The sequence below is a fragment of the Barbatula barbatula genome, assembly GCF_947034865.1.
Source record: "Barbatula barbatula genome assembly, chromosome: 6".
In the NCBI taxonomy this organism is placed as follows: domain Eukaryota; kingdom Metazoa; phylum Chordata; class Actinopteri; order Cypriniformes; family Nemacheilidae; genus Barbatula; species Barbatula barbatula.
Window position 1 is genome coordinate 13,249,650 of NC_136765.1, and position 144,179 is coordinate 13,393,828.

The 144,179-nt window shown below is 39.4% G+C and overlaps 3 protein-coding genes across 6 annotated transcripts; 2 read left to right on the forward strand and 1 right to left on the reverse strand.

Moving 5' to 3' along the window:
* Positions 1-5,695: 5,695 nt before the first annotated feature.
* Positions 5,696-60,353, forward strand: mboat2a (membrane bound O-acyltransferase domain containing 2a). The gene is made up of 13 exons (XM_079458499.1): positions 5,696-6,031; positions 30,915-31,060; positions 32,677-32,754; positions 45,698-45,793; positions 46,843-46,898; positions 50,183-50,237; positions 51,965-52,148; positions 53,443-53,635; positions 54,158-54,261; positions 54,348-54,412; positions 54,502-54,634; positions 56,677-56,828; positions 57,419-60,353. The coding sequence occupies exons 1-13, from the start codon at positions 5,954-5,956 to the stop codon at positions 57,591-57,593; spliced, it is 1,515 nt and encodes a 504-aa protein (XP_079314625.1). The 5' UTR covers positions 5,696-5,953; the 3' UTR covers positions 57,594-60,353.
* Positions 60,354-61,326: 973 nt separating this feature from the next.
* Positions 61,327-111,085, forward strand: kidins220a (kinase D-interacting substrate 220a; the record flags this gene model as incomplete). Of its 4 annotated transcripts, XM_079459425.1 has the most annotated exons (31): positions 61,327-62,476; positions 64,164-64,314; positions 64,600-64,698; positions 66,708-66,806; positions 67,306-67,404; positions 67,587-67,685; positions 69,021-69,119; positions 69,619-69,816; positions 69,899-69,997; positions 70,218-70,316; positions 70,869-70,967; positions 71,564-71,741; positions 71,822-71,986; positions 72,078-72,257; positions 73,427-73,592; positions 74,072-74,223; positions 74,870-75,156; positions 75,438-75,578; positions 77,003-77,240; positions 78,312-78,400; positions 82,037-82,181; positions 82,306-82,468; positions 95,612-95,790; positions 97,389-97,621; positions 98,221-98,331; positions 98,844-98,900; positions 101,632-101,661; positions 104,719-104,856; positions 105,918-106,016; positions 106,850-107,080; positions 109,035-111,085. In XM_079459425.1, 30 exons carry the CDS (start codon positions 64,183-64,185, stop codon positions 110,094-110,096), a joined length of 5,166 nt encoding a protein of 1,721 aa, XP_079315551.1. In that variant the 3' UTR covers positions 110,097-111,085. The 4 variants fall into 4 exon arrangements, with proteins under 4 accessions (XP_079315551.1, XP_079315552.1, XP_079315553.1 ...); XM_079459426.1 differs by lacking the exon at positions 98,844-98,900 and having other exon boundaries at positions 61,371-62,476; XM_079459424.1 differs by lacking the exon at positions 61,327-62,476 and having other exon boundaries at positions 64,099-64,314.
* Positions 111,032-115,918, reverse strand: id2a (inhibitor of DNA binding 2a). The gene is made up of 3 exons (XM_079459428.1): positions 112,978-115,918; positions 112,717-112,781; positions 111,032-112,386 (listed from the first exon to the last, which is right to left on the reverse strand). Exons 1-2 carry the CDS (start codon positions 113,326-113,328, stop codon positions 112,725-112,727), a joined length of 408 nt encoding a protein of 135 aa, XP_079315554.1. The 5' UTR covers positions 113,329-115,918; the 3' UTR covers positions 111,032-112,386; positions 112,717-112,724.
* Between the last annotated feature and the right edge of the window lie 28,261 nt (positions 115,919-144,179).

Below are 144,179 nucleotides of genomic sequence, written 5' to 3' on the forward strand. Positions count from 1 at the left end.
AGAGATTGAAAACTGACCAGAACATTAAATATTAAACAATGGTATAACGTGCTTTGCTTTGCTTTTCTGCCATAAATTCTTAAAATTACCATAATACATTAAACATTAAAATGAGTATTTTTAAAACTCTATAGAAAGTTATGATTAAAAATGATGCAAAGTAAAGTACAAAAATATCTGATGAAACAACCAGAAATGACATGACAATCTTAATTAATACATTTTCAAGCTTTTCATGTTTATTGATTCACGTTTATTCATTAACCCGCCAACATTTACACGCCAGATATGGAAAAGGATAATTTAATATTGATAAGGCCATTTACTCCACAAGTTACTAATACGAAGATAAATTCTGCTTTAAATCATATAAACGATGCAACTATCTTATAGCAGAGATATTTGTACCAATGTTTCTTTTCATTAACACAGATGCTGCTGCTTCAGGCTAGTTTCTACAAGTAGAAAACCTTGAAGATTTCATTTACAAGCATTCTGAAAAAAAACGATTTCATTTTTCTTATGTCTGGTTCATGGTTAAACAAATAAGCATCTTCTTTCTTTAACATGAACAATATATATTCATGATATTTGCACACCTTTAACATTATTCAATTGGGACCTCTGATGACCCTGACGACCTTGAGACCAATAAACTGTTGTCTTCAAATACAATTAGTTTAAATAATTTAAACATTTTGTGAAATGAAACAATTAATTATTATTATTATGAACAATCATCTCTAATCGCCCCTTTGCACCGAATGCTATTATAAAAGACCTGTAAAGCATTCAACTCGTCTTATAATTAAGAGTAAAAGCAAGAGGTTGGTTCATACGACCTCTGCTGGTGTGTCTTTGAACAACCAGAATCCTTCTGGATTTTCAGAACATTCAATGTGAAAACATCTGCTAAACCTGTGATGTATTACAGTATGTGTATATATATATTCATATTATCCTTTTGCTATGGTACATTTAATTATGTGTTTCAAATTTATGCTATATTTGTTAATGTTTTTATAGGTGTTCTGTTATTGTACTTTACAAGGTGCTTTATTCACAACTCCTTTAAATTAATAGAAGAATACATCTCATCCAGTATGTATCTCAGTGCTGTGTTATTGGCTCCATGAATCAAATCTGATAGACATGTGTTGAGTGACAGACACGTACTCTCATTCCAACCATGATTGAATAAAGCACTCACAAGCTATAGACGTACACCTGCCAAGACGATGTTGCTCATTGGTATTCATGAGTAAAGCTCCATTAAATTGATGAAGGGGTGGGGGTGTATTTTGATTCAGGGTACTATTGATTTGACAATCCAGGATGATGGCTTTAGGTAATTCGGGAGGTGCAGAAAAGCTCATGAATCTAATGAGCCCAAAGTGTTTGGGACATTAAACTGACAGGGTTGTTGCTCTAAATGCAGTTGCTTATACAGCAAAGCAGGTCATTTCAGATGGCTGGAAAGAGCAGGTTGAGATTAGGTAGGTGGGAAGACTGCTTTAGCACAGCTTCAAAAGAAAATTTAAGTTTCATATCTCGCCCTGCAATACATTTAAATGGACACTTCACACTAAAATGAAAACTCTGTCATCATTGACCCACCTCTCGAATTGTTCCAAATGTCTATAAATGTCTTTGTTCTGATGAAGTATATTTGTGAGGACCTGTAATGAGGTGTTATAATGCACAGGAGATGCATTAACCTTAGGACACACGACAAACATGAAAACACAGACTGCTAAACAGGCTGCAGGTCAATGAGGTGAAAAAGAAGTCACCATGATAGTATTGATTTCACCAAGAAAAGTCACCTTGAATTAGGCTGCAGAGTGACACGATAAACTGACCTGACATTTCTTAACATGTCCCTCAAAAGAACAACACTTCCAAGGATTACATCCATCCATATGTTTTGTGACCCCCATTTGTTTCAAAATGGTCAAAGCTTATGCGTACGTTTTTTCATTGTCCTGCCGAAGGAGAGTATGGTGTATAGATTTAATTATCTTCCTCTGACATGTAAAGATCAGAGAAGAAGAGCTAAATTGTTCTGTCTCAGTGTTTGTGAGTGATTTGTGGTGTAACCCCCCGCACACATCTTTTGCCTCGAGTCAGAAGCGGTCTGCAAAATAATCTATAATGTTCCTCTGTTATTTAGGCACAGTAGTGACCTTAAAGGGACAGTTCACCCAAAAATTAAAATTCGGTCATCATGTACTCAACCTTGTGTAATGTCACATTACATTGATGAACACAGAGAAAGATACTTGGAAGAATGTTGGTCATTTTCAGTTCCGAGAAATCATTGAATAATATAGTAGGAAAAATGTAATGGTAGTCAAAGGTGCCCCAGAACTGTTTGTTTTCCTAAATTATTCATAAAATCTTATTTTTTGTTCAAAGAAATGTATACATGTTTGGAACAAGCTGAGGGTGAGTAAATGATGACAGAATTACCCCTTTAAAGTGACAGTTCACTCCAAAATTGTTCGGTTACCATCATTGTTCAAAATATCTTTTTTTGTGTTCTGTGGAAGGAAGGAAGTCATACAGGTTTGAAATGTCAAGAGGGTGAGTAAACGAATGCAGAATTTTTCTATCCCTTGAAGAATATAATAATATAAAAATGTAGTCTTAACAAACCCTGAGCTCATCGCACTAGCGCTAAAATCAGATAGTACACAAGTCACAGAGCATAACACTAGTAACCCTTTTACTATGCACAACCCCTAAAAAACACTAGAGTACCATTTTGTTGATGCAGAATAATGTCCTGTTTGGCTATAGAGTATTATTTATTGGCATAAAGTGTTTTTCATTGACGGTGTTTCAAATAATGCAATGTAAGAGAATACATGAAATTAATGTACTGTATAGTGTAGCTTTTATATATTAAAGACCCAACAAAAACAATATTGCCTGACTTTTACATTCAGCCGTGCAGTCTTGCATACAGTTAACAAATTCTTCTATTCCCAGTGGTAAACATGTTTTCATCTTTAGAAAACAAACCTTTAAAAAGAATGTATTTGGTTTAAAAAAGTATTAGCCTATATATTTTTTAAGCAAACACGTTGACCCCCCCTATTAGATTAATGATGGATGAATTGTCACCGAGACAGAGTTATACAGTTATGAGCAAAGTTGCCATAGAAACAGGAGTCAAGACATCACCTATTTTTGACAAACAAGCCAACTCAAGTCCATATTTACTGGTCCCTCGTTTTCATGGGCATCTGTCATTTGAAGGGTTGGGTATCGTTTGAATTTTATCGATTGCGATTCCGATTCTGCTTATCGATTCAGTTTAAGATTCCACAGTTGAAATAAAACATTTAGATATCAACCGGTATGGTCATTTAATATATATTTGACAATAAATATATATTTATTTGTATATATACACATAGCAACCATGTTTTGTCCTATCCAATGCAATTTGTATTATTCTAGTTTAGTAGTTACAATAATGGCACAATGGTACATTTTTATTTCAAGAAACCGATTCCTATTCTTATCGATTCTGATCAGATTCCTAACCTTTCATTTGCGATTCCGGATTGGAATTGACTTTGGATTCCCAACCCTAGTAATTGTGTTCCTCACCTTTTTCCTCTCCTAAACCCAATGATCCACGATAAATAAGCTATCTGCTATTTTAACCTGTGCTATCATTACAGTGCCTGTGCAAAAAACATCTTAAAACCTCTGGCTTCGACTTTCAGATAACACTAAAGGTTTTCAGCAGTGACTGATTTTATAAAACCTTTAATTTTGTATTTAATTTAATTTTTGTCAATTGGTCTTGCCTATAGTTTCTAATCACTAGTAACATATTTCAAAGAGAATATGAGCACTTTATTGCACACTATTAAAAATGATCAACATCATGGACGGAAGTCATGTCAGAAGTCATTACATGTGACGTTTATTTTACAATTGGATGTTAACTATGTAATATTCATGTCCCAGGCCAATACGATTTCCAAGCTCATAATGTGCCCCCTATTTCTGGCCTCCTAGAAGACAAGAAATATTGTGCATTTACATATCCCCTTAGTAACTTTCAAATTAATCCTTGAGTTTTTGTGTAGCATCCACTGACCCGTGTGGACTCCCACAGAAGTGTCGAGTCATTCTCCCCACACTCTTGCCCATATGTGTGTAGATTTATGTTGAACAGGTGTTGAGCACAGACACCAAGCAACAAAGCCTTATACAAACATTATTTGCTGACCTGTCATTGTTAGACGTGATATTTTGAACATTAAATCCACCGGGTTGTGTGGGATTATAGCGTACTGCTTTCAAAATGTACTGAACATTTCGCAAAGATATGGGGTATAAATTGTGAAAAGCTTAATGAAATGAACAAAACAAAAAACAGGCTTATTATCATTATCCACATGCACGCACTGCCTTCTGTAAGGTCAGAAATAAGCAGGTGTAAGGCAAGACTGATTATGTACTTTTGCAAAAAAGAGGCTATTTATTACACATTTTACGATGGTCATCAAAGATCATTTATAATAAGTTACTATGAATATAATGTAACTATAAGTTTTCATAAATTCGATGAAAAGTTAACTTTACACTGTTCACCAGAATTCTGATGAGATGAAGAATGGAACAATTTAAACTTGTAAAAAAACATTTTTCAAAATACTATTTTATTGAATTATTTGCCAAGTAAATTGTCAATTGTTAGCTATTGTTTGCTTTCCAATATGACCACTGGGTGGCAGTGTCTGAATGCATTGCAGAGAGAAGGTTGTCAAAAAGTACTATAAATGTCGTAAACATATATATAAATAAATAAATGTTACATTAAAAATAAAATAGCTAAATAAATATATTGTGCCTAAATACAATAAAAAGTAAACGTGATATACAAATGCATTTTGCATGAAAAGGCATGAACGTCATTGCATTAGATTAGACAGAACAAATCAAACCAATTGCCAGTAAATGATGCTTGACCTTTTTCTTAGAACTATCACCTCAGTTCTCCATTTTGCATTTACTGTTGTTCGTCTGGCCCAAAAAAAGTTTATTGGTGTCAGATCCCTACACATTTACATTTAACATTGTCATTTAGCAGACGCTAAATTTAGTCGGTTGTTAGGTAAACAATGGAAGAAATTGGAACCATAGGGACAACAAATAACAATAAGAAAATAAGTGCAATAAGAAAACTGGTCTCATGTAGCCTACCACAGTATACAGAGCTTAGTATTTTTAGGTAGAAGAATAGCTTTTATATAGTTAATCACATTAAATGAATATATTCTATAGGCTCAATGCAAGTCAAATTTGTGGAATCATTTAGTTGCTTGTTTATTTGTAAAAATCAGAGAGAGGATTGTATTAACAAAATATGTGAATGAGCCAGTGATAAAACATACCATTTCAAAAGCAAGATGTAAACATTATATACGCAAACTGCTTACTGAGCAAATCTTTGTTGTAAGAGTTGATTGCAAACAGTTAACTTGTGGGGTAACTTGAATTATTTTTTTAACTTATAACCATCAAACAATGATAACCAGACAACACAATTCTACACTAGGCTATACTGTATGTGTGTGTGTGTTCTTACAGTGTATGTTTTACTCTTATGTCAGTACTGTTGTGAATATATCGCCGTCGATATTAAGCAGGATGAATGAGAGGGAGTGTCAGTGAAGTTCTCTGAGCCGTGTGTACTGTATCATCATTCAGCACATAGTTTGATGTAACGGAGGGGCTGGGCGAGTCAGTCCGCCTACACGGGGCTTTGCGTTGATGATGTTCACGCGGCGCAACAGCGTTGACAGTCAACAACCAGAGGAGCACCAGAGAACACCCTAGCAAACAGCCAACCTTGACTAAAAGAGCGAGAGACGGAGGAAAGACGGTCTCTTTTGGGGGATTTTGGAGCGGAGAGCTGGACTAAATCATGGCCACCACGACGGCTTGCACTGGCTTTACAGTACTGCGGCCAATTAGTGAGATTATTGACCTGCCGCTGGACCAGGTAACTGTTTCTTTAACTCGGATGAACGTGTCGCTGTTTAGAAATGATCGCCAGCACATCTGGAGTCGTTTACTATACATCCAGCACGTTACGTCCGTCACCGTCTACATCATTTGAATCGAGACATCGACGGCGCGTAGGACGTTTCCATTCGATGTCACGTTAGAAATCCGGTCTTCGTTATCTTATATTTCACAACGTCGTTCCTGCGTTTTCCTCTAAATATTGGCTGATGACAAGCGAGTCGTGGACTGTCGTAAAAACATAGCACGTCGACTAGCTAAACAGCAGTTTGAGGCGAATTTCGTGCTGCACTCGCCATCGGTGCTTGCACGCTCGCGCTTCTGACTTTCCAAAAAGGCTGTCTAGCTAGGGAGCCACAGCCCACTGGGCTTTGAGACGCAGCCGGGTCACGATTTAGCTTGAAGCGACGTTTGTAGGCTAATACAGATTCTATAAATGGCTGAGAATTTCCCTTCAAAGTAAAAAGAACACGACGCTTCTTCAGTTTCAGTTCCTCCTCCAATCGTGTCATTTTGCCCTTAAAGTTGTTTAAAAATAAACTTGTGATCAGTAAATGGTAACTCAAAGTGACTGTAAAGAAACGTCCTTGTCGTAAAGTAAAGCTCTTTATTTATGTGCATACCAGTTGGTGGTGAATGGCAGATGTTTGCCTTATATGTGCAAAATATAGATCCCATTTTTTTGTTCTTTTCTTGATGCATTATCAAGTGTGGCAGCGCAAAGAAAGCACACTTACACAAGCTTTTATAACAGACGGTTCATGCTTACACGAATCGTTCAGCTGTTCTTTGTGTGAATGGAGGATAACGCCTCGGGATAGGTTTACATTTCTGTCTTCCGCACCCATTTTAAAAGCGTTAGGCTGTAATGCCCTCACTGTACAAAGGGTGCTGAATTATGCGTGGAGATGCATTTTCAACTTGCAGTTGCCACGAGTGAAAGTGGCAAAAAGTTTTCACGTAAGTGGGCGTCATGTTCAGAAGCGCACCCCTCATAGTGTGTTCGCACCAAACGCGAATGAAGCGTTATAGTGTGTTCGCACCAAACGCGAATGAAGCGTTATAGTGTGTTCGCACCAAACGCGGATGAAGCGTTATAGTGTGTTCGCACCAAACGCGAATGAAGCGTTAAGCGCGAGTGATTTACATGTTCAGTCAATGCAAAGACGCGATGATCTACTTGCGGTGCGATTCAAATGAAGCGAATCCCTCTTGTTGAAAAATCTGTACTTTGGCGAAAATTCGCGCCGCGTTAACCAATCAGGAGCTTGCTCTAGTAAGGCCGTGAGCGAGCGGCAGAAGCTCCACCATGACGCAAATTCGCGTCTGTAATGAAGCGAATTTCACGCTCGAATGATGCTAGTAAACTCAAAATGTTCAAGTGTCCAATTACACGCATATAGCGTGATTTAACGCGATTGGTGTGAACTCTCTATCACGGCTCTCTGTGATGACCTAAACTATCGTAAAAGATAATATTTCAAAACATTAAAATACAATTTTCAATAAAAGGCAGCCGGTTTTCCCTATTAGATATGTATATTTTACTTTCTGGATCGACGCAGAGATTTCCAAGTCTCACAAGAGTAATTCAAGACTACGGAGCAGTCGCAGTTTTGCGATGTTATATGGTGCCTGGGCAGGCTGCTTAGCTGACACGGGGTTGGGGCGCCTTCTAGTAGCATACCGCTGGCTAACAGTACAGTAAATCAATTGGAGAGATTCATTTTGAATGACAGTAAAACTGACCAATCATATAATTTTTTCAAAATGGGCGCGCTTTGTTTTTTGCTAACTTAACTGGGGGGTTGTTCACCAACAGTCTCGAAAAGCGGAAAATGCACACTAAATTGGTTCGCCAGCCGCCAAAAAAACTGCAAAAGAAGTAGAAATACGTAAAATGTCTTTCAAAACAGCACGTGGATGAACTTTGCAATAAAGTCTCGAAAAAAAAAATAGAGAAAAGTTGATAAACGTTGTGCAAAACAACAGGAGGAAGTCTTTGTTATCAAGTAATTTGATCACTAAATTGTAAGTTATTTATGATTTATAAGGCCGCCGTGCCTCAATTCATACTGGTTGCTGATGTGCACATTTGTTTATGTTGCTTAACATTAGCGTTATTTGGGGCGTATCGATTTTCACTGTGGTCAGTCTTATATTTTACATATTGTGCAGGTATACTTGCTGTTATTCTGCATAAAAGGGACATTTTATCAGATAAATGGTTAATTTAGTATGGTCAGTTCCATATGTTTAGTTCACTGTAATGTTATGTAATGTTATTATTAAGATTTATTCTAATCATGGTTTATTCTCTGGTGAATCTAGAGCTGTGTATCGCCAACAACTTCACGATACAATACGCATCCCGATACAAGACCCTGATACGATACATATCACAATATGGGTACATTTTTTATTACAGATTTAGAGCAAAATATACTTGCAGAAAATTGCCATTCATTACTACTTATCAGTTAATCTGACAAATCAATGCATAAAGTAGTTTTGAGAATGAGTTTAAAGTTGCAAAAGATCAAGTCCTTGACGATGTATCGCCATATCTGTATTTTGATTTGATCGGTATGCTTTTTAATAGCTGGTCAAATATGTTGAATATATTAATAGATGGGTGTGGGACTTTAAACGGGAGATAAAATCATGATGACGTTCATCTAAACATTAATATTTACTCAAATCATGGATGCAAAACCAACCAAAGTGTGTGGTTTTTGGTTTGTAAGCCCATTTGGTTATGTCCAAAGTTGTAGTGCAATGTGCGTCTCATTGGCATGAATGTCAGCCAGACTTTTTGAATGAGACTTTTGACAGGTAGTAGAAAGATTCCATCGCAGAGATCCTTTTAATGTGACAGAAATCAAGGATGTGGCACAAGCCCATCATGAAATGAGCTGTCAGGATTACAACTTTCTACAAGTTACAAGTTTGAGCCAGCACACGAGAGCCGATCCACAGTTGAGGTGGTCTTGATGTGATTACATAACACGTGGGTTGCTAGACTGGTTTCAGATTTTCCCCCTTAAGGCCTTGCTATGTTTTGCTCTATAACATGACAGTATAATTTGAGACTGCGACGTAGGGCTGGGCGATATATATTGTACAATTGGTATGCTCAGTTTCCTCAATGAATAGACTCAATGCACGTAGTGCTGCCTACGTATTTCTGGTAAAATCTCAGGGGGTGGAAAAGCTTCCGGGTGGTATTCATCCTTCGCAAATTTGACTGCGTTCATTTTCATTCAATAGGTAACCAATTGAGATGCTTAAAATGGGAAACATCGACTAACCCCTGAAACTAATCTTATTAATTTATTTTGATAACCGAGCACACGACATATCGGACATCAAATAAATGTTTTGTAACACTTCTTTCTTCTGACAGAACCCCATTAGGAATAGTTTATTGTAAGGTAAGGTAATAAAAACATAACTGTTCATTACGTAAGGTTTTTATACACCTATGAAGACATCGTTTTGTATTATTAAATTGCATTTCGGTCAATAGATCATCAAAAAAGTTCCATACTGCTACTTAAATTGTGGTAAAAACAGACGTGCTTGAACTCAATCATACACCACTTCTAAAGATATGATTGACCCCATCTAGTCTATAAAAAGATGACTAATGCCTTGTCTTCCATGCACATATTCTGGTTGACCTTCAGAGGTTGATGGATGGCAATTAAGGGAGGCAGACCAAATGACATAGACTACAGCCCTTAAAGATCTTTCATGTCACTAGTCCACACCAGAAAGAAGACAGCGTAGAATATTCCATCCCATATCAAAGCTATTCAGCAGCCATCGGTTAAAACACAGGGACCTAGAGGTCTACTTCCCATAGGGTTCGGGTTAATGTTTGATGAATAGCCTTGGGTTCGAGTCGGGTTCGGGTTTTGTAACGAAAAAATATAAAGGCTACATAGTTTGCTTGCTGTGTCCTTGCGTGTTCTGTGCATGTGCTCCCGCTCTTGTCCTCGTTGTTACAACACAGCAGGTGATGGTAAGTTGAGTGCGATAAAGCAAAACTTATAACAGTTCCAAATGAAGCATGGAAAGTGTCCTTTCAACTAACAGAGAGCCCTGCTGTTATGTACAGTGCAGAGCTTGCAAAGCTGTCTTGGCTTATAACAGCAAAAAGACAGGTCTTCTCTACAGCGACACACTGATCGTGGATGTACTCGTTCAACAGCAGGCCTTTTGTTTCATTATCGGCGAGTCTGTGTTATTTCTTATTTTTTCTTGTGTGGTTAATGCTGAGGGGCCGCCGTGCCTTGATGAAACTGTGTTTACTTACATGTAGCTATTTGTTTAATTATCATCGCAAGCAATCATTAAATGCAGTATATTTCAACAAAGCTGGCTGTTAAATGCACTTCGGGGTGGGGGAAAGGGTTCGGGCTTAAAATGTTACCGTCATGGTCAGAAACAATATTCACCCGAAAAGCCATGAAACAGCTAATACTAGCTCTTGTACTGCAACTCTTCAGCGCCTCACTGCGCTTATAACGAAACACGTCCCAACATAAATTGGGCGAGAGACTGAGATGGCACGAAATTTGACGGAGGCGAACGCTTCTTATTTTCATTTGCAGAAGAGGCCCTTGTTTTGACAGAGGAAGTGCATTCTCTCTCTCTCTCTCTCTCTCTCTCTCTCTAAATAGGGCTCTCCTGGGGCCAGTTGCCTCTGGTGGAGTTTTGCTCATAGGAGTGTTAAACTGTTGTTCTTTACTTTATTTTGATGTGCTGAAGTTCCTTTTGGTCAGAATGGATTTGGACTTTTTGTCACTTTGTCAACAACTTCTAATGCAACATTTACCCTGTGTTCGGTTCATATGAATAATTGTGGTTGGATATATTCCACTTTGCAGTCGGACACAAGATTAATGGACCGTTATCTAGTTCTAAAGCACAGTCAACTTTTTCCTTTCACCATGTCTGTCTGACACACTGCTACAATGTAAAGCAATACTGTATACACCCAAAAATTACAATTCTGTCATAATTTATGTAAAAAGCGGAGCTCTATGGTAAGAGCATTGCGCTAACAACGCCAAGGTCGTGGGTTCGAATCCCAGGGGATTGCACATACTTAGAAACAAATGTATAGGATAATGCTATGTGAGTCGCTAAGGATAAAAGCGTCTGCCAAATGCATAAATGTAAATGTAAATGTAAAACTCGTTTATATATATATTTTCTGCAGAACACAAAAGAAGATATTTTGAGAAATGTCTAAGTGGTTGTGTATATACAGTGGAGGTAAGATGGGACCAATGTTGTTTAGTGGGGACCAAGTTCTAGAAAATATCTTATTTTGCGTTCGGCAGAAAAAAGTCATACAGCTTTATAGTGACATGATTTACACTACCTTGTTTTCATGACAGTAATTTATACTCTAGTTACTTGGTTCCTATCTTGAGTACTTGGGTTGACAAAAACTGCTCATGCCAAGCAGAAGGTTTTGCACCTAGCTGGAGTGGGTGTCCTCCGAGCACCATGTGAAACTTATCTGCAGCACTGTGGCTGTCAGAGCTGATAATATCATCAAGTAGAGATGCTTATGTAAGAGGGAGATATTTACAGCTCTTGCTGGAACTTGCCATACGGGCCCGGGTTTTTTTGAATCTCCCAGGTAAAAAAGTGCACCATAATACACTTAAATGTACTTTAAGTGCTCTATTTTCAAGCAAAATTTTTGTACTAAAATAGCTTTTAGACTTCTGAAGTTTTACAGTACAGTAAGTGTACTCAACTGTGTTATTTTCAGACACCATGAATAGAAGTACAAAAAAATATTCGTACCATATTAAGTACAAAATTAATGTGTGACAATGGAGCACTTTAAGTACATTATGGAAGTGTATTTAAAAATTAAATATATAAAAAGTGTATTTTAAAAATAGCGCACTTTTTTACCTGCTGCTCAGCACTTGGATGTTCAGGTAACTATAGAGAGCTTACTTTGAACTTTGTAAAATACAGAAAAACTTTTTTTTGATTCAGGACCAATACTAATGTTTAGATTCCTCTGGTTTCCATGATCTTGTTTCTCATTGTAAGTACTGTAGATCTGCGCACATCTTACTCATTAATGTCACAGTGCAGACAAATATTTAAAGGGAAAGTTCACCTAAAAATGAACACAACATTGCTACCCATAGGTAGGGTGCTTCCAATGAAAAAATTCAGTTCATTTCAAGCGCAGTTCTCTATTTATTTGCTCAAATATTATCCAGTGGTTAAAGAACTCTAAACTTTGCAGTTATTATAGGAGAAGGGGATTGTTTACAAGTTGTTTTGCGAAATTTGCTCAAGGTTCTGTATTTTGACTGCAACTGTCATGCCTCCTGATTCCTTCACTTTATGATAAGTGCCACCTCTTTATAAACAGCATCATTTTGTGGGACTTACAACCTATATAATACTAGTGTGGAATTATTCTACAATATTCACTATGACCATGACAGTATAAAAGGGCATGAAGTCAATCAACTGCATTATTTCCTCTCTCAATCAGTAGAAAATGTTGTTAAAAAAATACCATCATGGTATAAATCTGGAAAATGTAGTGATATTTATTTATGGTCATACCGCCCAACACTGAACATTCTGTCATGAATATTAATCTTTCTCCGGTTGTTCCAAATCTGTATACATTTCTTTGTTTGGTTGATGCCAAACACATACACAAAATGTTTCCTCTTCTCTCAGATGGTGCTTGTTGCCAACCTCAGGTGTGAGGATTTTTCTGACATTCATGTTTTGTGACTCATGTGCTAAAATGAAAAGGAAATTGATCACATTTCAGCAGCTATTTTCCCCTCATCACTCGTTGTCAATCTCTTTTCCAGCCTTTGTGGCTCTGTGATAGTGATGCATCCTAGCATCCGGAACATTTAGAAGCTTATTGTGAGTCATTACAGATTGTACGTCCCGATCGCCAGTATGCCCTCGCTTCTGGATGTTACATCTGATCTAGCAGTTCCTGCAAAGAATAGTCTATTGCTTTGAAAGCATGTCCCTCTTTTCCATTTGCACGCTCACTATGAGGCTATAAGGCTTGGTTTAAATCCAAAAGAAGTTAAGAGTTTGCTGCATTAGAAGAAGAAGCTGTCGCGTTGAGTATTGGGTCTGCATCCACATGCCTTTGGGTTCTTAAACAGATGTACCCAGGTGTGTCGAGAAACTGCAGGGAGCAGTGGAGGCATTAATGGTCATGATTTAGAAAAAAAGAGGTGCAGAGATAAGAAAAAGAGAGAGGGACAATTGGAGACAGAATGAATGTATAATAATCAGGGTTTTTCCTGGGTCAAAATTGGTCTTCGGTGGTAGCTGACGACGTACCCTACTCTTGAACTGGGAATCCAATACTGACAATAATTCCAATATAAACGCAATAAAATATTTGATCATATTTTTACAACCTTTTCCAAGTTGTATAATGGTGCATGCACTGTAAACCCGGATAAGTAGAATCTACTTATCCAGGTAACTCGTTGCCTTAAATTTTTAAGTAATGAAGCATTAGTTGAATAAGTGAACTGGACTACGTTCAATGTACTTGAGCCCATAATGGAATGGAATAGAATATTTAAGTTGAATGTACTAATAACCGAGTTACAGTGACTGAAGATACTTAGTTTAAACAATCATTCCCCACCCATTTATTTAACTAGGCTTGTTAAGTAAGCATTACAGCATTACCAATCCAACTAAATTGTATATTCTAACTTCCCCAACTTATTTCTAACTCAAAATATGTCTTTCAATCAATAGAACCGTGTAAAATACATAGATACAACTGACACATTAAACTGATCCAATTGTTTTTATTGAACGTGTCTTTTCTATTAGCAACAAAAGAAACAAAGCCATGACCTAATTCTATTTCCTCACTGATGGCATGAAAAGAAAAACATATTTTCCTCTTTACCTCCAATCATATTGAATTACACCTCTCTAAATTAGGTTGACAAACTGGCAGGATAAAACTCAGCCCTGCTGAAGACTGGCATCTTAAAAGTTATACTTCAAAACTCAACATTTACTCTTCAAATTTGGTTGACAAACTGGCAAGATAAAACTCAGCCCTGCTGAACACTGGCATCTTACATTTAACATATACAAACAACAAATCTGTACATGGAAAAACAAAAAAGTGTGTGAGAATAACATTAACTAAATAAGCTAACATTAGCTAAATAACAAAAACTTAAAGAGGCATGACAGTAGTTAACTAACAACGAATGAATAAATAAAAAAATCAAGAAATTAAAGCTAATTATGTTAGCTAGTGTGCAACAATTTACCAGGTTGTTTGCAGTTCTCTGGCTAGCTGCTGCACCGTCTCAACTTTAGCTGTCTGGAAGCAACAGAGTAAAATGGTTCAGAGCGGACATATTAGCTCGGTATCACTTTAAAAGCATGTAGAGATTGCCTGGCCAGCAGTCTATTGTGTGAACGAGTACGTTACCCGGACACCGGGCGGACTCGAAGTGTACCCAAATCAGACGGTCGCCGGACACGTCGGAGCAAAGCTAAATTTATTTCAGTCAGTCGTAGTCACACAATAGAATCCGCTAACAAGGCAGCGGGTATTAGCGCCAACTTACCGGGACGTTCGATGTTCCGTGCTGAGCTAACGATCGCTGCTTCAGGTGTCTGGCTCAGCTCAACTTGCACTACTAGCTGTCTGGAAGCGACATACAATTTCCGTTACGGGCGCTAGCTAACGTTACCAGTGAAGATATTTGTTAGCTAGGAGAGTGTGGGGCAGAGTTAGCTGGATAGCTACCCTGCTAATAACTAGCGAAGTTCATTTTTCAGTTTTTTTAAAATAACTACAGTACTATTGAAACTTTGATATACAGATATATCAATTTAGATACAGGTGTATTCCGTCTCAAATTTTGGCGGTTGTGACGTCAATGCGTTGCTATTTGTAAAAGGCAAAACTTGATGATATTGAGTTGTTTGAGCTCAAACACATAATTACAATAAGATAGGCCATTAAAAAGTAGAGTTTACTCAGAATTCTTAATTAATGTAAAGAAATAACATGTTTAAGTAGTACAAACTCAAAAACTTACCTTAACTTAACTTAAAAACACAATTACAATAAGAAAGGACATGAAAAAGTTAAGCTTAATCAGAATTAACTAGTAATGTCAACAAATTAGACACATTTAAGTAATATGAACTCAATCTGTTTGAGTTGAATCAAAATCTGGGTTTACAGTGTGAAATAATGTGACACAGATCTTACACATCACTCTCACTTTCCTTATTCTTGCCCTCTTTGCAAAAAAGCTGTATTTTGGCCTTCATTGATTTATATTTGCCAGACTTGATATATAATTATCGGTGCAGCTTCTGCAGTAATGCGGTCGATGTACCGGTCCGTCGTGGTGAAGAAAGAGCTGAGCCGCAAGGCGAAGCTCTCAATTTACCGGTCAATCTACGTTCCTACTCTCACCTATGGTCATGAGCTTTGGGTCATGACCGAAAGGACAAGATCCCGGATACAGGCGGCTGAAATGAGCTTCCTCCGCAGGGTGGCTGGGCGATCCCTTAGAGATAGGGTGAGAAGCTCGGTCACCCGGGAGGAGCTCGGAGTAGAGGGGTCAGCTGAGGTGGCTTGGGCATCTGTTACGGATGCCTACTGGACGCCTTCCCCGGAAGGTGCTCCGGGCCCGTCCGACCGGGAGGAGACCCCGGGGAAGACCTAGGACACGCTGGTGGGACTATGTCTCCCGGCTGGCCTGGGAACGCCTCGGTGTCCCCCCGGAAGAGCTGGAGGAAGTGTCTAGGGTGAGGGATGTCTGGGCATCTCTGCTTAGACTGCTGCCCCCGCGACCCGGGCCCGGATAAGCGGTAGAAAATGGATGGATGGATATATAATTATATCAGTCGCCTATCATTAAAAACTATTATTACCCGTATCCCATATTTTAAATAACAATTCTTATTTTCACCACATACAATTAAATTAAATTAGCAGCTAGCTAACAACTGATGATTTGTGTTGGTTTCACCTCTCTTTTGTCTAACTAAATGATTTTATAGTTAAATTACTACCCATTTTCATATAAATCAACTGTAAATACTGTCGATTTAGACAAAATTGTACTAGCCACTGTTGCTAAATGGCCTAAGCACACGTTCGTTCTGAGGTGTTCTGAGTAAAAGGGAAGGATTGAATGGATAGCTATTTATAGGAAGCTGTGATCATTGTATCGACATAAAGGGATGGCAGCAGAAGCCTGCTACCTTTGACAGAAGCCTTTTGTGTGGGACGATGTGGTTGATGTTGCTTCTGATGCTCAAGTAAAATAAACCTACACACGGAGGGATCTTTCCTGCGACGGATTTACAACAGACTGTAAAGGATATTCATCCGAGAGTTGCATTATGGAGTGCAATAATGTGTTAGTTTTGGAAGTAGTGTTCCAATTCATTATCTCCATAGGGATGTATTGTTTTTTCAGTGTTTAGTCACAAACTTAGATTTGAAGCAAAAGGTATTTTCGACAGTATTTAGAAGAAGCAGACACAGAGGAGTTATTTGTTTTATATATATAGAGGAGTTATATGTTACTGGATGCTGATACAAATAACGCAATTAAATAAAAAGACTTGAATTGTTTAGTAAAGAACAAATAATTATTATAATAATTAAATTGGAATTACAGCAACGTGTATAATCTCATGAATATATCAACTTTTGGCCGGGTTCTCTTGAGAATATAAGGGGGGCCGTTCACATCGCACCTGAAAAGGTGAAAATCTGCACTGCTTTCTTCTTCTGAAAACATGGGATATTTTCAGGTCGCTTTGCAAACACCTGAAAAAAAGCAGCACACCACAACTCATGCAAGTCACAAGTTTCTCTCGATCTGAGCGTGCTTGCCAAGCATCTACATTTAGAAAAACAAATTTGAACAAAAGACGTGACGTAATTGCCCGCACTACAGATGTTTTTCAAAATCTTCCTGTTAGGTTGTGTATACCTTCTCATAAGGGCAGTAAATCGCTTTCCCACTCCTTCACAACTCCTTCCTAGTGGAACATTCTTCCCAACTCGGCCCAGTCAACCACAACTCTCACAACCTTAAAAAAACTATTTAAAATCCATCTTTTCTGTGAATACTTGACAGACAAAGGAAAACAAAACATTTCTGCTTTCTGTTATTTAAATGTTCCCTCTTTATGTTCTTCAATGTGGATAACATTCAAGATGGAACCTGCTGTTTGCCTTGAATTAAGACCATTGAACAAAGCACTGTAGCCTTAATTCAATCTCATTTGCAGTTTGATGATAAATATTTACTCGATCACGTGGAACTGTAGATCTCTGTTCAGTTAAGCAGAAGGAGATAACTTTTAGAAAGTGAAATATAAATACTTCTTCTAAACTAGGACTATTGTTGAATTTAGAAACACATTTGATCTTAAATGGGTTTTAGACAACCCCAACAACATATTACATTATGCTTCATGCCTATAGACCGGTTCATCGGACGCACGCGCGCCTGACCCACAGTTAACTTCCGGTTAGTGTTTGGCTAGTGTTTAATAATTTAACTTCAAAGACGAATTGCCAAGTGAATTATTACACGCACAAGAACGCATCTAGCCAAAGAGATGTGGGAGTGTCCGTTGGCATGATGTTAGATGTGCAGCGGAGGTGGTGAAGTGTCACACAGGTGTGAAAGAAAGAAAAGATTCCCATGGGAACAACAGGTGCCACATGCAAGTTCAGCAGGTTCGACTTGGGAGGCTTCTTTCTGCAACTAACTGATTTTTTTATAATGCTTACAGACAGCTAAAACTGAGAAGTAATTTTTCTTAACTTTCTTTTGAATTGAAATTCTAAAACTGTACGACTTTCTTTCTTCTAAATAAAACAACACATTTTGAAGAATGTTGATAACCTTGGCCTCCATTGACTTCTGTCAACACAAAACAACAAGACATTTCTCAAAATGTATTATTTTGTGTTCTACGGAAGAAAGAAAGTCATATTGTTTTTGAAAGACATCTGTTTGATGTTTTTTTTTCCACTGGATTAACAATAACACATTACATCACATTAATATTTGCATCCGTGTATATTGCTGTCGAATTCTAGTGAAAAACTGTTCCAGAAACAATTTATTAATAGGGTTTGTCAATAAAGTAAAAGTTTACTGACACAGCATCCATTTCAAACCTGTATGACATAATTTCTTCTGTAGAAAAAAATGATGTTAAATGCTTCGCACATGATTAACTGATTTGAATGTCCAGATAGAAACAGCAGTTCTATAGAGATGTATGTCAACCCTGTTACTCTACGTCTGTAAAGAACAAGTGCCGCACGAGCTGTCAAATAAGTTTACCATCCCTCCTTTACTTGTTCAAGAGACAGGTCTGAACTTAAAGCCTCCCTTCTCTCTGTTAAGCATCTTGTTGCTAGGATACCACGTGTGAGGCCCATGGTTTGCTTGCAAGCGGGACGTTGACGTGTAGTCGAATGGAACAAATATAGTTTCACCCTTCCTTTTGTTAACCGAGCAGCTGCTGTGTCATAAAACATAAGCAAACTTGAGACAGCTTTGCTGTAGTGCGCAGCATCTGAACAGATCAAATGTGTTATGTCAGCAAAATAAAGACGTTGTTTAACAGCGGGGTTGTCCTGGGTATGTTGTTGTCTTATGGAGTTTCTATTGTCATGTTAAAAATGAATGAAACATGAAGAAAGAAGACCAGGACCATACTGCACTTTCATACTGTAGTCGTTGTTATATTACATGATCTGATTATTTATTCCGTCAACAAATAGACAAGTTCTTTGTTAAGCTACCTGGTAATGGGCTTTAGGTGGTTTCAGGGAGACGAACATTTTTATCTTAAGATTAATTGGTGGAGAAAGAAATCTTGTGCAGTAGAATATGACTTGTTTTAATATTCAAAGATATGGCTGTTCAACGATTAATGGTGATTAATTGCATCAAGAATAAAAGTTTGTGTCTGTGCGCTGTATTAATGTTTATTTATAAACAATAAATACAGACGTAGGGTTGTACGTTAACTTTTTTTTTCACGTAGCACTGGTGCTACAGAGTTTTAAAGTTTTGTAGCACAGGCTATATAAAATATACACAAAAAAAGATATGTGTATTTTTATCACATGTGAATGAAGGACATGTTAAAGTTGGTTAAATTAGGGACATATCATTCAATTTTTCAGCGTTTTCCGTTTTTTTACAATACAATAATTATATATTTGTTCACATACTGTAGTATATTAGTTTCAATAATTAACTGCAGTAAAATTCCTCCTTTTGCAGATACAATGGTGATATATATAAATATATATATATATTAAATATAGTGTTTATAGTTTATCAATTTACCGCTAGAATACTACAATTTATTATAATAAATAATATTATATCACAAAGCAGTGTTTTTAATCTGGATGTTCAAGTTTACCAGACTTTTATTTTGACGGGTCGTGGAAAAGAGTGTTTTGGTGACGAAATCTTTTCTAACAGTAAAATGCTTATGAAATAAACACTCAGATCAGCTCTGGAGATGGAGTTCATGTGTTCATGTCCTCATACAGAGACGCAAACAAATGCATATGCGTCTAGTAATGCGTTTAAACAGTGGTTCTCAAACTCCAACCTTAAGACGTCCGTGAAGACTCATTGTAGGTTCTGCGCAGTGCAATTTTATGCTGCGCACAAAAGCTCAAACGTCCACTCAGGAAGCAGCAGCAATTACCTCTACATCATCTTAGGAAACATGTAGATCATATAAGTATGCTTGTCTTTCAGACTGTAATTTCAGAATAATTGCAAATCTCTCTCTACGAGTGCAGGGTGAGCGCGTGAAGGGAGTACCGTGTAAATATAGTGCCTTTTCATAAACAGCGTAATAGAAATGAAGTTTTATGTAATAAAATAGAATGACCGCAAATCGCAATCGTTTTTTGTAACGTGCGAGGTCAAATGTTACAGCATTGGTGCGAGTGCGTGAAACAATTTTTTGCCCCGCCAAAGATTTATTTGAACCTTTAATGTGATTTATAAGTGGTGAATGAAGTCCACCCTCGTTTCATCTTCATCATTCTGGTAGATGGCAGCAGATTTTTAACAGGAACATTTAAACTGTACATTTGTCCATTCATCCTTCCTTCAATTATATCAAGTTTGCCAGTGCCATATGTTGAAAAACAGACTCACACCATAATGTCCCAACCTCCAAACTTCACTGTTGGTATGGTGTTTTTGGGGTGATGTGATGTGCAGTGCCATTTGACCTCCAAACATGGTTTGTATAATGGCATCCAAAGAGTTCAAGTTTGGTCTCATCTGACCAGACTATATTCTCCCAGTATTTCACAGGCTTGTCTAAATGTTGTTCAGCAATGGAGTCTTTCAGTTGAGTGTGTTACTTTCTTTAAATCAATTGTACCTGTTAATTTCAGGTCTTTCTGAGGTTCTCCACAAGAAGCCAAGGACCACTCTTCTGAATATTCTTTTTACTCCCCAGTCCGAAATCTTTCGAGGAGCACCTGGTTGTGGTTGGTTTAGGGTGAATTTCCACTTTCAGATAATGACTGCAACAGTTCTCACTGGAACATTCAGAAGTTTAGAAATCCTTCTTGGCCAATGCCAATGCCAATGCCATCAGTAAGGTCTTGAGAGAGCTCTTTGCTTCCACCCATTATGAGATGACACCTTTGTCATGAGACACCCTTTTATATGCCATCAATTGGGGCTGAACTAGCTGATGTTAATGTCCATTGACAAGCTTCTAATTACTGAAAGATTTCAGCTGGTGTCTAGGCTTTCCATGCCGTTTTACACCTCCTGTTCTTCATGTGTTCAATACCTTTTCTCTTTGTCTCATGCCATTTGATTATACATAACTTAATTTGTGAATTTATTTAATGGATTGTTACCGACATCTGGTGAAAATTCATTTCAAAAGCACCTAGAAAAATGTTGACGTGTTCAATACTTATTTTACCCTCTGTTTTTCTGAACTTGGACGGCTGTTTAAAGCTGTTGAGATTTAAAGTGCTATTTTCGACAGGCAAATGACAGCACATCGCATATTTTAAACTGCAAATAAACTCTCTCTGAGTTCTTGTGATCTGGCAGATTAATCCTTTTGGAAAAAAGCTAATGGTTCACAGTGATATTTTAATGGAAACCATTCATTTCTGTGAGGTTTTCTTTTGGGTTTCTTTTAATTTTATCTTTATCAGCAGAGTTGTTACAATTATAATCTGATCTTTTGAGCTCAATCTATCATATACATGTATTTTTTGCTTCTTTATATATATATATATATATATATATATATATATATATATATATATATTAGGGCTGTCAATGTTAACGGGTTAACACATCCCATTCATATTTCAGATTAACATTTCAAAAATATTTAAGGCCATTAACGCAACATCCCCTTTTTCTGTCATGGTTGTCTAGCGTTACATTGATCTCACCGCATGATTCGATCGCTTTTCTCGCAAATATCTGATGATGTCTCACGCTGCAGCGGATGCGCACCATCCAGGTCGTCATTGACAAGTTTACACACACCATGAGCGCATTACTACGAGTAGCTGTTTGCCCAACCTATTTGATATATGAGACGTTTAAAACTAAACTAACCGCAGGGGAGTTCAGGAAATGCATTTATCTATGGATAACTTGAGCTGGATCATTTCAGTTCTGTTCACAGCAAGACAAAGCGAATGCTCTTGTTAAGATTTATTTGACGTTATATTTACATGTGTTGTGAACAAGAGGAAAAGTGTCCTTTATACACAATAACATCATCATAAGAACATAACACGAGGCCTTTTGATGTGTAACACTGTGAACAATTATATATATATATATATATATATATATATATATATATATACTTTTTTGACAAGCACAATTTCTGTTGGTTCAAAATAATTCAGATTACAGTCTCTCTATTTAGCTCTCTATTTAGCACCATTTAATAACAAAGCTTCCCTGTAGACTCTGCCTCTTTTAAAATAAGCCGAACCAAATCTGCTGTCATCCAGTAACTTATTTGTCAGTATCAGTAAAACAATTACTTTGGAGAAAAATGTGAATAATTGCATTTCAGGTTAAGGTGTGCCCCTAAATGTTTTGCTTGTGCTCCTAAAAGAGGTATGTTGGTCCATTCTAAGTACCAGCAGCTGTTATAGCTATTTTTAGCTGCCTAAGCTCTGCTACAGTACATTCATTTTTATCATTATGGAGTGTAGTCAGGGATTCAGAATGTACTGTAAACATGACTTGCAGGTCTATTTTTGTTTCCAGTTATTTTTTAACTCGCCTCATGTCTGCTCTGTAAATCTGTAATATCTCTAATTTACAAATGATTGTTAGTTCGACTAGGCTGCTGTAGGCATATGGTGAACACAAAAGAAAATATTTTGAAGAATTTTGGTAATAGAGGGCTTCTTGGGTCCAAAGATCTTTACCCGACCTGAAATGACCCGAATCACTTTTTTTCCCAAACCCGACATGCATAACTTATTTTTTTAAATGAAAGACCCGACCAGACCGACCCAATAAATTAGACCCGACCCGACCAAGCGTAATTGTTTTTCTCGATAATATGCCATCGTCTATGACTGAGCTGGTCATTTTGAGGAGTTGGTGAACTGAAATACAGTATATGGACTGCATAACTGCCACATAAGGAAATGAAGAGACAAAAAACAATCACCTCGTTTCAAAAAAACAAACAAACAAACAACCTTTTGACACAAACAAGTATGAAGACGCAGCTTGATCCAGTTTTCTTGATTGACAGGTCTGGCTCAATTAAAATCAGCCTACCATCCAGTCACACAATGTTGTAAGAGAGGGTTGGTAACTGCACACACACCAGCAACGCACTGTTTATGTACGGGACAGTTCGGGTCTTCTCGGGTCTATTCAGCAAGAAGATATTTATTTTAAATTACCCGAGACCCGAAGACACTAATATTATCCTCGGCCCGTAGTTTTAATACCACGTTCAAGACACCTCAGAACTGGGATATTTCCCACCACAAATGCAAAAGTAACGTCTGGATTTATTAACATAAAAAGTATTTTGTCACATTAATGTTCCTAGTAGTTTAGTAGCATTAAAAATTACAAGTATCTTTTAACATTAAAAGCGCACCGCTCCATGAATTATTTCTGAGTCGAAATGGGAATTATCGAATTATCGAGAATGCAGCAACTTCAGACCCGTTTCGATTTTAATGTCTGAGCATTACATAAAGCTTATTGCCCAATAAAGCCGTTGTTATTTACATACTTTCTGTTGTCAGTTCTGTTGTTTTTATAACCAAGACACATCGTCCGATAAAACCACCACGCACAGAGCGGAAGCCAGGGCATTTGCTAAAGGTTGTAGGGAAGTGTATTTGGCTTCTCCCTGCCGTTTCACAGAAGCGTTTCCTTCACAAGGAAAGTGATACCTCATGCAAGCAGGGCAGTACTGACAACATTTTCCCACTGAATTAACGGTTTATCCGAAAAAGACGCTAGGTTTGTCGTTATATGCGTCTTCTGAACAAAAGCCACTGAAGGGGTCGGAAAAGTTGCTAGAGAAAGAGTTGCAAACTTAGCAACAATGGCCTGACAAATTATGTATGAATGGAAACTGTAGTCATGGACGGGAGGCCCGCCACGGCAAAATGAATGTAGCTGAAACACTTGCAGTGTTAAAATCGAAACAGGAAGTTGTCCAGGACCAGTGTTCTTAACATTTTGCTAAATGGTCTACAACCATGACCACAAGGAGCTAGTTTTACCTCTGTTTTGGTTTAACTACCATATTTAAACAATAATCGAGACAAAAGGTTTTCCATGAAGTGTAGTTTTGGAAGTCTGGATTTTTTACTCCTAGTATAGTATGGATTCAGGGGCAGTAGACAGGTTTATATGCTCGAGTGACTACTTTATTTATGGCTTTGTACGTATATTGTGCATGTTTGTTTTTCCTTTAGAACACTCAACCACTAATGGTGTGCACTTCCAAGAACCCGTCTTTTATTTAAGTTCAGTTTAATCAAAGCATTTGGCCTTCACAGCAAAATGCATTTTCCCACCCAAAATAGTGTGAGGTATTTACACAGCACACAGTGGCCAGACTCTAATAATGACCTTTAACACGTCTTTCCTCTCTGTTCCCATATGTAGCTCTCCTCACACATTTCTCTTTCAGCTGAAGAGACTTAAGGTGCCTGAGGAAAGTGAGCCAGATGGCTGGCTGGAAGGTGGAGACAGTTTAGCTCCACAGGGGGACAAAGTCTGTCGTCAGTCTCTCTGTATCTGTCGCCATGCCCTTACCACTGACTCATGCTATTCAGACCCGTGTTTCAACAATGTTATTTGCACCCATTGCATAATAAAATGTGTTTGAAATGATAAGTAGATGTTTCCTTAACATTATCTTTGGTTGTATCTGTGGTGGAGGCAACTGAAGGCTCTTTTGAGTGTAAAATGTATAGTGATAATTCACCCAAAAACAGAAATTCTGTCATGCATTACCAATGAACTACCAATAAAATTACTTTATTTACCTCATGTAAATAGAGATGCAACGAAATGAAATTTCTTGGCAAAAGTTGAATAAAAATTCATACACTTAGCCGAACACCGAACATTGCTTCGCGCATTTCTTTTATCTATTAAGCCAATTTTTTCACTATTGCATAAACCGAATGGTCAAAATGTGCTTTTTATGTTTGGTCTTGCTTCTCGATATAATAAAATATAACTTAAAATAAAATGTAACCAAACAAGTAGGCTACATTTAAACAACAAATCGAGCCCCCTCTCCCTTCTTGAATTGCATATGTAAGGCCTATAACTGACTGCTGTAAGAATGTACTGTACTCTGCAGCCCTACAACAAAACACTTAATTCAAAAGTGTCATTCGACAATATAAGCTAAAAACATGAATATGAATAAACAAAAACTGTTGGATTATTATAGTCTACACTGCAAAATTATTTAAAGAAATAGAAAATAACATCCGTGCAAGCAATTCTGACTGACAACCATTTCAGTTCATGCCCACAAAAACTGACTGTTCTCTCAGAAGGTGAACTTATGGCCGGGATGAACAGGACATACTTATTTATTATACTTAGGTATTTTCAAAGCCGCAGTTTTTTCTATGTTTCCGGTTTCAGTGTTGTCGTGTAGACGGTTGAAACCGGAGATTTGCTTTATGACGCTGGAATGCGTGCCGTTAACTCCTTTGTTTGACGTCAGATTCCAGGCTTCTGATTGGCCATCACTGCTTTATAGTTAGGGTTATATCACCACCTGTTGGTTTGGCATGCTTTTGACAGCACTTTATGGCGTGTTTTTTCTATGGATGTTAAGTTAAAACTCACGGTGCGAGCGGAACGTGCTCTCTTTACCGGTCTCAAAGCACAGAAGACGTGAGCTTGGTCATAACCAGATCTCATGCTCATATGCGCCAGATGTCAAATTTCTTTACATCATAAATAATATTTTCTGCGGCGCAGTGCGGGCGCGTCTGCTACGCTACTGCCCATATAACCAAAATGGCATGATCCTGTGTGATCCCCCTGTAGTTGGAACACAGTTTTTAGTTCTCAGCCTTCCCGGGAAAGTCTATGCCAGGGTACTGGAGAGGAGAATACGGCCGATAGTAGAACCTCGGATTCAGGAGGAACAGTGTGGTTTTCGTCCAGGCCGTGGAACGCTGGACCAGCTCTACACCCTCTACAGGGTGCTGGAGGGTGCATGGGAGTTTGCTCAACCGATCCACATGTGTTTTGTGGATTTGGAGAAAGCATTCGACTGTGTCCCTCGCGGCATCCTGTGGAGGGTGCTTCGGGAGTATGGGGTCTGTGGTCCTTTGCTAAGGGCTGTCAGGTCCCTGTACGACCGAAGCAGGAGCTTGGTTCGCATTGCCGGCAGTAAGTCGGACCTGTTCCCAGTGCATGTCGGACTCCGGCAGGGCTGCCCTTTGTCACCGGTTCTGTTCGTAATTTTTATGGACAGAATTTCTAGGCGCAGCCAAGGGCCGGAGGGTGTCAGGTTTGGGGACCACACGATCTCGTCTCTGCTATTTGCGGATGATGTCGTCGTGTTGGCCCCTTCAAACCAGGACCTTCAGCATGCACTGGGACGGTTTACAGCAGAGTGTGAAGCGGCTGGAATGAAAATCAGTACCTCCAAATCCGAGGCCATGGTCCTCAGTCGGAAAAGGGTGGCTTGCCCACTTCAGGTTGGTGGAGAGTTCCTTCCTCAAGTGGAGGAGTTTAAGTATCTCGGGGTCTTGTTCACGAGTGAGGGGAGGAGGGAACGGGAGATTGACAGACGGATCGGTGCAGCTTCTGCAGTAATGCGGTCGATGTACCGGTCCGTCGTGGTGAAGAAAGAGCTGAGCCGCAAGGCGAAGCTCTCAATTTACCGGTCAATCTACGTTCCTACTCTCACCTATGGTCATGAGCTTTGGGTCATGACCGAAAGGACAAGATCCCGGATACAGGCGGCTGAAATGAGCTTCCTCCGCAGGGTGGCTGGGCGATCCCTTAGAGATAGGGTGAGAAGCTCGGTCACCCGCGAGGAGCTCGGAGTAGAGCCGCTGCTCCTCCACATCGAGAGGGGTCAGCTGAGGTGGCTTGGGCATCTGTTACGGATGCCTACTGGACGCCTTCCTCGGAAGGTGTTCCGGGCCCGTCCGACCGGGAGGAGACCCCGGGGAAGACCTAGGACACGCTGGTGGGACTATGTCTCCCGGCTGGCCTGGGAACGCCTCGGTGTCCCCCCGGAAGAGCTGGAGGAAGTGTCTAGGGTGAGGGATGTCTGGGCATCTCTGCTTAGACTGCTGCCCCCGCGACCCGGTCCCGGATAAGCGGAAGAAAATGGATGGATGGATGGATGGATGGCATGATCCTCATTGCTTAACACCTTTGCGAAGATTCGACTGTGAGATTGGTAGCCGAATCATGCTCCTCCCATCGAATCTTTGACTATTCGGTGTCACACCTAGTCCATACAATAGAAGTGAATGGAGTCCAGCGCTGTTTGGTTATCAACATTCTTCAAAATAGGTTATTTTGTGTTCGGCATAAGAAAGAAAGTCATTCAGGTTAGAAATGACAAAAGGGTGAGTACATTATGACAGAATTGTCATTTTTGGGAGAACTATCAAGCATAGCAAGGACAGTTGATAATTTGGTAAATGTGAGGTCACTGTGAGGTGAGGCATTTCCATAGATGGGGAAACACCCTGCGTCTGTGCTTTTGATGTGTTGCTATTCAGGTAGCTATCAATAAGTGCAGTACAGTAATAATATAGTGCAAAAATGTCAGAATTTATGAAGTCTAATTTTACATTTTGTCAGCGGCTTCTGGTTTCTTTCCAAATATGCGTAGAAATCTCGCATTCTGTCTGCGGCATTAGTTGAGTGTCACCTTGTGTGTTCATTCCATCTTTACCCATTCAACTAACAGTTGTAAAACTAGTGAAATTCTCACCCTTGCTCTGTTTCCGGCCTACTTTCACACCTTCCTACACCCTATCAAGCAAACGTGCCCTGACTTGCATTGTCCTCTCAAAAGGGCAGTAAATCGCATTCCCGCTCATTCTCCTGCACACTGGTGGAACATTCTTCCAAACTCAGTCCGGTCGAACACATTATTCACGTCATTCAAAAAACTACTTTAAACCTCTCTTATGTGAATACTTGACAGGAAAATGAAAAGAAAACAAACCCTCTCTCTTTCTCTCAACAGGTATTGTTCTGGCTCTTGTGGAAACTAGTAACTTGGTATTAGCACCTTTTGTATTATTGCTCCCTGAACTCTCTGCAAGTCGCTTTCGATAAGAGCGTCTGCTTAATGACTAAATGTAAATATTTCCTTGCCCTGTACTGTTTTCTAACCGTGTCAGCAATGGCAGGTTCTGTTTAATTGTGGTTTAATGTCCCAGATTGATCTAGCACCCCTTGGTGCTCTTAAATGGCTCTAAAGTGCTGGTCGATGGCAGGTCACTCGTGGAAAAACGACAAGGGCACATCATCTCCATAAATCTGTGAAACCACAATTTCTTACAGTTTGAGTGTGTGCGAGACAGATTTTTCTGGAGAATAGCAATGCATCATCCGATAATAAAAAAAGTGTCCGGATACAAAGCAACAGCTAATGGGCTATTTGTTAAAGATCCACTGCTGTCCTCTTTATGCAGATTGGGAAACAATGGCAGTGTCTGTACTGTATAACAGTCTGTAATATTGTCAAGGAGATGTGTGTGTGTGTGTGTGTGTGTGTGTGTGTGGGGGGGGGGGGGGGGGTCTTTCCAATGCAAGAATGAAGAATGGAGTGCTTTACCCTCTATATGACAGTGTCAACTGTGGTAGAAAGATCTTGGTGACCATTCATGTGTGATGTTAAATACTGTTCTTATAATTTTTTTATATGACTCATAATTTGATATGAACTTTTTCATTGTTATTAACATTTTGGATCTATAATAGCAATAATCTTTTTCTGGTTAACATGGTGATGCCAAGCAGCCCAACAACTACAGGAGGTCGAGTAGTTTTGTTGTGGACAATTTCTCATTCAGTCAGAATTCAGAGCTAAAGTTTTAACATAATAAACAGTAGTTTACTTCTCGCGAAATAAAAAAAGACTGGTTAAAACATTGGGATATTGTTTCTTATGCGTTTCAACAATTCATGCCTCACATGTCGGCTGGGTGAATCTGAGAGAAAACGACAAGCACCTGAAGGGGTCAAGGAGATGCGAGGCGTCTCGAGGGAATGACGAAAATAGAGCCGTGAAAACAAACCAAGAGTCTCGCAATTGATGTTTCAATAACATTCTCTGAGGTTTTGTGCGGGATGAAAGGCTATTGTCCTTACGGCACGATTTAGGCTGAGTTTTTGGGCTGCACTTACAGTAATGGACATGCTTTATCCCTGTCAAAGAAAATGTAATGAGCGAACCAAACTGGAGTAAAATGAATGGATCGAAATTTATTTTAAGCTCATGACGGATGGTTACCTCATAGTCGCTCTCTCTCTCTCTCTCTCTCTCTCTCTCTCTCTCTCTCTCTCTCTCTCTCTCTCTCTCTCTTATTCACGTTCACACAAAAGAGAGAGTCAGACAGAAGATCATTGAGCAGCAAGGAGTAAGAAATATAATGTGTCCGTGTGGTTCCTCAGCCCCTTGCAGGGTGTTTGTTCAGAATAGCATACTACCCGTGCTATATTTGCAGTATGCACCGTGTGCACATTAAGCACATTTTCTGTGTGCGTGGAATAGAACCTTTATGACTTCAAACATTTGCCAAAACGTACACTACAAAACCAGTGGACACAGCATGGAATACTGCTTCCCACAATGCAATGCAATGTTTATTGTTGATCATTGCGTAATACATGCATAATGTATTGCACACTGCAGCAAATAATTTATTTGATGTTTGCTAGTATTGCATTATGTTTCTTATGTGCAAACTTTTTACCAGCTTGCTTGATGGCAGAAAAGCAGCTTTGGCACTGATAGTCATCCATCAGCTAATGTAACTGTGCCTGTCTCTCCTCATACAATTCTCATTAATCAATACTGACTAACATGGTTTATACAGACCATTTTTTAGGAAGTGTATGGATTAACATGTCTTTTTTTAGGTTGTCATCATGTGTAATGAGTTTTAGCTCTGTTTACTTCAGACTGCAGTGTGTCACACAGGCATCCTATTGTTTATTGCACTCTGAGCAAGAGCTGTTCAAACATCTCTTTACAGTGGCACTTAAAGTTGAAACTCAGCTCTTTATTTGTTAGGCAAGTAAAATGTCTTGGAAGAAGAGAGAATGTATCATCACTCTACTGCTTCATGCAAAACATGCAGTTAAAAGCACAGGAAACAAGTCTAGACCTGACTTTGTACACAGTTGCTGTCAGGATTCCTCACTGTCTAGTTAAATGCCAAGTGTTGGTCTGTGTACCTGCTCTTTGAACTTTATAAGAAGGAATGTGTATTGTTTTTAAGGGGTGTGAATTGGTAACGCCTATCGTTGGGTACCAAACAACACAGTTAATTCATGTAATTATCAGTCGTCTTCAAAACTGCAGTCTCATATTCCTGCGAAGTGTTGTGTCAAAATCAGATTGAATCCAAATGTTTACTGGTTTACGCCGGGTTTAAAGAACCTTTGGTTAAGCCACTATACATGTTTTTCATTGCAGGCATTATTTATACCTTTTGGTTATATCAAATATGTTTTTGCATATCAAGTTAGGGATGAAGGATAAAAAAATTGAAACGTTAAATCAAGATATGCAAATCAAGGTTGCATATGGAGCAACGTTATAATGCAGATTCCTTGTTCATTCGTTGATGTTGGCATGTTATCATTTTAATATAAGTACTTCTAAATGTTATAAAGTTATGTCCCAAAACTATTAAAACATCCATTGGAACATAACACTGAGACTAGTTTCTTGTTAGAGTATGAAAAGATTTCACTGTTTTTCCCATTTATTTATTGTTTGTAGGTTTGCAAACCTACCGTATGCTGTCCAGCATGTACATTTATTCATTTAGCATTTATCTAAATCAGTTTCTCTAAATGAGGGAGAATTTTACATTTCGTTGAAGGAATCCACGATAAATAATAGTCTACAATGCTATGTTTACAAGTAAGAATAGAGAATTTTTTTACAAAGTTTAACAAAGATCATTGTTAAATTTGCGATTGTTGGGATGTGTTTAATTGACTTTCTTTCTTGTTCAATTTCTCTCTCATCAGGTAAACTTTGTGGCGTGCCAACTCTTTGCCTTGGCCACGGCCTTCTGGTTCAGACTCTACCTGCACCCCAGCAAAACAAGTCCCTTCATCCGACATGTCGTCGCCACACTGCTGGGCTTCTATCTGGCCCTCTTCTGCTTTGGCTGGTGAGTGTCTGTCTGCTTACATCGCTTTCATATCTCAGGTCCTCCATATTGATCCATGGCAGGCTCATTGATAGCTGGTTAGCGAGCCATTCAATTTATAATAGGCTTGTGTTTTGCTGGCAGAGACACAGATGCAGCACTCAACACTCTGTGTGCTTTGTGTTTGTAAAAGAGATGTTTGATGGACAAGTGTGAGCTGTACGTTTCACTTCCAACAATAGACGGTAAGCGTTGCCATTATTTTAGAGGGACCGGACCAGAGCATCAGAAAAATACTTCCAATAATTTATACTTTACAGCAGGGCTAGTCAACTGGCGGCCATACTGACGTCTTATAAAGTGATTTGATCGGTCTGTCCAAGGAAGTTAATATTATTTTCAAGGTTTCAAACATCAATTCCAAATATATCTTGTGCCACTGAAAGTAACTGCAGGTTCTTTATTTATACTTTTGGAAACTGGCCCTCAAAGAAAAGTAGTTGAAGACCCCTGGTGTACAGTGTGTCCATGTCTGTATGTATAGCATGCACAGAATATCCACATCACAAATGGTTGAAAAGTTTGTCACACTCTAATCATAAGTGTATACCGTGAATACAATTGCATTTCCTCATTAGGAGTTAGGCTTAAGATGGCATCTTAGCAAATTGAGCGATCTCTCATAGGTCCCCGTGCAGAGGTTAGCACGCCGACATCACACAGGCAGCTCATACGCAATGTGACAGCAAGAGGCCTTCAGAAAGAGTAGTGAAGTTGCCCAAGGCTAAAAAGAAGCAGATTAATTATAAATGAACTTTATATTACAGTATTAGTATATTGTATTATACCACACAACTTTTGTTTATTCCATGTGTCAAGCATCACGTGGTTTCCCATAAAAGAAGTAAAGTCATTTGTTTAGTCATGCAGTATAGTATAGAGAGCTAGAAGGGCATACAAGTAAAAGCAAATGTTCCAATGTTTAGGTACCACCTTGTTTTGTTATGTTACCCCCTCGTGGGTTTTTGTTTTGTCATTTATATATTAAAATCTGTTAACCCCTTACCCTCTGTCTGCACGTGTTTCCTCTGTCCTTGTTTCACCACCCCGTTCATGACAGCGAGGTGCTTGTTACACACATAAAGTTTATTGTATAGATAAACATATACAGTTACCACACGAGCAAGCGGGTGCGATCATTGACAAAGCATATCATTTATCAAGACGTTTTAAGAAATGTTTGAGAATCGCACATTGTTACGACTGTCTTACATTTTGTCTAAAGAAGAGTGTCGTGAACCTGGCCCAAGATGCTCAGCTGCGTTGATGTGATGTGCGGTCACAATGCCGTTTGCTTTTCTCTACATACCTCTTTGTTTAGAGGAGACTCCATAGAAACGACAGTTTGCTCTCAGTCAATATCACTAATATTTATTTAGTGGATATCACTAATATTTATTTACTCAGAACACATTCCCGGTCTTATTGTGTACAGTTCATTAGTTCACATAAAAAAAGGTGTTTAGAATTTTTAATCAAAATGTAATAACTTGAATGCCAGTCCTGTTGTAAATTCACGCTTTCTTTCATTCAAAAAGAAGTTCTTGTTTTTCTCATTAGTATTTTCTTCATTTCAGGTATGCCTTACATTTTCTGGTACAGAGCGGCCTTGCCTACGGTGTTATGATTTTCACAGGAGTGGAACACATGCACAGGTGAGTGCCGGCCTCGGAATTACCCAAAATCACTTGTGACATCGACAGGGAAATGTTCCATAACACTGTCTTATGTCCCAGTTGCACAGTCCACAAGTTATTGCTATCCATTTCAAATACAGTGCAATATGGCACTATATTCATCTAGTCCTTGGTTGGTCCATTGACGATGAACGCATACGGCTTTAACCAATCCGTTTCTTTCGGTTAACAAGCCCCGGGGGGGAAGCAGGAAAGTGTCTGTTGTCATTATTTCTTCAGTAAGTCACATGCTGAGTGACTGCTTACTCTGATCGGAGGTCAGATAAATGGATGTACTGGACCACGTGGGCACTACCGGGTGGCTCTATCAATAAACAGTGCTGCTCAAAACAGAATGCTATTTAAAGCAGTACATATGGAGTCCTAGGTTATGTGAAAAACAGTATTACATGAAAAATAGTGCCATAATATGGTCAGGGAAGATTACAAATAAGATAATACTTTTTTAGTATATACTCTATTCCCATAATATCTGATTCTGAATGGAGCGGCACATTAGTCTCATGGGATGGTCCGTTGAACACTGGTAGTGATGTTTCTGTCATCTGGGGTCATCTGTTCTAGGTCAGTTGACCTTGGCACATTTATCAGAATACCTTTAGCCAAAAGTCCTGCCAGAATGATTTATAACCTTTTGTTGGAGGAACAGATCACGATGACAAGTACTTCGATCCCCAGACTTTTGCATCATTATCAGCAGACAAGGAGTTTGTGTGACTCACATTAAAAAAGAACAATAAACACAGTTCCCTTTCTGTCGAACCGACAGAACAATAAACACAGTTCCCTTTCTGTCGAACCGACAGATGGGGTTCGCCCCTGAGAACCTATCATCTTCTGACTATTTTGAAAAGGCCAATGAAATTGGCGAATGAAATTTGCATGCCGGGCTCCGCCCCCGGATATCCGGGTATAAAAGGGGAGCCGGCGTGCTCATTCATTCACCTTTGTTCTTCGGAGCCTTCGCATCTGATGAAATTCTTCGAATTACAGAATTCTACGACTCGGTGCAGCGGAGATTCCCCTGGGCGTCCTGGCAGTTCCAGAGGTGATTTTCTAAAAGAGCAATTTCCTCAGCGTGGCATTGCCCGCTGATCTCTTGGGTGCAGTACACTCATCGAGGACGGGGACGGACACGGTGGTTGCCGCAGGTGTTCGGGGGTCCGACCACTGTGGCAGCCTCGTGGATTCGTCCTGCCCGCACTGCGGGCGGATGGCTATTCAGACATTGCGTCACGGTGGCTGTGTTCTGTCAAGATCCAGCCACCACCTCATTTACTTCCCGTTCTGTGACCGCAGCGGCTACGGCCCTGCCGTCAGTGGCGGCGAGCAGCGAGGGTGATGTGGGGATTATCGTGAGCGTTAATCCGTCAGCCGGCCAGCTCGCGGACCACTCGCGCCCCGTCTCGCTTGTTTAGCAGTTCCCCAAAGATGGTCCTAAGCCGTCTTATTCCTCAGCCACGCGCTCGGACACGAGCCGTGGAGGTGAGGTGTCTCTTGCAACATTGGAGCGAGACCTGCTGGCATCAGACTCTGGCGATTCCCTGAAGCTCCCTCCCTCGGGAGGTCGAGCACAGGTGAGAGCAGACGCCAAGATGTCAGCCATGCTCGCTCGGGCCGCCGTGAGTGTCGGATTGCGGTGCACCGCAGCCCTGACGCTCGAGGCTGGGTACTTCGCACATTGGGTCTGGGCGCGACTCCAAGCCGTGCCCGGCTCAAGTGCCGAGTTTTACCGAGCTGCATAAGGAGTTCAGTAAGACCTGGAGCGTCCCCTTCGACGCGCTTCCGTCTAGCTGACTCTATCTCCCTCTCTTCCCTCGGGGCGGGGAGGCAGCTAGGGACTATGTCAATGCACCCTGGGTGGAGCATACAGTCGCGGGTATCCGCAGACGGCAGCCACCTGGGGAGCTTGACCTACACTCACCGTCCAGGGCATGTAAGGTCTCGACATCTCTGGTGTTGAGGCTGGCAGTGCCGTGGGCCAAGCTGCCACCACTCTTACGCCATGGCCATCCTGCAGGCCATGGCGCTAAAGAGAGCCCCACGGGGTAAGACCGACCCAAGAAGTGCCGCCACCAACTGGCCCTCCGGGGACCACGGTGGCAGCGCAGGCTGGGTCGGACAATGTCCACATCAGTGGCCTGGAAAGACGCCTCGGACTCAATCTTGCGCAGGTGGGCGATGTCGAGAAAGGCCACTTTCCCGACTCCCCTCTCGCAAGGTCGGCTGATTGGTGGCGCTGTCAAGGACTGCTCCAGCAGCCTTTTGACAGTGTAGAAACAGACCGGCCTGCTCCTTTCGGCCGTCGAGGTCTCGCACGTGGTCTGCCCCCAGCAGCCCCGGCCTTCTCCAGCGTCGACTCCGGATCTGGTGCCCCTGCAGGTGGCCCCCCGGAGGAAGACGTCGAGAGAAGGACCACCTAGAGAGATTAAACCATCGGGCCCGACCCAGCCTTGGTCACTGGATGGTCTGACTGGGGCGGTCCCTGCTGCGTCCCAACACCTTCTGGGCCCCTCCGGGGGCCTAGTGCCCGCCTTCTCACAAGGAGAGGTGCGTCGTGGCGGCATGCAATGGTGAGTATAAAGCAGCCCTCAGCACTCTCGCTTCGACGGTGCGTCAAGCTGCAACATCTCCTGGCAGGTGATTTAGCGGAGCTGTCCCCCCCGGGTGGGACCAGCACTGCTAGTCATTGAACCAACCCTCGCGGAGGGCTTCAAGGCCCTGAGCAGCTCTTGTCTGTTATGGAGGTCAGTAACGGGAGTGCTGTCTCCGAGGAGAGTTGTCGCGCTGGATCGCACACGTCGTCACTACTAGCCCGTGCCCATTTGAGTGACGGTACACTCCGCTCGGGGTGTGGCCTCCTCGTGGGCATCGGCTCAGTGCGCCTCTCTGGCAGACATCTGAAGAGTTGCAGGTTGGGCTACGCTATACCTCGCAGAGGCTTGCAACCTCCGTGGGGAACCGGCAGCTCGAGTCTTGCCAACAGGTGAGACCAGCGGTCGTAGGGCGTACGCCTGCGCATAGCGCCATTCCCCTTCTTAGGTGGATCAGTGCGCTGTAGGCTGCCTCCCTTCTTTCCCCAAGGATGAAGAATAGGCAGTCCGTCCATCCATCAATAAGCACTCAGGGTTGCGGGCTCGGCGGAGCAGCCCTGCCGCCTATGGTCGGGTGTCAAGCTGAGTTATTACATATAGCTCTAACCGGACCTAGTGCCCCACACATAGTAACCCCCCACTAGGGTGGTTCCGTCTGAGATGTCGTCATGAGATGGTTCCCCTCGTGGCAACCCATGACCTCCCCCAGGTGGACATCCACCTTGCGGCATTCCGCACATACCTCCCATGAGTTCTCCCCTATTTGGTGAGACTATGTTGGTGTCTCCACTGTATTCCCCCCTATGGTGGGAAGTGGTCTCCGTAGTGCACGTCCACATTGAGGGAACAGCGCTTGCCCAGTAGCCCTACGGTACCGGACGGCTTCTCATTTAGAGAACAAGGCCTCCGTCTGTGGTGGCCGAGGGCAAGGGCTACTCATCTTTGCCAAAAGCTCTGGGAGCCCCTGCCTGCCCACTGGAAGGTTACAAATTTCGCGATAGCGCTCACGTGTGGCTCGCCCAGGCCGGTCAACGTCGCTTCGCTAGAGATTGTGACGCGGCTTAGTGCTGTGGCATTTTCAATAGGAACCCCATCTGTCGGTTCGACACAACGTCGAGAGACCGACAGAAAGGGAACGTCCCTCATGCCACAACACTAGCCGTCCGCTGCAGCGATCGTGAGATGCTCTCAGGCTCCTCAGCACAAAAGGTGAATGAATGAGCACGTCGGCTCACCTTTTATACCCAGATATCCGGGGGCGGAGCCCGGCATGCAAATTTCATTCGCCAATTTCATTGGCCTTTTCAAAATAGTCAGAAGATGATAGGTTCTCAGGGGCGAACCCCATCTGTCGGTTCGACACAACGTCTCGTTCCCTCCATCAGGGAACGGAGGTTACATACGTGACCGAGACGTTCATAGTAAGTAGTACTCAGTGGTGGGTAGAGTAGCCAACATCTTTAGTCAAGTAAGAGTAAAAGTACAAGTAAAGTAAAGAGCTCTTACTTGAGTAACTAGAGAAATTGTTAGTTAAGTAAAAGTCACTATTTTAAAAGCATGCAATGAATAAACTACTCGAGTAGCTAGTTACTTATATAGGCCTACTATTCATACAATTTATATTAACGCCAATATTTTAATATTTAATTATTATTAGTAATATAAGTAGATATCTTTGCAATATACACACAGAGACTAGAGGAACAGACAACCACAGAAGAGACAAGCATATCTGTAAATTGAATCTAGATCCGATATCAATGTAGCCTTCACAACTACCACTCATTTAGAATAACAGACCATGTCAAAATTAAGTGAACCTGCAGAGTTTTGCATTTACAATGCATTTAATTAAACTCAAGCATTTCCTAAGATGATCCAGAGCATCTGCAGTGCTCTCTTATAGGAAATACAAACAGATTTTAGACCAAATTCATGCTGTGTCATTCATGTGTGTGTTGTGAAAAGCTCTTACTTGTAAACATACAGTAAACAGTGAACCACACGCCCGTCAACACGTTTTCTTCCTTCTGTTCTTCACATGTATATTTCTGTAAGCCTGTCTAACATGTCTGTCTTACAGGTCGTGTGCATGTTGCTGTGTCTGACGAACGCATATGGAGGGCATTTATCATTGCTGGCAAACAATATGACACATTTGCTGTTTTGATTGGATAGATATGGATTCATGTCCACTTCGCATCCGCTCTTTGTGTTCTGCGTGTTCTTTAGTTTCGCGATACGAGAAGTGAGTAATCCGCCCCGCTGCGAACTGAGCAAATCATTTGAACCGAATTCAAACGGTTTTGCCCATTGATCAATTCATGCTTTCAAAAGAATCGACTTAAAGGAATCAAATGAAATACTCAAGATTGAATATATAAAATTAAGTTTAATTAAAGGTTGCCAGAAAAGTGGTTGTATATACAATAAATACTCTCAATAATAAAACAATTGTCAACCAAAATGAATATAAGTGCTTTAACAAATGTGAGCTGCAGATCTATAAACCATCTGGAATGTCTTGCCTCATAGACTTTCATCATACATGCATGTCAAAATTATTTTTGTGATAACTGTTGGCATGTCACAAATACTATCTTTAAAGCTTGGTTGTGACCTGGACTATTTATTTAACCTAAACTTTGGTTCCTAGTAGACAAACTAGACCTTGAACCGATGCTTTTTCAACTTTAATATATCAGTTATCTACAGCACATTATTCCATTGGCTTATCAGGCTATGGTACGTGAACTTGGCTTTTATCCAAAGCTACTAACATTGCATTATACTACACATTTGTTTCTAAAGCCCTTTTCACACAGAGATCCTGGAATATTTGTCCAGGAATTAGTCCCGGGATTGTCGATTTTGTTCATTCACACTGCCAATGATCTTCTGAAATCTGTGCTTGCGTTCACACACATCCCGTGAAGATCCCGTAAAGACTTGTGACGCAATAAACTGCAATGTAATGTTATGTGCATTTTTTGTCGTGAAAATAGTGAAAGATATGGTTGAATAGTGTGATGTGTTATTATTACTGCCTTACTTTATTTAGTGCCATATAGACCTAAATTATCTCTCTTTTTTTGGTTATTATTCTGAAGCCTTTTACAATTGACAAAGACATCAATTTAAAACAAACATTTTTACTTATATTTTTTTACTGGGAAATGCAAAACAACGAAGAGAAATGAGGCACAAGGTAGGCTTTAGCCCAACAAGATTAAACTAAATATAAGATCAATTTAAAATGTCATATGAAAACAAATAAAAACAAATTGTTCAGGCTTGTTCGTGGCAAATTTACACAACCTTAAGGAAAAAATATAACGGAATGCTAAGTAGTAAAAATTTGCCAGTTATTTTGTAACATAACCTAACTGCAATACAAAAGGCACGGTATAATATTTTTTTGTAATATGATGTGAGTTTAAAAATACGTCTATTGTTTTTTTAAAACAAAGTTTGAGAAAAGTGAAAAGCTTTTTGACATTTAGATCTTGTAACCATTTCGGAATAAGCTTACTCAGATCGAACAAAAAACCTGTTAATAGGGCATAAAGCATCTTGCACATAATACATTAAAAACCATACATAAACACTTAGGTCAGTATATGATCATCATGCTTATTTTGTCTTCAATGTTTTTGTAGAGAAAAACAAGCACATTAATGTTCGGGTGAAAGTCTGTTAACAGTGTATCAACAGAAACACACGGATTTCTCCGCAGTGCAGCACTGCAGGTGCACACATGCTTTGTAGGTTGGTAAGCGATCAAGTTTATTGAAGCGCTGTGTATTTTCGTGTTATTAGTTTTGATAAAAGTAATTTCAAGCTTATACACGTTTAGAAGCAGACAACTCTATTCTCGCATCTGACCTTAAGTTTTGTGATTGGGACTCTTGCATTTATATGATTTAGCTAAAGACAAATAGTAGGCCTACTTTTGAGTTTTCGATTTACTACGAGTAAAAATGAATCGCTTAACTATATTTGTTTTCATAGCTAAATTATTTACCATGTATTATAGATACGCCATACGTCGTCATCACTACACGGCTTTTACAGCATTGTTTCTGCAATTTCCGGGACTGATCCCCTTAATTTTACTAGTTCCCCATCCGAAATCACTTTTGGGATCAATCCGAGATACGTTTGCGTTCACACAGAAGGGAATTTTCTGAGATCAGTGGTCTGTGTGAATGGGGTATAAGTATATGCAATCCCTGGGATCAAACCAGTGACCTTGGGGTTGCTAGCGCCATGCTCTTACCGCTGACTGCAATGATAGCATACCACGTCATACAATAACCTATAGTTGAATCGATTACGATGTCCCTTTTAGTTTCTCTTATACTGTAGTTTGAACCTAGGCTGTTAGTCGATGTTTGTCTCTAAGGAAAAAGTGCCAACAATAATAAAAGAATTGTAGAAGACATCCGATAAGACGTTCTGCAGGAGCCTTGTGTAATGATATATACAGTGTTCCTGCAGTGAGCAGTCTGCGTTTAGAATACAGCGCTATTGAACAAACCTTCAGAGACTCCAGGAGCTGATCACTGTGTAATGAAGTGACGCCATGCTCCACTGCTCGGTGGAGATGAGAGCGGAGAGCAAAGGATGATGGGAAACCGAAAAACTGATAATTGTATATGTGTGTGTGTGAGCCATGGTTTTGAGAGCAAATCTCAGACTCTGGCAGCCGCATTTTGAACCATCTGAAGTCCACTAATATTTTATTGACTTATTCCCATATAAAGGGAATAATAGTTATCATGACGTGATGACACAAAGGCACGGATCATTCTCTCGAACTCTTGAAACGATAAAAAACTCTTGGCTTTTGACAGCAATCTTAATTGGAAGAAACTGGATTTGACTTCAGAATTGATCTGTTTATCGGACTCGAATGCAGAATCGAAAGTAACACCCACATTTTTCAGAAACAACTTTCTGTAGGAGTCCAGGTCTCCCGAGTCACAACCAGGGTCTCCTGGAGACCCAAACACAATGACCTCTGTTTTTCCTCATTTAGATGTAAAAAGTTAGAAGAGAACCATGACTTAATATCAGACAAACACGCATTCAGTGAATCTAAGTCTGAAGTCTTGAAATGGCTCTATAATTTGATAGAACGATAGGGTCAAGATTAGATTTTTAAGCAGGGTTTAACAATTGCATGCTTTAGGTATTTTGTGACAGTCGCTGTGAGAAGAGACTTGTTTATTATAGCCAAAATACTTGGCCCAACGACATCAAAGACCTGAAGCAAGAACGGTGTGGGAACAATTTTTTCTGTAATAAACCTAAGAAAGTTGTCACATACTGCAGGTGATGCCTTAAAATAAACAGTACTAGTTGGAATTATAACAGTCTAAAAAAGCAAAAGGCATCCAGGAGGTATTCACAGCGCTTCACTTTTTCCACATTTTGTCATGTTACGGCCTTATTCCAAAATGGATTACATTGATTATTTTCCTCAAAATTCTACAAACAATACCCCATAATGACAACGTGAAAGAAGTTTGTTTGAAATCTTTGCAAATTTATTAAAAATTAAAAAAAAAATGTTGATGCCCGATTAATGCCCAATTAATGACTAGTAGCATTTCAAAGGACACTACATTTTGTAATTGATCTTTTTGCCACTTACGTTCAGCTCGGCAACATGCACGTCTATTTAACCAGGATTCAGGTTTAGATTCGTGTCTTCTCAATGGAGACACAGAGTTCAAGATACCATTGCAGATCGAGTTTAACAGCATAAGATGTTCATCTACATTTGAGATATTTGAGGGGGAATCAAGATTTTGCATAAGACAAGCCTCTTCGAAATGCACAGAGAAATCATCTCTAGATGAAGAGATGAAAAAACGAGTCTGCTGCGGTAACCACCTAGTCTTTGAAACCTCATTTGGAAGCAAGCAAGTAAATATAACAAGCATGTGATCAGAAAAACTTAACTCACAGATTTCAAGTTCACAGATTGAAATACCATACGACAAAAGACCTAGGTATGCCCTTGTTTGTGAGTCGCGCTATTCACCACTTAAGTCAACCACTAAAAAAATCCTCGACCAAGGAGTTTTGCCCACAACAAACATGAATGTTGAAATCCCCCACGATCAAAAGTCTTTCATATCTAAGAACAGCCTCACCTAAGACATTTTTGAATTCTTTCACAATGTACTTATTTGATTTTGGAGGACGATAAACCACAGCGATCGCTAATTTATGTTCATTTAACTGGAAAAGAAGTATTTCAAAGCTTGAAAGAATTTAGTCTTTAGAGCTCTGCAACAGAAGCTGCTTTTGAACACCGACACAAGTCCACCACCCCTGCCATAAAGTCCAGGGCTGTTAAAAAGAAGAACAGTTTGTGGGCACTAGTTCAGAGAAAGGGCTTGTATCCCCCGCATTTAGCCAGGTCTCTGTGACTAACAGAAAATCCAGTTTGTTTGTGATAAAGTAGTCTTGCAAAATGAAAGTCTTGTTTGTAAGCGATCTTGCGTTCACTAACTTAATCCTGGTGTATGCTGGATCACAGTCCGGCTGTACTGCAAGCCATAGCGAGCGAAGATTGCAGGGATTTACACCCCCGTGGTGAAGACGTGGTGTCTGACAGTGGGAAGAGTTTGAAAGAATATCGTGAGTCATGAAATCAACTGATATGCCACCTCGAGCGAACACCACGATATAGAATGGCCACATCCAAGCCCATATTGAAAGCGATCCAAGCCATGTCGCGATGGAGATAGACGTGATAAACTTAACTTTAGTTTAGCCTCAAAACCCCCTCTTTTCCTCTTCTATTTCCAGGAATTTTATTTTTTGTTTGAGTTGTACTGAACTTTTTTTGCACCTGCAGTGTCATTCTGTCAGACTACCATAAAAATCTGCTGAGTTGATAATGCAAAGCGAGATGATTAAATGTGCCATATGTGAGCCGTATGTTAAAGGATAAAGTATTCAATCCATTCTCTCTCTCTTTCCCTTTCCTCTTGTCATAAAGTTGCCCAAAGATTATGTTATTTTTATGTAACCATGTTGTTCCAGACTAAACTCTTTTTCCTTCCTTACTCAAAATGAGAACATTTGTAAATAGAAAATAAAAGAAAAAGCACAACTGTGCTTTAAAGGAATGGTTCACCCAAAATAAAATTTCTGTCATAATTTATCATGCCATGTAAATCTATATACGACTCTATTTTTTGGGGCTGTTCTTATTGGTTACCAACATTCTTCAAAATATATTCTACTGTGTTCTCCAGAAAAAAGATGTTGAACCACATAAATGACGACAGAATCTTCATTTTTGGTCGAACCATCCATTTAAAGGATGGTACAGTCCAGGTCTTTTGCAGACACTAACACAGTTTCACAGAAGGCAAGATTAAATACCAAATGTCAGATGTTTGTACAGAGGTCCTCCTCTCATGACCTGAAATCTCTCAACAATAGTTATTGAATCGTTTTTGGTTGAATTACATCAACAATAGCTCAACAATAACTGTGCTGCTTATTATCTTTGCTCCGGGAGTTGTCGGGTTTTAAAGAAGGAATGTCCTCTAAGGTCTTATTCTGTCACACAATGCTGTAAAGTTTCATTAAAACCGACACCTTTATGATGGGATTTATTGCTTTAATATGTTTCCACTCGGGCATGTGAGGAAAAGGTTTATGGCGCAGATGATAACCACTGACCTCTGCGTCTCACCTTTATAAATTAACATCTAGGGACTGGGTTATTTTGCCAAACGAAAATAGAGCCAATCAGAGGAAAGTGTGAAAGAGAGCTGCCCCACATCATGGTTCGCTGGAGCACTCGTCTTCATTAGAGGTTAACAGTGTAAATGTTCATTCATTTATCTCAATATCCTTCTACAGTCGATTATCGTGTACATTTGGAGAGATTTTTGTTTAAATTAAATTTCAATATTTAAAGTACAGTTCTTTCAGATATCTGAGTAACATTTCAGGTCCAGTGAATGAAATTTAGCGGCTTCTAGCGGTGAGGTTGTGAATCGCAACCAACGGCTCTCTCCACCACTCGCCCCTCCCTTTCGAAGCTCTACAGTCGTCACGTTTTCACTTCTTTGCCGAAGGAGGTAACGCATTTACGAAATACACTCTGTAGATCAGTTGTCCGTTTAGGGCAAGTGTAGAAACAACATGGTGAATTCCATGTCCCGCATTGTATGTAAATAGAAAGCTCATAAAAACGGTAATAAAAACATAACGCTTCATTATGTAAGGTCTTTAGACACCTTTGAACTGAAGACAGTTAGGTATTTATTGTATAGCATTTCCGTCAATAGATCCTCCACAAAAAGGCACACTGGACCTTTAAGATCCCAAAATGTCTTTACATCAAAAATCTGGTGAAATCTTCACAGGAAGTCTTTGGTGTTCAGTGTTAACTTCTGCTTCTATTTTCTGACACTAAATCTGTGCTTCATGAGAATACACCCTTGGAGCCGAGAAGTCAGCGTGTGAGTGTGATAAGGATTTGTGTGCGCACAAATGTTTTGGCCCAGGTTTAGATGTTCCGTGCAGTTTATATAATCACTGGGATCTGCTCACTTGTTTTTGGTTTGTTGCTGTGGTTGCCTTGTTCACTTAATAACGCTTACCGTAAATAAGGCTCAAATAACTACATCATGTGTCATTCTTACCATGTGATTTGTCACATAACTTTATGTTTCCTTTAAAGGAGACGTGCTCTGTATTTTTGTAACATCTTCTTCAATCAATTTGTGAATCTTTTACATATAAAATGTATTTGTTATTGTGTTTGTTGGAAAGCTTTATTAAAGCATTTCTTGTCCGAGGGTTTTTTGTCTTCAAGCCTTGTGCTTTGCATATCGTGTGGTTTTGCTCAATTGAGACATTTATAGCATGAAGACAGGGATCCTTAAAAGGAATAGTTCACCCAAAAATTCTGTAATCATTCACTCAACCGAACAACAGCCGTACTCATTCACTTGGACTGGTTTTGTGTCCATGCAATGAAAGTGAATGGGTACTGCCGTTGTTTGGTTACCAATATTCTTCAAAATATCTTCAAAACAATTTTGAGTTCTGCAGAAGTCGAACAGGTTTGAAATGACAAGGGTGAGTAAATGATGGCAGATTTATCATTTTCGAGTGAACTATCACTTTAATTTACAAACTGTTGGTATATGAAGTTACATGGTGTGCCAGTTTAACTTAATTTAGGTTCATGGCCCGGTTGCACAAAACCTCTTAAGGTAAGAAAACCCTTGCAACTGGACCCATATCTATATAACTAGATTGATGCAACAACAATTGCTGTGTAAGCTACTTGTTAATGGACTATGGAGTTTATGGACCTTTTAGCCATAAAGTGATTTTAAAACCTGGGGCCGATTACATTAGACTAGTCTTACAAGTTATTCATCCAAAAATGTTCTTCAAAACCGGTCATAACTTAAAGTCATTCACATAAAAAGGTAGATTGGTCTGATTAAAATCTAAAAAACAAGACGTATTAGTCCTAACTTGCTAGTCAGTGACACTAGTTGTTAAAAGAATGTCTGAACTTAGTGGCTATGGGTATGCAACTGGCCTCTGCTTTGGCAGCTTAAACATTCCTTGTCAAACTGTTATTTTAGAAGAATAGACAATTAAGTTGTTCACGTTCCTGTGTCTCCCCTTCCTATATGTCCACCCCTGTTCTACGGTAAAAAACTGTACCATCTCTGTGCATCCAGGCGACAACCCTTGCACAATCTTCCCACAGAATCTATGGACAGAAGAAGGTCTTTGATAGCACACACAGTGATGCTCAGAGCTCTGATAAAGAGCGTCAGTGTGTAAGCCGAGCAGTCACTGCCTCTAACAAAGCTGATTTAACATATCTATAGTCCCACTCACGCAAAGACAGAATCCACTGTGCTAAGGGCTTGCACGCTTTGCACAGTTTGTCAGTGGCTGAAAACGTTTTGTTGGTTTTTGCCTCAAACTGAAGCCATGCTTAACTTTATTTAAGTCTCTGATAACTTTCAGTGCCTGTTATCTTAAGATACAAGGCTTGTTCTAATGGGATTGTTGCGTCAAAATGTAAAATTATAATGGGTTCAAAAGCGGTCTATTGTCTTTAGTCGCATCGCGCTGCGTCCGGTGTAGACACGGAGTAACGTTGCCTTTTGTAAACCTGTTTTTGCCTTTCTATAACAATGATTGTTAAGACATTTTGATGTAGCACATCTGCAGATTTCTCACTATTTTATTTCAAGCAATGTTTTTTTCAAGTTTGCTGCCTATTTTTGTCTTCATAGGTACTGTTTTGTGTTTACCCTGGGATACCTCAGTTTCTGCCAGATCACCAGAGTATATGTGTTTGACTACGGCATGTACTCAGCAGACTTCACGGGGTACGTTTTTACAATAAAGCTTATTAAAATACAGCTATGATCTCATCCTAATTTTGTTTCATATACCTTTAAACGATGCTATCAATCAAATTCACCTCTTATTTGGTTTGTTTTCTCTATTTTTGGTCAATGATTACACTCAATACCACTCGATATCAAAAAGTATATAGTATGATATTGATAACATGATATCAATAATCATGGTATTGTAATAGCCCTATTGCATATATTCTATTATTTAATGTCCCGGAGTATGATCTGGTTTAAGTACGCAACAAACATAAAGGGTGACCAATAACAATCATTTATGACAAAAAAAATATGGAGATACAAGGTTTCAGAAGGACAGCAGCTATATTTATCCAATAGATTTCTCGCATAGACAGATGCATCCTGTATATAAGATCTCTGAATATCTGAGTGTCTCTCACCATCAGACGTCTTACCATTCAGTCAGTCCTCACAGAGAAAGAAGGCTTGTGTATTATGCATAATAACTGGAATATGATTCACAGCGGGTGATCCGACAGTAATCGGCCTGAGTGTGTTCGGTGGAAGGCGGTTGAAAGTGATGCTTTGAAGGAGATGAATTTAGAGATGCAGCTTTGTCAGGCTGACAGTTATTGATAGCATCACCAAATCATTTTCGTGAAGTTGCGTTTCTAAATGAATTTCTCGTCAATCACCCCAGCTAAAAAAATGGCTAAAGCTAAAACAGATAAACTATTCGACCTCCCAAATTGACTAGTCAGTTTTCATTGGACCGTCTCCTTGTGTAGAGTGCATCACTTTGCAGCCCCCCATATAAGTACTTATAATCTTAAACTCATCATTTTAATTAAACCAAAAACAAATTCTGTTTGACAACGCTGGAACATCAATACTTTTGGTTGGTGGTCTAGTTTTCTGATGATGATTGCCCATAATAATTTCATATAATGCCACAAAATATTTGGTCCTCTGGATTCATTTTGGGGCCCCCAGTTTGAGAACGACTGGACTAGTTAACCTCCTAGTCAAGAAAAATCTCCTTTTCTCTTTCTTTCAAGGCCCATGATGGTTATCACACAGAAGATCACAAGTTTGGCCTTTGAGATTCATGACGGTATGTAATAATTAAATTTTTTTCCCATTCAGAATCGTATTCTCATGGTGGAAAATGCATAACAGTCAAAGTTTTTCCTAAAGTCCAACCCCCCACCTTACAATAATATTTCATTTATAAGCCATAAGGTTTAACCTTTCTCTTTGCTTCAACATCAGCTTCTACACTCGTGAGAATTCTTTACGCTGTAAGGATTTGCTTTTATTGAGAGTGAGGCCAAAGGACAAAATTCTCTGCATGCGATAGCAATGAAGACTCCATAAAACCCAATCCAATTTATAAGTATAACTCCATTCTTTTGCTGCCTTTCAAGCACTTATATTTCCTTCAGGAAATCCAAATCTGCAGTTTGTCACCATACCAGTGTTAAAGGCTTTGTGTATTACATAACAGTATTTGAAGCCTCCCGATGTGCCGTGTCCTCGTATGTCATTGATTTACGCTGCTGGCTCTGCGCTCTGGTAGGTGAGCCAGAGCTCTTTGTGTTTCGAGCTGAATGTTTCACATCATAAAGAAAGTATACCTCCTTCGTCTCGCTATGGCTTCTTATGTTACTTGGCGAGATGTGTTTACAGCGATGCCCATTATGACCATGATAATTCAGATGATCTGGCTCATTGATAAAGGACTGTGGAGACTGGGCGGCTTTAGGATAAGGAGACTTTCCTTCCTTTGAGTGTGTTCATGGGATACAACACAGCTAAAGTTTAAAACCGTCCTATCTGTCATAATTAAAATATTCATGTGACCCTGGAGCACAAAACCAGTCACAAAGTCACACGGGTATATTTGTAGCAATAGCCAACAATACATTGCATAGGTACAAATTATGGATTTTTCTTTTATGCCAAAATCATACGATATTAAGTTGAGATCATGTTTCACGAACATATTTTGTAGATATCTTACCGTACAGTAAATATATTAAAATCACAAACAAAAATGGCCAGAAACGCTCCTACAAACATGGGAATTGATGTGCTCAAGTTTGGTATCTATATAAAGCTTAGATGTTCTGCTTTCGGGTTCATCTTCTCTCCACAACGTCATTAGAGTCGCCAATAGAGAGCATTAAAACAAACCTGTTTCTTTTTAGCGACGGCAAGCTACAGCGCCTCTGATAGACAACTTTAATGATGATTATGTCCTATAGAAAGATTTCCTATCCCAACAAACCATAGATCAATGGAAAGCTTATTTATTCAGCTTTCAGATGCTGTATAAGTATCTATTTTGAAATATTAACCATTATGATTGGTTTTGAGGTCCAGGGTCACATATAATATAAAATATATATATATATATATATATATATATATATAATATAATGAAAATGAGTAAATGTTAAGCACCGAAATTATGATAAAAGCTAATTCTGTTTGGTTTATTTTACTTAATGTTCTGTGGGTAGCAGACATACATTTGGAGAAACTAACTTGTGAACAAATAGTTTTTTTGAGTCAGCTCATTGAAATAGTTTGAATCATTTGTTCGCAAAACTTTGTTTTATTCACTGACACTATTATATTCTGTTCCTCACTTAAACCTGTCGTATAGTAGCTACAAGTTAAAGAACCACTTTTGGTATTCTTTTTTTTCTAATTTCAGATCTTAACACCCCCAGTCCTCCTTTACTTCACTTTATATATAAAACCATGACCAGTATAAGCTTAAAACGTTAGGGTAAATAATGAAAGGCTTAAAACATATGAGTAAACCTCTATCGTTTTATCTGCGATTTGTTGAGTGCCCAGTTAAACAGTGCGACTGATAAGCAAATTACACCACTGACCGGCACAGCATAGTTTTCAGATGTGGAATAAACCACTGAGGGATTTTACATTCGAACAGAAATATCATAACAGCCTTCAGGTTTCCTTTAACCAGCTGTATGGAAAGAAAATAAGGCACATCCTGTTTCCCCTAAAAAGAAAACAGGTGGTCGAAACAGCAGTCTACCATTTCTGAGTTTTATAAGTTCTTTAAGCCTGGACTGCCTGGACTCCCCACCAGTGACATAATAATCCATGTGTATTAATCAAGTAATGCAACAAACCCCTTCCTCTTTCAGTTTATACTGAACTGAACTTTGACCGGTCTTAATTACCTTAAACATTCTGGATTTAATATTCCAATGTTTTATTTGAATCCCTAAAGCATGATAAAGACCTATTGTTTTCTATATTAGAGGCCTTGATATTACTAGTCCAAGAGCGCATCTGGTACACAAAACCCTAAAAGACAGTTTTGCACCCTAATGAAGGCCTCTCAGGGCCGATAAACGTTGGTAAACATATTAAAACATATGAATTTTTACGTACAAATATCTATGTAAGTGCCTGGTTGTGGAATCTTTTTTCATTTATTAGGAAGAATCTGCTATCATTAGATGCTGTTTGATGCCGTCACGTTTTCTTAAGTCATAGTTCACCTAAAAATGTAAATTCTGTCATCATTTACTCACCCTTGTCATTTCAAACCTGTATGACTTTCTTTCTTCCGCAGTACACAATAAAAGATATTTTGAAGAATGTTGGTAACCGAACAACACCGGACCCTATTCACTTTTAATGTATGAACACAAAACCAATGCAAGTGAATGGGGTCCAGTTAACGAAATTCTTCTAAATATCTTCTTTTGTGTTCTGCGGAAGAAAGAAAGTCATACAGGTTTGAAATGACAAGGGTGAGTAAATGATGACAGAATTTTGGGGTGAACTATCCCTTTAAGGAAGAAGAACATGATTGTGTGTGTGTACATTACGCTGGCAGTTACGCACCTTTTCCCAGCAGCCAGTGGGGCTAAAGGAGTTGATAGAGGAACTTATCTAGCTGTCAGTACTATAGGTGTGGTGAATGAATAATGCCTTGATTCGTTTACTTTACTGGCTCAGCACAAATCACACCCCAGACTGAAGCAGAACGGCCCATCGCTCAGAACACATCACAGCATACAGACTCTTAATTAACATCTACAGTCAGCTGATAAAAACATGGTTCACTGTCATTTAACTAGTGTTTGGAAAGCTATTCTCAAACGGTGTCAAGATTAAACTCGCAATCCAAGCCTGGGGGTTGCAATCCAACCCGGGGGGTCGCCCAGACCCCTGTTTGGAAACCCCTGGACACAACACAACTGTGCATCACATCGGCGTCATTCACATATATTTGCTGTATCTGAATTCACATTATCCTCACTTCGATCTCTCAATACACATAACTGATTTGCAATGTATTTTGGATATTTGTTAAATATGTTTGCCTGTGTTTTAATTCTTTGACAGGTCTGACCAAAAGGGAGGAGCATCTTAAGCCCAGTCAGAAGTATCTTGCTGTCAGGTATGTGTGTAAGGTATGTTTGTGTGGGTTTAGATCACTTATTTACTGGATACCTGATTCGAAGAACAAAACACATTTGTGCCCGCTGTTATAATAATGGAAATTTATAGAATGTATATTCAGTGTTATGAAGGGTGTCTTGCTCAAAAGTCCCATTGGGTTAGAATGTCCAAAAATAAATATGGTGATGTTTTAAATACCAACGAGCTTAAGCGTTTACATTCTGTATTAGGTCAACGTACAGACTGGTTGGGACAATTAATTGTAATAAAAAAATCCATTTTAAAAATGTCTCTAACAGAGAGAGACAAATTGAAACACAAGGAATACAAAACACAACATTCTTTCACAACTATCTTAAGCATAATACTGATGCTTTCAAAACCTCCAAATCACTTGCAGACTCGAAGAGCAGCATATCATTCACAAGACTTGCCATGCAACAAAACTTTGGCATGAGTCAGTGTCCACACAGTAAGTTGTCAGGATTCTGTGTGGGGTGGGGGCTAGGAAGCCTCGCAAATCACATCCTAGATCTAAAGTGTAAAGTCTGGAACAGTGTCGACAATAATGCCACAAATTCCTTGTGACTCAGAATATTGTGAAACCCATAGATATAATAAATACCTACACTGTAAAAAATGTCTGTACCACAGACGTCAGTAATCGACTGTTATACTGCGGTATGAATACTGTGAAGTTGCTTTACTGATTTTGTGCTGTAAATTTGGAAAACAGTATTTTACAGTATTTTTCTTTTACAGTAAAACACATATTCTGTTGTTCTGTTCTGTATGAATACTGTGAAACTGATTTACAGCTTACTACTGTAACAATGACAGACAGTACTTCCAGTCATTTTTTATTTAAAGCAGACATGCCAGCAATATACTGTAATTTACTTTATAGCCATTTTCTATAAATATATGAAGTGTTTTCTGTAATTATTACGATTTACGGTCTAAAATATGGTGGGGTAAAACAATTCGATTTGTGTAATTTTGGCAACACTCTTATTCAAAAAGGGTACCCCAAAATATGTTAGAAAATAAACTCACTACTAAATTACTGCAGTAAAAAATTAGATCAATGTAAAAATTTGTATCGGAATGAGAAAAGTGCACAGAAGAATACAAACTCAAACTCCGTTACATATGGTTCAAGGAAATTGCGTCGTAAAAGTTTAATAATCAATAATGTTACAGAACAAATTCTAGACAAAAATCAGCCTTAATAAACACTGAATTGTGAGAATAAAATATGAATTACAATGAATCCGCAGGATTTTGTGTTTAATGCAATTATAATTACCCACTTATAAACACTATCAAGTGCAAATTTGTTGTTCAAAACACTCCAACCACAAATCGGGAGCATAAGAGGACTAGCGACCGGACCATCAGTGAGAGAGGACCAGGCCTGGCTTTTAGTTATGGTTTGTGTGTGTGTTGACGACAGGCGACTGCCGGCTGTCTATTTACGTTTATATTTATAAATTAAAGATGTATAAATGTTTGCCGGTTCCTGTCTCCTTCCTCCTGGGTTTCGGCACCAATGTAACAAGATTCAATAAGACAACTTAAGTAAATGAGGAACAGAATTGAACATTTTGGGTGAACTGTTAATTGCAAACCTTATTTTGTTGCTCGACATCGTGTGTGTTTTTATTACATTGTAGAGTGTGATTACATGATGAGTTATCATATGTATGTATGTTTCCTGTGCAGAAAGATGCCCAGCCTGCTGGAGTATCTGAGCTATAACTGTAATTTCATGGGGATTCTGGCTGGTCCCACCTGCTCATACAATGATTACATCGCCTTTATAGAAGGCACATGCTATGAACCCAAACACTTGGAGTCAAATGGCAAAGAGAACGGCAAACTGAAGCAGAGCGACCCCTCACCTAAGGTACAGCGACCCCTTTCGGTTCAATGTGAAACCTTTCTTAAGGCAAAACCAGTTCTGTCATTTTTGACGAGGAAACTTGATTTGTGAGATACTTTAAACAATGCTACTGTTGTGAAGATTCGTGCCAAGTCGCTTAACAGTGTTGTCTTTTAGCAGACGCTTTTATGCAAAGCAACACACAGTGTATTTAATATATAAATTGTATCTGTATGTGTTTCGTAGGAATTTAACTCCTGACCTAATGCTTTACCAATTAAATACAAAAGACCACTTGTGATTCTCTACTTATTAAATTATAACATTTACATTTTATTTAGCATTTTTCTAGCTTCATAATCTAATGAATAGACGAGGGAGTAAATGAATGAAACCCTTTACAGGGTCATATTTCCGAGGTTTTCTGGCTGGAGAGTTTGTTTTGCGTACAGCTCTGGTGATAATAAACATCAGCACCAATTTACATCTTCAAAAACAAAGCCCACAATGCATTGCGTATGTTGTGAGGTAGGCGGGACAATGATGCCAAAATGAATAAATGTAATACAAGCGATCTTAACATTTCCTTCTCAGGAACTTGACACTGATGCTCTCTCAGTATAATGGCCTTTAGCATCGGTTTCAACTCTCGTCTCTCCTGTAAACGCCTCAGAGCTCATTAAATATTGTCAGTGATTTATGGGTTTTATCCCCAATGGACAAACAACAACAAAAACATTTGTCGAATCAGCTCAGGAGCAAGCGTGAGGAATATGCACTCGGAAATTAATTTCCTATTACACAATAATGGGCTCATTACTGATGTGCTGATAGTGAGTCAATCTGAGCTTTTATATATTAAAAGGATTACAAAACACAGGAGAACCACGACTAGTTTAGTAATCGATGTCGATACCTTAAAGTCTCGGCAACATAAAAACATTACATTTTGAGAACTGTAAAAAAAACACGTCTTTTGTTGGGTATATTGTCACGTGGGGTAAGTTGTCACAATAGCAACCTGTGGTCACCAAGAACTGAAAAGTGATAAATCTACATTTTAATGCCATGTTACATAATTACATCAGGTAACAAAGACTATGAGTGGCTTTTTAGCTAAATGTAAAAAGCAGCATACAGTAGATGTAGAAGGTATATTGTATGCAAATACATAAAACCTTTGTACTTGTGACAACTTCCCCACAATCTGTGGATTATGCCCCTTGTGCCACAGCTTCGATTCTATTTAGTGACTTTTTGACCATATGTTCTAGATTACAACTCATTGATATTCATGATATTTGTGTTGTTTCTGTAGAAAGATGTGATTCAGAAGCTATTCACGTGCGCTCTGTCCCTGATGGTTTATCTGGTGATATACACCGCCTGTCCCGCTGAGCGTGTCATCAATGACTCCTTCATGGCCTCTAACCCCTTCTACATCCAGATCCTGTACCTCTACATCTCCATGCTGTCATTACGCCCAAAGTACTACTTTGTGTGGACGTTAGGTGAGTACAACAGATGGGTGCGAGTTAAGCGAGTAATACATTTTATATATATATATATATATATATATATATATATATATATATATATATATATGATCTAACTGACACAGCTATTTTGAATGATTTATTTTGATATATACTTCAATGTAAACTATGTCTTTCAACATCAGAAATTCTTTCAAATTCTTGCATGTTCGGACAGTGTATTACACTGCCCTCTTGTGTAAAGGTAGGGCATTACATTTATCTGCTAGCTCCTATGATGATTGTAAATGTTGTAATGCCAATAATCCTCAAATATGATGACTCTCTCTCGAGAAGCCCTATGCTATAGTTAAAAGCATATTGTCATATTTAAAGATCCTTTTACATCCATTTGTAATAAAAATTGCTTAAAACTACATATGCATTAAAATAAAAAAATGGTCTTAAGCAAAATGACATATTCAGTGTCATATTTTGGTGTGTTTTTAGATTTTCCCCTTGTGCCAGTTATCAATAAACACTTATCTTATTTCACAGCTGATGCCATCCATAATGCAGCTGGCTTTGGGTTTAACGGCTATAACACAGATGGCACCCCAAAATGGGACAGATTATCAAATTTAAGTATACTGGACATTGAGGTAAATGATCTGCTTCATCCACCATTTTACCTTCTCCAAGGACACAAAAACAAACATATCACCTCTTTTCCCAATGTTCTTTACAGTTTGCCACCAGTTTCAAGATGTTCCTGGATAACTGGAACATTCAGACAGCCCTTTGGCTAAAAAGGTGAGCGCCTCAAATCTAAATCTTGAGCATTTGCATTTTTTCTGAAGTCTCTGAAATATCTTGAGCTTTGATGTGGCTGTCGCCTGCAGGGTGTGTTACGAGCGCTGCCCGTACAATCCGACAGCAGCCACATTCCTGCTTTCTGCTGTCTGGCACGGGGTGTACCCGGGGTATTACCTGACCTTCGTCACGGGTATCGTCATGACAATGGCAGCACGAGCGGTGAGTATTCTTTACACAGGGTGGGCTACCAAAACAGAGTTTTATTCAGAATACTTAAAAGCTAAATATGACTGCACACTTAAGCTCGACGCCTTGGAATTATAAGGTTCTATCTGCGGTCTGAGTAGTTTTGAGATATTTAGCTTTAAAGTTTTTGCATTTCATTTAGCAAAAATTTACATCTAGCAAAAACATTATATGAGAAACAAATCTCTTTCATACATAAAAAAGACAGAGACCCTTAGTGTATTCCAAATGTACAATATCAACACTTTCAGATATTTATAATTGGTTTTATTTGGAACAGGTCAAAAAATAACTTTAGAATTATAAGGTTCTATCTGCGAAACATTTATTTTCAAGCAACACAAACAATTTACTTATAACTTGTGTTAAAATATTAAGTGTATAATAATGTGTAAAAAAAGGACACTTATTTCATATTTTAGGATGCTTTTTTCTTGTGTAAATTGAGCATGAAAGACCGTGCTAATTCTTGTATCGATGTTTTATTCACAGAAGGTGGGACAAATCACATTACTTTTTAGAGATGAGTACGGCTGAAATGTTTAATGTTGTAATCCAGACTCTTGACGTTGTGGACTATTTGGCATGTACTGCATTATCAGAGTCTATGTAAACACAGGTATTAGGAAGCTAGCGCTGCTGGCTAGTGATGTGTAAAAAATGAATCTTCTCAACAAACCCTAAAGCAAAAAAAAACAGTTGTTTGAGCTGCTTTTGTTTTCAAGAGAAATCACTGTTACCTCAGATATTCCCCGGTCACTGAGGAGTCCGGTCACATGACAAAGAAAGCTGATCCTGATTGGACCTCTTGTGTGCATTCAAAGTGCTGATTGGCTCTTGCAGATTGAACCTTACAGCATCAAATGATAATTTTGATTTTGTTTTCTTAAAAAGTCCCAAAATGCACACATTTAAAAAACAAACATGGCATAATGTAAATAAATTGTCACAGATTTAGAATATGTCAATAACTCAATTTTGACATAAATGTCAGATAGAACCCCATAATTCTAAGGCAACGGTTTGTCAAAGTACAGTACAACTCATACAAATGAAGAACATCATACATTGAATTAATTACTTTATTGGCAGATTCAAATACATGTCTGTCCCAACCACAGATTTATTACAAAAGTCTTATAAAAAGAAAATTCGCAAAAACGCGGAGGAAAATGTATATCCAGTGAAGCTTGAAGACTAGGTGGACAAAAATTAAAGCCCACAACTAAAAAATGTTCAAGTAAACAAAGTAAAAGTAATTTAAAAAGTAAAATTACAGTAACACATGTCCGCGACACTGCTCCATCTTTGTTATGGGTTTTCAATTTCCCTATGACACTGGTCATAGAAACTAGTTAATAATCCATCATACAGTTCTTTCAAATATTTATATTTTCACATTACAGACGTCAGTGTTCAAGATATATTAGATGAAAAATGTATTTCAATGCCTTTCATGCCTGTTTAAACACTAACATTAAGTCATTAACTACATTTTTGTTTCTTGTGACGGAGAGAATGGTGTCGGTGTGATTATAAAGTGAGAGTCTCAGTGTCTCAGAAAAAGAAACAAAATCTCTCTGAGATAGTTCAATCTCTCTGTTGTCACTCCACATAACTCTGCGTGTAACATTTTTGTTTTTCACTGACCTGCCCTGAGAGGGGTCAGTCTCCTTTTTCAGTAATATTAATGCAACCAAAACATTGACTTTTCTTGAGACAAGTATGTACAGTTCTTGGAAACCGTTATCATTAGTCATGCAGTCACATGGTTTGCATTATATCAATGCTTCTGTTATGCAGTAATGACCAAAGTTTCTCAAACTAAAGGAAAAAGTGGGTCAGTTTATAGCAGCGGTCCATCTCTGAATATAAATGATACTGCCTATGATGTTCTGTTGTTGTGTCCCCAGCAAACTGCTGTAGCAAATCCTTACGCTTATAATCTTCATCGCCTCATAATCTTATGAATATCTTCATTGTAAGTATATCTAATACAATTTCTTGTTTTCCAGGTCAGGCACAATGTGAGGCAGCACTTCCTGAACTCAGCCACACTTAAGCTCATCTACGACGTGATCACGTGGTTCAGCACTCAAATCGCCATTTGCTACACTGTCGTGCCATTTGTACTCCTTGCATTTGGGCCTTCTTTCAAGTTTTATAGGTTAGTAACAACCATTATGTGAAGTTTCCTGTTTATATAGCACACTAGGATAGGTTCTGATGACTGTGACCTTGGCCGTAAGTGGCCTCACCTTATTTGATCTGTGGATCGACATGCATCGTGCCATTTTAGTTTATGTATGAGCTCGGGTGATATAACGGTAATGAAGAACAGAACGTTTTTAGGAAGATACTGTGTAATAAACCCACCCGTATCATCGAGCCATTGCTGAAAAGCGTTTAGCGGATAATGTTAAGCTGACAGGTCGTGATTTTATTCCTGCTGCAGTCTACATTCATTTATGGCGTGGTTTTACAGGCTATGATGCTTTATAATCTGGATCATTCGGCCGAACCATTCGGTGGGATAAAATAAATCTATGATGGTCGTTTGTTGGAGCGGTGTGTTAGATGATAGCACCCGTGGCGTGGGTCATAAAGCATTTGTCATTAAAGAGCAAGAAGTGGACAGGGTCATTCTATAGTTTAACAAGTTTGCAAGCCAAATATTACTCTACAAAACACTGTGGATTTGTGTTCATTTGCATCACTTAAACAATCTGCTTTCTGTTTTCCTCTCTGCGTCTTCAGATCGTGGTACTGCTGCATTCACCTGATCTGTTTTTTGCTGGTGCTGGTTTTACCCGTCAAGTCCAGAGGCTCGAGCACAAAACAACAGGAGCATCAGAGCAGCATCCAGGCCAGCGAACACAACTGCATCTCCTCTCCGGACAACAACTTCAACCAGAAACAGAAAGCCACGTGAGGACAGGGAAAGCCGCTGACATGTGCACTGTGTTGCGCGGAACTTTTACATCCATACTGAGTGGCTGTGACAATAACTGACCTAAACTTTTGCAACAACCACAGAAGAAGAATAGATACACCAAACCCAATCACCTCGTCCAGACGGTCATGCTTCGGTTTCTAAACAGGAACAGGACCTTTTTAGGATTTTATGAAATTGAAGGTTGAAATTTTTTGATTTGGATGTCTAAGTAGTGAATAATTGACTTACTCGTCAGTTAATCTGAAGTTGCCTTAAACCATTTATATATTTGTGTTACACGGGAATGGACCAGGGGATGTTGGTTTATAGTTTCGCTGTGTTAGTTTAGCAAGTGTAGCACTGGAATCAGCCTTCACAGTACCTGGAAGGTTCTTGCCGTTTTCAGTTAAACAAATAACCTCTTTTTCAGTTCCTCGAAAAGAAAATGTCTGGTAAAAGAGGGGGAAAGTAAAATTGTATTTTGCCAAACTCACAGGCCTTCGTATCCTATCTGTTGCCATAGTTCGATTTTTATTGGTTTTTTTTCTCTCTGGTTTGTTTTTTGCTTTTTAACAAAATATATTTTCTCAGGCTTGCCAGCCTCGGTTAATCTTACAGGGAGTGAGTTCATTTAAAAATCCTTTCTATAATAATGACCTGTGTTTTTAACGATGATTTTTATTAAGGGCTTTCGGTTTGATTCATGTTGTATTTATGACATTTTTTAAGGACTGTAGGTTTCCTCAGGGCTCCACAGGTCTCGTTTTGGACCACAAATATCCAGATATTTCTCTGTGATCTAGAGAAGACAATAGACCATTCAATATTACTTAATATCACAGCTTGTTTGTTATTATAACTTGTATTTTATGTTACACTATGGTAAGTGAAAAAAAACGTATATCATTTTCACAAAGGGAGTGTTAAGATCACTTTTTTTTTAAAACAGTGCTTTATTCATATGAACACAAAAGGCATCTTTTTGTGTTTTGTACATTCAGTATGCATAGACTTTTATTTAATATCAACACATCTCATGGGCCCTAATGAAACCTGCAAAGGTCTTTGTAAACAAAGTTGATTTACATTTAGTACAGTATGTCATAATGTTTCTTGAAATTTGATCCTCTAAAAGTTGTCGAAAACGTTTTGGTCATGTGCGATTCAAGCTATGGGAATGTCAAACAAAAAAGCATTCATGATATGAAGTCTATCAAGTTTAACCCCTTTTAAAAAGTAACTCAGCACATCGGGTGAGGAAAAAGTAGGTGTTATTTGATGAAGAAGGTCTGAAGCATTTACCAAAGTGAGTTTTACCACATATTTAGGAATAAAAAAGAAATTAATTTAAGGGATGGGTTAAAGGAATAGTTCACTCAAAAATGAGAATTCTGTCATAATTTACTCACCCTCTTCTCATTTGAAACCTGTATGACTTTTTGGGTGAACTATCCCTTTAAGTAAAAAGACATGAGCAGGTCCATAAACAAAGTCATGTTGAGAATAATATTCTTTGGAGATAGAGAAACAGACCCTGTGGTTTCATAAGCACACTTTTGGATTTACAAAACACAAAGCACCAGATTACAGCCCGAAACTATTTCAGCGATTGCAAAACCAATAGAAAGCCCATGGCAAACTGTTTTTGACATTCTTCAGTATGGTTTTGCAAAGCTGAAAGGATTGTGCTAAATGAAGAGTCCTGCTTAATAGCCCAATAATTTACAGTTTGTCTGTATAATTTTATTAAAAAAATGAATGATTTAAATGTAAAATTTCCCAACGTACTAACCATATAACCAGCACCTCAATGCAAAACTTCAAGAGTGCCAAATCGCTTGAGGTGCACAAGTACAGGCTTACACAATAGGTTGAGAGGTTTCTACTCAAGATCTTTAAAGAAGGATTTATTTGGTCTCAAAATAAGAATTTAGACTCTCTCCCATTTTGCACTTTTAGTAGGAACGAGTCAGGATAGATAAACTGTAGTAGAAGAACTGCCAGAGCAATGCAAGAAACTTCTGTGAGACCAGTGATTACTAGAAATGAAATGCTTGAATTTTCCCACTGTTTTACTTTCCATGGAGTAACTTTGTTCCTAAAGGCAAGAAAAAGCAGGACGACGTTCCAGTGTTATCAGTCTATTTGGTAAACACGCTGTCCAAAATGACGTTACACGAGTGGTGTTTATTTTAAGATTGTCATTTTGCCCAGACACAGGCTGAGATATGCTGCATACAGCATATCCTCCATTTGAGCCTACATAATAATAAACACATTATTCTGTTACATGTTGCTCATCGATGTTGGCACCACCTCCTACTACTGATTCTGCAAAGAATGACTCAAAGCCATGTGAAGATTCTACTGTTATTCCTCTTTAGTGTGACTCTTTCCTTTCAGACGCTTGAGCTGGTATGTCTTTTGCATTGTATTGTTGGACTTTAAAAAGCTACTGATTTGTGACCCATATAACATTCAAACCCGCCCCAACTGACTGCTAAAGATTTCCACTTATTGCACAGAATCTTTTTTTTACTTTAATTCTGACTTTTTGTGACATTCCTTTACCTGGCAGTGCACAGGAAACATGGATATTTATATAATGTAATAAGCCTCTTGAGATATACCGGAAAGTGATATTTATTGAACCTGTTCGTCGTAAATCAATTTACCAGTAAAAAAAATCCACTATTTCCCAAAACTTGTAAGACGTTTACTGTTAAATGCATTTGCATTAAAAACTATCCAGGGGGGAACAAACACTGTGTGTCCAATGTTTCATTTTCAGATTTTTTTATAACTAGAGTAATAATGATTCATTGAGATGTGATTGATAAAAATTGTATGATAAACTGATGCTCTGAGGCCTGTTGCACAAAGTGAGATTATCAAACTCTGGGTTGACAAAACTGATATGTTACGTGTAATTGCGTTCCCTGAGTAGCCATTTTACTAAGTGTTTTGCCACTCAAGGGGCGTGTTCACATGGGAACGTGACGTCACTTGCATACCCTATTTGGGGTGAGAAACAAGAGTAGTGGCTTCTCTGCGTCCGATGTCACCTTGCTCCGAGCTGATTGATCCAGTTTTGGTTTGCGAGTTTTAACCCAGCATAAAACCTGCTCCGGACCAGGGTTAGCCGTGTAGCGTAAATTACCATGCCGACGAAAACCAGCTCCAAGCCAATCCACCTTCTTGAACCTGAAAACTCAAATTAAACTTGAACAAATTAAACTTGAAACTAAAGCCGGATTTGTGCAAGAGGCCACTGATGTTTCACCAAGCCAAACTACTTTTCTTTGACAATAGGAGAATAATATAATTCCACTACCATAACGACAGTCACAGAACAAATAAACCACACCTCTTTACCTGCATTGGATGAAGTGTTGATTATTATCGCAGAAACAAATGTGCCACTGCTTTATCGCACCGACTGAGTGTTTTATCAAAGAGAAACATAGAAACACCCCCATGCAATGATAAAAAATATGAATAGGAGAATTTCTCCACGCCGTTTTAGTATAACAACAATTTAAAATATATATTGTGGTTATAATAAAACCCTGTAAACCAATAAAGTAATATAATTTTATAAAAGTGTTTTATGTAAACTTTTGAAAAACAAAAAATACTGTACAATTATACTTTGTTAACCTGTACCCTACTTATTTCCATTTCTTAATAAGGGTGTCTGTTGAATAACAAAACGAGCCGGGCGTGGTTTGACACAGTGGGCGTGGTTACGTCAAATCGATTTTAATTTCATCCACATCTCCTGCCCTAACAAAATGGCTGTGCTGTAATACACGAAGCTTCCTCACGTTAAGAGGGTTATGGAAAGCAAAGCTACGTGATGTGATTTCCATCGGATTACTTTGGACCTTCTTTATATCTAGGACGGAGATGTAAGTTGCCAGTTAACCGTTGTACGTTAAAATGACGTAAACAAAAGCACCCGAGTGCTGTTCAAACGTGGGCTCGTAACTTACCAAAGTTATATCGACGTAAGTTAACGTACATTCATAATTGTATCACTGGCAAGTTTGCAACACTGCTTATAGGTTTGCAGGCTATATTTGATAAGAAAGAAAGCGCACGTATTTACTCCTGTCAACCAACAAGTGCTCATCTGCAACTGCAGAACATTTTGCATGACTTATTTGCTTATAACGGTTACGTTTGTCTAGTTGTCTAGTCTCGTTGAAATAACCAATCGAGATTTAAGTTAAGTTAGCTTGAAATGACACACGGTTATTATTTAGTCAGCTTTAAATGACACGGTTGTTATTTTGCTCATTCGTGATTCACGATGACACCGTGAACTTGTTTACCTCAGTGCAGCTTGCGTGACACCATGGAAACAGCTGAGTATCATATCTATTATAAGAGCTCGGTTATATATTAAGGGTTGTCGTGGCGCTGTTTACCATGATGTAAAATCCACATGTGCTTGCTGTCAGCCCCCTGACACTTAACAGACATTCATACAGCGCTCGGGAAAAAAAACAATAAAGCAAAATGACGTTAGTTTACTGAAATATTGTCAAATAAATCGCATTTCACAGATGAAGCGTGTCATGACACGCGCCCCATGAGCGACGGCGTGTCTCGTGAATATTTATGACCTACTCTTGAGGAAGTTTATTCGAATATTTATTAATATTCATGACTGGCCGCTCGCCACGTGCGTGCATTGGGCGTCGCTCTAAAGACAGGCGGGGCGTCGCGCTCATGCATTATTCACGAGCTTCTGGAGTGACAGCCCCAGAACCGGCTTGTAAGTACACAGTGTGAGTGACAGCGTGAGTGGAGTATCAACTGCATGCACAAAGACCGGCTTTTAAGTACCAAGTCACAGGAAACAGTGGCACGAGGTGAGTCGGTCTTTTCTGTTACTTCTTACTGTGGGTAAAGTTGTTGTAAATAAATGCATTGTTGCAGGTTATATGCTGACATGGTTTATCTTGATTCTTTATTGTGCATCTCGGGGTTGGAGAGAGGTGGTGATCAATATTTGACTGTGGGGGTCTTGTCATGCTCTTGCACGATTGGCTGTCTCCAGGCATTGTCTGATCCCTCACAGGAGAGCAGCTGGGATGCTTTGAAAGCACTGAAGGGTGTGTCAGCAGTTCAGATGAACAAAGGATGAAAGCGGATGTCTTAGATTGTCAGATTTGTCACCGTTATCTCTGCTTTTTACATTTATGATAGTTGTACATTCAGGATAGTTGCTAAGACTTGGAGATTGAGTGTGTGATCTGATTTTTGAAGCTAAGGCCATGCTGGATGTTTTAACTTATTCTTATGGTCTGCATGTGGTCAGTTGGAAGCAGGTTTAGATGCTGGGCAGGTCGACCAAGCTTGCCAAAATAGGAGTTGATCGTTCTCCAGCAAAATTGGTTTCTTTCTACTTTTTGAATTGTTATCGGATGTGCCTTTTCACACCCAGATCTCAATGAAATTATTATGATTTATTATGTACAGTGGGCCACAAAAGGTCTGTGTATGAATGTTTAAATGTCATAGTATTATGATATCAAAAATATTGAAGCAAGCGGCTTTTCCTGTAAAGGAAACATAGTAGCACAAGCAAAATATTTATATTAAAAGAAAATATTTCAAATAAAAGTGTAAAAAAATATGTTGTGTAGATTTTAAAGATGCATACTGTATAACTATAAATAGCAAAGAAAAGAGTTAAGAGACCGTTTCAAAATCATTTTCAGTTTTTCTTAATGTTCTATTTATATGAACACTCCCTGACTGTCAGACATGGTGGAAAATGTCTGTATTAATGTGACGACCAAAATCTGCGGTGACTCGGACACTTGTGTGAACTTAAAGGTGACCTGATACTAGACATACTGCTTTAAAACGTCAAGCTGGTTCCACTATTTTCCGAAAGGACTAAGAAACGTTATAGAAACAACAATGTATTGCCTGTGGTGACCCTTGTATTGTCTGTCATATGCACAGTCATATGTGCTCTTTCACTCATCCAAGACGGAAGGTCTTGGACTACAATACATAATGCCTTTCTGAGGCCATGGATAAGCCTTATAAACGATTTTCCCGTCTAATTAACATTAAGAAGAACATTAGGAGGATTAAACTACTGCATCTGTGCTTCATTAAAACAGCCTAATTTGAACTGTTGTGGCTGAATATTTGATAAAAAAATGCTTCAATCTTTGGCTTGATTTTCAATTTCAGGCCACCCAAAGAATATCAGTCCAGTCCCTATTGCAGAGACAGCACGAGGGGCTTTTATCTTAACATCATGTGGGCTTTATCCTAATCAATATTGATATGGCGGTCTCCTACTGGCTGTTATGTTAGCATGCGGTTCATCATTAACTTGAATGTTTTGTGCAATTCAGCAAGACAGGGCTTGTCTGTCTTGTTTTCCAAATCTGAGTGGAATGTAGGTCCGATGTAGGAGTTGTACCCAGTTTTTAGAGTTGCTTAGAGTTTGAAGGGTTACTTGAGTTTTATAATGAGTGAACAGAGGAGAGTTTCGTTTAATGATATATCGCTCCTGCTGTCTTCAACATTCTCCAGTGGAGCTCCTAACACAGCCATGGACGTGACCACCTCCCTCAAGATGACCTCCATGACCACCCAGAGTCTCTTCAGTTATGTGGAGGAGGAGAATCTGTCGGCCCTTAAAGCTCATCTGGACAAATACAGAGATGTGGACACCAGAAGTGACGTGAGTGTGCAGAAATCCATGTGTAGCATTTTTTACTCCAGTTTATGGAAATGTTCTGAATTATTTTCAGCTGTATGTATCTATGGCATGCATTCGATTGTCACAGACAGCAATTTAAATGTTACGATTATACTTTTTTAAAAACTCTATGTCAAAGGGAGGGGTGAGTTTATTATCTGTGGTGCAGTATATTCGACATATTAGGTTAAACTAAGCCTATATGTCTTTAAATTTGCTTGCTTTTTATTGATGTACTGTATACTAAAGCTTTGTAATCTACTCCAGAGTGGCCAGACTCCTCTGATGTTGGCGTCGGAACAAGGCAGTCTAGAGATCGTGCAGGAGCTCATCAGGAGGGGCGCAAATGTCAACTTGGATGATGTTGTGAGTTGCTCTTCGCGTTTAAACTCAAAACAGTCACAGCGGAAAGACACAATATGAGAAAACGCAGGCTGAAACGTTATTATTGAGCAAAACAAACATTAGCCTTTGTTACAAAAAATGTGGCTAGTTGATGTTTGAAACAACTTGGTTTGACTTGTTATAATTTATCTTTTCTGGCATTGGCATACTTTTTATGCAATTTATACGATACAAGTTATTCTGGACAAGAACCAGAATACTGTACTGTGCTCTTTTAGAGGCTGAAACCGAAAACGTAAAAATATTTGTGCGTTGTGGTTGTCAGTTTACACGGAAAAAGCGTTTTAGTGGACTGAAAACGCAAACTTTTGAAAACGGGTCTCAAAGTGCCACTTATTGAAAATGCCCCGTTTTCGTTTCCATGTCAACTGCAAGCCGGAACTTTCCGAAAACGATTACATCACACGCATGCGTATTACGCGGTCAGTCACGCGATTATAGCCAAAGCAATATGTCGGCTTCCCGTACTGTGAGCTCTCGCTGCTCGACTATGAATTAACGTTTCCCTAGCAAAATGTGGATGTGCTGCACAATAAGACCAACGAGGACACACTATTTACATTTGGCAGACTTAAAACGCACATATACGTCGACCAATGTTATTAAAATGCACTTTTGGCTTATAACTCTGCATGTGTATTTCTATACACAATAACATCACCATCCACTGGCCTGCCGTACATACTACAGCATTCTTATTCGTTTTACCGGATCCATGTAAATGCAGACCGTTTTGATAACGCTTTCATGTGTACCTGATACTTTTAAAAAACTCAAAGGAAAATTGGCCTTAATGTCCAATCATACTTCACTTTTGTAACAACCTTTTGACATACTTTGTTATTTTAACATTTAATCATACTTTGTTTTAACGTTCAGCCATACTTTGCTATTTTAGTGTCCAGGCATACATTGCTATTTTACCATACTATGCAATCATACTTCGCTATTTTAAAGGTGCTGTGTGTAGTTTTTTGGAGGATCTATTGACAGAAATGCAGTATAATATACAGTACATGACTACGTGTTCAGAGGTGTATAAAGACCTTACATAATGAAGTGTTATGTTTTATTACCTTAGAATGAGCTATTTCTTATCTACATACACCACTGGTCCCCTTGCATGGAATTCACCATGTTGTTTCTACAGTAGCCCTAAACGGACAAACTACTCTACAGGGCGTGTTTCGTAAATTCATTCTCCCCTTTGACTAAAAAGCGACATCTTAGTCCTGTGTCAGCCAGTGTAGTGCTTTGAAAGGGAGGGGTGGAGTGAGCTGTTGGCTGCAGTGTGCAACCTCACTGCTAGATTCTGCTAAATTTCATTCACTGGATCTTTAACGTCCAGTCATACTTCGTTATTTTAATGTCCAGTCATTCTTTGTTATTTTATGTCCAATCATATTTCGTTATTTCAACACCCAATTTTAAGTACTTTAAATTGCCAATTAATTGTTGTTATTATGATGACCAATCATATTTCGCTTTTTTAACGACTGGTCATTCTTTCGTATTTTAATGGATATCATTCTTCCTATTGACATTTCATCTTGACTATTTTAATGCGAAACAAAGCTGTATACTTTGCAAATATATTTTTAATACAAACATACTTAACCTTTATTTATTATGATTCTTCAAGGTCAAGGTTGTACCTGTGAGGTCCCCTTTTTAACTGTCTGCATGATTTCATAGGTATGGGTGGACCATGTAGACTATATAATTGGCACCCTGTACTGTCATTTTGTAAATTACTAGATGACTGCATTTACATGCGCATACGCACACCTTTAGCTCCTCAAACTAACAGACGGTGCAGAGCATATTATAAAACCTCACAGATAAACTGAAGAGTCTTCATTATGACCACATGGTATGACCAGCTGGTATGTTTTAAAGTTCCTCTAAAGACAAGACTTTCCTGGAATTGTATCTGTCCTGTATAGAAATAAACATGTTTCTTATCTCAGGATTGCTGGACATCACTGATTTCCGCTGCCAAGGAAGGACATACTGAGGTGGTGAAGGAGCTGTTGGAGAACAATGCCAATGTGGAGCACAGAGATATGGTAAGAGCCAAATATATACATTTTCCTTTTTTATTTAGTTTTTTACCTCCATGAAATCATAATATTGTGAATTGTACCTGTAGTGTGGAATTGAAACTGTTTGTCCTTTACCTTCCCAGCCCTTTTGTTACTTTAATCCCTGCTCTGCTGGAACATGTAATACACTAATATTTAAGTTTTGCTTTCCTGGCAGCTCCTGGATATATTTTTCCAAATTGTGGTAATGTCTGTCAAGTCACGCAATGATATATTATCTAAAGCTGTATATCAAAATGTATTTAGCCAACCTAGACAGCTTTATTTGGGGCACCATCCACACATTCAGACATTCAAAATGGATGCCCATACTGTCTAGGCAGCTGCATATTATATTATAAGACCTCACCGCACAAAATCATCCCCTGACTCAAGGGAAAATGTGTTTATCCTTAATCTTATGACAGAGATTATGACGAACAGCACATGGAAATATACAAACCTTGGAATGTGTTTTTTGCAGGGGGGATGGAGCGCTCTCATGTGGGCTGCTTATAAGGGTCGTGTGGAGGTGGCACATCTACTGCTGAAGAAAGGAGCCAACCCAAACATCACCGGACAGGTCCGCAGATTTCATCCTCTCCATGCTTCGGAGATTTGTTCTTCTTCATAAACAATAAAAAATGATGTTTGACATGTGGCCCCCGCCGTCCATTCAGAAACATGGGCAGAAAAGCGTCCCTGCTGTGTTTGGGAGTTAAGTGTTGTCTATTGTGTGTAACTGATCTGCGTATGTCCCAGCAGTACAGCGTCTACCCAATCATCTGGGCGGCTGGAAGAGGTCATGCAGAGATCGTTCAGCAGCTGCTTCTGCATGGAGCCAAAGTCAACTGTTCCGACAAGGTGCCTTATCGTTATCATCTGAAAAAACGCTGACTTGAGCTGCAACCTGATTCATAAACAAAGACAGAGAACTGAAAAGCCAAATCAACATTTTCCACATAAAACTGATGAATAGTCAAAACACTAAGGTTTCTGGACAGGACTGCACTTGTCCCAGGTTAATTTAAATGTCCAGTATGTCATTTTATGGAGGATAGAAATGTAATAAAATATACATAACTATGTCTTCAGAGGTGTATAAAGACCTTACATAATGAAGCGTCATGTTTTTATTACCTTAGAACGAGCTATTTCTATCTACATGCACTGCGGGTCCCCTTACATGGAATTCACCATGTTGTTTCTGCAGTCGGCCTAAGCGGACAAACTGCTCTACAGAGCGTGTGTCGTAAATGCTTTCTCTCCTTCGGCAAAGAAGCAAGAACATGACAACATCTTTGTCCTGTGTTAGCTACCATAATAGAGAGGGGTGGAGTCTGCCATTGGCTGCAATTCACAACTTCACCACTAGATGCCACTTAATCTCTTAATTGTCTTGATCAAAAACAATTTACACTGACATTTGTTTCATTATATTGCTAAATACCAACAAGAGCAATATGGTTTACCATGAAAATACATCCATTACAGTGTTTACCCTTATTAAAGGGATAACTGCAGATTATTTAGTGTTGTAAAATGACTTTAGCATTTGGCATTTGTTTGGATTAAATCTATTGCCGCGTCCCGATTCGCCCACTTATATTAAGCACTACAAGTAAGTACAGTTTTTGTTATGAAAAGTATATACATTTTAGTGTGTAGCAAAACAATATGCACGCACTGGGATATGCTAACGGGAAATGGAAGTGGCGGTTGTTGCCTAGACAACAATTTGCCTAGACAAGCTGTATTTATTCATTTATTTTTTCATATGTAATGTTAACTCTATAGTTATATTTAGACATTTAGTGACGCATCGGTTACTTAATTTTATTAATGCAGTAGAGCGTCACTAGACTCGTGGTGAGATGTGGGTTATATTAGCCGTTAGAGTGTGCATCATTCTGCACTTCGAATTTATTATGACTTATTATATTCACAAATTACATGAACAATTATGTCATGGAAAAATATTACATTTGCTAATTTGTTGGCTGTTTACATTTGCCTGGAACGAAGCTGTTCTATGAAATATGTATTGTTGCACATGGGTGTGTTTACAGAATATATATTTTACATAGTATAAGCCTTTATGCATCAACTTCCAATAAGATTTAGAGCTGTAACGTTTCATTTTATTACAGAAAAATTATTTTCATAATTTTTCATCATGCTTGATTTCTTCATTGTCAGTACGGCACCACACCTCTGATCTGGGCAGCCAGGAAAGGCCTTTATGACTGCGTGATGCATCTACTGGAGAACGGGGCCAATGTGGATCAGGAGGGAGCGGTGTGCACTTTTAATATTTCATGTGATTTTTTAGGATATTTGTTCAATGGTAAAGAAATGTTTCATGTGTGGAATAAAATGTATTATCCTCTGGAAAACGGTTTATGAAAAAAGACATTTATGCAATAAGCATTTTAAATGTTTCTCCCATTTCGTAACAGTATATTACAGTACAGTTTGTTTCCATACAAATACCACAATCTCACAAAATGATAGCCATATGTTAGTTAAATTTTCTTGATCTCTCGTGTAATTTCTCTGTCCCTGGATAAGAAGTAAAGGTGGCACAGAACACATTCCCCAAATATACTGTACTTGAGGTTTTGTTTAGGTTGTCCATAGACCTGCATGCTAGTAGGTGAAGTGAATAACAGACACATGCTATATAAAAGTTATCCATCTTTGTTAGATTTCACACCCTGTTGATGTCATAGCTGACATTTTTGAAGCGTGCCATTATTATTTTGTAGTTTAAACATCGAAAATTTCCTCTTGTCAGAACTCAATGACGGCGCTGATAGTGGCTGTTCGTGGTGGCTTCGCAGAGGTTGTTAAGGAGATTCTGAAGAGGAGTCCTAACATGAATATGACTGATAAAGACGGCAACACAGCGCTTATGATTGCTGCCATTGAGGGCTACACTGAGATCGTGCAAGACCTGCTGGACGCCGGCACATATGTTAACATCCCTGATCGGGTAAATACACAGCTTGACTGTTCAAGTTAGTTTTATGTAGTATTACTGGATTTTTATTTGTTCTGGTGTGTGTGTGTCTCAGAGCGGGGATACTGTGCTGATTGGAGCTGTCAGAGGAGGCCACGTGGAGATCGTCCGAGCTTTGCTTAATAAATACGCTGATATTGATGTCAAAGGCCAGGTAAATACATCTCCCTCATGGCATTATCGTCCTTCGCTCTTTATTTCAATCTCCTGTATCCATCAACACACCATCCCAGTGCCATTATATCCAGAACAGCCTCTTTGTTTAATGTCCCCTTTAACCTCATATTAAAAATGCATTATTAATCCTCATGTGATAAAGGAAGTAGATGTCACGATGACCCAGAGTCATCTGAATCACTGGCTTTTCATTATAGGACGGTAAAACCGCCCTTTACTGGGCAGTGGAGAAAGGCAATGCTACGATGGTACAAGACATTCTGCAGTGCAAACCTGACACAGAGGCCTACACTAAGGTAACATTTAAACACCTGACCTTGAAATTGTACAGTTACTTTGTGGAAAGCTTCCTGTGTGTGTTCACATTATAAAGCTGTTTTGAACGTAACCCTTTCATGAATAGCACGTACTGCAGTGGACAGCTATTAACAGCATTTCTTGTAAAAACAGCTGCTGAAAAAATTAAGAGACCAGTCTAGTTTTGCCTTTAATCTGCATATTTTCATGTATTATGCCAATTTTAACAGAAACCCCAAGAATGACATAATGTCACCCAACAGCAATGCGCAAGACAGTGAGATTGCATGAAAGTTCAATCTATATTATTTCATCATATATTTAGTATTGAGCTGATCCTATAAGACATGTAAAAAGCTTTTGTATCGTGGTACTGTATAAATATGAACTTGTTTACTTTGCCATATTGAAGATCTGGAAACATTGCATCATCATTCATGCATGAAAGGGTTCAAATGCAATATGAAATATGGATGGTTGTAATAATCAATAATCGAAGCCTCCGGACCTTCAGCTGGTTTATGTATTTGTGTTGTATCTGTTTTTGTTAGGATGCAGAGACTCCTCTCATCAAAGCCACCAAGATGAGAAATATTGAAATTGTGGCGCTTCTTTTAGACAAAGGTGCCAAGGTGTCGGCAGTGGACAAGGTAAATCTTTCAAGATTCAAGTTCTTTATTGTCATGTGTTCTAGGTACAATGAAATGACTGGATTTACTTCTCACGAGAACAGGGTGGAAAGGCAACAAACATATTTATATATACCTGTATATATATATTAAATATATACAGTAATAAAATAATGTAAAGAATGCATTATACAGTAAGGTAAAACTAGCATGGAAAATTAGGTGCCCGTATGAAATTATGAAACAATTGGCATTAGAAATATTTAAAAAATACAATTTTCACACTATACTTGGTGTAGTGCAAGTAGCTATAAAGTGACATGTTCATGTGTCAAGTGCAAATAAAGTTTCTGTAAAGTTAAGTGTTGAGTTGTCCTTGATGGAAGTCCTTCACTTTTCACATATTCACTTATTTTGTTATATTTTGACCTGAAGTGTAGATATGATAAAGAAATTATATGGGATGAGAAAGGGGGAACAGAAGTCGAGATGGAACCATAAATCAGGTTGCCCAAAGTCCTAGTGTGCAATATGTGTAAACATGCATTTATTCTTATTCTAATAAGCATGTAGGTCACTTATAAAGTGATTTTTAAAGTACTGTATTGTCTTTTCAGAAAGGAGACACAGCTTTGCATATTGCCATTCGTGGGAGAAGCCGTAAGCTTGCCGAGCTCCTACTGAGGAACCCTAAAGATGGCCGCCTACTCTACCGTCCCAACAAAGAGGGCGAGACCCCCTACAACATTGACTGCAGCCATCAGAAGAGCATCCTCACTCAAATATTCGGAGCCAGTGAGCGTTCTTTTAAACAACCAGAGTAATACAAATACTTAAAACATCTTTGAAGTATCTGTAACTTTCGTCCTCCACAGAGCACCTGTCTCCCTCTGAGTGTGATGGGGACATGTTGGGCTACGACCTGTACAGCAGCGCTCTGGCGGACATCTTGAGCGAGCCCACCATGCAGCCCCCCCTCTGCGTGGGACTTTACGCCCAGTGGGGCAGCGGAAAGTCCTTCCTGCTAAAGAAACTGGAGGGTACGAGACACATACAGTATAAAGATCTGAAGGCCCATTGAGACATTCCAAATGGTATCTGATTGTGCGGTATGTTCCTTCTCTTCTTCAGATGAGATGAAGACGTTTGCAGGGCAGCAGGTGGAGCCATTGTTCCAGTTTTCGTGTTTGGTGGTGGTGTTGACTCTGCTGATGTGTGGATCTGTGGCTCTGGTTCTGGGTTTCGCTGTTGATCCGAAGCTGGCCATCGCTGTTTCATTTAGCCTGCTCGCCCTACTGTACATCTTCTTTGGTAAGGTTCTCTCGTCCTTTTTATCAAACTATACAGGCATTCTTCTCATTAAAGGCCATTTAGAAGACATGATACTGTAACAGTTGCCTTGGAGATGTGATTTTACAGTGAGTTTCAATTACCATTGAGCCTATACAGATATCAATATAATCAACTAAAAATCAAGTAATTAAAAAAAGTACAAAATAAATACGAAGCTGTATCCTACACATACTAATCTATGAGGAATATATCTACGTAAAACAATAAATCACAAATGCATATTAGAAAGCAATAAATGGAAATGCACTATATACGATCAATAAATTCAATGTAGAGATGGAAAATGTGAGGGTGTTAGAGATGCAAGAATGTCAAATAAAGAAAATGGGTTAATCTGATAAAGATGTTTTAGAATCTGCTTTTATTTTTTACTCTGACATTCTATAACCTCTATCTAGATTATTTAGGTATAATCAGGTCAATAGACAGGTTAAAGGATTCTTTAATAATGTTGTGAAATCTTCAAATACGGTGAAATTGGATTTGATAACTGTCAATGTCTGTACACATCAAAGGACTCAATCACATTATGCCGATTTCAAACATTATGTGAAGTTTTCACAATTGACATACTTATATGTACATAACAGGTTCATAATAACAAACAACGTTACACCATAATTTGTGCAACTTTATGGTCCAAAATAGACAAAACATGTAACTTTAAGAGAATTTATTGGAGAGAATTACAGCATATCATACAAAAAATGCATAAATTATTTTTTACAAACAATTTGTTTGTTTATCATACAAAATAAAGCATACATTAACTGCAATTTATTTGTTGGACCTTTCTTGTGTACAAATTTATAGAAATTTTCCTGGACTGTCTTCATAAACCTTTCACATGTGTTATACTTTTTATTTTGCCATGCCTCCTTAAATTCTTGTCAAACCCGAGGTTCAGTTCATATTACAAACACAGCAATGTAACACACATACAACATTTTCAGTGCTAAAATATCTGAATAAAGAGGTTGGAAGTTGGATATTAACAATAAATTGTTGATAGGCTGTTGATATTATTTTGTCCACCAGAGTGCAGCATTGTACTTCAAAATCTTGTGTGTTGCACAATGAACTGTCTCTTCTATGTTTCTTATCATACATTTGTTTGTTGTATATAGTGTTGGTGTACTTTGGTGGGAGAAAAGCGAGGCAGAATTGGAGCTGGGCCTTGGGGCTTAGCACCAGGTTGGCCCGTCACATCGGTTACCTAGAGCTGCTGTTGAAACTCATGTTCGTCAATCCCCCCGAGCTTCCGGAACAGACCACCAAGGCTCTGCCTGTCAGGTACAGCGCCTGAATGCTGTTAGACATTTTAGCAACTCAGACTAAAGTAGACACACACCCTGACCCTAAAGAGATGTTTGGAGAATGTTTTAAAGAGAGAAGCATAAACACATCGTTTTCGGTTTACATGAGAAAAATGTATTAAACTCCAAGAATCTGTCTGTTTTCTTCTGCTTTGCTTTCATAAAGTTTTAAGGGCCTAGTAATGTCACCGAGACAATAGTACAATTTCACAACAACCGTTTTAGCGATCTGTCTGGTAATAGAGACATTTTTCACATGTCGTTCCATAGAAAAGTCTGTTACGGCATCTTTAATTTGTCTTTAAGAGGAAAAAACATTAAATAATTGTTTAGAGGAACGATAGAGAGCTGTTGGGAATATTGTTTTCACATCTTTGATTACCTACGCATTGTGTTGAAACACGCACATGTGTGAGGCTCACTCAGTCAGTCTTTTTTTGTTCTCCATCTGCACAGGTTTCTGTTCACGGACTATAACCGTCTGTCGAGTGTGGGAGGGGAGACGTCTATGGCTGAGATGATAGCCACGCTGTCCGACGCATGCGAGAGAGAGTTTGGCTTCCTGGCCACCAGACTTTTCAGGGTCTTTAAGAACGATGAAACTCAAGGTATGTCTGTAATAAATGCAGTGTGTAGAACGTGTTCAGAAAAATAAAAGTTATCCGGTTGAAATTATATTTTAAGTTGGTATTATTATATATTAATAATATTGTTTTTTATTATTATTATTATTATTAAACTTTTGTTTAAGGGTATTTTAAACTGCTGTTTTGAACATCGACATTCAACTTATTTACAAGAAACAAAGTTTCGGTAAAGTACATAAAGCAGCGGGGGCAGAAAATTACAGAAAATGGAGAAAATGAGGAATAATAAAATAATATAAACTGCATCGTGCTCACCTTGCGAGACCTAAAATTAAAGCAAATTTTCTGAAAAACGTTTTAATGTGATAACCATTATAAAAAAGTTCATCAACCAAACTGTAAGCCGATCACGGTTGCTAGGCAATGTGGTGCATTAATATAAAATCCTGTTGACGTGCTGTCACAGGTGCATGTTTATCGGCTGAATGTTTTACAGCTGCTTTAAACACGTCTCGTGCCATTTAAGAGCATGAATGTTTCCTTTCATAAACATGATTTAGCATAACACTTATTTACCATCACATAAACATCATTTTCTTTAGCATCTATGCAATTCACTTTTTTATCAAATTTGCTCTTAATTTAATAAATCGGATTTCTTTCACAGGAAAGAAGTGGAAGAAAACATGCTGCGTGCCTTCCTGCGTGCTGTTTGTGTTGACGACGGGCTGTTTGATCACTGGCATGACCCTGCTGGTCATCTTTAAGGTGGATGTGGAGAACCTTACGGTGAACGCGACTCTGATCGCCATGGCCAGTGTGGTGGGTCTGGCTGTGCTTCTGAACTGTCGGACCTGGTGGCAGGTGACTGACTCTGTGCTTCACTCCCAAAGGAGAAGACTGCACAATGCTGCCAATAGCATGCACAAACTGAAGAGCGAGGGATTTATGAAGGTGAGATGATAGGTGCATTCAAACATACAGGGTTTTCTGGAGTGTAACACAATCTTCAGGTTTAGGTTTAGTCAGTTGTGTAAATGGCAGCGTGCCACCCTTGAAAGATATTCAATCTGTTGTGTAATATTTATTTATGGCGCGTCATGCACAGGCCCCGCCACCCTCAGTGAAATCTAAGTAGTCCTTAGATATACAATGTTTTTTTCATTGTGGACAAAAAATGTCTTTTCACTGACAGTGTTATTTTGTTGATTCAACTGTTTCCTTTGTTGTGTCAGGTTCTGAAGTGTGAAGTGGAGCTCATGGCTAAAATGGCCAAAACTATTGACGGCTTCACTCAGAATCAGACTCGACTTGTTGTCATAATCGACGGACTGGATTCCTGCGAGCAGGACAAAGTGCTACAGATGCTTGACACGGTAAGTTTGTGGATTACGGTACCATGCATTTCCCCACGTTAAGTCTCCATTAAATCTCATTAAACATTTCCTGTGTAAGTGAATAAAAGTATGCAGATCCTATTTACCGTCAATATCCAAGAAATTGCTGAACCATCTTTGCTGAAGCTCAAAACTAATTTGTGTACTTCCTGCACTTGACTAAATGGAAAGTCGACTCTAAAATAAAAATTCTGTTGTTATTTACTTATGTCGTGTAAAACTTGTACATGAGTCTTTTTTCACTGGAACACAAAAGAGGATATTTTGAAAACTGTCTTTGTGGTTTTGTGTCCATATAATGGTGGTCAATGCTGTTTGACTACCAGCATTCTTCAAAATATATTCTTTTATTTTCTGTAGAAAAGGCATACAGGTTTGGAATGACATGAAAGTGAGTAAATTATGAGTAATCTTTATGAACTTGCTGCCTTAGAAGGTTGCAGCCTGTGTAGGCAGCAAGTCTGCTCATTGAGTGTTGGACCAGAGCTCAGATGCCTTGTGTGCAGTCTGTAAGAAGAACAAGCCCCTTTACCTGCATCTCCGTGGCACACGGCAACAGTCAAAGTTCAAAATCCTTGTTTAGCACAGAAAGTTGAGATTCTTCTCTCCGTGCTGGACTAATGGAATTTCCTTTAGCTAAATGTCATTATTTGGGTCTAATCCTCTTGCGTTGGCAGCCTGCTCACCGCTAATGAAATCTGCCATTTACTAGAGAGCCTGCAAAGTCCCTCAAAGGCTCCTTTGTGGCACAATTAGCCACATCTCTTTTAAATTTTGATCTTTTTGTCTCTCATTTTGATAGGAATTACCAAATTGAATTTTTCCTTCAAGCTAAATATTGTTTCAATTGGTAAGGCTGATGTTCCATACGATAAATGACTGATGCGAACAGAGTCGTGTATTTGGTTGCCATCAAGAGGCAATTGAGTTGCCGTGGAGAAATGCAGTGCGAGCACATAATTCACAGCAGACACTGAACCAGACATGCGTGCCATTCTGAAGTTTCTAAACGGTTTACAAATCAGTATCCTGTGACACTTGGACATGTTACAATCTCTCCAATTAGTTTGGAAAGTCCCATCATGTTCGCATTACTGTTTATGGAGACACGCGTGATACACTACATATCATTTTAACTATAGGCAGAAGACTGTTATATATTTACTTTAATATAATTAAAGCTAACCTTGAATAATGTCATTAAAATGGATTTTAAAGTGGCCTAAAAGTGAAAAAAGCTTGTTGTTTACTGCGGAGTCTATGTGTTCGATTTAGATAGAAAAACAGATTTGTGTTATGTTATCCACTGGAGAAAGAGTCATATACAGGTTTTGGAGGGTGAATAAATGATGACTAAAGTTTTATTTTAAGCAAGCTCTTTATTAATTCCCACGTGTCTGCAGGTTCGAGTGCTCTTTTCCAAAGGCCCCTTTATCTCCATCTTTGCCAGCGACCCTCATATCATCATCAAAGCTATAAATCAGAACCTCAACAGTGTGCTGCGCGACTCTAATATCAACGGTCACGACTACATGCGAAACATCATCCACCTACCCGTCTTCCTCAACAGCCGTGGCCTCAGCACTGCTAAGAAACTCTGCGTTGCCACACCAGCCAATGTGGATCATCTTAACGCTGAAGGTCGGTCTAGATATGCTTCTTATGACTGAATCCTAATTTGCATACGGTTTCCCAAAGTCCTTTTAGGGAAGTCGTGCCACTCGGCGGCCATGTTCTCAACACCTCCGGACGCAGCTATTTAAGTCATAGCAAGACCAGGGTCCTATCTACTTGAATGGGGAAAAACAGATATTTGTAATATTGCTGTCAAAAATGACAATTAAATTAAATTTCAGACCAACAATGAAACCTCTCATCAACTGAACCTAATGTAAATCCTTTTTAATAATAATTACACTTTAAAATTTATAATATGTAGGGATGGGTACCGGGAACCAGTAGACCGGTACAATATTGGGTCGATACCAGAGTATCGATAAGCTTCATGACAAACGATATTGTTATCGATAGTTGCGTTGTTTTATCTCTGTGTATTCGGGTGTTAAATGGCAAACTAGAGGCTGATGCTTGTCATTGTTCATCCCGACGGTTGTGTGATATCTAGGGCTATACGATTTCCGCGATGTATTTGTAATCTGCTTGTTTGCGTGTTTGTGAGTGAGAGAGTGGCATGGTTGCGATTGTGGAGCTGGATTCAAACACCCCTTTGCGTCAACCCATCAAAATGAAAGTAATTTATTTTGAGAACAAGTTATAACATTGTTTTTAATAATTCAATAATTTTAAACATTGTTTATTTACTTACTTTAGTAAATTGAAGTTAATGTGCTAACAAAATTATAATGCTCCTATGTACATGCTAAGTGCCGTAAGCGGTATGCTAAGGAACACACGCGCGTTTTGTTATGTGGCATTTTCTGTTTGCTCAGAAGCATTTGTAAACTGCAGTTCTAAAGCTCAGCTGTAATAAAGAAACTTAAAATGTTTAACATCTTGTCTTTTTGCATCAAATAATAGAGTGTAGTATCGATAACAGTGTTTAGAAGTACCGGTATCGATAAGCAGTATCCGTATCAATACAATCTTAACGATACACATCCCTAATAGCATGTAAACTGGGATTCAGTCAGAATTAACTGCACAGGTTTTCTTCTTTCATACCTCTGAACATCTGACTCTCTCCATCTGTAGCGTGGCAAGAGGACATGGACAGGAAGTTATCTCAGAACAGTCTGGGGGAGCAGGGAAGACAGGGCACTAAAACAGCGCTGAACCGCAGGGTAAGATTCAACCATCGCACCCACTGTTTCCCATCATCATAGTTTGGGCAGCTCGACAAACTCCATATGGCTATGTTATTACTTCATTAATTACACATTTATAACTGCTTTACCAGGTGTATTGCTTCTAAAAAACATCAAATTTGTGTGTCCACATAACCGACTATAAGAGAGTTACAAAATGTTTTTTGTGTGTTAGTTATTGTGTGTGTTTGGGGGTATTCATTGTCAGAGACCCTAGATGTCGCTGAGGAGTGTCTGTAATTGATTTAATGTCTGTTTACTCTTCCTGCTGAGATGCCATTGCCTAATGACGGGGTGCAGCAGCAGTGGGTCTCAGTGACAAAGCACTGGCACGGTGGCACGGAGGCAGGAGGCTAAGTGGCTCCTCTGCTCGCCCTGCGAGGGCTGTTTGTTTGCTTGCCTGATTTATCTGCCTCCTTTATTTGGCCCCTCTTTATTTCAGTGCCACGCTCCGTTCGTTTTGCCTCAGATGTATCTTGGCCGGAGATCTGGCTTGACCCGATCTGCACATTTTGTTGTGGGAAGTTGTTTCGCGGGTTTACGAGCACCTCGTCCTGAAGACTTTGGTTGTTAAAGAAGGACAAAGGAGACTGCCCTGTTAATGGCTTGCCCTCTTTCTGGCTAATGTGAAATTACATCCCATTACATTCTGAGGTCAAGCAGAGGTTCTGCAGGGGTATGCTTTGACATCCAGGACAGAGATAATGTCAGATTAAAGAAAATGGGTTGCGTCAGGGATGTTTGTAATGTCTTTCCTTAAGGCAGGTGTATACAAACTTTGGCGGAATTTGATACCCATCAATCAAAAACTGTAATATCATCCATACTCCTGTGCAGTATGGGTATCGAATTATGTCCCTTAAGAATTTTTTTGAACAATTTGACAGAAAATAGACTTATTGAAGGGGTCCTTCAGATATAAAATTTTCCCTCTTATGTGGGTCCCAGATCCCCAGCTCCCCCCCTCAATTTAGGAAATGCTCCTGTGTGTCTATTAAGTATTTTGGCAAATTTGTTGTCTACAAAAACTACTAGTATGAACTTTAATTTATGTTTATTTAAATTAATTTCATATCATTTCAGAGATGTTCACCCAATTTCAATTTGTTGAGAATATTCTGATTCTTTATTATTGTTCCTTATAGTCGTGTTATATTGCCTTTTAAATCAGTTTGAAACAGTTACTTCACAATTAAACGCAAATAAAAGCAAATAAACATTCATTCATTCATTTTCTACCGCTTATCCGGGGCCGGGTCGCGGGGGCAGCAGTCTAAGCAGAGATGCCCAGACATCCCTCACCCTAGACACTTCCTCCAGCTCTTCCGGGGGGACACCGAGGCGTTCCCAGGCCAGCCGGGAGACATAGTCCCACCAGCGTGTCCTAGGTCTTCCCCGAGGTCTCCTCCCGGTCGGACGGGCCCGGAGCACCTTCCGGGGAAGGCGTCCAGTAGGCATCCGTAACAGATGCCCAAGCCACCTCAGCTGACCCCTCTCGATGTAGAGGAGCAGCGGCTCTACTCCGAGCTCCTCCCGGGTGAACGAGCTTCTCACCCTATCTCTAAGGGATCGCCCAGCCACCCTGCGGAGGAAGCTCATTTCAGCCGCCTGTATCCGGGATCTTGTCCTTTCGGTCATGACCCATAGCTCATGACCATAGGTGAGAGTAGGAACGTAGATTGACCTGTAAATTGAGAGCTTCGCCTTGCGGCTCAGCTCTTTCTTCACCACGACGGACCGGTACATCGACCGCATTACTGCAGAAGCTGCACCGATCCGTCTGTCAATCTCCCGTTCCATCCTTCCCTCACTCGTGAACAAGACCCCGAGATACTTAAACTCCTCCACTTGAGGAAGGAACTCTCCACCAACCTGAAGTGGGCAAGACACCCTTTTCCGACTGAGGACCATGGCCTCGGATTTGGAGGTACTGATTTTCATTCCAGCCGCTTCACACTCTGCTGTAAACCGTCCCAGTGCATGCTGAAGGTCCTGGTTTGAAGGGGCCAACACGACAACATCATCCGCAAATAGCAGAGACGAGATCGTGTCGTCCCCAAACCTGACACCCTCCGGCCCCTGGCTGCGCCTAGAAATTCTGTCCATAAAAATTACGAACAGAACCGGTGACAAAGGGCAGCCCTGCCGGAGTCCGACATGCACTGGGAACAAGTCCGACTTACTGCCGGCAATGCGAACCAAGCTCCTGCTTCGGCCGTACAGGGACCTGACAGCCCTTAGTAAAGGACCACAGACCCCATACTCCCGAAGCACCCTCCACAGGATGCCACGAGGGACACAGTCGAATGCCTTCTCCAAATCCACAAAACACATGTGGATTGGTTGAGCAAACTCCCATGAACCCTCCAGCACCCTGTAGAGGGTGTAGAGCTGGTCCAGCATTCCACGGCCTGGACGAAAACCACACTGTTCCTCCTGAATCCGAGGTTCTACTATCGGCCGTATTCTCCTCTCCAGTACCCTGGCATAGACTTTTCCGGGAAGGCTGAGAATAAACAAATTAATAAAAAATAATTTAACTACATTCATTTTAATTTATTCAAATAATTAAAATAATTTATAATAATAATAAATAAATACAAAATTAAATAAAAAAATGTAATCAAATAATTATACAATTATAACATTGTTGTCAATTATATAAATTTACAAATAAATTAATGAATTTATAAATAAATAAAAATGATTTACATTTGATGTATTTACTGTAAATATTTAAGTTCTAACCTGCAACGATTCAATACTGCCATGCTAGAGAACATCACAAAAATCTGACAATACAGTTTCAGGCTGACTTATGATTTATTTAAATGTATTTTTACATAAGGCTCCTGCAAATACAGTGCAGAATTTATGTTAGACTTTGTAAAACCCGTCAATGGCCCTGGTTTAAAAAAGGGTCACACTATTGTTAGCCATGTGGTTCAAGTAGCGGCAAAGTCACAAGTTCAGCATTAAACACATCAAAGTGGGCTTAAAGCCTTGACCCTCCAGAGCTCGTGACCAGCTCTGCACTGTGCTCACACTGGACCAGTTAACACTCATAGAGATGAACAGACGTCTGGGTCAGCCAGACCTCCATATGACAGCATGGACAACAGTCAACCAGTCATGCACGATAAACTGTCCAGACACAAAAGTGAATCAGCACAGAATAGCAGTCCACTACAAGTGCCATTTCACTGAATCTGGAAGTTTCTAATACATTTATGTTTGTAACATATATATGTCAATGATTGACATATATATATTAATATATTTATATTAATATTTTCATAGTAGTAAAAACATTCAAATGTAATTGTTAACTCACTGTGATATCAGTGTCCAATCACAGTGTGCCATTATACTGCAACTATGGGTTAAACTGTCTGTTGCTAAGTATATCAGCATTTGTGTGTGTGTTTTGTAAGTGAGAAAGAAAGTTGTGAAGTACAGGATTCGATCTTGTGACAGAATGTTCTTGTCATAACCCTACGGGGCAAGAGAGTTCACAGGTACATTCAGTTGAAACAAAATGATCCACAGCTTCATTTAGAAGTGGGCCTTCTAAAGTTTATTTGTATCTTTTTTCTACTTGTTGTCTTGTAGGACACCTACCGCAGAAGACAGATGCAGCGCACGGTTACAGGGCAGATGTCCTTTGACCTGACCAAGCTGCTGGTCACTGAGGACTGGTTTAGTGACATCAGCCCTCAGACCATGCGGAGACTGCTCAACATCGTCTCGGTCACAGGTCTGCCCCACCTCATTATAGTCACATACATCCTTGATTGTTAAACGTCCACACTGCATGTTAAAGGCGAGTGTGATGAATTTACAAATATATAGAGGTAATCTACTTTAGTATGTTTTGATAGGACGTCTTCTCAGAGCCAATCAGATCATCTTTAATTGGGACCGGCTGGCGTCCTGGATTAACCTGACGGAGGAGTGGCCGTATCGCACCTCATGGATCATTCTCTTCTTGGAGGAGGCGGATGGAGTCTCGGATCAGGTCACTCTGAAGACCATCTATGAGAGGTGAGCTGTGATGTTGAATATGCGATACACTTGTAGCTCATATCAAACACTAAATACTAGCAGAGTCCCTTTAGGGAAATCGTGGCACACGGCGCCATGTTTGCAACGCCTTTGGACAACTATTTACATCTTAGCAAGTCAACAGTCCTATCTCCTTCAATGGTGGAAGGCAGAGACTTCTAAAATCGCAGTTAAAAATCACTATTAAACAGCATATTTCTAAACAATGATTAAACCTGATATGGATATATATATTTGATTTGCTAGGCTTGAATTGTGCTAAAAACCTTTTTTGAAGTCGCTTCAGTTGTACATATGCACAGCCTGTCAAGTGCCTCACAAGAGCCCCGCCCCAGAGAATCTTCAGTCTTTATTGATTGATTGATTATTGGATCTTGTTATTGGAAGGCAGTACTTTCTCGCTAGAGCCATACTGAGGGTTGCATTCTTCCCCATTTGTTGTAATGACAGTGGCACATCTTGTATGTGTGTGTATATATATATATATATACACTCACCTAAAGGATTTTTAGGAACACCTGTTCAATTTCTCATTCATGCAATTATCTAATCAACCAATCACATGGCAGTTGCTTCAATGCATTTAGGGATGTGGTCCTGGTCAAGACAATCTCCTGAACTCCAAACTGAGAGTCAGAATGGGAAAGAAAGGTGATTTGAGCGTGGCATGGTGGTTGGTGCCAGACGGGCCGGTCTGAGTATTTCACAATCTGCTCAGTTACTGGGATTTGTCACGCACAACCATTTCTAGGGTTAACAAAGAATGGTGTGAAAAGGGAGAAACATCCAGTATGCGGCAGTCCTGTGGTCGAAAATGCTTTGTTGATGCTAGAGGTCAGAGGAGAATGGGCCGACTGATTCAAGCTGATAGAAGAGCAACTTTGACAGAAATATCCACTCGTTACAACCGAGGTATGTAGCAAAGCATTTGTGAAGCCACAACACGCACAACCTTGAGGCGGATTGGCTACAACAGCAGAAGACCCCACCGGGTACCACTCATCTCCACTACAAATAGGAAAAAGAGGCTACAATTTGCACGAGCTCATCAAAATTGGACAGTTGGAGACGAGATGTTGCCTTTCTGTTGAGACATTCAGATGGTAGAGTCAGAATTTGGTGTAAACAGAATGAGAACATGGATCCATCATGCCTTGTTACCACTGTGCAGGCTAGTGGTGGTGTTGTAATGGTGTGGGGGATGTTTTCTTGGCACACTTTAGGCCCCAATGTGCCAATTGGGCATTGTTTAAATGCTACGGTCTACCTGAGCATTGTTTCTGACCATGTCCATCCCTTTAAGACCACCATGTACCCATCCTCTGATGGCTACTTCCAGCAGGATAATGCACCATGTCACAAAGCTCGAATCATTTCAAATTGGTTTCTTGAACATGACAATGAGTTCACTGTACTAAAATGGCCCCACAGTCAACAGATCTCAACCCAATAGAGCATCTTTGGGATGTGGTGGAACGGGAGCTTTGTGCCCTGGATGTGCATCCCACAAATCTCCATCAGCTGCAAGATGCTATCCTATCAATATGGGCCAACATTTCTAAAGAATGCTTTCAGCACCTTGTTGAATCAATGCCACGTAGAATTAAGGCAGTTCTGAAGGCGAAAAGAAGTCAAACACAGTATTAGTATGTTGTTCCTAATAATCCTTTAGGTGAGCATATATATATATATATACTGTATATTGATCATTTATTTATTTTTATTTTTCAGCATGCAATTGTTATGCATTTAAACAACTATTAAATATAATATAACAAAAAACATATAAATTGCATATTGTTGCTGGTTTTCTGAAACCTCGGATTTCAAAATTTAGTTTTTCAGGAAATGGAAAAAATCCTGTTAATAATGAAATGTATTGAACAATGAATTGTTTACAAGCCCTTTTTAATACTTTTTATTGGTTAGTTATTTGCAAAGCCTAGTGCCAAACATTAAATACGACTAATAATAATGATGTATGTCAAATAAATGTAATCACGAAATATGGAGATACTAGTTTTCCGAAGTTTTTAGCCCAACATCAGTAGGTAACTGTAATACCACCTCTGACCTGAAGGTGGCACTATGAAAGTTCTGATCTTTGTTCCTCTGCACGTTTCCTAGAAATCATGTCTCATTATATATAATGTAGCATTCAAGCTTACAGCTATACATTCAGGCAGTTAGTCATGTGCAGTCATCAAACAGCAGGACTTTCACAGCCTATATGAACAGACACACAACAGTATATTGCTCAGTCCCTGCCTCATTAACACACTGTCACTAGATGCACACTTCAATAATTGTCTTGTTTACGGAGTGTCATCAAACATGCAACACACTGCAGTTACTGCATCTGCTGCTGCATTTCCTTTAAATGCCTGCTTGCGTGTGTGTGGATGCTGTGAGGGGAAAGTCGAGGCCGTTACGGCTGCTGATGCTCAGCGTTTGGCCTTTAAAGGTTGCTCTCTGTCACACTGCACTAACATGCTGTGACTCCCGGGGCTATAAATGTGTCAGAGCATCTCAGTGTCAGCATCTGCTACCCCTCTATCTCTCTTTTTTATCGCTCTCTTTCTGTCTATCTCCATGATGCCCTTTAAACGCTTCGTCTCGCCCGTTTTCTTCTTTTGTACCCCAAGATCGTCTCTTCATTTCCTGCTCTCCACTATATATATGTAGTTGTACCCACACCTCGGTGCAGGTGGGCAACATAGGGCTTTTATTTTTTTTGCCGTGGATGCTAAAATAAAGAGGCCTATCATGTCGTTGTGTTATCTGTGACAGATGTTGCTTAGATAACAAACTGTCAGATCTGCTGGTGCTCTTTCTTACTTCCGTTATGCCCTTGAGGTCAGACGGCCGCACGTTCTCTTAGTGTCCGTTGGGTTGGCTAAATGTTGTTGGTTTTGACAGTTATAACTAGGCCCTGGTGGAGTTCTTTTGCATCTTCTGCCCCGGTGTTGGGGAAAACTTCCGAATTTTGTGGAATGGATTTAAAGAGGTTAAAATACGTACTAAAACATAAAATACCCAGGGTGAAAAGCTTTTAATGTAGCTCAAAAAGGTAATCGAAAAATCTAAATTCTTCTATCACCCCTTCAAACCTCACTCATGCCATTCCAAACTCTTTTTTTACAGCAGAACAAAAAAGATGATGTTTTGAAGAACGTTGGAAGGCAAACAACATTGGATATTGAATATCACTGTATGAACATAAAACTACTGAGACATTTCTCAAAATATCATATTTTGTGTTCCTTAGACAAAAATAAGACACGTACTCATTTTGCATAACATGAGGGCTAATAAATGATGACGGAATTTCGATTTTCAGTTTAAATATGCTTTTAATGTGCTAAAACAACCAGTTAAATAGTTATCTTCTTTTGTCAATATCATCAACTGCCAGAACAAGTCCCAGAAGAAAGACAATATTGGTACATTAAGAGAAAAATGTTAAGACGGTGGCCTTGAAAGGCCAAGTTATTGGCGACGGAGGACGATGTGTAGATATTTTTTGTTCATAACAGATATTCTAGTTATATAAATCTCATATTTAAACCTGATCTGGATTGTAGCTGAGTGTTTGATTTAGTATGTAGTGAACACACTGATGTTAGCGAGTCAGTTTCATAGGTCATCTGCCGCTCTCAATCTCCACCATAAAGCCCAGGCTTGTATTCTTTGTGTGTGTGAGGACCAATAGACTGATATTATGTGTTTGAATGTGTGGGTGTGCAGCCCTGTTTAGCTTGGTTTTTCTACATCCTTCTCTTTTTCTACTCGTACACACTCACACAAATTCCTAGAAGAGAGAAGTGGCGAAATCCCCTCTTTGTAACATTTCTCCACGGAGGGTCATTATATGGCTGAGCTCTCGCAGCTCTTTTGTGTGCGTGTTTATTTACACATTTCGTTCAGGCGATGAGCCTTGCAACCCACAGCGCATTGCAAGTCAACTTGGTCTACTAGTTCTTCAAGAATTGAGAAGATCAGTCAAGACATTTTTTATCTTTTCAGAGCAAGTTTTTAACATGAGGAAAATAAACTGGTAATAGTTTCAACATGTCTCGAGAGATATACAGTCTGTTTAGTTTTTTTTTTTGTTCACAAAAGTATTTGAGTGCTGAACGCTACGATAGACCCATCAAAATAAAAAAATGACAAAATCGCATCCACATCACATCTAGTGTTGGCACATACATTTGAGATTTGTCGCCTGTTTTAGCATTGACGTTTTTTAAACACATTATGTACGTCATTGGCCAAGCAGTCGCGTCCTCATATAGAGTGCGTTTCTGGTTTAATACAGCACAAGTGTTACCTCTTATATTGCCTGTAGTATGGAAACAACTGTCCAGTCGCAAAGCGAGCCAGTCCTTTAATCTGCACTAGAATGTGAATAATCTGTTAATAACATCAGCTTGTTTTATGATTAACGTCGAGACTCCGCAGGCTACAGTAATCCGTCCGAGCCAGCGTAACACAAAGATTCTGTGTCCTCAAGGTACACAGGCTTGTTTCGCACTTCTATAAACCTCCTAAACCAAACAAAGTGTGTGTGGTTTTATGTCCGTAGTTTCAATTGATTGTGGAAATTTACGTAGAGCTAATTTGGACTGTACGTAGACAATAAATAGCATGTCCGTTCCAACATGTCCAACACGTTCAATATGATCAGTGAAAGCTGGTTCTTTTAAAGTTAACATGAAATCAAACTGACTATTCCTGTTTTAAATGAAATATAGCAATGTCTATTATAAATCATTTATCTGAGGAGGACATTTATGTTTGAATTCAAGTGCTCTCATAATCAAAAACATTAACCTGATGTGTATAAAGACCTTACAAAATGAGGCGTTATGTTTTTGTAATTTTAGAATGAGCCATTCCTATCCACATGAAGACATCTTAGTCCTGTGTCAGCCACCATAGTGCTTCGAAAGGAAGGGGGGAAGTGAGACAGTGGTTGCAATTTGCAAACTCACTTGATGTCGTTAAAATCTTCACATTGTTTCTTTAGGTTTAGGCCAAATAACATTTGTTAATGTTGTTGCCATTGAAGGCGTTTACATTGGCCAGGCTTCCAATAATCCAATAAATTACTGAAAGATGAAATTTTATAAATTGTATAGTCTCAAAATATTGTAACAACAGTTATTATACATTATATTTTTTATCTGTATTTTTTATATGAGTAAGATTATCTATAACACACGATGAACTCCACATAATATAGTTGTTATATGTCTTGACTTCTTGACAAAAGTTATCCGTATAATGTGATTCTAATGATTTATAAGTGGGCTTTAGATAAAGTTGTGTGCCAAAAATATTATGGCATAAAATGGCAAAAACATACTAAAAGAAGTAATACAAAAACTGAATTCTATCGAAAACCTCTGGTAGACTGGCCCTCCTTGCCAACAGCATTTAGTCAAATTGTAAGGAAAATGTCTTTCTGCCAAACTTTCTGCTCTCTTTCTTCGCCGCAATCGTTTTTTTGGCCTTTAGTTCAGTCTTCAGTCTCCCCTCTACATGTTTGTAGAACTGTGAGTCACGGTTGTTCTTTAGTCTTTGTGGCTGTAATTTCAGGCTGAGAATGTCTTAGTTACAGCGAGACTCATTCGGCCATTTCGTCATCTAAAGCTAGTAGCCGGAAGTCCAAATTGAGGGAGAGAAAGAGACAAACGTTCTGATGGCTGGTGGCCATGATCTGTAGTGGACTTTTTGAGCAGAGTCAGGTCCACCGGGAGTTTATTTATGGCTCTTTACTCCGCTTTTCGCTTGTTACGAGGTGTGGCCCGCCGAGCCGGTTCTGCTCCGACATCTGGTGTCCGGCATGTGCCAGGACGGTATGACAGAACCCGAGCGGGCCGAGTAACGTGCCCAGTAGCCCCTTATCTGGCCCGGTAACATATGTCCCCCCCGCTCTGAGAGGGGCCCTTGTTAATTAACCCACCAGGAGAGTTGGCGTGGCGCGCTCCAGCTCAGCCAATCGCTGGAGAGAGCGAATGTGAATGAAGGACACGCCTCCTCACCTTTTCATCCACACTTTGCTCACCTCTCCCCGCGAGTCCTTCTCTCTTGCCATCTCCTCAGCATTGCAACTGCGTGCCAACTCGGCGTGACTTTCACCGGTGAAAAAGTGAGCGGAAACCCTTCCTTGTCCCTCTCACAATGCTTCCTGTCACAATGCTCAGCTTATTCACTGTGGGAACAATTGCCTCTCAGTGCTGGCTTCCAAATCTGGGATTTACAGCAATTTGACCAAAACTTTATAACTAATGACACTCGAAGTGAATACGTGGAAGGCTGTTGGAGCTAATTAGACCGGCTCTTCTCCCAAGTACTGAAACATTAAGATGACATACCGTTCATTCAGGATTACTTTAATTGGTACAATTATTGTAATTTTAGTCGCAATTACGCTGGGAGATAAAAGCGCCTTCTGAAGCGCATTTATGTGATTTCCTTTATGTGAAAAGCCTAATAAGCCTTTAAATAATTCTTCTATAAAGCAGACGGCTTCCTTTATTCTGCTCTTTTGAACCTTTGAGTTGGGACTTCTCGCGACGACAATTTGTATTTTTGTCACGCACCATTCTTGTCTCCAACATCTTGATGTGCTGCTAACAACCCTGAGGTGTTTTCCCCTCTGCCTTGGGAGGGAAGCTATTGTCCATGAACCCGATCAAGAACTCTTTGGTGGAAGAGGTAAACTTATTAATCTAAAAGTGCAGCCATTATTTGCCAAGATGCCCACAGGCCCTCTAAATCATTAGGCTGTTGAAAACCACATCTATTTCCCAAAGGATAAAAGCCCTATCTAGGATAGGAAGTGCATTTATTGAGGTCACGCAGTGACCTTCAAATGGTTGAGATGAGTTTGAAACTAGGGAAGAGGCTCTGGGCTGCACAGAGAGATTTTAAGTTGCTCTGATGCTTTTTGGATTGCTGCTGTAATGGTCTGTTGGGCCATTTTCCTGCCCATTATTGTGAATAAAGGAAAAGCCATCATGCCAGCTAACAAGTGTCAAGGCCCATTAGTTTTTCCTTAACCATTTAAACAGATAGAAAGTATTGACATGAGGAAGTCTAAGGTGTTTTGTCAGCAAATCTGAGGTGCTGGAGAAAACGTGGGTGTAAAAGCAGAAGAATACCCAATAACCTGTCGGACACGTGAGGGAAAGGAATAGTCCACCAAGAATGAGAAATCTGTCATCTTTACTCACTCTCTTGTCATTTCAAACCAGTATGACTTTCTTGCTTCCTAAGAACACAAAAGAAGATATTTTGAAGAATGTTGGTAACCGAACAATGGCCGTACCCATTGACTTCTGTTGTATGGACACAAAACCAATTCGAGTAAATGGGTACCGCCATTGTTTGGTTAAAAAAATATAGCTTCTTTTGTGTTCTGCAGAAGTAAGTCATACAGGTTTGAAATGACAAGCATGTGAGTAAATGATGACAAAATTATCATGTTTGTGTGAACTATCTCTTTAGGGCCGCAAGTTACTCCGGGATGGAGGCCCTTTATAGGCCGTCAAATGCCTAAAATTGTGTTTTGAATTCTGAACAACCATCCCGGAATCGTACAACCTCTTGGATATTCTATGTAATGGAATGAGAAAGAAAACAAGAGATGGAAGATAAATGGCATCGCCTGTAAAACAGGGAGTCATGGCTGATGAGCTGCCAAATTAGCTTTGGTTAGGGGTTTGATGACTAACGTGAAAGTAATCTCTTTCACTAGTCAATTGAGATTGATCTTGGCTGAACAGTTCTGAATGTGTCTTTGCTGTTTTGTTGTGGTTTTTGGGATGTAAATGTATCCCAGTCCAGGGTGAGGACATCGGATCGTACAATAGGCTTAATTATAAAGTTATTATGAGTAAGATTGTGATTGATGATACAAATCTGCCTGAGATGTTTGACATCTCAAGGGCTGTATGATAAATAAAAAATATTTTTTTGAGGAAAGATGTTTTTATTTACACCAGGATTTACTTATTTCAGAAAATCTGCCCTGCCAAGCATAGAAATGGATGTTAAACCCATCTCCAAGACCCAGTCTACCAAGTTTAGAAGTGTACAGAGAAAAATCCATCATATAGAAGCACATCTGGGAAGGCACAACAGACAAACACGTTCCCTTGTCTGCTCGATCAAGTGCCTGGCAGCTCTCAACCAAGAGTTCGTTGACGAATACCATCGCTTCACTTGCCAACCCTCCCAGTCCCGCCTATTTTCGCACCCTACCGGCCGCCACCACCCACCCGTCATACGGAACTTGTCGACTTGGGCTGTTGATGGCAACTGTTGTTCTTTTCCTGCTGGGATCGTCGACTTTATGGAGTTTAGTAAATATACGTGTGCTTGCATTATGGGCAGGGTGGCACCCATGTGTTTTGGCCTCATTTAGAGTGTCCTTAATCTGTCCACACAAGGGTGGCTTAATGCAAAGTCAAGTGCCACATTCAGTGCCCGGGCAGGGGGGAATAGTGGGAGAATTATGCTCTTTCCCGTCAGCTGCCGTGTGTGGGAGTCTTTGAAAATGAAAAGGAGGAGGAAGAAAAAAGAGCTAAGCCAGCTTTGGGATCGATTAGCATTTGGATAAACGCAGCAAGGAGCCCAATTTTTAAGGCGGCTGCCACGGCAAGCCCAAACGACACGGCTAAGATCAATAGAGCTATTGTTTGAATGACTTCGGTATTTTTGATGTGCTTTTTCTTTGTATGTACATTTAAAATGCTAGCTTTCTTGAATGGCACGGTTTAATTACCCTTGATCCCGGTGCTTCCGTGAAAGATGAATGATAGCACTTTTTATCCTTCGCAATTTGTTCGGGCCTAGAATGTCAAAAGTAATTGCTAAACAAATCGCTTGATGTTCAAGCCAATTTTTTCTCACCAACTTCAAAAGCTGGCTTTTTTCTGGTGAAAGAGTTATATTGGCTTCAGTTGTTATAAATAGCACTTCTACTGTAGCGTTTAACAAAAGCAGATGCTGAGCCCACAAACGAAGACTATGTAAAGCTTTTCTTTCTGTGATGTCAGCATCACACATTGAGACGCATTGAGCTGTGATGCTCATGCGGGTGACGTGACTTTCAACCTGGCTTGTGTCTTTTTATTACCGCGTTATATCTCTCGCCCCATTATTTTTAGCCATTCTTTACTGTAACTCTCAATAAAAATGGCAAAAAGGCCAACCCCGCATTAAAGGAGAATAGACCAACACATGTATTTGCGTTGTGTAAGGAGATAGCTCAATCTATCTATGACTGAAAATTCCCCTGAAGGCCTGCAGATGTGTCTCTTCCTCCTTGTCTGGTTAGTCTTGTTTTAGCCAGTCATTGGAATGGCATCGTCATTCTGGTGTGTTTATGGACGCCTTGAATGTTTCAGTCTGGGTGTTGTGTTTGGACACAGGCTGCGTTGGGGTGTTTGCAATGTCTCATGGCACGCCAATTTAAATACAGCAGTTTTCTCATCTACGGCCCTCTGAATGGTTTCGAATGTATCCAGCGTTTATTTATATATTCCATAAACAAGTCAATGACAAACATATCTGTTTAGAATTTCAAAATTACAAACCCCTCATTGTGGTGTGTAGTAATATAAAATCGCTGGTGTGAATAATTGCCATGATGCATGAGGAAAGTGAGTGGTGCTTACCTGTTCAGAATTAGTTTTGGTTCCTTTGATTTCTTTATGGTCCCTCAAGTGTTCTTTGTGTGCTGTTGTGTGCTTGCAGTAGTGTCTGGAGTAGTTGCTTCCTGTCACATTTAAAATAGCCCATACTCTAGATCATGATATTTTGTTTCCTAGATGTGAATTGAGAATTTTTCCAATCCAAGTCTACTATTTCAGATTTACCCACACTTAAACTGCATGTATGAGCAAGACAAGCTGTGTATTTCTGTGTTCATATAAACTTCAGCATAGACCAGACTTAATGTTGCGAGATAAAAATGTTACTTCCTTGGCTGGAACCGTGAACTAAAAGATCATCATCCAAATATGCCACACATACACATTAACTGGCTATAAAAGAATTCTTAAGCGTTTCTGGATGATACGAGCTCACACAAATATGTCACATTCATGTCGTTCCAATCCTTTATAACGTTTTCTTTCAAAGAAAATGCAAGAATGACCTTTCTACTGTTTTCTGTATAATGAAAATGAAAGTGAATTACAAAATTATAACTTTGTGTTAGGAATTTTAGAAATGTCTTATTATTCATTTAAAAACTTGTTGTGGTTCTCCTTATTCGAGTACATCTTTGGAATAAATAGTTGAACAAGTTCACAGAAATGATCAAGATACATTTACCACTCAGATACCAGCCCAGGGTTGTACAATCATTTAAGGTGCTTGAAAGGTTCTTAACAGCAACGCCAAAGAAGAACATTTTTGGTTCCTCAAAGAACACTTCAGTCAAAGGCTCTTTAAAGAACCATCTCTTTCTTACCTTTTCATAAACTGAGAAACCTTTTTTCACCACAAAGAATCTTTTGTGAAACAGAAAGGTTCTTCGGATGTTAAAGGTTCTTTATGGGACCATTTACACAAAAAAGGTTAAAATAACCCTTTGAAGCACCTTTATTTTTAAGAGTGTATGTAATGGCCTATTTTTTACATAAGGTATTTTATGACATCATTCGATTTCATTATATTGACAAGAGTAACCAGAATGTTCTTCAAAATTGCCTTTTATGTTCTACAGATTTTTAGTTTTTCGAAGTAATCGAATGATACACAGTAAAAATATGACACTACATTTGCTGAATTATTATTTTTAATTATGATTACAAACAGAATGACTTTGAATGCAACTATGTTTAGAATTGAGTAAATGACAATCAGTTTAGTTCCTCAAAGGTAGCACAGTAAAATTGAGTAGCTGTTAATAATGAAAAGTTCAACAAAAATATTAATTCAATTTAATCAATCTGGTTGTTTTAATAATTAATTTGAACCTAACTTGTGTATTGATAGATTAACTCAAGCACCACTCTTCTGAACAATGAAACGAAAAGATTTTATATTGTAAAGATAAATAAACATTAAATACTAAGAAGTCTCCGTTTAATGAAGTTCCCTTACTGTTAGTAATATGGTTATCATTTCATTGAATCTACTATGGGACCAGAATCATATGACACACTGTTGTTTTAAATGCTAATAATTTATCTGTAATTTCTCAGTAAGGCGGGTTTCCTCAAAACAAATGAGAGCAGTGGAGTTGCTGTGGTGAGCGTGTGCATAACTGTCTTGTGACAGAGGAAGTTGGTTCTCTAGAGACGCTCTCTTGTCATTGGCTCCTGTTTGTCTGTGAGCATGCTCACAAACACACACATACACACACACACACACAAATAAATAAACAAGCCCAGCTGGATTTCGGAAGAGACACAATCTGCCCAATTCTGCCTAATCCAATGCGTGGGAAATGAACCAAACCCTTCTGACCAGCACACAGTGCTTCTCTTGCTCATTCCTTCTCCGAGCGAGGCCTGTGCACGTGAAAGTTTTTTAAGCTTGATCTTAAGGTTTGCCATGTCCTTGAGCACCACCCTAAGTGTGAGACTTTTACCTAATGTCCATCATGTGGAAGGTCAGCTGACTGTTAGCACAGCATCCTGCCCTGGCCCGCTGACACACGGGCCTGCTGTAGCACAGTGTGGGCCTTTGTCCAATGACTTCAACATCTGCTCTCGCACCCGGCCATTCACTCGCCCTCGAGCGCACACACTTCTTGACTGATATTGAGAGTTGTTTGGTCACTGTGGGTATTTATGCGAGATACGGACGTCAGAGGATGATGAAATGAGCGCAATTGACTCAGATGGTCTTTGTGACCTTTTTGGAAATTACGTCTTTACCATCCCGTCCTGGTCGAAATGACCTCGACCAAAACCTGTATGACTATATTGCTTTTTTCCTTCTGTGGAACACAATTGTTTTGTGTCCATTCAGTGGAAGTCAATGGCGGTCAATGTTGTCTGGTCACAGACATCATATCCACCTTGTTATGTTATAGACAGTTGATGTCCTGGATCTGGTTTAAGTCCCTAGTCCGTCCTTGGCTAAAGGTCATCTGAGTGTCATCGTATCATCCTTCGCCTATCCAAATTTCAGCCAGGAAAATCGGATCACTTGCACCAGCGAAACGGGACTAGGCCTAGCGGTGACCTCACTGCGTTCATTCATTCCGCCTTGATCATTACAGAAAGAGAATCTATTGTGTCCCTTCTCCGACCAATAAGAAGATTGCAAATAACCGTTCCACTGGCTTTCCTATCAGTGAGACATAGACGTGGGCTGCAGGGCAGATGAGGAGATATGATGAAATATGGTGTCCGTGAAACGTCTGCGTTCAGCAGAAGCGAATCTTCAGATTTATTTGATATAGATTCCCACGCTCAATGAGTTACATTTTGAAGGGAAACCATTTATCTGAAAGGGCCTCACGTTGTGCTGCAGAAAGCACATATGTTTAGAGATATCAAGAGCTAAGCGTGTCAGACTTGTGACTTGTAAGCTAGTTTACCACAGCCTAGAGTAGATTTACATCTGCTTACTACTCAAGCAACGTGACCATTAATATATATAACTATAATACAGATTTTCACTGCACGATTATCATGGCCAAAACGATTCATAATAACATTCATGATATATATGAAATGTTAATTAATTAAGAATTAATTCATTTTGGACACAATGTTAAGAGTGAATAAAATAATGCTATCAGTAAAATACACATTTTGTTTTGTTTGTTGTATGTCCAATGAATCACATTTAAAATAGTGAGTCGGAGAAAGTGATTGTAAACTTTGTGTTAAATGTTAAATGGATCAAATAGCAGCACCTACTTTTTCAAAAAGTCAACGATATTAGTGCTGGATTATATATGATTTTACCATGTGTACTGTATATCATAGTATTAACAGTAACCATGATTATTGATATCACAGTTCTTGCATCGAGGGGCATTTTATGGGCATTTTTGTCAGTTTCAGTGACTGTGCCTACTCTTGAATGATTCCTAAAGCTGATTTAGATTTATTTGTATCTTAATTATGTTTCATCTTGTGGCAGAATCTCCAAAAACATCCCCACCACTAAAGACGTGGAGCCCCTGCTGGAAATTGATGGTGATATTCGCAGTTTTGAGGTGTTTCTCTCCTCACACACACCTGTTCTCACTGCTTGGGATGTGGAGATGTTTCTGCCGTGCACCGTCAACCTGGATCCCAAACTAAGGGAGATCATTGCAGGTACATACATGGCTATCTAAATAAGAATGGTAGACTTGAAAGCTAATTGTAATGGCAACCGACTAGAGATTTCACAATCTTTTCACTCTGGAATTATTATAATACATTACTGCGATATCAAGTGGGGAATAGATACCATGATACAGTATATTTCCATTTCCATGAGATTTATCCCAGAAATAACAATAATGCTATTACTCAAATTCATTTCAAATGTTGTTCTTTAAATCAAACCCAAACCACTAGGGATGTAACGATATCAAAATATCAGGGTACGATAATACCTCGGTGTAATGCCTGCGGTACAATATTTATTGCAGTATTTAAAAAGTGTTTAATAAACAATTATTGAACTCTGCAATGATGAAAAATAAAACATGTCCTCTTTTCTTTATCAACTTATCATAACTGTTACTTTGAGGTATGAGGTATAGTACGAGATAGGTCAAATTACTTAAAACTCCCTCTTGTAAAATAATAAAACTGCACCATCTGGACCTTGACAGAGGTAATATATATGATATTGGTCAGTCTACTACAGTCTTAAGTTAACCTTAACCCTCAACATAGCATGTACATTATAGCAAAAACAACAGAAAATTTAGCTTTTAAGACCAAGATCATGGGATCATTCCTAGCAAATTCACCCGAAAAGAGTTTCTTTCTTCCATAGAACATAAAAGAAAATATTTTCATATGTTGTTGACCAAACAGCGAGTGCAGCCGTTCACTTGGTATTGGTTTTGTGTCCATACAGTAGAAGGCAATGGTTGCCACCGCTGTTCGGTTATAAACAATCTTCAAAATATCTTCTTTTGTTTTCAGCAGAAGAAAGAAAGTCATTCAGGTTTAAAAGGACAGGGGGGAGTAAATGATGACAACATTTTTATTTTTGGGTGAACTATCACTTTAAAGTGTTTAGAACGCATTTTAATTTGCATAAATGTCAATTTAATGAAAACAATTAGTCATATTTAATGTTAAATAATCCTTGATGTTCAGCAAAGCAACAAGCCTTATGTATGTTTGGATTATTGCTGTAGGTTTTATTACAAGAGTAGGAGCTGATATTATCAGATCACATGATCGGTCATCTGCACTGTGATGTGAGACAGTGCAATGTGACAATGGACTCAGCTTGACAAAGAAACCTTTATTTGCACAGAGAGATGAGTAAGATCTCCATTGTGCTCTCCTCAGGAAATGAAACATCACCGAAGCTCGATGAGCAGCGTGTTTCTGAGTCACTCAGCCAGTCTTATTTTGGTCCGCCTGGCTGACTCAGAATAAGGTTTCCTTCCAAATAAATCCTCGCGTATGATTTTGCTCTCTCAAGATTTGAGGTTATAGGAAGCCATTTTCCCAGTTGACATGCTTTGTAGTTCTCTTTTTATTGGGATTATCTTCAATGTTTTTCTCAGAGACTCAAAAAACATAGGCCTTTCTTGCATGTAACTTACTAAAAATGTCTAGTTTGGCTGAAGACGCATTTGAGTGGGAGGAACGGAACGCCTTTAAAGTGCTGGCCAAGATTCTGATCTTACTTTCTTCTTCTATTTTTCTTTTTTTCTTGCTCCTTTCCTCCTTCAATCTGTCAGATGTACGAGATGCAAGAGAGCAGATGCACCTTGGAGGAGTCGGCTATCCCACAATGCCCCTGCAAGATGTTTCTGCTCGGCCTCAGTCTGTGTTTGGGCAGCAGTCTTTGGCATGTTCTCCTACAGGCTCTTTTCCTGGGTCTTTCCCCACTGGTGGTGTGTTGTCGCCCACCCAGCCCCACAGCAGCTACTTCAGTGGGCTTACTGGTCCCCAACACCCCTTCTACAACCGGGTGAGACTCATGTTATTTTGGCACAAGAGTATAAGCATACTGGACACACCCCGCACACATATATAATAAACATTTATTCTGGAATCGACTACTCACGATTAATCGATTTGACTAATACTTGTATAAAACTGATAGATCAATTATAAATATATTATTTACAAACATTAATGAATAATTATCGTTTTTTCACAAATAAGTATTGCAATATTTATCTTCATCTTTATTTTTTCTTTCTTAAGCATTTAAAATGTCATCTTGGGACTAAATGAATAAATCATTATTATAAATTCAAAAGGACTGATTTACTGAAATAACTTTCTAATTCTTTCAGCTTTTTTTTAAAGAGTTTTCGTGATAAGATGTGAAACTGGCGTTCTGCCACGCTTTTCTAGAAAACTCTACGAGCAATTAAAATTCATTGAAAGATCATCAGAATATTCATGATATTAGCATATCTGACACGTAGCCCAGTCATTTCAAGCAGTCCATCTATTTATGTGCCGTCATGTGTGTTTTCATTTTATTCTTTGTGACACAAACCCTCCTCTGGTCTTCATTTATTTGGTTCCTGATTATCATCTTTCTCTCCATCTCTATAGCCCTATTTCCCTCATGATGTGTATCACCTGCCCCGACATTACCCTGGCAACCCCCATCACGCCCCCTCACGCCCACCTGCTAAACTCCATAAGAACCCCAATATGGGACTAGTAAGTACATGCTAGTAGGTACACAGCTAGTAGGCGCCAGTAAGTACATCACTGGTAAGGACTTGTAAGTACACAACTAACTGTGAAGCAGGCAGGCAGGCACATACTTTTTATGCTTGGTGCAAATGACACTATTGTCTTAGGATCTCAGTTGTCATGCTTTGTTTCATAAACAAAATATAAAGAGCGTTTCAAATTCCTTATGACTTTATGAATAGCAATTGATTATTAGTCTTTGAAACAAAGTTGCAAGTAAAAAGGTTCAATTATTGCTACTGTACATTTAAGGCATCATATGTAAAGAACCTTTGTTATGATTGGCTGATGTTTTGCACAGGAAGTGTTGCAGCAGCGTTTTGAACACCCTTCATGATTCACATCTATCACTTTCGTCCATGTCAACCGTCTCCCATGCCCTCACTAAGTGTCCATACTAAATGTTTTGTGTGTGTGTGTTCTTAAACTCTTTATCCTCTGGTTCTTCTGTCATCCGTACTGTGTCCCTTCATCAGGATGTAATCAGAGAAGACTCCAGCGAGGGTCTTCCCTCTCCTACATCCCCCTCTATGGTAACTTTAGAAGTGTGTTTGGTTATGTATATATGTGTGCAGTAAAGCCTTTTGTTGACTGTGATTACACACTCAAACATATACTCACACATGATGCTAGCGGCATGTGACACTTGAATCTCAAGTGGGAGTATAACAATAGCTGTCCTATAAGTGCCCGCGATGCTCGACGCTAGTGAATAAATCTCTACTTCTGGATCATTGCACCTCTTTTGCTTTTTGACTTTATACACATTTGACTTTGAAAATGAGCTAAGTGCATTGAAAGTATCCACATAAATAATTGGCAGTGTGCCTGGGTTAAGAAGTCAACTAGTAAAACTTTAGGTGGTGAACGAAGCTCATTAAAGCAGTATAGCGTCTTTGCTGCAGCACATGTGAATATATCACGGTCATTCACACTTATGGGTAGCGATGCGTCGATGTGGGAATTCTGGCTGATGCTGATTGTAAGATAATTATTTTCGAGTTGTAGGTGATAACAGATTTGATGGCCAATATTATAACTCTATACTGTTTGTTTGTAACAGTCAAAAACTAAAACCAGAGAGTTCAGAGTTTTATATGCAACAGAGTTAATCAAGCATCCGAACATGTCTCAAGTTTCTTTTAAAACTGAGTAGAATAAAAACACACCGTTTACTGTTTCAATTTAAAGCCATCATTTATGTCTTTGACAGTCTTGCCAGTTATGGTTTAATATTATTTTTAATGGCCGATACCAGTAATAGAGAAAAGTGTGGCTAAAACACTACAAAGCGGGTTTCATTCGAAGTCCAAAGGTTTCAGATTGCTAGTGAAAATGAAAATGAATGTTTTTTTATTATATGCATAACTTTTATTCAAATGAAATAATTTACATATATTTGCACAAGTTTCTACAACGCCTGATGATCCATGTTATTCAAGCTTGATATACAGTATAATATATATTATTATTGTCCGCCTAAGTGGTAGCAAAGTTACAAAGTACTATGATGTTAGAATGGTCAAAGTCACAGATCTTTTTGATTTGGTGATTTTTTTTTAAATCAGTTAAAATCACATGTTTAATGTACTCTCATATTCTGCATCATACAGCACAATACATATAAAACTTGAGCAATGAAAATTTGCTTTAAAACTTTTTTGTTCTATTGAACACAAATAATATATTTTGAAAAATGTAGTAAAGCAAACCGTCCATTGTCATTTTTCCTACTATGGTAGTCAACGGTGGCCATGCATTACCAAGCATTCAATGCTGGCCAAGCATTCTTCCACATATTGTTCTCTGTGTTCATCAGAACAAAGACATGTATACAGATTTGGAACAACTCGAGGGTGAGGAAATGATGACAGAATTTTCATTTTGTGGTAAACTTTCCCTTTAAGCATTACTGTGTACCTCTTTATGCACCCCTATCTAAACATCTATAGCCAGGTTAAGATGGAGTCCACAGACTTATTCGTGTAAAAAAATGTGGAATGGTTTTAATCATGGTGATGATTTATATAAAAAAACATAATCAAACACGCAAGGGATGGGGAACATGTAGTTTTGGGTGTTTTTTTCTTCATTCCTGTACTAATTTCTCTTCCACACTGTCTGAAGTTAATGTGATTTGTGTGCGTGTTTCCCACTGCATTCACTTTACAAATTCCACCCTCATTCATCTCTGTTGTTCCTTCATTCGACCGGCCCTCTGGTCTGTCCTCCATCATTGCTTTGTGTCGTGTGAAAGCTGCGACCATCAGTTGGATTAGCATCAGCAGTGTAGAAATGGTGGGCTGAAGGAGGCAGCTTTTATCAGCACAGAGAGACACTTCCTTCAGTGAGCACGTCTGTTTCCTCGTTCCCGGCCCCTCGCGCTAATTACGCTCTTATCGCCCGCTGCTAACACTCGCCCATCAGGGTAGAGCCGCTTTAGTATGACATTTTTCCCAACATGACGTTGTTAAAGTCTGAGTTCTCTCTGTTTGACCATTTTCCCTTTCTGTCTGTCTGTTTATGTTGTTTCTCGAAAATGTGTTGATTTGACTTGATCAAATAGACTGGTCGAAGAAGCACGTTTGGTTCAGGGTGAACCAAAACCAGCTTCATTTCAAAAGGCTTCCTTAAGACTGACTAGTCTTTCAAGTGAACTAGTTGTTCAGAAACAATTCATTTTGACCTTGACCAAAATTAACATTGTTTAATTACAAATACAACCAGAAATAACTACTGTACTATAGTTAAACATATGGAGTTCACCCAAAAATCAAGAATGGGAACCGAACAATTGAACCCATTCACTTGTAATGTATTACATTTATATTTAGTCATTTTGCAGACGCTTTTATCCAAATGACTTACAAAGAATTCAGGGAGCAAGAAGCGATATGTCATAAAAGAGCAATAGTGCGATAGGTGCTAATACAAAGTTACTAGTTTCAGCAAAAGCTGTCTGTCAAGTATTCACAGAAGAGATGGGTCTTAAGTCATTTTTTGAAGGTTGTGAGAGATGTGGTTGTGTGTATGGACACAAAACCAGTATAATAGGTTCAAGTGGGTTACCTACACAGACAAGAAGGTGAATAAATAATGACAGAATCTGTCTGGTAACGACAAATGAACCGTAATTGTATTTGTGCACATTCTTAACCGTTATATTTTATTGCGTTAATGTCAGTTTGATTGAATGATTATCTGTGATTTAAGCATGCAACCTAATTCCTCTTTTCCATCTCCTCTCTCTTTTTTCACTCCTAGATGAAATCCCAACCCTACAGAATGAGACAGGTACAAACCTTTAAACCCTTGAGATTTTTCTTGCTCACTTTGGCTAACCCAACTTGAATCAATAGACCGAAGTGAACAGCCAGTTCTTTTTATTGTGGTATTTAAATACAACGTGTGGCCAAGCTATGAGGGAATTTGAACACTGCATCCACATGTGCTTGTGCTGTGAATGTACTTTCAAAACTGACAAAACTATCATTTGGTCCTTCCTAAAATCTTTGCTAGATTTTGGCACGTGGATAAAATGATGTGCATTCATTCAGACAGAAACATCTGTAAGGTAAGGCACTGATGTTGGGCGAAGGGGCCTGGCTCACAGTGTACCAATTCAATTAGAAAAAGTGGTTCAGTAGGACTCAGATCTCAGCAGGCTTTACAACAAAGACTCAGTGTAAACAGTGTTGGTGGACATTTTTGGCGCATAAGGAATTCAAAATGGCCACCCCACAATGTTTGAATCTCACAGTTTTTCTGAAGTGTCATTGAATTGAGTAGCATTAGGATTTGTTATAACTGTGTCATAAAAGATTACACACTTTATATTTTACACTGTGTAAATTGGGAAAATTATTAATCTATTCTTAGCCTTCTGTTCCTGTAGCTCAATTGGTAGAACATGATGCTAAAAACACCAAGGTGAAGGGTTTATTTCCCCAGAAATGCATGCCATAAAGTGTCTTGAATACAGTTTAGCACACTTTAAGTTACTTTGAATTAAATGACACGCCAATTGCATTAACGTAAATGTGTGACTGCAAATATATTCACCATAAAAAAAGCTTAAAGTGATAATTCACCCAAAAACGAAAATTCTGTCATCATTTCCTCACCCTCGTGTCATTTCTACGGAAGCCGTAAAGTGCCAAACAAAACAATAAATCTAAAAGCCAAAAAACGAATCCCAAATCACAATTACAAATCTGAAAACGCAAAACAAAATCTGAAAACACATTAACAAACCATAAAGCGCAACAACAATTCCGGAAACAAAACAACAAGTCAGAAAACACAACGACAAGTCAGAAAACACAACGACAAGTCAGGAAACACAACGACACTTCGGTCAAACCGGAAAAGGTAGGTCTTTTGTGTGACCCGGGTAGTTACTGCTGATTGGACGGAACCCCTGTCAATCAAGATAAACAGTCAGGTGTGTGTTTTCATAGAAAATAATGGAGTTTGTTCAGCACTACTTTCAAGAAGGACATTCATATGGCATGATTCTAGATATGCTTCTAACATATCATGATATTAAGATCAGCTTGCGCTCTCTTGAAAGACACCTCAAGAATGCTGGTTTATTCAGACGAAAAAACGATTCCCTATTAATCGATGTCAGGAATGCTTTCAGAGCAGATGCAAAACACCAAATTTGAACCCACAATAAGGACAGTACATTATATATTTCTGTACACTGCCGCCAGCTGCTTCTTCTTGTTATTCTGTACCGCTAGCTACAGAACTGTACTTCCTGTTTATCTTGATTGACAGGGGTTCTGTCCAATCAGCAGTAACTACCCCAGTCACACAAAAGACCTACCTTTTCCGGTTTGACCGAATTGTCGTTGTGTTTTCTGACTTGTCGTTGTGTTTTCTGATTTGTTATTTTGTTTTCAGATTTGGTGTTGCGTTTTCAGAATTGTAATTGTGATTTGGGATTCGTTTTTTGGCTTTTAGATTTGTTGTTTGTTTTGCGATTTGTTGTTTTGTTTGGCACTTTACGGCTTCCGTACATTTCAAACCTTTATGACTTTTTTCTTCTGCAGAACACAAAAATTGTATTTCTAAGGAATTTGGTAACCGAAAAGCGTCGGCCCCCGTTTACTTCTACAGTATGGACACAAAACCAAGTGAATGGGGTCCAGTGACACGGTTTTTTATATCTTCTTTTGTGTTCTGTGAATAAATACAGATTTGAGATCTCAAGAGTGTGAGTAAATGATGACAGAACTTTTTTTTTTGTGGGTGAACTATAACTTTAACATAGACAAATGTCTGACAGAGCCATAAGTTCATTGTTTGGAAAGGCTGGGAATCGTATTAGTTTTGTACTCAATATTCACAGTTTTAAAAAAACTATTTTAGAACACTAAAATAATTAACCTTAACATACATTCATTATGTGTCAAATAATGTACACTGACCTAAGATGACTTGTAGATGAAGCTGTTTTATTTTACATAAAGGTCCCATCTTATGATGGCTGATCGCCGCTATAAGTCCACTTAGAACTCTTTATAACCACTTAGAACTCTGCTCAGCCAATCAGAATCAAGTACCAGAACTGACCGTTTTATAATGAGACATCAACTTCACTCATTTTGGAAACAAAGAACCATGGTCACATCATCTTACATCTCTTTGGCTAAAGGCACTATAAATGCTTCATAAAGAATCTGACCCACATACATGGCCCTGTCGTCCAAATTTCATCCTATGTAGAACAACTTTACAGGTCTAGTTAAAGACTGAGAATTTCAGTTATAGTGTCACTTCAACAGGACCACACAGAGTATTCATATGAATTGACTGAGCTGACCACAACAGGTCTAATGACATCAGAACAGCGACCAAAGATCAACCATTACTGCAAAGCAAACTGGGTCACTTAACCACTGACTAACAGACCAGTTTAAACATCAACACAAAACTAGACAGCATCTATTGTTCTCAATGAGGTTGTCTACGCTGGAAGTGACAAATGCCCTCTTTCTATTTTTGACGTGATGCACGCCTACTTAAGCCACTTTATTTTCCATAATGTAAAAAAATAACCACCTTAGCCAGTCTGTAGTTTAAAGAGATGGTTACAATGAAAGAGAAGCATTCAAACAGCTTTATACGTTAAACACACTTTTTTGTGATGGATCAAATCCATATGCAGAAGATGTACTACCCTATGATGATTTCTTTGCTTTTGTGTAATGCGCACGCTGCTGATAAAGCATCACTGCCACGCTTTTTCACATTTGTTGCATGGCTTTGACAGTGCCCATGTCTCGCTATACCAGAATGCATTGTTAATCAATGGAATGAGTAACGGTTATATGTGTGTAGGGCTCTGTTGCTGGGGTTTCTGGTGGGCCGGTGGTCCTCCTCAGTTCTCTCAGCATCGACGCAGTATGTGAGAAGCTCAGACTGATCCAGGGTTTGGACTCGTGTATGCTAGAAGAGTACATCAACACGGTCAAAAAGGTCATTTAAATTGTTTCCAATCTGGTGAAGCATGTGGTTTTACTGTGCAAGACATTTCACGGAGCACTTGCTCCAAAATTCATTGTATTTTAATGTTTGATTGACAGGATATATCGGCCCTGATCGTCTGCTGTTTTAAAATTTACGGCCAATAGAGGGTATGCATTGACGTTAATTTCCCATGTGAACACACAAGGACACACCCCCTCGAGTGCCAGGACACATTTCCTTGAGTGGTAAAACACGCAGCAAAATGACTCTTTTCAATAGGAAACACGCAATCATTTGCTGAAATTAAAGGCAGTGGGACTCGACGGTGATCCTTGCGACTTACGAAGGAACCAGGTGTCCGTGGACACTGATATGTTGCACCAAATTTCTGATATTGTAAGCAGCCATTTTGTAAGCAGAGTGTTTTGCCACTCAAAAGAGAGAGTTTTGGCATGTTCACGTGGGAATGTGACGTCACGTGCATACCCTCTGTATTGTGAAACATAGCTATTGTCAACCAAAACCGATTATTGGCCGATATATTGGTGTATCTCTAAATAATATCACAAGTAATGGTTGCGATGCTTGTACTGACAATAAAAAAATATTTTTCAGATTTTTGTTGAACTATTTTAAACCCTATTAGTGAAACATGCCAATACACAGTTGTGTAAACAGAGAGAGGAACCGAGACACAGGGTGTGGTAAATTCATCCATCTCTGTAAATAGCCTTTCATCTATTGGAAAAGACTTGCTTTATAAGCTCCATGTGGTGCACGCAGAGGTTTCACAATAAGAGCTTTCTTTCCATTGGACAACATCTGAAGGATGCAGGGGCATTTCTGATGTCTCCATTAGACATCCATTAGTCAACCTGCCAGCTGTGCGGCATCGGCTTGCATACTTAAATATCTCCATTGTTTTAAAAGTTTGCTTGCGTTCACCCTCTAACATACCATTACGCACCAAGTACCAAGTTGTTTTCTTAATATACTGTATAACAAGAGATGCTGAGATCAGTTTATTAGTGTTGTTGATACTAAATTCTTTTTTTAAATCCAAAACCTAGGCCAACGTGAACGGTCGGGTTCTGTCTCAGTGCAACCTCGATGAGCTGAAGAAGGAGATGAACATGAACTTTGGAGACTGGCATCTTTTTAGGACCATGGTAAGATTAGTTTTTAATCGTACATACTTGGTTTTTATTATACACTACATCTGTTATGGTTTTAATGGAGTTAATGCTCTCTGTCTATAGTGAAGTAGTTTGGATGCAGTTGAAATAAGGAACACATGTAGCCGTGTTGATTTCCATTTGCGCTTATACAAACGAATGTTGTGTTGCCAACAAGCAGGCAGCCATCTGGTCCAAGATGGCTGCTTTCTGGATGAAGGAGGGTTATTGTCAGTGGGAGCTCGGTGTCCACTTGAAGATCTGAATAGCTTGACGTTCACAAGAAAGTAGCATTCTTTAGGCTGGAAACAAGTCCAAACGGAACGACTTGGGGCTAGTCGTAATATTGGCATGCCTCAAAAGTTTCACATAGTACTTTGGCTATTCTGTTTCTCACATGAATGGCATAGTGAGGAATGTGATGTTTTTTCCTTTGGAGATTGTGTCCATGTTGTTTAAAATTATTAGTATCATTAGTCTAGTAAAGAAAATTGAGGGTTAAATATTAAAAGGCAAACACGTGTACTTAAATCCACTTGAAATGTAAATCTAAGGCGAGAATATTAGGCCCATTGATTTCCATTGTAAGTGTAAAACACACAGGCTAAAGTACCAAAATGACAAATTTATGTGCTAATAGAGTTTAAAACCAGAGCATGACTTGGAAAAAAATTTTTTACGCCAATACATTTACATTTGTGCAATATGTATAGAAACAATAACTACAGTATATGCTTATTAATCTAGCACCGTAATGAATGAAAATTCACCCTTCTATTGATTTAATACAACTTTCGCCATATTCGCGCTGTGCTTGTGTGTTGTAGGTTCTAGACCAGCGTCAAATTGAGAGCCAGCAGTTACGTGATGAATCGGTGGCGTGCAGTGAGCAGAGCAGCAGTGTGTTGACTCAACCCGAACCTCAGAGACCCTCCGAAGCACCACGAGATGTTACCATTAACCCTGAAAACTTCTCGTACGGCCTCAACCTGAGCTTTGAAGAGCTCAGCAGCGTTGGACTCGAGGAGCCATCCAGGCAACACGGTGCCCACTGGCTGGTAAGTATTGCTGTGCGCACGTGAAATACGTTCAGCTGGTCAACTGTGAAGTACGGTGTATAGATAAACACAGGTGCACACCACGCGAAGACTGTAATTAAACACTGAGGCAAACACAAACATATGCGCTCTTGGAAACAAAGAAAATAAACGGGTCTTTTTCGTTGTTTACTCCACCGTTGCAGTTTTTTAAACTCGTAGCTTCTGCTTTCAGAAGTGTCTGATGAAAATGAAAATAGCATGTGGTTTGCTGGGTGAGAAACTGAGTGTTTTATGACCTGGACAGGCAGAGGAAGTGAGGAGCTGACCACACACACAAACACTAGCTCTCTATCACACAGAGATAGGTATTTCTGCACTCATCTGTTAACACTTGGCAAGGTGTCACTGCATATTGCTACACGCAAGCAAGAGCTCATAATGGTTTAGATTGGCATCATTGATGTTAGCGGTAAAGATCACTCTATGTTGATTTCTCTAAATAGAGTTCAATCTCAAAAACTATTTCGTTGTCTACTCGTATCTTATGCATAACTTCTGGCATTAAAACACAAAGTGTCCAGTGGTTCTTAATTTGGTTTCTGGAGATCCACAGTACAGAACCACATATTGGATTTCTTCTTTATTTAACAGACTTCATTTATTTATCACGTCGCATTGTGACACATCCAGTGTGGATGGTGTAAAAAATTGAAAAAAGACAGATTATGTTGTATTGTCTCTTTGTGCAACGCTCTCGTCCAGTGTAGACGGTGTAAAGAAATCTTTTTTAAGGTTCTTCCCACCCGACGCACAAAAAAATAAAGAAATGTATTCTATATCCGTGGTGTCTGTTTGCAGCGCTTTTGTATGGAAACATGATTCCCATGTGTATTACACACGTGCAAAGTTTTAACATGCAGAAGCATAAATGAGATTTGAGGTTGAATATCAACCTACATTTTCATCTGTTTCCCACACAAAGCTATCAGACGGCTTCAGAAGATGCAGAACGTAATGCACAAGGCATATGAAGTACTTTATGCTACTTTTTGTATATTCTGAGCTTGAATGCTAATCCTCACCCTCCACTTTTGCTGTATGGCAAAAAACAGTCTGGACGTTCTGCTAAGGACTCCTTTTAAAATGTGCATGTTCTACAATAAAAATGGATTAAAATGTACTTGAGTGAGTAGGTTTTTTATTTTTATTAGGGCTGTCAAACGATTAATCACATCCAGAATAAAAGTTTGTGTTTCCATAATGTATGTCTGTGTACTGTGCAGATTCATTTTGTATTTATAAACACATACACATACATGCATATATTCAGGAAATATTTACATGTAGTTATTTTATTTACCAATAACTTAAATTATATTTTAATGTTTATTTATCTTGATATTTTTCTTAAATATATTCATGTATGTGTTAAAGGGGAAGTTCACCCAAAAATCTACTTTGTGTGATTTGTTACTCACCCACATGACGTTAAACATGTTTAGAGAACTTCCGGCATCTTCGGAGCACAAATGAAGATGTTTAGGTGACATCCGAGAGATTTCCACGTCTCCTCGTAGACATCATGGTGTCAGTTTTTGTCAAGGTCCAGAAAAGTACATCTGCGATCGTTTGACAGCCCTTATTGTTATGTATTTATTTCTAGATTTTTATTTTTGGGTTACCTGTCTCTTAAATATCTCATTGTGTGCCTGCTACTAAACAATAAATCTCACCTTATTTTGTCATCTAGACCATTTTGCAAGACAAACAACACTGGTCTTGAAGTGCGTCCTCCTTCAGTTTTCACACATTTCACGTATATTTATTTTAAGTAAAATGATTTAGTTCCGTCAGTTGTATTTTGTTCTACCATTTGTGTAGTGTTACAAGCTGAAACAGGAAGTGCTTCTGTACCAGTTTCGTTAACGTCTCGCAAAGCGCTCCATATCATTGACCTCGTCTTTTCTTTTAGGTCAACAGTCACAGGACGTCCAGTATATCCAGTTTGAACTCTCAGGAATCTTCCAATGACATCTGTAGGCTCACCGACAAGCAGCAGGCAGAGTATCACAATGCCTACCAGGAGTACATCTCCCAAATGGCCCATCTGGATATCTCCGCTGCTGGCCGAGACAGTCCCGCTCAAGCTCATTACAGCTCTGATGAGAACACAAAGGAAAGAGAGCAGGAGGGGCGCAGACCCTTTATGAACAAGGTCTCCAAACCTGGAGAAAGTGCGATGGACTTTTCCTCTGCCCCTGACAACCTGCTAGATCCCATAACAGAAGAAGATGAGAAGTCAGACATCGGATCTGTCTCGAAAGTCCAAAGACGCAAAACCAAAGGTCATGGACCGACCTACCACAGTGTCCCCAGAGATGAAGAGGAGGAATCAGGGGATGAGGAAACAGACGCCACTCCGCTCCTAAAAGACGAAGCCTGGGCTGCAGACCAAGATTTAGGTTTCGTTTCAAAAAGAAAAAGCTTTGACATCATGTTGGACAAGAAGTCATCTGATTCTGGAGTGAAGTCCAGCAGGAGCTCGTCGGATCGCTCGCTACAAGATGCAGACAACGAAGCGGCCCAGGAGAAGAAGTCCAGTGAGAAGAAAGAGGAGGACGCACATCTGATCGAGCTGGTTCTGGAGAGCCCGGTGAAGAAGCGACTCCTACCGCACAGGCTGAGTAACCTGCAAGATGATGCCCGAATGTCTATCTGCTCCGACGCTCCATCTGAGAGCAGCCTGCTAGCCAGCAGCCCTGAGGAAAGCTGGCCTGCTTCAACTGTGAGCAACTTTAACTGCTCACCTGGTAATACTGCACACAACAATAACATCAATAACAGCAGCCAGCAGTCCATGCTGCCGCCGGAGACGCACAGCACCACCGACTCCCCTTCTATCATCATAACTCCGGGTTCCAGCAACGAGACCACGCAGCTGACCAACCAGAACCTTCGTGGAATCCACCTGAAGAGAGCCACATCCACCGGCCCTGCTGCTGATGCCGCTGAAGAACGAGAAAGTGTCCTTTAAGAGTCTACAGCCACCGAAGAATACAGTATGTGATCATGCGGAAGCTGAAAGCACTAAACAAAACCGTGTACTTCTCATTACTTGATTTTCATTCTTTTCACAATTAGCACGTAGATTCCAAATCATCTTAAGTGTTCCTGAATGTACTGGATAGGGAGTGATAAACACATTGTAGCGGTATTAAAAAAAGCAATAAACAGGAAGGTTGTGAAGCCGTTTAGTGGAAAAGCTGTTATTTCGTGCTCTGTCGCTAACATTAAACATGTGGTCTGGATTGATCCGTGATATTAAAATCAGTAAGTAAAGTGGACATTTAACCACACGTAGATAATGTTTTTTGCTGTGATTGGTATTGTGAACGCTGTTATTTATTTGTGATTAAACAGTCATCGATTATTCATGTATTCTAATAGTTTGTCAACTTGAAGTGTTTGATCATTTACTCGATTTGTGAACATTAGTGTTACATTGAAAGAAAAAATGGAATAGGCTTTTGTTAGACAAGATGTGTGTGTGTGTGTGTGTGTGTGTGTGTGTGTGTGCTTAGTGTTGCCATGTTTTCTCACATTAAACATTTTCAACCAATTAAAAGCGCTGACGTATGATCATTTCGAAAGAATTCCATTTGAAATGAGATTACAAACACAATTTTCTGCTAAATTTGATTATGTTGGCATGTTAATGAAAGTGTTGTCACAAATACTTCACTGGTTGACAAAGGAACCGTGGAGGTGAGTGAGCACGTTTTCAACATCATGGTGATTGAAAGCGCTTGCAATAATCGTAAACTGATATCAAGGTTTTGATATTTCCCTGGAAAAACGAAAGGTGTGAATCTGTTGTGCACGTTGTCTTTTCTGGGATGAGCTACAGATGCCAGCAGGTGGCGCACTCTTCATAGCAAGAACTGTAATAAAGGACTTTAGGTCGTATTTACTGAAGAAAAAAGTTGCTTTAATTTGAATACATTAATAAAAACAACTGCCATTGTTATCAACATGCTACGTGTTTTTGTTTTCGTGTTTTGATAAATCACTTATCCTGAATGACATACACAAAGCAAAAATAAGTGCGTTGTTACAGCAAGTCGATCTAGCTTTCTTGAGAATAAACAAGTTAAAGTTACGTCGTTTTAGTCAAGGAACCTTACTGTAGTAATAAATCATTTGCAGACTCCGTTGCATAAACGCTTTTAAAAGTAATACGTACATATGATGTCAATAATCAGGGTCTCGGGTTTGCTCCCCCACAATACGGACCTGAAGTCAGTGTTACACAATTGCAAAATATCAAAAAGATTAAGCTTTGATTTCTTATGAACTTACAATTCATTCACACGTTGTGATTAAACGCATGAGAAAGTGGGAACGCAGTCTGCTACAATTATGTACATCCTGCTTTAAGACATTATTTAGCCATTTAAGGAGTGAAAGTTGGTAAAGAAAAGGGTGGCAAATCAAACAACTACCAGGCCATATGACAGTTACATTAGGAGCGTGTTTCCCATTAGACCAGAATTAAAATTTCAACAGCCATATGGCGACGTTAAAGATTCATTCAGGTTCTTGTCCATAATGGACATATGTCCGATGGGTAACGAGTCAATGACATATTAAAAGTCAATGATACCAAAAACAATCAACATATACAGTACAGCTCGGAATATGTTTTTTGCAACGATATTTCTGCTCAACATTTTACACAAAACTATAACAAACTGTTGTCAAATAAAGCATTTGATTTATTTTGTATGAAAAAAGGTACGATTTACAATATTACTTTTATAAAAAGTCTCAGCATACATTATAACACTTTGCAGATACTGACAGTCCAATTTCTGCAACTATACAAGATCAAACTCTTCGACGGAGTTTTCAGTGTCCAGTCCTTCATGTGCCAAAAGAATTGACAAAAAAAGAAACAGACTTAAACTTTGTACAGTAACCAACCACGTCTTCTCCCATTCACACAGTCTTCACAACAAAGAAAAAAGTAAGACTTCTTCTCACTGTAGAGAAAAGGTTCCTTGTGGTCATTTTCATTTGTTTCCCCTCGTATCTTCGGGGAATATAGTGCTTCTTCCTTTCGAAGAACGGACCAAATAAGCATTTTAAGAAGATAAATAAATCAACGTCCACACTTATAACACATCAAATGGATTGTCCTTTTAGAAGCAAAAGAGTCTCTTGATTCAATTACAGGAAAGAAAAAAAGTCCAGACCGAGAACAGAAATCGGAGGAAAAGTCAGTTCCCGGGTCCTGTGTGTTCTTGTGTGTCTTAACCAAACACCTGCAAAAGATTGAGAAAGAGGCGCATTTAGAGAATGCAAACAGGGCAGAGATCCGGACAGCCTGGCGCCAGAGAGGAAGCCGCAGTTTGAACATTTAACCAAACACTCAGAGACTGAGCAAAACCCTGTGCTCCAGATGTACACGAGCACAACTTTTGCTTGCGCTCAATGGGCGGATTTATCGCCTCTGCTAACACGGAGTAGGCTACGTGACACAACGACCGTAGTCGATTTCATTTAGACAGTTTAACAACTAAAATGCACGAGTATTTACATCTTTATAAAAGTATGTCATACATGTCGAAGTGAAAATGTTAAAGAGCATTTACCTGATGATTTAACGGTAAAGTGTCCTGCTGTCCTCTGTGACAAAGTCTGACTGAAGCTCCGGTGTCTAAAGAAAAGAAAACATCTCAAATGATTTATGCGACCAAATTGAAACACGCGCTATAAAGTGCACAGGCCTCCGTTAAAATAACATCACCGACACAGTTAAAAACACAGTCGCGGAGACAAGCAAGCGTTGCGTTGTTCTATACCGCGTATTCGCCTTCGGTTGCACGTTTCCCGACGTACGATCATCGATTTACCTGTAACGAGAGGATGCTGATGTCTGTGTTCAGCGTTGTCAGGGGTGTTCTGGATGTCCCCTGCCCCGCACGCGGGAGATGGAGACTGGTGATCGCCGAATTCGAGTCGAGCGCGATCTGCAGGTCCAGGATGTAATCGATGACATGTTGCAGGATTTCCATTTTGCTCACGTTTTTGTTCTGCGGGATACTAGGCACCAGTTCCTTCAGTTTGGAGTAGCAGTCGTTCATGTTGTACAGCAGGCTGAGGGGGTCGTCCACGGGGGTCTTGCTCCGTGTGATTCCCAGACTGTGCTCCGTCATATTCACGTTATTTTTCCGGAAAGACCTCACTGGACTTATTGCCTTCATGTCGACACCTCAATGAAAGACGCTCGGTTGTTTCGTTGCGAGAATCGCTTTTGCGCTCGAGGTTTCCTGTTTTCGCTGTGCCGTTGAAGCAAACGCAGTGGATTAGCGAGCTGTCATCGCTGTATATATACCCAGCTGGGTGGGTTGTTCACGCGCTGGTTTACGTTTCGCCGATTGGTGCGCGAGGCCGTGTCATTCATCGCGTCCGCGCTACGCCATTGGCCGAGGGGCCGAGCCACGAAGACCCGCCCATCTCTTCCGCGTTGTGAACCAATGAAAACGCGTGTTTAGGGTGGCGCTGACTGCCTTCAGCTTCCACGGATCATTTCTCAAATCAGTGTACCTGTTTCTGATCAACAGAATTAGTGACTTGCGTGTATGTATCATAACAAGCTTGAACGGCCTTAAGTTACACGTTACGTTGAACACGTTCAGCCACGTTATTTAAATGTGGTCAAATGAAAAAGAACTTGCCTGCATTTTAATGAATCAATGCAGAAACACACCAGATCACAAACAATTTACAAGCAGTCTAGGGTATTGATTGACAGTTCTCTATATATGCAGGTTTTTTTCTGGACCCGCATCTTTTAATTTGTCATGCGAGGGCTTATGCAATAGGCTATATCACAGAAGGGTCGGTGGTGTGGTCTTAATGTTTATGCTCGTTTAAGATCATCGTGAATGCCGGAGATTAGGGGAGCAGTTGGCAGGCCTCTGATGAGGGTCGTTTAAGATGTGATGGTGATGACAGTTGGTCGGACTTAACGAGAGAGGAGATCCACTCAGTCAACACCTCCTGCTTTCAAGTGCAACAAGAATGGAATGCGAGTGGCATTTAGATTGTGAGAAATGGACTGGGCACCCTACGTTTCTTAGCTACTTGATATTGAAGTGAAAATGCATTCTTCGGGAAACTAAAAATGTTTTTATCCTGACTGAGCTTTGGGGATTACATTTCCATATCTCCGTTTTGGCAGTCTAGGGTGAGAGTGATGGCAAGAAATAGAATAGGGAAAATCATTTTTTACACATGCTAAGCAACAATAGAGACATTTCCTGGTTGCTTGTGCATATCCGACAAAACAGATGTTTGCAGAGATGCGTCGGAATGCAATCGTGTTGATGTGTCGGAATGCACATCTCATTATCACTCCCTGGAACATAAAGTCCCTGTAAACTAGATCGATACAAAGAATTATATCGTGTTGCGATTATAAATGATTGTTCTTACGTAAAAAATAACACGGCACTGCATTCCGCGAGGACTGCATTGGACATTGTGCATTTTAAAACCGTAAGACTATTGTGCTCTCGTCCGCATCTGCCGCAACTGGCTTTTCTATTTCCTCCCTCGTCCCTTTTTGTTCTCACAGCTGTGTACATTTCGCGTGACACCCTGACTGATCCCTGACAGGTGATGAATTGGCACCAAGCAAAGCAGCACTACAGAGCAGCGCCGCGAGCTCACGCTCTCGCAGACTCTCTGGCGCCGGCCCCGTGACGTCACCCATTCACAGCGGCCCTGCAGCCAGTCCTCGCGGCGCCGTCCGGGCGGCTGCTATGGAGACGGGGCAGTTAGTTAGCGCCGGTTCTCAGCTGATCAATGGGAGTTCAGTCCGTCACCTCGGGTCTCCTGCGCTCCGAGGCCCGCACACCAGCATCGATTTGCATTTCTTTGGTTACGTCTGACTTTGAGAACTCGTGCTTTTGGGATTTCGAAACTATTTAGACTTTGGAGCGAACGGAGTAACCTATAGTTACCCCGTCTAAACGCGCATTCTTATAAAAAGTCGTGTTTATAGAAACGGATTGAATATTCTCTATATATAACAATGAAAGTCATCGTTGAAAGTTCGCACAATATGCGTCTGTGAAACACACTTAAATGCCTCTTTAACAACACGCTATATCTTACATGCAGCATTTTAGAAAAACGTCTACAATGCTAACACGGATAATGACAAGAAAACGATCTAAAGTTGGCAGAAAGTTGATGAGTTCTCCACGGGATGGAGTCGGGATGTCTGTACCGCCTCCTCTGCTGTTCCAGCTCACTGCAGCTGCACAATTCCTCCCGTCTTCAACTCAACAAACAACATCAGCTCCCAAACAGTCGCAGTTTACCCACACACTTGCTGCCGTCTGCGATCTTCGATGAAAAGCACTCAAAACTAGAATACAAATAGAGATGTAGCCTGCAAGACCGAGTGGAAAAATATGAAACTGAGAAGAATAACAGATCGCCCGCAAGATAACAAAGTCAAACTTATTTGGACAACGTTCACTGCGTACGACTTTATATTCTGAACAAAGAAGACGACACGCTAAGCTTATATTCGGAAAACGTGCTGTATAAACCAATTTAACAAAACCTGTGAGAGTAACATGATTCGTTTAGTCCAAATAGCTACTAAATTCAGACAGAATGTTCAATTTAAAGCAAATTTGACTCCCTTTCCGCAGGCATCTAATCGCATCGTCTCTCTCTCCCTCTCTCTCCCTCTCTCTCTCTCTCTCTCTCTCTCCGCTTTGGTTCTGCTCTCTGTAGAGGTTTTCGGGTTCCCACGCGCCTGTCGCGTGCAGCAGTACACGCATGGAAGTGTGGCGCGCGACTCTTGTAGCAACACCGACCCCATGGGCGTGGCGTTAATGTTTGCCTTAAGCTGTTGTTCGCCTCCCCAAACAGGGTCGTGAGATTTTGCAATCCAGAAACCTTGAATGTTTTTTGGTGGCGTGATACTGTTGGGCTGCGTGCGTTCACAACCAAAAACCTGGATGCGAAGGTCTTTAATAAAAATACAAATGGTGGTAAACACATACGTTTGGGCTAGTTGTGAAAGGGGGAGGTTGTCACAAATGTTACTTGAGTAACTTAAGGTTTGTCATTTCAAATCTTATTTTCTTTAGCAGCATTTTTCTATGTTGATTTGAAACAAATACATGAACAGACTAGAATTCGATTTCTAAATTAAAATAATGTTTGTACTTGCGTTACAACTGAGATCCTACATTTTAGATTAGATTAGATTCAACTTTATTTGTCATTACACATATACAAGTACAGTATAACGAAATGTAGTGTCCATCTAGTATTCATCCTTTTGATAGATACAGAAGCAAGCTTTTGGTTCACTATATCCTAAATGTCTGACTGGGGCAGGTTGTCACAAGTGTTAATACCTTGTAGGTTATATTGCATACTTGAAACTGAATCAATTTAAATAAGAGTTCATATTTTATGCCGTGCTTTTAAAGCTATCCTTGCATTGTTATTTCACGAATCATTGCTTTGACATATTTTATTATTGATAGTTAACTTATAATAAATGTTATTTAATGACGGTTTTTCTATTGTTACAACCTAAACAAATGAATAAAAAGAATGTAGGTTGTTTTTTACATTTACAATTAATATACTAAGTAAGCTTTATACGACAGTGGTACCAAATGTATGGCTGTCATATTGTGCAATGTAAAGTCTGACAAGTTGATCATACGTCTCATAGGGATTATAACCATAATTGTTACATCAAACATGATAAAGAACCACAGAAATCACAAAATGCAGTCAGTTTAGAAGTAGATCTCGCTTTGTGTAAAACAGTGTAGAGAACAGAACAGAAATACAGTGTAAGATCTGCAAGCAGTAGAGAAACCAGTAAAGAGAAGGAGTATGAGCTATTGAGGAAGAGAAATCCTGAAAAACTCCTTTCTCAGTCCAAATGGTTTTAGTGTCACTAGGGAATCGAGAGTATTTGGGAGATCTGAAACTGCCTGAGACTAATCTGATAACCGTTCGGACATGCACTTTTTGGTTTTTGTGGTAGCTTGTGCCACTCAAACTGCTTTGGTTTTATTTTCTTTCTCTTTCCATTCATGCTGGATTGTGAGCGGTGTGAGTTTTTCTTCTGAGCCACTTCCGTACCGGCTTCTGCTCTCAGTCATCGGATTCTTGCTCAATCTCATCGCTTTATATAGCGCACAGGGAAGAGAGAGTCTACGGGGAATTCGTTTCTCTCGCTATTATTAAATAGCTGGAGAGCATTTTAGACAAGTGAGGGGTCTGGGGTTTTGTGTGTACGCCTTTGCCCTCTGGATTTGAATGAAAAAAGGCATGTTTATGTCAGTTTTAATCAAACGCTATGCATTTGTGTTGCCTTCAATGTGACAGGATAAGCTTTGCATATTTGTCACATACCTTAAGGTGAAGATGCATGTAAATGTCTGTGCAAAAACCCTCTACAGTTTATTTTTACCACAAAACGTAAAGACACGTTTATGAGGCATTTTAAATCAAAGGCACTCATCAGTGCTGTATATTTTATGATATGACAATTGCCCATTGAAACCAATAATTGTGATAGAAAATACACTGTTGTTTGGGTGCAGCTCACAGCTTAATAGTTTGATGATTATTGTGACTGATTGGAATAACATGATAATGGAATTGAAGTACAGGGTTTCAAACAAGGACATTAAAGGGCTGTGTTTTGTTCAGCAAACAGTGTTAATTATCAGTGTTACGACAAATCACCAAGCTTTTAGTGAGCCACTATAATATCATAATGCATTGACATTGTCTGAGAAGACCTCTGGTCTAAAAACACTCAAAGGTTTATTTTTCATTTGCTTGATGGTCATCTCGACATAAGCAGTATCTTTTTTCAAACCATAGGTTTGAGAATATTATTCTATCAATATCACTTGTCTCGATCAGATGGCACGGTGTGGGTTCTTAATAAAGGCTCATGCGGTTCAGCGCTCTCTGTGGTGTTGTGGTAGCAGTAGGAGAATGGCATGGCTCCGCGTGCATCCAGGCTGAAGAAAGATATCATGGCTGTGTGCCAGCATGTCATAAGGGTAGGGGATTATGTTCAACAGGTATGGTTGTATTTTTAAGTATTCTGAAAAAGCAACAATTCTTTGGTGTAAACTAGAGCTTCACTTTTTAAGAGATCCGTCACATCTGTTTGTATGATTGGCTTCCTTGTTTTCCATTGCAACATGGTTTTATTCAACAGTGACTGGATGGTTTATCAAAACATATATTTTATCATTTGTGTCTTTCAAGGGATTTGAATGCATGGTTTGACGTTCCCAATGCCAAGCAGTGCCAGCTGTGCTTATAGTATAAGAGCTTTTTGCATCCTGTTAAGTAAATGGTTCACCTTCAAAATTAAAATGTTGTCATTATTCACACGCCCTCTTGTCATTTTAAAGCTGTATGGCTTTATTCCACAGAACACCAAAGAAGATATTTGGAAAAATGTTCGCAACAGAAACCCGTTGGTTCCCATTGACTTGCATTGGTTTTGTGTCCATACAAATCCAAGTCAATGGGAACCAACGGTTTTTGGTCACCAACATTTCTCAAAATATATTTTGTTTTGCACAGAAGAAAGAAAATCACAATGACAAAAGGGAGAGTAAACGATGACAGGATTTTCATTTTGAAGGTGAACTGTTCCTTTTAAGGTAAAGCTCACCCCAAAAACATATACTCTTGCACCATTTATTTACCTTTATGTTCAAAACTTGATTATGACTACCTCATCAGTTTAATGCAAAAACAAGATCTTTTGAGAAATGTCTCAGGGGTTTTGTGTCCATACAATGGAAGTCAATGGGGGCTATGTTGTTTGGTAGCCAACTTTCTTTAAAATATCTTCTTTTGTGTTCTGCAGAAGATAGAAAGTCACATGTTTGTGATTACATACATAATGAAAGGATATTCATTTTGGGGGTGAAGTACCCCTTTAACAATTCTAACAATCCAGACGTATTAATTGGAGGTAATTAGGTTGCTAAACAAGATAGCACTAATATCTTGCTCACAATCTTGCACCAAAGTGCCATGGACAGTTCAGTAGTGCCTGATTCGATCCGGCCTTTAAATCATATCGATTAACTCAACTTACTGCGACAAATTAAATTTCTCTGCCTCAGCCCATCCCTGCCACGCTTGCGAGACAAAACATATGGGGTCAGGAGCGTTCAATGCGGGGTAATGTCATGGTGTATTGATTCTTCTGCAGTGTGCTTTAGACTCTTGGGAATAGGCTGGGTCGTGCGCACACTGATGGAGGTAGTGTTCTTCATCATTGCAACAACACCTTCCCCACCCCCACACACCCATCCAATGTCGCCATGAATTATTCATGTTATGCTAATGAGCCTCTACGGAATTTCAAGGGCCGCTTTAATAGCTGTTCATGTCCAGTGGTAGCTGTGGGACCGGATCAGGACACAATGCAAAGCTGACAGAGAATGTCTTGGCAGTGTCTGTGTCCCGCACCGGGCCCCATGCGCACCGGCTTTCCCGAGGACCTCGCGTCTGGTGACTTGATCCATGCTGCTCTGTGACACTGACCTGCGAGTGTGAAAGGGGATCTGAGAAAGAGAAAGGGATGTAAGCTGTGACACATGTGCTGTTCCATGCCACTCCAGGTCTGTGACTGACATACTAAGAGGATAGTCATACTCTCAGATCCCTGTCAAAGACCAAAGCAGTTGCATTATTTTCTGTTAAATTTATTTGTTGATGTATTTAAAGTTGACTTTTGACATATCTGACCCACTATGTTGAAAGGGCCAATATTCACAATCAACAAACACACCATTCACAGTAAATCTGGATCAGGAGAAAATGTGCGAGAGGAGATTGAACCAAATTGTGAAGAATTTTCCATATCTATCTGATCTGAATCGCCGAGGCACATTCACCATTCAATGGGCATATGAGATTATTCATGTAAGGATGCTCCAGATGCCCGGATGCACTGTGAAGCACACTGCTTGGATGGACAGACAGGGTTAGTGGGCTATAATAAAGCAGGCCAAACATAAAAGCCTGTCATTAGCCTTTCACAGATGCCCATAGTGCTCCCAGATCGGCTGGGTGGCCGGAAGGGTTGAAAGAGCTGACCTGGGAGCTGCACGAGAAGGCGCTGGCCATTAGCAGAAGGGTAGGGGGCCGCTGCCTCCGCCAGATCTCAGAACAGCTCCTTCTTCCACAGCTCCATTACCATGTCAATCCCGGGGAAAAAACAGAGCCTGCCCGGGCCCAGCAGTGGGCCGGATCCATATGGAGCTGCCGGGTCCTGGAATGAATAGTGAATGGAGCGGCTGCTGCTGGAATCTGCCTCCCAGCCTTTGTGAACAGGATGACCAAAGACAAGAGGGAGCTTTTGCAGATGGCCGGGGCTATAAATAGGTAGCCAGTCTATCTCCTAGCTGTCAATCTGTCTATCTGTTTCTCTCTGCTCCCCGGCTGGCCCGGACCGCGGCACGCTCAATAAATAAACTGTTCGCGGTGACATATCACATGTTAGGATGCGGCTGTAGGGCTGGAGGCGTGACACGTCTTCTAAGTCAAACATTCATTATTCGAATGTGTGTGAGGAGCCGCAGATAAACAAGTCTGGGGATCTATCGTGTTTGAAGGAAGCGGGGTCCAAAATTGACACACAAGTGCCAAATTAGAAAAGAGTTTGTGCGGGAAAAGAAGTCTTTTTACCTGCCGGTAGACTGTAACTTTAATGCATTTTAAATGTGTAATGTTTTAGAGAATCTATTGACAGAAACGCTACAACATCTTAGTCACTGTGTCAGCCACCACAGTGCTTTGAAAAGGGGGAGTGTAGTGAGCCGTTGGTTGCAATTCGCAACCTCACCTCTTGATGCCACTAAATCTTATACATTGAACCTTTAATACATGATTGTAATGTATTTTCTCAAAATGAACTCAAAATGAAATAAGGCAACCAGGTAACTTAACTTCTTTAAGTTAAACCTAAAAAATGTACAGTGTAAAAAAGCCATTTTCAAAGGTTTGTGAACCATATGGAAACATGTAATTTTCATGCTCTCCATCGATTTTTTTAAAGCAAAATGAGGCAAACTACCGTTTTATAGTCATTAAGAAATATGTATGTCCAGATTAGCTTGTGGCCGCTAGTAGGTGTGTCAAAAAGTAATTTGGAAATTCGAACGTCTCACAGATGGACAGATTGAGGGTTCTTTGTCATTGAACTAAGCCGTAGTATTGAAGCCCATCTGGCCGTACGTATGTGCGTACGCAAGCATGTGTCTTTGTATGTGTGTTTGTATGTTGCGACTGCATGTCAGACAAGACGCACTTTATTGCATGCTAACATACTGCAGTATGTACTGTGCACAGCATGTACATACAATATTCCCATTACATACTGCATTTGACAAAATGTACAGTGTTGCCTGTATGCCACTGTAAACACAATGCAATGTGTTCGTCTTGAGGTTCCTTGACAAATGAATCAAAAGTAATAGAAATCTGCTTTTTATGCATTTCAAGTCGCAAATCTTTGGATAATGTGACTTTTCCAGACATCCGGTTGGCATTTTGTCTCTGATCTTTTAAACACAGATAATACATTTTATCCACCCATGTGATCTGCCTATACGATAGCACCCAAGCTAATCATTAGATGTGATGTTTTTCTCTCGGCCCAGCTGTAAACACTAGACAGCAGGACGGGCCACATTGGACCACACAGGGGAAAGTAATTGTGCAGTCTGCCCGTCTGCAGTGCCGTGTCACTGTCAGATAAGATGCCACCTGGCCTGGCATGGACGGGTCACGTTTTTTCTTCGAATGTGTCATTTGTGAGCGAGCGAGAGAGTTCATTGTCCAAAAAAAGAGAACATGAATTGTACACCCACAGCCCACAACAATGAAATCCCTAAACAAAGCAGCCAGGTGGTCAGTGCAGGTGGCCCGAACCTATAACTCAATAGACTCAGTTTGATTACATCACAGTGTAGAACTTGTTTTGTAAATCTGTAAACAATATCATGCAATGAGGGAAAACATTTTAAGGAATTATGGAATACTTATATTAGAAAATATGTTTATGTGTGGTAATCATCTATCAGTGGTTTTTTATTCTGAGCGATTAATAAAACTGGACCAGTATATTCTTTCCTATTTACAAAAACTCTTTGAACCACAATATTGTGACTGTGTGCATTTGAACTCAACACAGTAGAGGAAGATACAATAGAGAGAATGTTCATTTGTGTCAATGCCTCTGTAACACAATTTGATAGTCTCCTATTGTCAGGTCAGAATTCTTAAAAGTGCTTTTATGTAAAAATGTTCTCCTTCTTTAAAGGAACAGTGATGAAAAAAAATTAAAGTCCTGTCATAATTTCCTCACCCTCGTGTTGTTCCAAATCTGTATGGATATCTTTGTTCTGATGAACACAGAGAAAGATATTTGGAAGAATGCTTGTAACCAAACAGTTCTTGGCCATCCATTGACTACCATAGTATGAAAAACTCCTTTATGAATCTCTTTGCTCGGTTGAACACAAAAGAAGATATTTGGAAGAATGTAGGAAAGCAAACAGTTCCGGGGCACTTTTGACAACCATTTTAATATTTCCTACCATGGCTTCCTACAATGGTGGCAAGAATTGTTTAGTTTCAGTTATTCCTATAAACATCTTTCTCTGTGCCCATTAGAACAAAGACATTTAAACAGATTTGGAACAATTTGAGGGTGAATAAACGATGACAAAATATTAAGAGAACAGTCCTTTCAGCATGGAGATTTTAAAATATTTTCTAAAATGATCATAAAGATATTTAGCCTTTGAATGAGGTCATTTAAACTGCACACAAAAATGACAATTATAGGAACTTCGCAATGTATAACTTGTTCAGCAATGAAAGTAAATGGAAAATAATAAAATGCTTTTCAGATTATTTTTTATACTTTTGATATATTCTTTTGATATAACATATAAGTTGTGTGTAACTTTCAGAAGATCTAAATCAATGTATTTAAAGGACAAAATAGTAGAAGCATCACAGACAATGAAGAGTTTCTAGTTAAATCTTCATATGAGTCACCTGTTCATCAGAGTTCAATTTATGGCAGGTGGGGCTGGGAGTTTTTAACATTGGGCTGCTGTGTATAATGGCTCAGCTCCTGAGCCATGAGAGTGAGGGGTTTAGCTCCATGCAGCGTCTGTGAGAGTAGCAGACCTCCTGCCATTCACTTCAGTCCAGCCTGAGCAGCAGACTGCAAGGAGCGGGCAGATGGGCCGAGGATCAAGCCCATCAAGCCCACACTCTCTTATCAACTGTCTCTCCCTTTGCTTATATGCGCTGCATAGTTGATCTCATGACATTTTTTACATTTAGCATATTTAAAATTCTTTCTGCATTTTTATGCAATGGGCAGTTGTTTTATTCAAAGCGACTTTCAGGGTGCCTTTTACTTCTTTGTTAAATACAAATTGAACTGCTGATATTGGTGTTGCTAGCACCATATTTGACCAGCTGAGATACAGTAACCCTTTCTGGAACAGAACACTCCACAAGTAGTTATTTTGCATGCCTTCCGGTTTCAATTTCCATATTTTTGAGAAATGTATTGTTCAGAACCAGCCCGTGAAATTTGTGATTATTAGACCAAATATAGATATTGGTCTATTAGACTAATTTTTTTTAAATAAGCTAAATAAATAATAATAAAACAAGAACATATGCTCAAAAACAGAAGTATAAATGAACAAAAACAAAAGTTCTTAATACAAGTCAAAGTTTTTAATAACTTGTACAAACATAAACAATCAAAGTTTTAGTGTATTACGACCATTACAGATCATTGTATCACCAGGCATATCTCACTTAATAATTTAATAATTCAAATCAATTTAATCTTTTTTTTCAGCAAATATGTATAAAGTTGTAGGTTCTACTTGGTGGGAACTCCACATCGGAGGCTTTCCTGAGAGAACCGGGAACTCTCCTATTATAGACGGGACAAAATAGTTTTTTGTCTTAGTTGCGCCCCCTCGTCTTAGCAGAATCTTGGTCAGTGGTGTCATTACTGTAAATCAAAAGCCTCTTTGGCATTATCTAGTTCCCCTTCTGGCTCTGAAGTTTAGAACAGATGTTGGAAAAGAGGACAAAATGGATCTCCCCCACAGAGCGAAGCTTTTCTTGCCATCGCTAATGGAAACTCCTTGAAATGCTAATGTCCGCAGTGAACGCGGCCCAGGCTCGCATAGTGATGGTGGGAATACAGCGCCATCCCCACAAACCCTCTTTTGTCATAAGGCCGCTGAAATATGCTCTGTAAAGAACATCTAAGATCCCGGTGAGAGGAGAACATTCAGGAAAGAAAGACAAAAGAGCAAGGAGTGGAACAAGGTTGTGTGAAGGAATCCCATCAGGCTAAACTTCAGATATCATTGTGTTCATGATGGTAGAACGGAAAATGGAAGAAACTTCACATGAATCTTTGTAAAACATTCCTGTTCATTTTCTCTTCTCACACTTGTTTTCTGTCTGCGCTGACACCCTTTCTGTTTTGCACAGATTTGTTTCACACACGTGCGCACACACAGACGTGCTGGTGTCCCCAGCAGCAGCTGGTGGAGGGAGCTGAGCAGAACCCTTCTAAAGCCCTGCTGCAGAGGCCATGTGGACACTTTAAAGCTCTTCTCTGCAGCCTGTGAAGTTGTTAAGGAGCTCTGCAACACTGGCGACTGGTGCTGTGAATTCCATGCCAGCTGTAGCACGCAGCCCCCTCCTTCTGTTTCTATCTCTTTTGCTCTCTTTTTGTTTCATTCTCTCCCTTTCTTTCTTTATGGCAGTAGATGTCCCTGCACACTTTTGTTGCGGTCGGGAGAGTGCAGGATTTGAACAACTCTGTGTTTTTTATGTGTAATAGCAAGGCCCATATGGCTGCAGGAGGAGGGACTTTTACCTGTGTTGGAGGCTTTGAGTTCTCTGTACGGTGACTTTTACATTTACATGTTTAATAGACAATTAAGCCAAAGCATGAGTATATGTGTTTACTGGGAGTCGTACCCATGACCTTTCTGCTGATAATACAATGCTCTACCAAGTAAGTTACAAGAAAACATTTGTGTGGGTGGTAAATACAATAATTGAATATCAGTGTGAATACAACATATGATGTTTAAACTCTGGTGTTTATAGTGAGACTCCAGCTGTGTTGTTCAACACAATGGTTACATGAACTAATTATTAACAATACTTTTAAAGCATTTATTTATCTTACTTCATTCATGTTTTTCTAAACCTGACCTTTTTACCTCTGCAGAACAAAAATATTAATAGCTCAACAATAATAGCTTTAATTGTATAGAGACAAAAACATGGATACATTTCTCAAAATATCTTCTTTTGTGTTCTGCAGAAGAAAGAAAGTAGCTGAATATTGGTTGTTTAGTCAGCTTTTGTATTTCTGGGTTGAACTATCCCTTTATTGTCAATTTCGATAGTCCGTCTAGTTATTCAAAATCCTACAAGATATTGTCAGAAACTGTATTTTTAGATCTCTTCTAATGTCCAAAGTATCTGCAAATGAAATCATTTTGCTGTTTCCACTGTACAACAACTGCATGATTCGTGCTCGAGTTTTATGCATTATTGTACTCTTACCTCCGTCTATGACTTTTAGTATTCACTATATCAAATAGAGAGCAAATGTGAAAGTATTTTAGATATTCATCATAAGAAAAAGATAATGAAATTTCACAAATGTCTCCATTAGAGTTTCAGATAAGATCTCAACAATGTCAGAAAACAGAACTCATATTTGCCAAGTCTGCAATCAAACTTTACTGAAGACTTTAATGTGCCCAAACATTTCTAATCAATATTTACCTGTACACCTATTTACAGCTCAATATATTAATGCTAAAGATAGTACCATTTGTTTCAAACTTAAGCAATTTTAAACAAACCTAGTAGATGGACTGTAAACTCCATATTTTTTCCTGTGAAAGCTATGAAAGAACAGCATCTGAGGTAAGAAAATGTTTGTCTGTGTGCAGGGGTGGATTAAGGTGGTCAGGGGCCCCTAGGCTGCTCTTTGGGAGAGCCCCTCCTCCCCCTTAGGTGCCTTTCACGCTTCGGAACGGGTCACGGTTTGCATCAACAATCGCTAATGTAAAAGCTACCCAGGTGCGCACCAGGGTACCAAACCCTGCACATGCGCTTAAGCTGATTACAATGTATTTACCTCAATAAAACACATGTAAGAAATGATAGTGTTGGTAATTTACCTTGGATTTGAGCAAGATTGAGCCTGGATTGTTATGTGCGTTGCGAGTGGAATCAGAGCGGTAAATTAATGGTAATACGATATTTCCAGATATACAAATAGTCCTGATAAATAGTCTGTTTATGGCAGCAGAAAGCTCTGTAAGCGAAGTTTACTCTGCGCTGCGCGTAGCATCAAGTGTATAAAAAACCAAATATATTGACCCGTGTTCTGTTTACTGTCATGTGTCATGCACGTTTGTGATGATGTAAGCTGAATGCAAACGCACCAGGGTTTAGTAGATTCAAGCTGAGACCCCAAACCGACACTGCGAGGGGCATCGGGAACAATCACACTCGAATACACACACACACATTGAGACAGCAAATACTACAGTGTTTCCTGCTTGCTTAGCTACGGCAAACACTAAGAGAGCGCAAGCTCCAGGTTTGTACAAGTATACGCAAAATATGAACGCCCCCTAAAAACGCTTTGGTGGATCTTTACTGAGACACAAACCACTGAGCATTACATAAACTGCCATGATTGAAACCCCCCTGAAATATTCCCAACGACATGGTGAGCTAACTGCTGCAACAACTAAGGATCCCGATGCCGTTGTTTCAACCAGAGCACTGATGTTAGCCGATGCGAGTTGCCAGTCATCCTACTGCTATCTTGTTTTTTGTGCTCCACCGTACTTTCTTTCAGGCATTTTGCCACTATGCCGTCTAGCAACAGAAGTAACGTAAATGAAATGATTGACATGATTGAACCGCCAGCTGATTGGACAAATGTGACCAAAATGTCACATCTATCCAATCACATGCTTATTTTTTGTTTTTTTTCTTATGGGCCAATGAGGGTTAATTGTTTGTTCGCTCTGAAGTAAATTGAAAATAAAAGATTCTGGTGGGGCCCCTAGGCTGCAGTGTGGGTGTTAGCATCAGTGTTTGCACAATGAACTAACATGAACAAATATCAATAAAAGCTACTGAAATATATTTGTATTAACTGCTGTTACTGACTGAAACCTTAATGAAACAGTTTCCATTGTAATACTTTGAAACTAACTTACTATCTAATGGCCTTTTAAGGAAATAGTTACAGTCGTTAGTTGTTGCTTAGTTAGTAAGTAAGGCCATTCCAATCAACACAAAGTCCTTCCATGTTGTTTGTTGATGCTGCTCTCTTTATACAGTAGCTATAGGCATTAGGAAAAATAATTTCATAACATTGAAAATACGACGGAAAATAAGCAGCTGTGAATTCGGAAATTTTCTCTGAACAACATGCTTGTGTTGGTCACTGAATAATGCAACAAGGCATGACAAATCCACAAATTTAAGTTCTTGTTTCTAATTGGATAATGAGCAGAACAACAAAGCAACTTACTGTCTGTTTTATCATGATTACATTGAGGGTCAACAACGATTTTAAATGTATTGTTGGATTTCAAACCCTCTCATCAGTTGTGTGTCGTAGCTCCGAGTTCACATTCGCAATCAAGTCAGCACACAGCTGTTTGCACCTCCCATATGTCGTTTATGTGGATGGGAGCATCCGACAGTGGTTATACACACACCTGCGATGGTGCCGGAGATGCAGGCCTATCTCGGAGCCTAAAACCCCCTGCACGCGCCGCATGACGCATGCACAAGCTAGTGAACATACACTCTTACCCTAATAAAACATGTGTGATATGTACAATATTCGACTGCCTTTGTCACTTGACAATCTGGCACCGTACGGATTCGACACTGTTCTGTCAAGTCAAGCGACACACGCGAGTGTTCTCACACCACCTGACAGAAATCCCATATGTCACACCTTTCCCGTTCCATCCCTTCTCTTCATTTCCTTTCTCGACTTCGTATGAGGAGTCATTATGGCTGGAGGTGCTCTAGGACAGGAGCTTTCTCCTCAGGATGAGCGTCCATCTGTCTTGCGGAGAAACGCTTCCTGTTTCTTTTTTCTTCTCTCAGGCACGGCAGCAGGGGACAAGCTGCTTCTTCTGGTAGCTGCCAGCAGTAACTTCATTATACCAACCCAACACACCCTCCACCCCTGTTCCTCAGTCTGGTACCAGACGCTTTGATACTTTGATTTCTTCCTTTGTGCGGAATGAATGTCAGGGTTATACCCCGGTATTCATGTGGCACTCAATTTACTGTAAGATAAATGCACACCTTTCATGAGAGGTGCTATTATTTATTGTGTTGGTTATCTAAATGCACCAAAGTATTTGTCATTAAAACATAAAAGCATGTAACTACAAACTCCATGTGTCTTGTTTTGTTCACCACGAAGCATACTTCTGAGTGATCCTCTTTGTGTTGAGGCCGTGGCGCTCAGAACAAACAAACCCATTGTAGCCATGCGGGACATTGATTGGCTCTATTTTTGCCTCGCCATGTGACTAAGGCAGGCTGTTCGACATCCGGCGTCAGCAAACACCTGTTTAGGGCTGTTCATTCTGAGACTTGTTTGCACAGACAACACGGGAGATGACAGCCCTGCCATTCAGCTCATGCTCAAGAAAACCAACTTTAAAGAAAAGCAGTAAGCATCTCAAGGTGAACTTGAACAGAAACACTTATATATCACCATATGCGTGTGATGTATTTATTGTTAAAGTATGACTACAATTGTCTTATTTGTACTTCTCAGGGTCATGCAGGACAAAATTGATCATGAAAGGGATAGTTCACCCAAATGTTTTAGATATTTTATCATTTACTCACCTTCGTGTCATTCCAAACATGTATGACTTTTTTTCTTCTGTAAAACACAAAAAAGTATATTTCAAAGACAGTTGTGGCACCATTGACTAACATTGTAAGGACACAAAACCACATCGTGGACTAATTTTTCAAAATATCTTTCCACATAAGAAAAGAGTCATATACAGGTTTCGAATGACATGTGGGTGAAAAAAGAATGACAAAATAAACATTTTGCGTGAACTACGCCTGCATCATGTGTCGTCCACCAAAGACTGGAACTGACCAAAGCTGCTCACCTCAAAAGGGACCTATACACTTTCGACTACATTATGAAAAGCACAAAATATACACATGAGCCTCTCACCTGGGAGAAACATCTACATTACTCCCTAAATGCCAAGATGAAGAGTTGGAACATCATTAGTCTGTCAAAGCGGGCAGGTGAGCTTGAACGGAAACAGATAAAAACAGGCACTGTTGGATTAGGCAGACTAAGGTAGGATCATGTGCACTAATAACTTATAAATGATCGTAATGACCATCTGTTCCCAAGTGGAGTGTTCACTCTCTGTGCAGCTTTTGGCAGACATGCTGGAAGCTCTGGTCTAATTCCTTTGAAAATGCCATTCGTTGGCTCCTTGCTGGGCTGAGATAAGAACCGTGTTCGACTTAACGGGAAGGGAACGTCTGTACATCCTCCTTAATGTTTTGTGGGACGCATACTGTATGTGGGCATCCACACATGTGCGTTCCACAATGCGCACTACAGCCTGAAAATCAGCTCGAGCCGTGCCATATTAATCCACGCTCATTTAACATGGCTTGTTGTTGTGCATTTGATTGAATCGTGTACTTTCCTCGCAGACATCTGCTGTTGCATGTGAAGCGATTACGCCTGTAGATTTTCAATATGTCTCAAAGTCTCAGCAGAAGACGGCTACTCTTGCAAGGCAAGCAATCCAGCTTTCAGTTTTAATCGGTAACCCCCTTACCGCATTTGTCACAGTGGACGCTTGGACGCAACCTCTGGTGGTACGCTTGCGAGAACTAATGCTATCCGCAGTGTGTGTCTCTCCCTCTCTGGCTTGCAGCAGATTAGCAGGCAGAAGCTGAGCAGATGGGTGCAGACCTCAGCATCCGCACACAGAGCAGGAGGTTTATGGTCTTATATCTGAGAATGTAAGACTGTACACTGCTCTAATCTCAGCGTGGAGGGGCCTAGGAGGTCCTGATACCGACGTGGCACTGATCGCTGTGTCGAGAGCATGTGGTTAGGATGAGGTCTCACATGGGGCCATAAAGAAAGAGAGTATACCCGGGATGCACTATGTACAAACGTACTTAAAAAGCTCAAAGTATGAATCTTTGTTTATTCTCAAATCATTTGGCTTTAGAAAATATCTTTGTTTTAACCCCCTGGAGTAAGTAATCTTGATTAAAAGCATCTCCCAGATGCATAAATGTAAGTGTAAATATAAACGATCAACATCTGAGCAATAAACAATTCACATAAACTGTTAATGTAGGACTATGGAGTGATTAGTATACTGGCGAAGGAGGTGTACAATGTCCAGATCTTCCTCTGGGAGATACGTGTGTTAACTTCGGCCCACTAATCTGCTGTTTAAATCGTGTCTGCTGAGCCGGTGTCATCTGCCTCTCTCTCTTTCTGTCTCTTTCTCTTAGCGCAGATGTTTCTTTATGATTCCTTTGCAGATCATTGGACTGAAATTACTGCGAGTGGTGGGATGTACAGAAATCTCAGACCGTAAGTATCAGACTGTGCTTAGTCTCCACCAAAGTCATGTGGTACATCATAGGAGTGAATGGGCGCATACGCATGTTTACCATAAACAGCATCCTCTTTGAGGACGGATATGTCGCCGCCTGTATATCTCTTCATTACCATGATCACTCAATCACTTGCAGACGTCCAACCTCTCAGCATGCGGCTGGGTGCAGTTTGTCATCATATCCAAGCCGAGCTGCATAGTTGCGTGCTAGACAGAAGTCTACCTCCGATGGAGCGGATGGGCTTCCTGGATACATCTGTGTGCTTGTTGGAGACGATCAGACAATGATGAACTAATGAGTGTTAATTAGCAGGCGCATTGGGGCTGCTCATCTGAGAGGACAAGGGCTGAACGGGGTCAAAGAAAGGACACAACGGTTGAAATCATTAAAGGTCTGCATCAAACTCGGCAATTTTTTAATTCTTATTAAAATGATTTTTTACTAACCTCACTATTCTTAGCTGTGCTAGGCTTTAATGGACTAGTTTTGATGCACTTATGCATTTAGTTGCCTAAGTTGTTATAATTGCTTCCAATGTTTCCTCATCTGTAAGTCGCTTTGGATAAAAGCGTCTGCTAAATGACTAAATGTAAATGTAATCAATTTGATACTTTTAATCAAAGTGTTATGTTATCAGTATCTTACCTGGGAATCATTCCTATAACCTTTACACTGCTAGCCACATGCAGCGGTTAAGCTCCTAGAAACTTGGTCTAATATTAAAATAAAATGTTATCGCTATTAAATGGATATTTCACACAAAAATGAAACTTCTTTCAGCATTTAATCACCCTCAAGTATTTCCAAACCGGTATGACTTTCTTTCCTCTGCAGAACACAACAGATATTTTGAACAGATATTTTAAAGAACGGTGTTAACAAACAACACTGGCCTCCATTGACTTCCATCGTATCGACACAAAACCACTGAGACATTTCTCAAAATATCTTATTTTGTGTTCCACAAAAGAAAAAGTCATACAGAGACTTGACTTGATTGTGAATAAATGATGACAGAATTTTGATTGTTGAGAAAACATGTGCTATTGGTTTTCCAAACAATTGTACGTTCAAACACACTATCATCGTGTCAGCTAGTTTTGAACATGCAGACAAACCCAACTGACACTGCGCTTGTAAAAGTCTCATTCCTTAAGGCTAACAGACACGCCTCATAGGCTCCATTTGCATACATTTAATATTGTCACGACTATTCGTGCCACAATTAGTTACCACTGTGCACCTCGCGCTGTCTGCCCTCTGTCTTTATTTGCATCTGTCTTGCTTCTTCTCCACCCTGTTTCTATATTGTCTTCTATCTCTGCATTAGTGGATGTTTTCCATGTTGCTGTTTCAGATACGCAAAGGCAAAACAGTTAACCCAGAACAAAGTCTGTCTCAGGGCAGAAACAACCGTGCGAGCAGGCAGGGCGGCTTCTAAATGAGCTGTAACGTGTTTTATCTCTCCCTTACCGCTCAAATCCTGCACAGCTTGAGAATGATGTGGTTTAGCAAATAGCTGCCCTGGCTTTTCTCAGGGTGACTATCTAGCTGGCTGCTGACAGGATCCATGTGCCTGTGTGTATGTGTGTGTTTTTTCTATAGACACACCCCTTTAGATCAATGACATGGTCAGTCGACCTTGTGCCTAGCCCATGTGACACAGGGTATTAAAGAGGTGAGCAGCCTGGTTCTTCCGCAGCTAGTATCTAGAAGATAAAGAGAGAGAGGTTGTGGAGTAATACGGTCACAGTCAAGCTTAGCCGTCGACATGCAGCTGACCCTGTGTGTTTAGGCTAATGAAGTATACAAGATCAAAGAACAGATTTGTAAACTTGAACACATGGAATTGTGTAGACTAATGAAGACACAGAAGGTATTTGGGGTGAAATGCTGTTATGCCCCTTTCTGGCTGAACCCAGGTCAGGGCATGATATGCTTCATATGGGTTTGACCTAGGTTGAATTGAGTTTCCCACTGTAGATCTTATTGCTGCACTGCAGCTCTGTAAAACCACATCAAACATACAAGTAGGTCATGAACCCAAGTCAGCATATTCATGCCAAAAAACCTGTCAGGAGCATGGAGGAAATGAAAAGGAATTAATATATTTTTAATATTCTGCTTGAAGAAATAAATTATTTTCATGACAGTTAAGTAGTTATGTTTGAAGTGCAGTAATATTTTACAGTAATACTGTAAAAACCACTGAATTACAATAATCAGAATATCACTGAATTACAATAATCAGAATTAAATCAATAATTAATTTTGAGAATATTAGATATTCAAAAAAGAATAGAATCAAAATGCAAAATGTTTGGTTATAGTTGGGTGGGGTTCCATCTGTCATTTGCGTTTAATTGTCATGAAAATATTTGTAATGGCTTCATTGACTGAAATATAATGCTTTTATCTTTTTGACCTTGTGGTGAAATGTGACCTGGACCTGTTTTTTTTACATTCACCCTTATAAATGCTGGAACATCAAATAGACGTCTGTTTCTCAATTCTGTATGCAAAGAACGGACTTGCGTTCTCATGGAGACCAGTCTAGCGAGGCAGCCACGACAGAACGAACTCGGATGGACGCGCCACAATGACTTCTGGGACTTCAAGCAAGTTTGGTACATGCAAACTGCATTTGATTCATCCTCGATATCAGAACTCATCTGGGTACTTTCCTGCGTTCTCTGTAATTGTGTTCCTGAGTATTGGAACGGGACTTTGACGGACGATGTAGACACGAGGATGCAAGATCACTGAAGAACGCATAATTGAGGCACAGCCAAATAGATGTTTTTTCATTTTTTTTTCAAAGTCATACATTCAACTGAAAATTATTACTCAGTTGTTTTCCCCCCATGTGTCTGATTCTCTTCTCTTGATCTCTGATCACATGCAAGTGCATGAGGCCAGTACCGGTCTCCTTAAAGAATGCTTTTAAACCCATTAGTGACACCTGTGTGTATATGGATGATGGAGATGCCCAGGAGAAGTAGGCGGTCAAAGCAGATAAGCAGGATCTCACATGTTGCGTAATAGATCCCCCCTCTCTCTCTCTCGCTCTCTCTCTCTCTCAAACCTGCTACAGCCCACCTATCGGCTGTTGGGCTAAACCGCTATACCAACATTTACAGTAGTATGCAGTATTGATTGGCATGTACTGTATGTGTGGAAGATGAACATAAACTGTGTGATAAAGTTTTGTGTGTTGACTCCATGTATGTAATATTTTTTGTGTATTCCTCTGTGGCGTGAAATGTTATTATGCCACGTCACACATCATTTTGAACTTGCATCATACCTGAATAGATCACATTTATGTGCCATTAAAAGGATAATGCATCAGTTACATAACTATGACTTGCATTGAAATTTCATTAAGATTTCATGATGAATTGCATCGTAAAGAATTGCAATTAAATGAAAACAGACAGAGCAAATATTTACATCTCTTGTATGTGTGTATTGTATGTGCACGTGCGTGTTTGTGTGTGTGTGTACACGTGTGTGTGGCCTTAAGGTACCTGCCAGACTGCTCACCTCATGTGGGTTCAGTCAAAAGCTCTCACAAATGTCATTAACCTCCCAGCCTGTGGCTGATCAGTCCATGTGCTCACAAGCTGTTTCTGACCAACTGCAGTGTGTGTGATGTTTGGGTCTGTGTGTGTACGGATCTTACCAAGAAACAAAAGCGAGCTACCACCAAATACAAAATAAGAGTTTGCTACAGAACTCCAGCTTTCTCTGGATCACGACAGGTTGGCACTAGTACGCCAGCAGAAGTAAAACCTGCAGTAAGAGTGTTAACTAGGAATGAAGGCTATTTTGAAGACACAGCTAAAAAAGAAAATGATGTAGTATATTTCTTTTTCAAATGTTTAATTGATATTTAACGTGTGGCTCCAAAGCTTTATCTGTGTATTTCCTGTTGTGTTTTCTGATAGTGTCATAAATATAAATTTAATTATAAGACATTAAAAACAACAAGTGTGCTATACAGCGCTACAGAAATATACATCAAAACAAAAGAGCGTAAACACTACAAAGACCACAATGCAATAGAGAAAAGCAGAACAATCATAAACACTGAAGCAGCTGGTGGAGCGGCAGGCAGAGAACATCAGTAGTAGCAGTATTGAGGGTCCACTGAGAACCATAAACACCTGCAGGTCATGACTTCCGCAAATAGATCTCTTAGGAGAAAAAAGAGGTTAATAAAAAAGCATGGAGGGGTGTGTGGGAGTGTGAACGACAGCGAAGGGAGGATTATTTTCTTTTGAAACCCAAAATTATCAGAAGAGGCATAATTTTACATGTTTTAAATTAGTGCTTTTAATTGATGTGTGCATTGGTTGGCAGATTATTAGGAAAAGCCACGTTTTCTGCATCTTATTAGATAAGCCAATTCAGACATGGTAAACGAAACAAATGTCTAATGTGATTAGGATTCTTTTATCTTGTGGTGATTTTGCCTCAAATATTATAGGCAATGTTGAAATAAATTATTTCTTGAATTTAAACTCTTGTTTATAATTATTTGCATATATATTGTATGTGCAAAAAAGTATGACTGCTATATTGTGAATATAGGCATGGCTTAATGGCAACCCTGTGATTATTCATGTGAATATTCATATACAGCACAGCCCCGAGTGATTTCTTCTCATTTGAGTTAGTACATAATAATCAAATTAAATACAGTATGACATAGTAGAAATATTAAAGGCACAAGGACGTTTTAATTAAACAAAGAGTCTTCCATAGAAGACCCATTCCTTTCCCATCTGAAGAACCTATGTTTCACAAACACCAGATCCTTAAGGCAACAAAAACAACTTTTAAAAACCGTGGGTAACCAAAAACGGTTCTCCGATCTATAAAGGCACGTGAATACAAAATAATGACCTACATTGATAAATCATTAATGTTAAACAGTGCAATATTCCATAAAATGTAAGCATTGAAATTATTTCATGGCGACTAAGAGTGAAGTTGATCTCTATGGGTACTATGCAGTGATATACACAGAAGCCAAGTAAACAGAGAATATTTGTATTATAGCTCATATTATATTATGCATAAGGCTGCAGGATAACACGTTAGCACTGTAAACATTTCTAGCCTTTATTTATTATTTGGAAATTATTTTATAAAAGCAATAAGGCACTTGAGGCTATGCTATATTGGAACAATGTTATGTATATTCTGTATATAACATTATATATATATATATATAGTCACAGCTGAAGGATCCTTTGAATTTTGTCAACAGTACCCTATTAACAATAATGAAAGGTTATTTTCTGCCATTATCAGATATTTCCATTTTCATAATTTTAAATAAAAACACAATGTAATGCAAAAACTCAAAAATACAGGTAAAACAAACCTTGAACAAACCTGTTCCTTGTTTTGAACATTTTTTTGGAAGTATTGTTTACAGAGAATTTCCCTTTAACCTATAAGCTGAGTTTTTCAGCTTTTGTCTTTGTACAGCTGGAGCACAGCCTGACCTTTCTGACCATATGGTGCCCTGTTTTAGTCTCTAACCAGAGCTAGACTCTGGCCCGCAACTTTGAGTGTGCTCACTAATATTCAAATAATCCATGTGATTATGGGAGTGGTTATTAAAATGAATATGGGCAGCAATGGGGAAACAGATGTCTGATGACCCACATCTGTGTGTTCGTGCTGAGCGTGTGTGGCTAGGCGGGTGTCTCACAGGGCACATCTGTGGCCTGGCTGCTGGTTGTCCACCCGCAGATCTATCTGTTCCCAAGTGCCCCTCAGAGACCAGATCCTCAGTTCACTCCTACAAAAAAACATTTGTCCATGTCTACAGATAACATAAAATGACTTTTACTATACGGTAAAGCAACGATACAGTATCGCTTTCCGTTATTAGCAGATGAGGTCTGTGTTTCAAATAAGAAGGGCTTGTGTGTACTGCAGATGGGCTGTTTTGAATCTGATGGCACCCCCAGCTGCATGTACAGCTGAAAAAAGGCAAAGATGTGCCTCAATATTGGAAACAATTATTAGACAAGGGGACAGCCTCGGGAAAATGTGCACCGAGTGCCTCTGCTACGAGAACACAAAAATTGAGTTTATTTCTAGCTGTAATTCAATTTGACCCGAAGTCATGGTCATCATCGCTTGCACGAAGCAGAACTGCAAAAGGATGGCAAGGATTTCAAGCACATTAAGGATGGGAGATATGTTCTGAAACACATTTCTGTATACATAAACATCTAAGATAGTGTCCTGCCCATCATAAAACCAATGTCTACTAGTAACTGTTTTTCAGGAAATAGAAAAACACTACTTATTAAACAATAAAATACTGTGTGGTCAAAGTTGACAAGCTCAAGGTTTCAGAAGGACAGTAGGGATGTTATTGAATGAAGGGCACAGAAATATAGCCCGAACGGTTTAGGATTTAATAAGTGTTTTTTTGTGACACATATTTCCATCAGATCAAGCTGCCTTTTAAATTCAGTTGAGTTATGATTGCTTATTTGTTATTGGTCTTGTAAATTTTTCTTATGACATGGGAATAATAAAACGTAATAAGAGAGGCGGTGATATAGTACAGAATATCGATATAAAAAAATAGGCATATAGAAAAATAGGAATAAAACAATATCGAAATAGAAAGCTTTTATTTACATTTATAAATCTAAATGAACAGAATATAAGCAGATGTTATGAACCAAAATGAAGGCAACATAATGCAAGTTACTTTTTAATTCTATTGAAATACTGACAACTCCTTTTCTCATGTTGAGAAATCACGTATTGGCTCTGTCTTCACGATTTTCCCCTCTTAACCCGGAAATACCCGGCGGTCTTTCAGTGTTAATAAATACTTGTAATGTTACTTAATCCACAAGTTACTTCCAGGTTTGTGTTGGGAAATACGGCAAATGCGAGGTGTCTTGAACGGTCAGATGCATTGTGGGAGTTGTTGTAGGAAGTGAGCCATGATGGGTATTGTAGTTCTAGGTTGTGAGCATTGAGGGGACAGTGTGTTTGCTCATGCTAATCAGTGAAATCAGAGAAATCATAATACATTTGGATTTTTAACAGTGTATCTTTATTTAAGTGAAATATACATTACCAATGTCAAGCCTGCGCTGAAATGACTTTAATTCAAATGAATTCACCAGACACATTAAACTTGTGAAGGAAGCACCCCAACTGGAGTTTATTCCAGCTAACATCGAGTTGATGCTGTTTGTAAAAGGAGATTGCAGTGAAGGATTTTTGTTGCATGAGGTGAGACAATGTAATGTTTTATATTGTTTTATGTTGGCTGCTATCCCATTGGAAGTTGTCCTGTTTCCGAGTTGTTGCCTATGATGTAAGCTTTCCTATATTATGGGATCTTAACGTTTTAAATTATAGTTTGTTTGGAATGTTGCATTTTATCAAATGTTACAACAGTAAGTTGTATGTTCGTAATCTTGTGTTTGATGTACATGGCTAATAGACAATTTTATTAGATGTATGCGCTCGGCCCGAAGTTAAAGGGATAGTTCACCCAAATATTTAAACGTGTGTTCACCCTCAAGGTGTTTCAAACGTGTATACACTTGTTTGTTCTGTTAAACAAAAAGAAAGCTATTTGTAAGAATGTTTACAATTTTCATTTCTGTAACATCATCCACAAACATAGTGTTCTGTTGAACACAAAGTGAGATATTTTGAAGTATTTAGGAACACAAACAGTTCTCGGGCACCTTTGACTTTTCCTACTATGGCAGTCAATGATCAGAATGAGCAGAATTGAAATTTACTAACATTCTTCCAAATATCTTTCTCTGTGTTCATCAGAAAAATGTCATTTATATATGTCATTATAGGTAAATGATTAATTTGGATGAATGATGCATTTTTGGGTTAACTATCACTTTAACTTCCGGTCCTCCTTTGGTTAAAACATGACAATTTATTTGATATCTAATTTATATCAATATTTATGGTATTAAATTAAATGAAAACTACTAAAGTTATTGCATCTTTGCTGAGGTCTACCGGAAGTTTAGTTTGGCCCACATAATGTTTATCTGGTGAAACTGGCACCAGAGATCTTTTCCAAGAGTTGGCTGACCCTCTCTGCTAAATATAGAGTGAACATATTAAAATGTGCTTCATAACACAAACACTTCATGAAACATCAGCATGCCAATCATACATTTCTAGGTCTGGAAGAGAAGTTTGGTAGTAACTTTGCCTTTCATAATCCAGAATAACGTAACACATTGTAACATGTGTCTTCCCAAAGCCCAAATTTGATGTCTCTGGGATTTTTTCTTGTTCTTACCCTCCATCACCCCGCTCTGCTTCTTTTTGATGTTCTCTTGCACTATATTTCACATCACTGCACCTCAGCACTTGGGCGTCATTCTTTGATTGACAGCCGGGGTCAACGTGTTGACACAGTGCTCTGGCCCTGTCATCATGACTGTTCATCCCACGCTGGCCCGGGTTAGTGACAGGCGCCGGAGGAGCCATTTACTCCCGCTGTTGTTAAAGGCCCATCATCACGGCGGCGCAGCGGAGGGAGAGAATCACTGTTTCCTGAAATCGTCTTTCTCCGACTGCCATAAATCAAAGGGAATCTGCGGGAACTTAATTAGCTTAATTGCTATGTTTGCTCTAACATAACGCTGATCACTCCGCCGGTCGAGATACAGCGTTTGAATAGAAATAAAACTGATGGAACGCTTACCTTTTTTGTGCCCCTCTATGAAATCGATTCAGGGTGATGAGTTGGGGGGCACCTTCTTTAGTGGGGGTGGGATTTTTTTCCTGTCATGATTGCTTTATCACATGTGAGAAACTTTGGTCAGCACCTTTGTATCCTTCTTTTAACATTAATCCCTTATTTTCAAATGCTAAGCTTTCAGTCGTGGCAAAACCTGCTGTTGGCATCCCAAGATATTTGATATATCACTGTTATAATGTCTATTTTTAAGTTACTTCCACATTTTAAGTCCCCAGGGATGCACAGAGTTGGAAGCTGTTGTGGATCAAGCTCTGCCCCTTTGACCTCATTATTTTTTTAGCATGTAGAAATCCCAGGTTTAGGGATTTGAATAAACCACTATGCCTAAAAACAGTAAGAAAATCACATTACATTGATAGAGGGAACTATCTAGATAACATGATATAGACGTAACCTAAACAACCTATTAGTAGAAACTACATCTATGTAATCATACAAAGATCAGAACTGGTAACCAGAATATTGTCTCTGTTGTGCAAAAATGTATCTTTAAACCTATCTATCTTCATTTTTTAGTTCTCAGCCTGTCATTGCTCACCGAAATAAAATTATAAACTTTAAATATGTTGGGCCTTCAGAGAAGCAGATCATTTGACAGCATGTTCTCTTTGGAATACCTCTGTAGTTGGGATTGTGTAACAGAGCTGGTATATGTGGGAGGGTGGCTGGTGTACATTTGCGTGCAGAATTGCTGCAGGAACCTTTGTGTGATACCACTGATGAATCTCAAAGGCGTGCTCTCGCCCACTGAAACTCAAGATGAAGAGCACCTTCACAGTTTGAGATGACATACTCTAGAATGAGAATGTTAAAATCAGAATATTGTTTTAACTATCGTATGAATTTCAGCTGTTGGTCAGAGTCCATTCCATCTCATAGCAATTATATCAGTTTTTAATGAACTTCTGAGATATGAGACGGTGAGAAACATAATCTTAAAGTCTGACGTTTATATTGAACAGGATACTCTCTTTATATAAGCATGACTGCATCTTCCATGTTGTTCAAAAGGACCAAATATGTCAAAATGACTTCATTCTAAAATAAAGCTGAACCATACCTTTAAGAACAAGGAATATATTTTGTAGTGTGGATTTTTGGAATTCATTACTCTAACATGTTGTCAATGTTAGTCTCATCATCATCATCATCATCATCACCTGATGTTTTGATGTTTCATGGTGAAATGAACTGATGAGGATACGTGGATATTCCACAAAGTGGAAAGCCAGGGCTCCACATCTTTCACATTCATTACCAAAGTTTTAAGCATGATATGACTTCTATGTTCAGAAAAGGAGTAGAACTGGCTTTAAAGTGATCGTTCACCCAAAAATTCTGTCATCATTTACTCACCTTCTTGTCATTTTAAACCAGCATTATTTTCTTTCTTCAGCAGAACACAAAAGAAGATATTTTGAAGAGTGTTGATAACCACCACCCATTCACTTACACTGGTTTAGTGTCCATACAATAGACGTGAATGGGTGCTGATGCCGTTCGGTTACCAACTTTCTTCAAAATGTTTACTTTTGGGTTTTGCGAGAAAAAGAAAGTCATGCAGGTTTAAATGACAATAAGGTCCTTAAATGATGACAGAACATTCTTTTTTGTTTGAACTAACGCTACATGCCTAAATAAACCTTAGTTTGTTTATAGATTGGGTCATTTGTGTTGTTCTCTTTAAGCTGAGGAAAGGATTTTGTTGCATTCCTGTGCGTAGCGTCAGACAGATTTCGCATTGTCAGAGTTGGTGATCTCACAAACCCTCAGGCTTGGCAATACACACAATAAAACATTATTACTTGAATCAAACAATTAGACTATAAAATAAAATGGAATAGATTCGAATTTGGGGACCAGAAAATAATCTTTGTGTAATATTTGAAGATTGATACATTTCTATATCATTTTTATAATTGTGTATCGTTTGTTTTTAAATTCAGAATTTACAATTACAGTTGCACCTTTACATTCAGCTATTTCAGTTTTCATCATACCAGTATGAATTTACGCATGTTTTTATAAGAATTCTTGACCTTCAACAATATATATTTATGTATGGGCCCCACAAAGAGTCTATCCCAAGGTTATGCCAGTTCTTCCGTTCACATCTTTCTTTCATTGGAAATGTATTGACTTTTACCTGCATATGTCAATATCCCCGTATTTAGCAGAAGCAGTACATTGAAGGTATTCAGGCTGGACAAAAATGTTCTGGTAGATGTTTGATACCAGAGACATTGGAGAGTTGTTGCCAACCACAAAGAGCAATAATAAACTTAAACATATAAGCAATATTGACTCTTTCTAAAGGGATATTTCAGCCAAAATTTCTGTCATCATTTACTCACCCTCTTGTCATTTCAAACCTGTATAACCTTTCGTTATAGAACACACAGCGGTGCCCATTGACTTACAGTGGTTTTATGTCCATACAACAAAATAAAAGTAAAAGGGTACAGCCATTGTTCAGTTACACTATATATTAAGGTACATAAAATCACCATTAACTACTTACTTATTAACGTGCAAATTGGTTGTATATGAGTATGCATAAAGCACATATTAATGCCTTTTTCTGCATTGCCTTATTCTACAGCCCATAATCCTTCCCAATACCTAAACCTCAAAACTACCTTATAAGCATTACTTAGGGATTTATTGAGTCAAAAGTCTTAGTTAATAGTTAGTAAATAGTGAGAATTGGTCCCTATTCTAAAATGTGACCATTTTGTGTTCTGTAGAAGAAAGAAAGTCATACAGGTTTGAAATGGGAAGAGGGTTAGAGAATGATGACAGAATTTTCATTTCTGGGTGAACTATCACTTTAAGGCCATCATCTGTTTGCTTTTTATATCACATTAGGGGAACTTTGACATGCACTTCTTTTTATTTGCGATTTATCAGCTTCATTCGAGCCCATGTTAAGGTGTCGCCGATACAGACAAGTTTTCACAAAAGAGGATGTGTTTATGCAACAAAGCTCTTGCTCTCTGTGATGATAAAACTGTTTCTTCACTAAGTGTTTCTGCTCCTCAAGATAAAAACTCACTTCTGAGCTTCTCTTTTCTGTTTGGAGGCTTAAGGTCTCTCAGTTTTCACAGGCTGGGATGTGAAAAAACCCTCTCTGTTTATGTTGGCGGCCTCTAGTCTACTAGATAAGAGGGATATCTGGTTTTACTTTGTGGTTCTACTGACTGTGGAGGTGGCAGGGAGAGAGAGGTGACCGCTTTCCAGAAGAGCAGCGAGGAGATTCAACTTGTGAGAAAAAAAACACCAAGTCAGCTTGGTACATTTCTTGGTAGAAGGTATAATGGTTTTGAAAGGCTCTGGCTTCCTTCATATAATTTTGAAGGGTGAGCGGAAAAGATGCTCGCTTTGCGTTTCCTTTTTAAGTAAATGATCTTAAACCGTGCAGCATCCCCTCTAGGGTCTAACAAAAAGTCTTTCAAATAATTATTTGAAGTCAGCATGAAATCGAAATTGTCTGTTTACTTTCTTACGTTCCTGGTCTTGTTGTGAAATATTTCAAACGAATAAAAGGTCGTCCTAATACGTTATCAATTTTAATGACTTGTACCGAAACAACTCTCTGTTATGTGTGATGTCACCAATTCATGTTTTTTATGATCCAAGTCTTTTTTATGATCCAAGCAATTCCGGATTAATAATAAGCAATGATCCTCTAGAACTGACTAAAATGTATAAATATGCAATGTCAAGTTCTTCTAACTGAGCTGTAGTGGTAGAGGTTATATTTCACACGGCTCATTCCTCCACACGCCCCCTGTGGCATCCACAAGACCTTAAACCTCTGGCACTTATCTAATTAGCTCAGGGAAACACTGAATTATTAAAGTCACCTAAATCATTCAGAGGACAAGTCTAATGTCTGCCATGGTCACAGGAGGTAGCAGGACACGGGCCCATAATGTCACTGCCTACCGTCCAGCTGTCAGGATGATTGTTCTTTTGAAAATCGTTTGTCACCAGCATCGGTTACATACCAGCGATACTTCAGTCAGAGTAACTTTACCCCAACATTCTTTCACACGCTGTGCGCTTCAGCTATCAGCACTGTTTTAGACAGTCGTCTTACTGTTTTTGGCTACTTCATCTATACGAGTCTGGGAATAATCATCATTTTCGTCCCCTTCCAACAGCTGGAAAATATTTCTCTTACTTATAATGCGTCATTGTTAACATGACTGATCAGATGGGAAAAAATTTAATAAACACACTTCACTTCCCGTCACACTAACTATGCAAGTTGTCAGACAATTAAGGCGACGGTGATGCTTATGAAGCGATGATCCTAAAATGTTCTTGGGAATCGTCTCTAGCTTCTCTCTTTGATGAGAACGTGGTAAGTGTCCCGAAGTTTTGTCCTACTGACCTTTCTTGGCGGCAGCTGATGCTGGAAGCTGGAAAGAAAAACAAATTTTGGTTTTATGTAACCAC

Coding starts and splice junctions, on each gene's coding strand:
- mboat2a (XM_079458499.1), top strand. CDS start 5,954: ATGGCCACCACGACGGCTTGCACTGGCTTTACAGTACTGCGGCCAATT. Junction 6,032..30,914: donor TTGACCTGCCGCTGGACCAG/GTAACTGTTTCT, acceptor CTCTCTCATCAG/GTAAACTTTGTGGCGTGCCA. Junction 53,636..54,157: donor CTACTTTGTGTGGACGTTAG/GTGAGTACAACA, acceptor CTTATTTCACAG/CTGATGCCATCCATAATGCA.
- id2a (XM_079459428.1), bottom strand. CDS start 113,328: ATGAAGGCAATAAGTCCAGTGAGGTCTTTCCGGAAAAATAACGTGAAT. Junction 112,782..112,977: donor TCAGCATCCTCTCGTTACAG/GTAAATCGATGA, acceptor TCTTTTCTTTAG/ACACCGGAGCTTCAGTCAGA.